Raw genomic sequence first — 144,179 nt, forward strand, 5'->3', positions numbered from 1 at the left:
AGGGTGTTGCGGGGCAGCCTGGGTCCTTTCCCAATGCCCTGTGATACATTGCTTCGCATCCCAGCAATCCCTGTGCTTCCATCCGCATGTGGCACCATCTTTCAACAGTTTGTGTACTCTTCAGGCTGCAGGAATGGATCCCGAACTGCTGACCAATATGCTGCTCGCTCTGATCAACACGTCACGAGTGGCAGTGGAGTTATTCCTGACACTACAAAGGCAAGAGAAGTGTGACATTGATCTCGCCACGTGTAGTAGCTACGACATGAGATTGCTTGTGGGATTCATGGAGGTGCCGACAACAGTGGAACACTACTTATGGGCTCAGGAATTGAGCACTGAGTGGTGGGAACACCTCGTCATGCATGTCTGGGATGAGAAGCAGTGGCTGCAGAACATTTGGATGAGGAAAGCCACATTCATGGGACTGTGTGATGAACTCGCCCCCACCCTGCAGTGCAACAACACGAGATTGAGCGCAGCCCTGTTGTTGGAGACGCGTGTGGCAATTGCACTGTGGAAGCTGGCTACTCCAGACTGCTACTGATTGGTCACTAACCAGTTCGGAGTGGGAAAGTCAACCGTTGGACTCATGTTGACCAGAAGTGTGCAGGGCCATTAATCGCATCCTGCTCCGAAAGACTGTGACTCTGGGCAACGTGCATGACATTGTGGTTGGCTTTGCACAAATGGGCTTCCTTAACTGCAGAGGGGTGATAGATGGCATGCACATTCCAATTCTGGCACCAGAGCACCTAGCCACTGAGTACATTAATCGGAAGGGGTATTTCTCAATGGTTCTCCAGGCACTTGGGGATCATCGCTGGCGTTTCATGGACATTAATGCAGGCTGGTCTGGAAAGATGCATGTCACATTCATCTTTTGGAACACTGACCTGTTCAGGAAGCTGCAAGCCGGGACTTTCTTCCCAGAGCAGAAGATCACTGCAGGGGAAGTCGAAATGCCCATTGTGATCCTGGGAGACCCCACCTACTCCATAATGCCATGGCTTATGAAGCCATAGACGGGGCACCTTGACAGCAGCAAGGAGCAGTTCAACAACAGGCTGAGCAAGTGTAGAATGACTGTTGAGTGTGCTTTTGGCCATTTAGAGGCCCATTGATGCAGCCTATATGGGAGGCTGGACCTGGTCGATGACAATATTCCTATGCTTATAGCGGCGTGCTGTACACTCCATGATATTTGTGAAGGGAAGGGTGAAAGCTTCACTCAGGGCTGGACCGCTGAGGCTCAGTGCCTGGAGGCTGAATTTGAACAGCCAGAGACCAGGGCTATTAGAGGGGCGCAGCGTGGGGCCATAAGGATCGGGGATGCCTTGAGGCAGCAATTTGAAGCTGAAAGCCACTAATATTTGTTGCTATGCTCAGGAGTGCAGTGCTTGTAATGCTAGGAGGTGATTGTGATTGGTGCGGACGATGCAGTGTGAAGGTTTAAGAAAACTGCCTGTTGCTTTGCAGGGCTCTGTTTGCTTTCAATTAATGGAATAAAGATCGCTTTCAAACCAAAACAATTCTTTTATTAAAAAACAACAATCAGAGAAGAGAGACAGACAAAAAAAACCACATCAGCACTGAGGGATGGGGGAAGGGAGGGTCCCAGGAGGAGGTGGGGTCCCGGGACGGTTAAAGATTTGTGTATGTGCAGGTATCATATCCAACCTTCTCCTTTGGAGTACAGTGCAGTGGGTACTGTACTTCAGCAGGGCTAAACGGCTGGGGAACCGCAGTGGGTACTGGGAGTCCACAGGGCTGGACTGTGACAGGGCAGGAGTGGAATACGGGGGGTACAGACGGGAGCCAGGAGGTTGATAAGAGTGTGTTGGCAGTGTCTGGGGGGGCACATGGGAAAGAGTTTTGTGACAGTGGCTGCCGGGGAGGGCGTGTGTGGAGCTGCTCAGTTTGCAGTGTTAGTAGTGCCTGGAGCGTGTCCGCTTGGCGCTCCATAACATTTACGAGCCGCTCCATGGCTTCGTTCTGGTGCGCCGGGCTCTCCTTTCGATCCCTTTTCTCTCTGTCCCGGCGCTCCTTCAGTTCTTGTTTTTTGGCTGCAGAGTGCATCATGACCTCACACAAAAAGTCCTCCTTAGTTCTTCTTGGCCGCTTTCTAATTCTGCGCAGCCGTTCAGCTGGTGATAACAAAGAGGGAGGCTGGGCTCCCAAGGTCACCTCTGTGATGCCAAAATGCAACATTTTACAGAAGCATATTGTTTGCAACACACAGACCACTGATTTAAAACACAGCTACTCTTCACATACCTGTCACTAACTGGCTGACCCCAGGCCAGCACACATGAGCCACAAGACCCCCAAAATGGTGAGTAACCTCAGGGGCAGAGGAAATCAGTGTTCCAGGACCATACTGTATGCTGGGCATGTGGCTCTTGGGGAGAGCTAGCACTGTAGGGGAGGCTTTATAATCGTTCCTGTCCCCACATTTTCTACAGGCTGTGTTCATAATGGAAGATTGAGGGTGAGCAGGAGATCAAGGGAGAGTCTTCTCTAAGACTGCAGCTTCCGCCCTGGCCCTTATGCGGCTCACCTGTGTGCAGCAGTGGTCCTGTTTCCGCCCCCCCCACCCCGCAGTGACAGCAGAGTGGTGTGGGAAAGTTACTCTTAATGGGGCAAGAAACAAAGCAGCTCTGCCAAAGAACCTGTAGCAGCATATTGCCCAGTATCTCCACGAGAGTTTTCTGGAGATCTCTTAGGCAGATTCCCATGAAGTCAATCAACACCCTGTTCTGCCACTCAGACTAGGTATGTGGTGGTACGCGCATCATAGAGACACAAGCCTGCTTTCTGCAATCCTCCTGCCCCCAACAACTCGCTTCAGCGATTCCCAAAATCAAAGCCACTTACCAGGGACCTGCTCTCTTGTTTGCACTTTGCCAAGATCAGACAGCTGTGACTGTCTAGCCTCCCCTGGGGTAGAGAAAAGCTCTGGGCTGCATGCATCTCTGACCTCCAAGTCATCCTCTGCCTCTGGGTCTCCCTCCCCCTCCACATTCTCGTCCAAGATTTCCTCCTCCTGGGTTGGTCCACTCTCGACTGGCATGCGAGCCACCAAAGTATCCACGGTGGCCTTCGCAGTGGAGGTGGAGTCGCCACTGCATATCATGTCCAGCTCTTTGTAGAACCGGCAGCTCATGGGCACAGCACCGGAGTGGTGGGTTGCCTCCCGCGCCTTGTGGTAGGCGCTCTGCAGCTCCTTCACTTTGACCCTGTACTCTAATGTGTCCCGGTCATGGTCCCTTTCCGTCATGCATCATGACATCTGTCCGTAGGTATCATAATTCCTACGGCTGGAGCGCAGCTGGGACTGGACAGCCTCCTCTCCCCAAATGCTGAGGAGGTCCAGCAGCTCGGCATTGCTCCAAGCGAGGGATCGCCTAGTGCGTGGAGCAGGCCTGACCACCTGGAAAGATGTGCTGAGACCGCTGCACGCGTCACCGAGCAAACAGGAAGGGGACTTTCAAAATTCCCAAGGAATTTAAAGGGGGATGTGGGGATGAGGGTTGGTCACCTGAGGGCAGGGCAGTAGAGTTCAAACTGAAGACCAGAGAGGCGAGAGCAGGCATTGTGGGACGCCTCCTGGAGGCCAGTCGCAGCGCTGTAATCCACCAGGGTGTCTACACCGGCACCGAGGCGCTGTGCCCCCGGCGCCGAGCGCCGCACGCCTCTCATCGGGGTGGTGTTTTACAGCGCTGCAGCTGCGCCGTTTCTGCGCACTAAGCGGCTTGGCGGAGTGTACGCCTCGGGAGTTACACTGCCGAAAGCGGCTTTAGTGCGCAGAGACTTGCCAGTGTACACAAGGCCTCAGAGAGTCATATTCATTTTCTCTGATCTTTTCTGGACACAGTTCAGCAGCCTTTCAAATCCAGTGTTGGCATTCTACCTTCATAACTGCTTATTTCCTAAGGTTTTTATCCAGTTGAAACATTTTGAGTTAGGTCATTGATTTGGTTCAAATTTAGCTGATGCATCCCTTCTTCCCAAACACAATGTCTGAAGTGATTGGAACTTCTGAGTGATAGGAGCCCTTATATGATAAAGCAGCTCATGGCTGAGGGAAAAAGAGGTTATGGTGGACACTTACTGGGAAGAACAATGCAGTGCTAGAGGAAGCAGCATATGCCAGTTGCAAACGTGCGGCGCCATGAGGAAGACTGATATTCAGATCCAACCTTTAAGTGGAGTTGACCAAAAATCAGAGTGACCATTCTGCAGGAAAGTTCAGTGTTCTAGCATTTAGCTTTGTTCTGGACAGGGGCAAAAAGTCAAAATACCGAAACTTCAGAAACAATTTAATTCACAAATGTTAAAACATTTGGTTTCAGCTTTAACATTAGTCTCCGGGTCTGCTTGAGCTGCCATGGGTGTCTCATGAGGCTTGCTGGTCAGAGGCCTAATTAGGGTTGCCAACTTTCTAATTGCACAAAACTGAACACCCTTGCACCACGCCTACCCTGAGGGCTCCCCCCCCAGTCCCTTATCTGGGGCCGCACCCCCACTCACTCCAGCCTCCCTTTCTCCATCAGTCGCTCACTCTCACCCACCCGCACTCACTTTCAATGGGCTGGGGCAGGGGGTTGGGGTGGAGGAGGGGGGTGAGGGCTCCAGCTGGGGGGTGCGGGCTCTGGGGTGGGGCTGGGGATGAAGGGTTTGGGGTTCAGGGGGGGTCTCTGGGCTGGGGCCGAGGGTTTGGAATGCAGGAGGGGGCTTAGGGCTGGGGCAGGGCGTTGCGGTGTAGGAGGGGGTGTGGGGTGCAGGTTCTGGGAAGGAGTTTGGGTGCAGGAGGGGGTTCCGACCTGGGGCAGAGGGTTCGGGGTGTGGGAATCCAGCTGGGCAGCACTTACCTCATGCGGCTCCCAGTCGGCGGTGCAGTCGGGCTAAGGCAGGCTCCCTGCCTGTCCTGGCTCCATGCTGCTCCTGGAGCACAAGTACCATTACATGAAAATCTCTCCTTGAGTATGTCACAGTTCAGGGAAACTGTACCTGTATTTCCCCCAGTGGTCTAGCAAGGGCACCCACTCTTCGGATTCTGGCTCCCTTGTTGTTGACTCTTTTGCATGAAGACCTCATCTCACTCCCTCTAACTAGGATATTTCCAGGCTCTACAGTTCCCTGCCTTGTATTTCCAAGCAAAGACAGCCTGCCTGAACAGACTTGCTTTCTTTTTTCTTCAGAGACCGATAACGGAGGGATTGCTGCAGTTACCTCCCAGGTCTTTCTAGCCTCCTTTATTCCAAAAGTAAAAAAAAAAAAAATATGGTGAAAACATATTAAAAGACCCTACACACATGCTAATATACTTACCAGAGTTCATCGTACCATGGACTTTGGCAGGTCCAGGCTTTCCATCCCTACCCAAAGGATTGGGGCCCTCCATGTATCAAGAAGAAGGCCTTGAGTCAGTTTAAACTCAAGCCGTTTATCCAAAAGTCCTTTCCTTAGTCTGTGGAGAATCCAGTTCGAACTAGTATATGTGTATCCCTCCAGGGTATGACTTTAAAGGGTTGATAACAGATGAAGTTCATTAGCATTCCCCCGCTCCCTACTAGAGAAGGTACGCACAATGCCACAATAACACTGACACAATTGCATTTTTAATACAGTATACCCCAAAGGTATTAACCCTAATTCAATAAGGTTTAGCTTAATTCAATAAAGGCTATCTTAATTCCATACGGTGTGTCCAGGGTATTAAAGGATATTGTTAGCCTGTCACAGCATGGTCAAAGGGCCTTGAGTGTACAGTTTGCTCAGGGGTGAATTTTGCCTGTCAGCTGGTCCAGCGAGTGGCAATGATGCTGGAGGAGACAGCCTCTCAGGCTTTGTCGTCACTGACACAAAGTTGTTTGGGTCTTTTTTTTTTTTTTAACAGCAAGGTAACTAACAGGGGGATAGCTTTCTAGCTGTAAAATCCTAAGTGGTGACAAGGCACTTGTAGTGTCTACCATGAGGTATTGAAGCAAGGTCAGCACTATACTCCCTGCCCGCAGTTAACCTTGCTTAGTGTACCTCATAGTGAAACTACAGTGCCTTGTCTCCCCTGTGTACTTACAGAAGGATAGCATAGTAAACTAATAGGCTCAATCCGCAGCAAGGAAGCTATAGGTTAGGAAAAAGTTTCTAACTGTCAGGTTAGTCTCTGGAATAGGCCTCCAAAAGAGGTTGTGGAATCATAGAAGATTAGGGATGGAAGAGACCTCAGGAGGTCATCTAGTCCAATCCCCTGCTCAAAGCAGGACCAACACCAACTAAATCATCCCAGCCAGGGCTTTATCAAGCCGGGCCTTAAAAATCTCTAAGGATGGAGATTCCACCACCTCACTAGGTAACCCATTCTAGTGCTTCACCACCCTCCTAGTGAAATAGTATTTCCTAATATCCAACCTAAACCTCCCCCACTGCAACTTGAGACCATTGCTCCTTGTTCTGTCGTCTGCCACCACTGAGAACAGCCTAGTTCCATTCTCTTTGGAACCCCCCTTCAGGTAGTTGAAGGTTGCTATCCAATCCCCCCTCACACTTCTCTTCTGCAGACTAAATAAGCCCAGTTCCTCAGCCTCCCCTCATAAGTCATGTGCCCCAGTCCCCTAATCATTTTCACTGCCCTCCGCTGGACTCTCTTCAATTTGTCCACATCCTTTCTGTAGCGGGGGGCCCAAAACTGGACGCAGTACTCCAGACGTGGCCTCACCAGTGCCAAATAGAGGGGAATAATCACTTCCCTCCATCTGCGGGCAATGCTCCTACTAATGCAGCCCAATATGCCGTTAGCCTTCTTGGCAACAAGGGCACACTGCTGATTCATATCTAGCTTCTCCCCATCATTGGAGGTTTTTAAAAACAGGTTAGACAAACGCATGTCAGGGATAGGGCCAGGTTCACATGTTCCTGCCACAGTGAAGGGGGATGGACGTCATGGCTTCTCAAGGTCCCTTCCAACCTTACATTTCTATGATTCTATGAAAATTTGCACTTTTTTTTTCTTAGGGAAGACATAGGCTCAGTCGGAGAAAGGGTGTCACAATTAGGGCAGAGGACAGAAAGGATGAATATTGAATGTTGTATAAGCAGTATGTATATTTGTAGTCTTTAAAATGCTGATATCCAAACCCGCAGTACAGCACGGATAATGTGTACTAAATCACTCTACTATTTCAGTGCTCAATGTGCACGCAATTCTGCCATACTATAGTTTTGCCTCGGGACAGGCTCAGCAAAGGCTTCCTGCACTGGCCATAGGAATATCCACTATTTCTCAGAATGCAGGAGGGAGGGCAAGCTGGTGATTGGGATGCAGACGGCACTGTATCATGTACAGGCAGAACAACATGAGCAATGAATGCCTCTTCCCCCTTGTCACTGACTGAGTCCAGCCAGGTTTACAGGGTTGCTTCTTAGCAGTTACTACTGAAGCCTACACTTTGACAGCACAGTAAACCTGAGAATGTGGGCTATCCTGTCAAGTATGTCAGCTTGTTTAAAGGTCACTTGCTATCAGGATCAAAAGCATATAGGGGCCTCCCCCCTCCCTTACACACATTCTTTGGGTGGGAGGGGGGAGGCAGGCAAGCACAGAAAAGCCTTTGAAAAGTTTGTATAAACTATGTAATTGGGTGCATTTGCCAAAGCATGGCTGTGTTCTTTGTGAAGGCTTCGCGAAGAACATTACTCTGATTCTTCTGTAGGCCTTCAGAAGTGTGGATCCTTTCAAAAGCGTAGAGTGTGAAGGATTACAAATTTGTTTTTCAAAAGACCCCCAAATACCTGCTGGGTTCACCAGCCCCCTCACCTCTTCTCCCCCCTCCCTCCAGTGGCAGAGCCCCTCTCCCCACTCCCAGCTCTAACTCCAAGCTGCCCCCAACTGGTGCTGTCTCTCCTATGCCTCTCTCTGGGACTCTCACTGTCTCTTCTTTTTTTTAGCTCCCCCCCTCCCCCGGGTTTTTTTATGCAAAGAAAAGTGTAGGAAAGCATTGCCATGGCAACAGTGTCGCAGTGGGCTATTGGAGTTGATGGGCGTTCTAAACTTTTAAAATAATGGCCTCGAAAGAACAGGAAGGGGACAGAGAGAGAGAGAGAGAGAGTGAGCGAGCAAAAGCAATGAAAAGTGGGACAAAAACACTGGAAATGCATTCAGCCTGACATCATCACCCTTTCCCACAGTGGCCGTTCACTTGTGAGGCCCTAGTGTTGATTCACTGTCTTAAAGCTAGCTTTCTAGAGCCTGGGGAGACCATCTTTCCCTGCCTGAATGCCTTTTTTGTTGTGAAACAGTGGACTGTTTCTGAAGCCCTGCATAAAGGGCTGAGTAATTCACTTCAGTTGCCAGGAAGTCTGAGCCACTTGTGAGCTAACAATAGTTAACTTTATCTCCCACCCCAAGCTGAAAGTTCCAGCTGTAGGTCCCGAATTCTAATAAGGGCTTCACTCATGCCTCTGAGGTTATGGTAATATTTTACACATCTTTTTTCATTAAGACACAGTCATAGCTACTGTTGAGGCACCGGAGGCAACTCCTGTCGATTGATGGAAAAAAATAAAAAAGGAAAGCAGGAAAATAGCTTTTATGTAAGCCAGACAGACTTGCTGTTTAATTCTAGAATTCTAAACTGATTTGGGAGAAGCAGGAGAACTTAACTTTAACCAATTACATTATACATTTCTGAGTCAAAGACCTTCCGGTTGCTTCAGATTTTTAAAATAGTCTCAGTTTTTAGAATTTGGGGTGGTTGTTTTTTTTCTCTGTTCCTGCACAGGAGGGATGATTGGTGATAAGGAGCAGAGTGAGTCATGAGGAATGGAGATGAATTTGTTTGGGTTTCCCTTTTCATCCAGATTTGGATTTCATCCTGCACCATGACAGCACAGCTGAATGCCTGTGATGACACACAACTGTGATTCATGCAGCAGACCTGCAAAGCCAATAATCAGGGTATGTTTTTGAAAGGAGATCGAGAACAGCAATTTTCTTCTTTACATTCCAAAATAGTTGCCTCCGTGAGAATTAATAAAACCAAATTCAATGTGGAAACAACCTCAGATAACTATCTAGGCTTCTAATATTTGGTGATTTAAAATTATTTGCTTATTTCCCACTTTCAAGTAATAGTCAACAAGACTGCACTTTGTTTCAGTGCCCCTCTTTACATTTTCTTGTTGCGTATAAAAGACAGCAGTATTCAAACAGCTCTTTTGTGCCTTTGGCTAATGCTTCTTCCCCACTGTGCCTTGAGAACTAGCTATAAGAATGCTTGGATGAAAATAAAAACACAATTCTTTAACCTCCACTTAATACATTATTAATTTTAAAAATTGATTGAAGGACATATGCAATATTTGTGAAATAAAACAACACATGCTCAGTACATCTCCTATTTAAGGCAACACTGTGTCCTTGAGCTGTACAAAGGACTCCAGCTGATGCCAGAGGCAGCTGTCTGTGTTGTGGATCAGGTCACTATAAGCAAATGCATTGTAAATAAGTTACTTGGCCTTTTGGATAAGATTAAGTGCAGTAGGATGCACCCAACCCATGTACTTATTCTCTACACCAATACTGACTTGGACTCTTAATACATTCCATGGGTGGTGCACCTGAGCCCACTTATCCACTGACAGTTTAAAAACTCCTACACCCCAATCTGGATCTATGGTGGTTATGTGATATGTATGTACCTGGTGAACCTTGTAACCGATACTTGCAATCCCCCATAACCCAAGCCTGATCCCAGATGTACAGTACCTTCCCTCTTAACTTGTGTAAATTTGATTTTAAACCTTAACTTTAATATCCAGCATCAATGTGACCTCTATCAGGGGAGAATACCCTGCCTTTCTAGGAGGATGGACTGAACACTTATGCTGATCTTTTTCCTCCCTAAGAGCTGTGATTTCTGATCTTCACTGTGAGTTTGCCTTGACTAGGATGAAAAGCTGGTTTTTGGACTGTGCTTGCTGACGTTTAAAAAAAACCCCAAACCCATCTTTTTATCTTAGTCAAGACAAATCCTGTGAGAGAAGCATCAGGCACCACAATCATATAAACCACAGAAGACAGACAGAAGGTTTGGGGGAGAGTCATTTTATGCAAGATGTTAATCATGAAATAACTTTAAAGGCCTTGAATCTACTCCAATGCTTGCAATTGAAAACACTGATCTTCTAGCAGGGCAGCTCCCGGAGCTCTCAGAGCTCTGTCACTCCACATGACCTGAAACAGGTGAACTGAAGCTGAATGTATTAAGTCCCATCTGAATGAAAGGAATTAACTAGCTAATAATTCTCAGTGGTAAAAACAGAATGGCTAATGTACATATGATGAATGAAAAGTCATCCATTCCTCTACACTGCAAAAGACTTCAGAAATCATGACAGGGCTTTACTGTCCTCAAATGATCATTTCACTTAACTCTTGAGATCAGGTTTAGTATATCATTGTTGGAAATGTATATTCATATATAATTTTACTTAGCCAGTACATAGCACATTTTACAAAGCACATTGCAAAAAATGAAGTGTTCCTTATGACTTCCCCTGTGAAGAAGGAACCGAGCATTAGACTTTATTTCCAGAAAGGAAAATGGAGGGCGAGAGGTTAAAGTGACCTGACTGAACCTACAGAGAGAGAGAGATAGTGTCCAAGCATGGATTAAAACTCAAGAGTTTCGGACTCAGTAGCCCATGCGTTTCTCTGTGAGGGCCTGATCCTGTGAAACACTGAATACCCCTGATTTGCCTCACTGGCTGCTGTACACCCCAGGATAAAATCTTTCAGGCCAGATTTTCAAAAGTGCTCAGCATTTTGAATTCTTTGAAAATGTGGCTGTTTATTTAGGTGACTAAATGGGAGCTGAGCTCTTCTGAAAACTGTGATCCAGTTATAGGTGCTGAACACGAAAATCTGACCCTGACCTCTTTTGAAAATGTGGCAGTTAATGTATATTTTTACTACATATCAAATGTGTCCATGATACCCTTTTAATCAACTCCTATCTCCCAAACTATGGTACACATTTCAAGCAATTATGTACCTTTAAACAGGGTGACTCTTTCATAGAAAATAACAAATATTTTGTGGAACAAAAATCACCCTACACTTGAAAACATTGGGATTTTTCTGGAAAATTTTTGAGGAAATCAAGATTTTTTTTAAGATCAGATATTATATCTTGTTTTGTGAGAAATAAAAGTCTCAGCAACTACCTTGAGACTGGCTCTCTCCATGACATATTTTTTACTTTTTCTTTTTCTTAGTACTTCTACAAAGCACTCCTTTTGATCTCAGTGCTCTGCTCTGCTCTTCGCTCTCTGCTTCTAATGCTTTGCCCTCTGCTTTTAGTGATCTTTCTTTCTGTTTCCAGGCCTGGTCTCTCACTCTGAGTTTCCATTATTTAGTTGTTTTTCCTCTTGCTCTGCCACCTGGGTTCTGCCTCTTGCTCTCATTCATTTTTCTTCAAAGGCTCCATTTTTCTGTTTCCTGCCTTTCCTATTGGATCCAATCCTCTAGCTCTATTAAAAGGTTCCTGCCCCAAGTCTGAGCCATGCCTCTCAGGATTCTCAGATTGTCAGGGGCCAGTTTGGCTCCTGGCATACACTATATCTGCCTCAGCAGCGATTCTAACTTACTACCAGGCTTTTGCCATCCTCAAGGGATGATCTGGAAGCCTGAAATAGGTAAAGCACAATTCATTCAAGCCATAGCCTCTGCCTTTCCCAACAGACTCCTGGCAAGCCCCTATATTGGAGACTGCAAGGTGAGGGACGCTGTAGGGTCACTGTGCTGGCCCTACACCAACCGGGAAGTCCCTTTACACCATGGAATTCTTATGTGGGAAGATCTGGCTGCTTTTCATCATTTTTATGTCTCAGGAGTGGTGAAAAGGTACCAGAATGCAACCCACGATAGCGGCTTCTAAGTTCATGGGTCTAAGTAGGATTGTAAGACTGGAAGGGATCTCAAGAGGTCATCTAGTCCAGGCCCCTTCACACAAGGCAGGATTAAGTATTATCTAGACCATCCCTGGCAGGTGTTTGTGTAACCTACTCTTAAAAATCTTCCATGATGGAGATCGCACACCCTCCCTGAGCAATTTATTCCAGTGCTTAAGCACCCTGACATTTAGGAATTTTTTCCTAATGTCTATCCTAAATTGCCATAGCTGCAATTTAAGCCCATTGCTTCTTATCCTATCCTCAGAGTTTAAGGAGAACAATTTTTCTCCATCCTTCTTGTAACAACCTTTATGTAATTGAAAATTGTTATCATGTCACCCTCTCACTCTTCTCCAGACTACACAAACCTGATCTTTTCAGTCTTCCCTCATGTTTTTCTCTGGACTTTCTCCAGTTTGTCCACATCTTTCCTGAAATGTGGCACCCAGAACTAGACACACTACTCCAGTTGATGTCTAATCACCACAGAGTGGAGCGGAAGAATTACTTCTTGTGTCTTGCTTAGAACACTCCTGCAAATACATCCCAGAATGATGTTTGCTTTTTTTGCAACAGAGTTACACTGTTCACTCATATTTAGCTTGTGATCCACTATCACCCCAGATCCCTTTCTGCCCTATTTTGTATGTGTGCAACTGACTGTTCCTTCCTAAGCAGAGTACTTTCCATTTATCCTTATTAAATTTTATCCTATTTACTTCAGACCGTTTCTCCAGTTTGTCCAGAATCCATATCATTTTTAATTTTAATCCTATCCCCCAAAACACTTACAACCCCTCCCAGCTTGGCACTGTCTACAAACTTTATAAGTGTACTCTCTATGCTATTATCTAAATCATTTATGAAGAGATTGAACAGAACTGGACCCAGAACTGATCCCTGTGGGATCCCACTGCAGAACAATGCTTTGCTTTCAGGTCTGAGAGTAATCTCTGCTCAGTCAGAAACAACAGGGCACACTGAGCAAACAGGACTGACTGTGAGAGCTCAGAGCTGAGGAATGGCACATGGTGTGAAATGTGTGAGACATGGAATTTTGACCCCACTCCAGTTTTGAAAATGTTAGAAGTCGCCCTGATGAAAGATGATATTTGGGGAGACAGAAGGGGAGGGGAGTGTTTTGTCTTTTTAAATCAGACTCATCTTCTAGGAGCAAATATGGCCTTAATAAAACCCCAACGGGTAATGGGTCTGATGCAAGCCTCAGTTACTTCCAGATAATTCCACTGAAGTCAGTAGCATAAACCCTGCTTGTAAAGTTTTCCTGTTCATTCCCTTGGCCTGATTCTGATCATGCACCAGTTTTACACTAGCGTAACTCCTTTACACTCAAACTATGCAAGGCCAGTTCTGGGGACTGCAAACGTTTCTTTCAGATGGACAGGCTCGCAAAGTGACGTGAAAGCTGCTGGTGGGTGAAAGGAATGAAAACCAGAATAAGAGAGTGTGATATTTCTCAGAACCAGACTGCGGACACTGCAGGAAGTTGAAGAAACACAGCCAAAATGAAAGGTAGGGAGGAAAAATTGTGGCTGTAGTGAGTGCAGAACAATTACAGTGAAAGTGCCAAGAACAGGCCTGTCTTTGAATGGTTCAGGCCAGGGAATAGATTTTGCTGCAGGGCAGCAGGCAGCTCCTGTTTTTTGTTTTAAATGCTCATCTATCTGTGTAAACAGCCTGAAAACTTCACCTCTGTGTTGGGAGATGTCACTTAGAATCAAGGCACTGGTTCCGCATTCAAAAACCTGATGTTGATCATGTTCCTTCCCAGCCATTCTCTCGAGTTGTCTTTTGCAATGGGATCTAATTTTAACCACATCTCCGTCTTCATCCTTTAGGAAGTAGGAAATATTAGTCACTACATCTGATTGGTTTTACTGTTGCTTACCCCAGGGCAGCTTGTTTGGCTTATGAAAACCAGTGTCAGTTGACATTGTCATCCACATGGCCAGATGATTACGAGTAAAAGCCTAGCTATTTCCGTTTTAACTAGACAATAAGGCGCAGGAGCTGATAAATGCTGAGATAGGATAGTGGTTTTACAGAGTGAAGGGTTCTCATTAGTTTCATGCCCCCCGCCTCGCTTATGCTGGTACTGTCTTTGCCACTGCTTTTTATGATTTTTATTAACAGATTTTTGTCAGAAGAATTGCCAAACTGGCAAAGATGCTGCAGCTTAATAGTATGCATATCCCTCTTTTACAGCTCTGCCCTTGCTCCTTTTCAAACATTCTCCCTTCATGTAACGGAGAGGCCGTTAACTTGAGTGAGACAGAAATTGTTTTTGCAATGCGGTGGTTTATGTTGATTTTTTCAGCCCAATTCCTATTATTATTATTATTTATGCAGGACCAGCAGCATGCTAAGTGCTGTGCAGCTATACCTGAAGACAAGGTCTCTGCCCCAGTGGCATTAGAGTCAAAAGTTCAATCTCTCCAGTGATATATTTGAGAGAGAGGGTGGTCTTCTAAGTAAGGCACTGGCCTGTGATGCAGGAGATCAGCGTTCAACACTCATCTCTGCCACAAACTATCCGTGTGACTTGGGGCAAGTCCCGCCAGATGGGCTTGCCAAAACGGCAGAGCGTTTGAGCATCCCAGTCTTAATCTCGCTGTGCTGTAGCTTCAGCACCAATAAAATGGGGATCACAGTGTTTCCCTTGCCTGGCTCTTCTGTTTAGATCTAAGGTCTAAGGGCAGGAACCAACTCTTATCATGTATTTGGACAGTGCTTAGCACAATGGGGCCTGATCTTGTTTGGGGCCTCTCTGTGCTGCCACAATATTCGTGATTAAAGGAATACATGCATTCGTTACTCTGTCACCTCTCCCATCGATTTCACTGATTGGGTCCTAAATAAACATAGGGACAAAGAGTGAACTTTCACTCAGTTTTATTCTTTTCTCTTTAATGTTTGCTCTTTCTTTTTAAAGAAATAAGCTGTGCTTTTCTTTCATTTGAGGATGAGTATTTTAGACTAAACTGCTAAAAGGTCAGGTATGGTTTCAGGGATCAGGTGGAGGTTTTACATGCTTAATCCCATTTTTATTCTTGTTTTTCTTAATATTTTTTGCAGCATCAGCTGCTTTCTTGGAGGTGAGCTTGAGAGGAAGTAAACTCAAGGCAAAAGAGGAAATGTAGAGATGGGTAGTGTGTGTGTGTGTGTGTGTGTGTGTGCGAGACAGAGCAATTTCAGATTGGGCGGGCTAGCTGGCTTGCTGCATGAGGTGCTTTCAGGTGCAATCTCAGGTCATGTTCCATGTGTCCTACAGTTTAGTGTCGCTTTGGTTCCTTGTAGCCGCTGCTCCAGAGGAAAATACACCACATGCAATCCAGCACAGACAACACTTGCTGCTATCAGGGGATGGGCTTTTCTACTCTAATGCACACACCTCTCACCCTGAAGAACTGTAGGGATAAGGGAACTGAGCCATTCTGGGCCAAGGCGTGGATTTTCCTCTTTCCATGTGGAAGGGGCAAGGTCTGTCACCTCCACAATATCATTCCCATGTACTCCGCTCCTCAGAAGGACCTCTGCAGGGCTGGGGGTCTGCTCCTGGGAAAGCAGTGGATCACGCATGTAGACTTGGGTAAAGGTGGGGAGACAGTTGTGTTACAGTCCCCCCTACCAACCTCTGTGTTACAGTTAATAGAACCTGAGGCTATATTAATGTTTAAGAGGAGCTTCTCCATGCTGGGGGATGGTTCTTCAAGGTGCTACAATGGACCGCCAAAGCCAGGGAGGAAGGGCTATGGAATCCAGTGTTTGTTCCATGGAGAGGCAAATGCTGTCACCTCCCCTGTCGATGAAAAGACTGGGTGAAAATTCTGCGAGGTTCATTTTGTGCCATTTTCTTCCCCTCTTTCCCGTACCGGAGGGAGCAACCTGGCCCTCAGCTAGGGGGAGACACTGATGGTGACTTGATTACAGTGCATCTCTTCACTGGTCTCATTAACCAAGCCATTTTTTCTCAGCAGCTATTGCCATGGGACACCGGCTCCTGTGAGCCCCACCACAGAGCTAAAACAGCAGCAGCGACACCCGTTCTTCTGCTCAGCAGTTCTCGTTGCCATGTGCTTGAATGAGCCACTCGGTGTGTGCATAGGCTTCCTATAAACAAGCCCTGAGCCCCACAGGGAGCAAAATGCTGGAAATGGAGTGGGCAGGGCTCTGACCCCACCCACCCTCTGCACCTGCTCACAACAGAGCTCAGATGCACCAGGCAGAGCAAGCTGTTCCCAATTCCGAGCCCAGTGGCTGGAGCAGATTGTACACCCACTGTGTGCACTGAGCAGTTCCAGGAGAGTCTGTGCTTGGCTGAGACACAGTCTTTTCTCTGCTCCTAGAGCAGTGCAGCTGCATCCCACCCCCACCGCCCCGCCCACCACAATCTAGCATCTAGATTAGAGACACTCAGCGATTTGGGATACCCCACCCATATGCTTCACTGGACCCTGACCTGAGGTGCAAGATCTGAGTTTCCTCAAAGCTTAGCATTGCATGTTCAGATTTGGGGGTTTGTTCTGGCCTATTAAAAAAATAGGGCACATCTACGAAGTTTGGTTTTGGAGCCAATCTGCCCCACAGTTCATGAGTGGTAAAATCTGAAGTTTTGGTCTGGATTGATCTCAGACCTTAACTGAAATACAATCCACAATCTGAGTCCCCCTCCACATTTCCTCCTGACCTAGCACCCTTGGAGACGGTAAGCAGTAATGTAAGGACACTGGAATTTCTCTGGCTTACCCAGCTTTTGCTCTGTGAATAAATAAAGGTGTTTAATTTCTCTGAGCTGTCAATCCCTTAACCTTCAGATTTGTTAACAACTTCTCCCTCCTATGGTCTATTTAATGGAGAAGAAGCCAGCACTTTCTACATTTTCTGAGAGATAAGCAACTCATTTAGAGCCACAAATAAGATCATAATTTGACAGGCAAAATGCCAGGGAAAATACAAACAGATTTCTCCCTCCCAGGCCCTGAATATTTTAATGATTCTTTTCTTGTTCTCCAAATTATATTTCATTTTTGCTTAATTGCAGGATCAGGTCAAGCCAAAGCTGTCGCTGTCATGCACCATCCATATGTTTTGGGTTTTTTTTTAACCTTTCGGCTGCCAGTGTTTTTCCATTTTGCCAGCCAAATGAACACAGCTCAAGAATGCCCATCAGTATCCATGCCCATCAGTATCTGTGGCAGCCATTGGATTACTCTCCTGTTTCACTGACCTGTAGATGGATGTGCCCAGCTTGTCCTTTGTGCAAGAAGCCAACATCCATAGGGTTGGAATAACAAGTATTCAGGACGCAGTATTTGCTATGAAATTTATCAAAGGGAATTAGCTACAGTCAGGGCCAGATTAAGACCTTTAGAGGCCCTAAGCACTGAAAAGATTATGGTGCCCCACCATATGTAATTCCAAATAAAAACAATACTATACCATAAAACAAAATTTTATTTTTCGAAATGACAAAAATCTTACATGTATGGTGAAATTAAAATAGCTTCTTTCTAGATTTTCTGATTGCAAAATTCCGGATAAGTTCATCGAAGCTGACTTGACGAAGCATGTCCGCTTCCATACACAGTAGGGAAAGTGAATCTAGTCTGTCCTGACACATTGTTGTTCTCTGAGGGTTTTTTATTCTTTTCAGCTGAGAAAAACAGCGTCCTGCAGAGCAGTTAGTAATCATCAATGTTAGAAAAATACGTAGTGCAATCTCTACATTTGGAAATACACATTGTACTCCATCTTTCAATATTGTGTCATGAAGATCAATGTGACTGAATTTCATTTTTCCTGTTTCATTAAACTTTGCACGCATATAACAGTGGAACTGCCGTACTTCTCCACAGAGATTCATGTTCAAGTCAACAGGGTATGAGTCAACTTGCTTTTGGGAACCTTGTGAATATTGTTCGTCAGATAAGTCCATATTGTTTAGAAAAGAAAATCTACTTGATACTTCTTTGTACACTTCACCTCTCCTCTTCATATGAGCTTGAAGTGTATCAATTATAGCGTAGTAAGTCGATACGCAAAATTTGTCTCCAGGATTCAATGCTGTTTCTGTTGCACTGCTGTCATTTGCTGTTTTTTTCCTGATTCGCTTGCGGGACTGGGCTTCTTTGTAGTTAGTATCAGGCAAGATATCTTTTGATACGTCTTCAAATCTTTCAAAATCATTCCTCAAAGTGTGTAAGTGGTCTGCTAATGATTGACAGAGGTCTGCACATGTTTTCAAATCCAATTCTTTTTCTTGGAGAGCTTGACTTGTGTGGTAAAAGTGTTGTAAAATTTCATTCCACATGGACAACATGAACACAAACTCTAGTTCTTGCATCTTGTTTGCAATGTTTTCTGCCTCTCGTATAGTTTCTCCCTTCTCTGATTGGTCTTCGGCTGTACTTTCTAATGCATCCACAATCTTTGAGTAGGACTCCAGAATTGCACTTGTAGCCACTGCATGTGCCTCCCAGCAAGTATTAGAAAGAGATTTCAACACACGATCATTGCCCAAATATGTTTTAAGAACTGCCCATCGGTGTGTTGAGGCAGAGAAAAATGTATGAAGTAACTGGACTGTTGAGAAAAAACGTACTGCCACCGGACAACAATCAACAGCTCTGCGGCCAAGACGACTGGGAGAGTGCGCAGCACATGGTATGAATATGGCATATTTGTTCTGTTCGAAAAGCTTCTTCTGCACGGTCCGTGATAACGCCCTGACATGCTGGCAGCGTTGTCGTAAGATTGACCCCTGAAACTTGAGAAATCTACTTTGCAAATTTGGCACAGATAATGCAGTACTTGATTTGCCATTTCTTCACCAGTGTGGCTTTTCAAATTGAGGAATGTTATAAATGACAGGATCAGATTTCCTCGCATTATTCCGATCTATCTTAGTAGGAAGCCCCCCTGGTTTAGGTGGGGATAAGTAATAAAAAGAGAACAGAAAAATGGGGGAAGAGTGTGTCGTGGAGTGTAAGGAAGTCTAACAACGTTCTGATTTTTCCCATGATGACTACTTCGATGCTTTTTAAAAAAATATCAAATACCAAATTTTTTCAAAAAACACCCCTCATTTTTTGGTGCCCCCCTGCTTTGCTGGTGCCCTAAGCATGTGCTTAGTCTCCCTATTGGGTAATCCATCCCTGGCTACAGTAAGTGAACAATAACTTTAAATGGCAGGGCTACAAAAAGAACCAAGGCTGATAAAGGCAAACCAGTAATTACAATATTAGTGGTGTACGCACACTGACTTTCTAAACCATTTTAAAATTAAATAATGCATTGTCTATCCACAATGCCTTCTAGTCAAGAAGCCCAACAGGCTTTACAACTGGAACCTCATTGTACCCTAGGCCAGAGCATCCCCTCCAATGGAACGAACTGTGCGAGGGGCCTCCGGGGGAAGAAATCTGTTCAAGCTAGCCCTTCTCTGATGGTTCTGTCAGGGTGAGGTTGCCCCCTCGACAGCTAGGCTCTGGGGCCTTCCCCCACCAAACTTGGCAATCCAGCCCTGCTGAGGCCCTGTGCTTTTGCCCTTGCTTGGTCACCCCAGTGCTCTCCACTCCCAGAGTCGGGGGTCCATGGGAAAAATAATATAGCCTCAGGCTTTATTGTTTCTGCGGCACCTCCATGAAGTGGGATGGGGAGATGAGGTATGGCCTCACTGGCCCCTGCCCTCAGTGTGACCACTTTTGCCATCTAGCACCCCAAGCTTCCTAGTCTGGATCCATGAATCGTTGTCTTTGGCAACTTATGACATACCTCATGTGCCATGCACCCCCACATACACCCAATGTGTCATACATATTTGTGAGGAAGAGTCACCCCGTGAGGTGTGTATTATTAGGCCCATTTTACAGATGGGCACACTGATGCATAGAGGATTAAGTGATTTGCTTAAGATTACCCAGTACATCAGAGCTGCAAATACAACACTGGATTCCTAACTCCAAGCGCCTTATAACCAATAGGCAGCACTTTCTTTCCTAATTATGTTCATAATTCCCTCCCCATCAGAAGGAAAAGAACTCATTCTATGGCTAGTGTATTTGATTAGTTTGTTTCCAAGGTGAGATGCCAGCTGTGATTATTCTATCTAAATAGTTTAAAATACTAATTTCAAATGACAAGACGTTTAAAAATTGGGATTTTCGTCACAACTGGCTTGAAGGGAGAAGAATCGTATATTTGATTTTACTTAGTGTTCATACTGGAGGAAATGGACTCCAGCCTTGCTCTTTAATATTTAATAAAATGTTATTAATTTTTAAAAAATAAGATTTCATTTCTGATTTACCCCTACCTCCAGAGTCCCAACAAAGCTTATCTAGTGCTGCCAATTTTGCACTGAGGTTTGCATTTGGTCTTGGTATCTTTTAAAAAAATATTTTATTTTTTTTAATCTCTGAAGTGCCCGAAACTGAAGCAAAGCATCTCAGAGAAGTTGCCCAGCATTGCAGCACAGAGACATCATTTCAGCAGGAATGGCCAAAGTGATTGTTTTGGTGCAAATAATATAATGTGATCCACACGTATCATTTAGGCTGTGTTTCTGCTCCCACTGAAGTCAATGGCAAAGCTCTCCACAGGAGTGGGAGCCATCGGTCAGTGAACAGCCCGTAAAGTCAGGCTGGTCTTGTGCAGTGACTGCCCAGTGACTCTACTGCACGGCAAGTTAATTGCACGGTAATGAATTAATCTTGTGGTGATGAGGTGCATGACTCAGGCCAGGGCTTCAGGGATAGTTCAGGGTTTGGGGAGCAATAAAAGCAAATCACTGCTCCAGTGCAGAAGGGAATGGCACTGCTTAGATAAGAGGTGAGTGAATCCTGCAGCAAAATCATTGTTCTCTTTAATTATACAGTTGGGAGGACTGGGAACGGCACCTTGGTGCCTCTCAGCTCCATTTAGAGCCTATTGCTAGAGCCCAAATGTTACATGGGCCATCCATGTGCCATGCACTTATTTCTGATCTCATCCCTCAATGGGAAGAATTTGGGAGGAAGGAATTAAAACCCAGTAAATTCTTGTTTGTGTGAGGCTGGCTGAGTTCTGGGCATAAAGCAGGGACTCAGAGCTCACACAAAACAGCACAGTTAGCTTCCTCAAGCGGCTTTGGGTGAAAGAGGAGCACTTGTTTACCGCTTCTGCAGGTGGCAAGAGTCCTTTATATCCAGCTCTGGGCATAAAAATAATGAGCTGGTGAATTTGTTAATTTGCTGTCTGCTCTTAGTTGTCTAAATGGTCTAGCTGGATTTTGGTTATCATAATGAGTCATTGAAAAAGCAGGTTTGCTTCATGGATGGCTATTATTTATTTATGGTATTACAGTAGCACCCATTGGCCCCAGTCAGGTTTGGGGGCCCCCTTTATGCCAGGTGGGTGCTATACAAATGCATAAACTACAGCGCTTCAGCCACTTTACAGCAGCACACTCCGTTGAACCTGGGCAACTGGGCATCACGCATAACGCACAGTTGCCCAAAGGCTGCTTTAATATGCAATGGCTGCCAATAGTCCACCATGGGCCAGTATGACAAATGGGCATTAGTAGGGCATAAGGATGCACCAGCCATGACCCTTGTCCTTAGCTCTGACCTTACAGAAGGGACAGCAGTATAGAAGCCACAATGCTGGCTCAGGGACACTAGAGGATCCCCCTGTACTAGAGTGAGCCTCCTGGGGTTAGCTACGTTGTGACATGGAGGCCACTTTGCACCATTAGTGAGCTCAAAGCAGCTGCACTGCAGTATAGCAATGGTTTCATTCTCTTCCTTCAGGACAAGACAGGAGAGCTAGCTGGAAGTTTGCTAACAGAATGTTTATCCATTGGAAAATTTAGCTTCATCAGACACAAACCATTTAGTAGAAGCATTTCTATTTCAGTGAAACGTTTCAGAAAGAAGACAGACCCCAGAACAAAGCATTCAACTAAGATTTTTCTGTTTCAAAACAACTGTTTGTTTCCATTTAAAAATTTTTATCATATAAACATTTTAAAAAGTCAAAATTGAAAGGAAACATTTCAGTTTACCCAAAACAATTCACCCCCCACCCCCGAATTTCATTTGGTGGGACAATGTGAAATGTTTTGGTTTTGTTCTGTTTTAAATGGGAATATTTTTGAAATCGCAACATTTCCCAGGCAGTGGACAATCCAGCTCCTGCTCAGTGGCACAAATCAGAGATAAGCTGCCAGAATTCTAAAAACAGGCACCCACACCATTTCCTTCAATTAGCTGGTAACAATCGTCAGGTACCGTGCTCCCTGAGAAGAAAGAAGGCCTCAGTGGAGTGACCTTAGATTCATTTTGGAACAGCTAGGAGAATTTGGCCCAGGACTATAACAAATGCAGTCACAAATGAATTGGGAAGCTGGTTGTGTTATTCCTTCATGTACAAAAGCCAAAGTAGGGGCCCAACTCGCATCCTGCAGAATAGGATTAACTGCCATTGACTTAAATCACCTCATGTGTGGGTGAGAACAGGGCCCTGTAGTAGAAAGCCAAATATTCTCTCTAATCCTGGATTTCTCTTACTGTGAGTCACTGAGCTGATTAGAGTATAATATTCATATATCTATTTTTCTATTGTGGGCAACTAACGTTTTCCTGCAGCACATAGTGGGGAATATAGATAATCAAGTCCAGGCCTTCTCAGTTTTGAAGGTGAAGTAGCAAGTCTGGATGTGAGATATTACTCATATCACACGGTGGGGTCTTGATGAAACAAACAAATCTCTAAGAAAAAACAAAACACCTTTCTTATAGAGGGAATTGCCTGCACAGTTATTTCCAGCTTGCCAAATCTGTGTGTAATCTGTCATAGAGAATTAAAGAAGATATAATATTTCTGGATCCACCACTGGCCTACACATTTAAATATTGCACGGTAAAGCAAGGTGGCTCTTTTTTCTAATCATCATCATCATGTGTCTTTCTCCTGTGCGTCCCCTGATTCTGCTTGTTGTATAAATGGATGCTGTCCATCAAGGACACTCATCCCTTATCTCTTCCTCTTGAGGGGTGGGGTGGGGGGATTCACTCATGGGACAAGAGAAAGCACCACTCAGTTGGCCAAAATAGGTTGCTATTGCAATGGGGATTTTTTTAGTTTATATTCTGTTTTCCTTTTGTCTTAAGGTCTAACTAGGATGCACGAAGGGCTAATGCAGAGAACCTTTTCAGTCAACTTCAGAGCTACTAGAACCTTGAATTCAAAAAGACAAACCAAAAAGCTGTTGCTTTTCTTTGTCAAACCCAATCACATTGACACAGCTGCAAAACCGAAGGCCCCGCACTTCATTGACATGAAACCCAAGAACAAACTGCAGGAAATTCAAAGTTTAGGCTGATGAGCAGCCCTTAAACCGCCCAGTTGTGACTAGATTATTGAGCCAATAGACACTAACAGCTCTTTTGGAGCCATTACAGTCTCTAGCCTAAATACATACTTAAGACCTTTCTTTAAAACCCTCAATTATTGATCTGGCAGCCTGTAACAGGTCCCTTGGAGCTCTTACCATGTAACTGTCAGTGCTATGGCTGCTGCCCATATCCATGAAGCCTGTATGCGAAAACCACCTTGTTCTACAAATGTTACCACAGAACTTGAGGCAGGGCCAGATTAAGGGAGCGGCTTTAGGGGCTGCAGCCCAGGGCTCCGGCTCATGGGGGCCCCCACAAAAGTAAATCACAGGCAGCAATCTCTGGGCTGCTGAAAGGGGCGCTCAGGCAGGCTGTCTGCCTGCCATACCCCCACGTTGCTCCCGGAAGCAGCTTGCTGCTGGCACGTCTCTGCGGCCCCTGGGGGGCACTCGGTGGCTTCATGCGCTGCACCCACCCCCAGCAGCATCCCTGCAGCTCCTGGCCAATAGGAGCTACAGGGGCGGTGCTCGCAGGGGCAGGCAGTGCACAGAGACCCGCTGGCTCCCTTCCCCCAGGGGCCAAGAGATGTGCTAGCAGCCAGCTGCTTCTGGGAGCGGCATGGGGCTATTGCAGGCAGGCAGCCGGAGCCCTGCTGCGCTGCTGGCTGGGAGCTGCCTGTGGTAAGCACCACCTGGCCAGAGCCTGCACCTCACCCCTGCTCCAGATCAGAATCCCCTCCTGCACCCAAACTCCCTCCCAGACCCCAACCCCCTGCCCCAGGTCAGAATCCCCTCCTGCACCAAACTCCCTCCCAGGAAAAAGACTTATATACAGGGGCCCCATAAAATCTAAAAGCCCCGGGCCCACAGGAGCGTTAATCCAGCCCTGTCTGGAGGATTTCTTCTTCCATATGAAGTCACGCTGTCTATATTTTGTTGCTGTCCCCACCCCAGCCCAGATACTGTATCAGATGAAGGCACACCATGGAATAAGGACCTGCAGAAGTCAGTTTGAAAACTGTTGCTCAAATTCTGTCCTCAGCCCCAGAGTGCACCCTGCTGGGGGCTGGGGGCATAGAAACCTCAGCAAGGGCTTCCTTAGGCTTGGTCCTTGGGGGGGGGGGGGAGAGGGGGTAGCATTGCTCCCTAAGTTCTGCCTCCAAGCAGCATAGATCTTTCAGACCCTGCAAGAGGCGAGGGCCCTGTCCCCCAGAGTTGCTCTGACATCTCCCCTACTGCTCCCTGATATTTTAGTTCTGTTGGGGCCATGCTGCTAGGGCTTCTCGCAGTGGTCACTACCCCCATAACCTCCTTTAAAGCAGAGCTTTCCTAAGTGCGGAGGGCCGGCAGAAGAGTTAATGCAGTTCCAGTCTGTGTTATTCCCTGCCAGATTTTCCAAGTGGCTTGGAGGGGGTCAATGCACGCTCCCCACCCCCGCACCTCTAGCCTCTCCCTTCCTGCTCCTGGCTGCCTTCTCCTCAGCTTTGGCACTCTAGTTCCACAGCTGGAACGCTGTGCGGTCTGTGGTAGCAAGGGAATGTTTCCAGAGATGCCTGGGTGGGGTGGGGATCTGTGCGTCAGAAACCCTCAGTGTAGATAATACCCTCCAGACATGCTGTCTTCCATGTATGCCAGTGTAAATCCAGAGAAATCTCACTGACTTCAGTGAAGTTAGTCTGTATTTCTAGTGGTGTGAGCTCAAAACTGGGTCTGAAATAATTTTTTTTTAAAGTAATGGCATGCAGCAAATAGCTGAAATTCTTGCATTTCCATCGGCTCGTGTGAAAAGCACAAATATCCCCTGAGCAGTCTGAAAACAAAACACCATCCAGGCCACATTTTTATGATTGAGACAGCTTCTGAAAATAGGGTGTCATGAGGCACTGGCTGACTTATGGGCTTTAGAATGAGATACGGAATCTTTCCTCCGTAGGTCACTGGTTTGAATGTGACCCGGCACGGCAGTGCTTGAAAGCTGCTGCCATCTGATGGCAGCTTGTTCTCCTATGTGAAATGAGTTTTGGGCCTGGGCTTGTCCCCAGTGGGCAGATGTCCGTTGCTCAAACACCACCATCCCTGGTTGACGTTCTTACTGGGAGGCTCAGCAGAAAAGCCAAGGGCTGACTAGGCATAAGACTGAATTACTCTCTCACCCCTAGATGAGATCGCTACAGTTCAAGGGCAAGGTCTATTAGCAGGCAAGAGTAGGGTCAACTTGCACGACCTCTGCCCCTGCTCTATCTGCTCTGCGGATTGAGGATGTCAGGCCACACAACTATCAACCTGGCACCATTCACAAACATGGAAATTGACTGCAGGAAGACGGCTTAGAACAGAAGCTCCAACGAGCTAATGGTGCAATCAGCACTGTCGTAAGGATGGGTAGAATATTAAGGTGCCTAAAAAGAGCCTTTGAAAAGTGTCACTCCTACTCACCAGGCTACGGCAGTATGTGATCAGCAGCATTGTGTGTGTCACTCACAGGAGGGTTGCACGTACAATCACTTCTGTTCCCTCTGCCTGTTCTGTATCACTTTCCTTGTTCCATGTTATTTGTTTTATGTTGGTACTGTCTACGCACTTAAAGAGATTATATATTTTTCCCATGGCATAAACAAAATGACTTGCATTTCACAAGGAGAGTAATGGTAATGAGAAGTCAGGCTTAGAGGGGAGTGATGGTAAATTTTATAGCAAGGAGAAATAAATCTTCTCTCTTCGACTTGGACTAGCTACTGCATTTACTTACAAAATCATCATTGCTCTTGCTTTATAGAAGGTGAATGGGCCCATGTGGTACAGTGGGTAATTTTGCAGTGGGCAGCATTTACTTCTGAGCTGATGGCAGGAGTTCAAAGTCAGTTTAAAGCAAGACCCACGTGCATGTAGTTTAGTGCTCTTCAGAGACTGATGTCAAAAACCACCCTACAGCTCACCAAGGTTTGAAAAAGTTACAGTGCAGAAAGATGAGGTAACAATTCTTTTGAGTCCAGCCAAGCTTAAAAAGTCCCCTCTCCCCACACCTCCCACCTCCAGTCAAGGGACCGGAAGCAGTTGTGGGAGGTGTTATTAACAGCCCTAAACTGCTGCTCCCTGAAAAGTGATGAGCATTAATTTCCTTTTGTTCTCAGGGAACAGCATACTGTCTGTTGCCACCGTGTATTGATTTGCCACCCAAATACAGAACAGTGGCAGCTGAACCATGGCATGAGAATAGCATTAAGATGTGTTATGCACCATAAATAAACCGAAATAGACAGCCAGGAAGCGCTGGTAATCACTGCTTTGATGTAGCATGAATTATGGGGTGGGTGGTGGTGGGTTTTTTTTAAAAGGCGGGTTGTGCTTGTTTTGAGTCAGCTGCTACTGCTCGGGGAAGAGACTGAATCCTGTTCTTCATCGGCGTATCTCCACCTTCACGCTGACAGCTGTTGGCCCTTGATTCAGAGGAAAGCGATCTCTGCCTCTACCTCGTGTTCCCTTTATAGTCCTCTCCTCCTCTGCCCTGCAGTCGCAGCGGGGAGACTGGAATCTTGGCCCTCTCCCAGGAGCGGAATTGAGAGGCTCCTCCTGCCAGTTACCAAGGGTTCCTGTAAAAACACCCAGGCTACATCATGACCTTCCAGCAGCAGCTTATTTAACCCCCCCTGGGTCTTGTCTGCATGCCCATGTTTCTACTGCTGCCCCACGGTTGCACTAGCGCTGGCAGCACTAGTGTCGACAAGGCTCCCACGGGGTTGTTCACAACCATGTCGTCTAGTCCCACCCAGACCCTGAACCCTCGTGCTCCCACCGTAGCTCACACTGGCACAGCTGCGCCTGAGCTCGGCTTCTCGTAACTTTCCAGAGCCGTTCTTTAGCTGGTACAGCAAACTGCTTGTTTGGAACAATCTGTTGTCTCCTCCTGACACAGGAGCAAGGCAGCTTATTAAAACTGCCTCCGATCCTCTTTGTGGTCCTTGCACTGTCATTTTACCTCGAGCAGACAGTTGGTTTTTTTTTTTTTAAATGGCTTGCTCTGAATAGCCACAAATGTATCTAGAAGTGCATAAGAGCTGCGAGAGTTCGATGAATTCTCTGACCTTATGAGAATGTCGGTGCCACAGAGCACCACTAAATGCCAGAAACTGCCTTCCCGGCTGCAACTGGCTACATAATAACCCCTGCAGAATGTGGGAATGTTCATCCTGCCTGCTGCTAGTGCTCTTAATGAACTGTGTAAGCAACAGCCTTTCTTTAGACCTGTGTCCGGAAGCGCCCTCTTGTGGTTTGAAGTGCTCAACCTGCAACCACATTTTCAGATGCAGATCAGCAACTTTGTCTCATTCAGCTGGGGGCTCTTCCCTAAGCCCTAGAGTTAGAACATCACTAAATGGCTCATTCGTCTAATGCCAGAGACCTCATTTATTATCCGAGAGGGGAGAAAATAGTGCTGCTCTTTTTGGCTCTCTTTCCCCACAGTTGTTTCATAAAAAGGGGCACGCTTAAGAAACCATAATTCAGAACAGCTACAGTGAAATGCTGGCAAATCTTTAGTTCACCTAGCTCTATAATGACTGACCTAGATGTTCAATAATGAATTATGATTGCCAAGGGTAAAAATAGTTCCCGAGACTGTGTTATAACGCTCAGCACAATATACCCAACTAAAGGAACAATTTTAACTAGATGACAATGTTTTTTATTGCTATTGTCACTGGAGAAAGTGAGTGTTTGTTTTACTAGCATTTTGTGGAGCGGGAGGGTTATGCACTGAAGTCTTTATACGCACAAGGATGGCAATACATAAAAACAGCTCCCCTGGGAGGGAGATGTCAAGGCTGCTTTCTGGCTTCTTTTGCTGGCTGGAGAGGCTGATCCATTACCCAGCCCCTGTTCCCACTGGGAAATGTTGTCATGGATTGGTTGGTTGGGAGCTGGTGGTTTGCGCCTCTTCCACTGTCTAAATTAACACACAAACACTGTAACACAAACACCTATGCTAGCACTGAGTTAAGGGTGCGAGCTTTCCCCAAACAACAGATGTAATTATTAGTACAAATATACCGTGAATCCTGAGCTGTTTTTCACTACTTTTAGGAATCACTTCCACTTTTACATACTATTTCAGTTAACACACTCACAGATATCTAAGAATAAGAAAGCAAAAGTCACCTGGCAGCTTTAATTATGGTCACAACAAACTATGAGTTGACCTTTAAGTGCTTAAGATGTACGCACATGTTTAACTTAAAGGAGGTGACTGATTAATCCCATTCCTATTCACCAACACACAAGCAGGTGCGTAACTTTAAGTACATGCGTAAGTGATTTGCCAGAGAGGCATCATTTTACAACTTTTCTCATATTTCTGTTTTGGCTTATAGGACTAACTTCACAAGAGGACTTCGGTACCCAACTTAGCTGGCACTTTAGGTGCCTAAATTCCAGAATCAGGCCACAGTGGACTGCACAAAACCTCAGCTGGGCTGCAGCCTAAACCTGTAGGCATCTAAACTTGCTCAGTACCTACATGCAGTAAAATTTCCGTAGGCACCTGCTTTTGCCTCTGAGCATGTGTGCTGTGGCCCCCACACTGGCTATCTGGATGCCTAAGCCCCAGAACAATTCACAAACTGGGGGAAGATAGGCGTTCCTCTGCCCAACACACCTGCAAGGCCCAATCCAGTAAATGTGGCCAGACCTCACATATTGAATGGTGAGCTTATCTACAGTGGTGGTGGACCTTCCTCATAACTTTTAGCCTTATCTTTTGGGTACCCATGTGGAATGTGGGCAACCCCAGTTCAAAGCCACTGGGGGTGGGGATGGAGCATGAAAGAATTTGAAGTGGGATTGCTATCCCGCAAGTGAGTCCCCTAACCCCAGGGCTCTGGGCTATGCTCAGGTGGGGCTTTCTCAGTCTTGCCTGTTGAAGCTGTTCCATTGTGGCTAAATAATGAAAAAGAGTAATTGGGCCAGAGAGAGAAAGCGCCCCATGCTCCAATGATGACAACTTCTTTTTTCAATTAGTTAATCCACATGGAACAGCTTCAACAGGCGAGACAATGGGAGCCCCACATGTGCATAACAGCCTAGTGGTTACAGCACTGGCAGATCCCAGTTCAAATCTCTACTCTCCCTCACATGGACTTGACCTGGGGTCTCCCACATCCCAGGTGGGTATGCTAAAGATGTGGCTACAAATCTATGAGGCAGGTCCTGCTCCCTCTATGGCTTAGCCGCTTCCCTCCAAGAGGGGGTTTGTAGCTGAGAATCCGGAGCAGAGGGAGGCTGCAGCCTGGAATTAGGTGCCTATCTCCAAGTGGGCTGGGGTTTAGTACATGCGTCTTGGGTGGGCATCTCCCATGGGCTTGCTTAGGTGAGAAGCTGCCTGTAGTGCTGCTTTTGTGAATGCCATTCGAAGATGCCTCTCTCTCCCTATTCATTGTAGAGGAGCCTAGGTGCTTAACTCAGGCTGTGTAAACCCCTGTGTTTTCCTAGGTGCCTAAAAGTTGGACACAGTGATGCTCAGCACCACCACGCCCAAGGTCCTTTGTGAATTCTCCTTTGTGAATCTCGCCCATATATGCTATGTGAAATAGCAGCAAAGTAATGGCTGTATCAGCAAACCATGTCACAGTGTACGTATATTGCCATGCAAAATAATGACTGAAATGTTCTGTCTGCCTCTCTTTAAAATATAGAAATATCTGATTTATATTTGTTTCCTGACGGTTAGAGAGAGCTTCATATTTCAGATATAACAGGCCCAACTCGTTATTGTAATGTTCACCTCATCTTTTCCTCCAGTAGCATAAAGGGACCTGAGGGAGGTGGCAATGGCCTCGGGGAATAGCCTCCAACATAAGAATGGCCAACACTAGCTCATTCTGGCCCTCTCACAGCCATCAGCACAGGGCGCTCACTGGGAATGGGCAGTAGAGTATGTGGGTCAGAGAGGGCTGCACACTGGTTACTCTGAACTGGCTAATGGCCCATAGGGGACCACTGCGAGCAGAGCATAAATTAAAGCAGCCCTCCATACAGTATTGCTAACCCTGAGCATTAACAAAATCAGGAGTCAGCGCTCCTTCCCTCCGAATCATGAAATTGACTTACATTCACGAGATTTTTTTTTTAAAATATACATTTGGGGGGTCTTTTTAGTTGCTTTCTGTTTTTTGATCCTTCAGGATTCAAGTTTTCAAGGTTTCCTCCTGCAAAGCTGAGATGCTCACATGTTTACAGGACTCTAGATCCTGGGACTTTAAGAAAACCATCAAATATTGTGAGTCTCTTGGCAACAGATAACACTGCATACATATACACCTGTATAATTAAGTGCCCCAAACCTCATTAATGCAGCATTAATATTGCCCAGTGGTGCCTTGTGCCCCTCTAGAACATAGACTTCAGCTATACTCAAACCTCTGAAAACATGGAGCTAAGGTAGCACACACTTAAAGGTCTGAAAACAGAAATATGGAGTTAAGGTACGTGCCACCCCCTGTAACAGAAACTTAACTCTGCCTCCAGGAGTTGGCAATAGCCATTGAGCATGATTCAATAAGGATGTGGGGCAAAATAAGTAGACCACAAGGAAGTTCTAAGAGAATATGCCATTGTTTGTGCTGCATGCCACAGATTTGAATTCCAGCATTTATCTACACTCACTGCCCTCGATGTGCTAGGTGTAGCTATATTGCATGGTGGGGGGATCAGCTGGCATACATTACTATGGCATAAGGAGAGGTGCATGTGTACTTCAGAGGATCCAATATGCCTCCTTTCAGCCCTGAGTTCTGTAAGCTGTGTCATTAGTAGCCATGGGGATTAACAGCAATGTAGTGGCATGCTCCAGGGCTTAATAAGGGGTAAGTGAAGGCAATGTGGCAGAAAGAATCCTCAGCGCAAGCATAATGAGAATGATAAATATTTTGCAAGTCTGAGGTGCTTTGTGTGGAGTAGGATTTGTTTGAGTGTAGGCCAGGTGAGGGTAGCTCCTGTTTCCTATGCAGGACCTAAACCTGTGTTTTCCCTTAGCATAGAGAAGGTATTAGACTTTGTCCTACGGGGCTCATGTGCGCTGTTCCCTGAGTGTTTGGTAGCATCTGCAAAGGCAGCCTGTTAGTATGTGTGTGTTATCAATGTGTTGGGGCATCATTCCCAAAAAGGGGCAGAGTTAAGGTTGTATCATGAGGTGTTGTTAGGGTGACTAGATGTTCCAATTTTATAGGGACAGTCCTGATATTTGGGGCTTTGTTTTATACAGGCGCCTATTACACCTCACCCCGTCCCAATTTTTCACACTTGCTGTGTGGTCACCCTAGGTGTCATGAGTATCTTAACACTCTCTGTATTTCCTATTTTTGAGACGTTTGTTTGTGTTACCTTAATGCATCGTTTCCTGGTTTTCAGAGGTTTGAGCAGAGCTGAACTTGATGTTTTGGAAGGGTAAAGGACACCAATGGGCAACCTTATCACTGTGTTAATGAAGTTGCAGGGCATTTAATTTCCTTATTTTTTTTATAAAATAATTTCTTACCATCACAATGTACCACAGCCCAGCTCTCCCTTGCTCCTTGAGAATGATCTCCCCAGCAACTGAATGCACTGGCTGTATGTTAGCCTTGTCACTGCTCCTGCATCATGTCTCCTGTCTCTCTGTTTATCCAGCCTAGCTCAGTTCACCCTCTCAGCCTTCTGCCCCACAGACAGGTGTTGGACGTGGGCCTGCAGGCTGAGGCGCTGGGGAGAGGGTGTGGAAACAGTGCAGGGGCTAGCATGCAGGCCGTGGGACATTTTTTGATGGGGCAGACAGACATGAGAGGGGGTGGATGTGGGAGGTTTGAGGGCACAGAGCTGAAGCTCCCACAGCTCAGACTGTTGTGTGTTGGCCAGGGGGATGGAATACCCACCCCACACAAAGGAGCTAAAAAGGGAAGTAGAAACAGGCAGCAAACAACCCCCTCGTGGGCTCAGCCTTCCATTTGGGATGCTTCCAGCAACCTGGGCAGCAGTTATGGCCGCACCACTACAGCTACCTTTCCCCTTTGAATCCACCGCACTCCCACATCCAGGAGTTTCAGTCCTGCAGCTCTGCCAGTGTCATTCCTGCTCAGGGCACTCAGGCTCAGACTCTCCTGGGCCTAGTGGCACGTGAGGCAACATATTTTGCCCACTGCTGTCTATCCAGAGCAAGATGCTTGACTCCATTGTAAGAGGTCTCCATCATCCTCTTTGATCGTCTTATGATAGGTCATTTTTTGTCCTCCGCATCTTCTCTTCCCTCCAGGTGAAATCCAATCTACAATGGACCTTGTGCTTCTGCCACAAGACGTGATCTGACAACATGGCCGAACTACCATAGCCATCTCTGTCTAATATTGACTCCTTTGTCTGCTGACCTACGTGGTACAGCAGTTCCATATTGGTTACATGAGCGCACCAATAAATGCCTAATATTCTTCTTAAACAACATTGGTGGAATACATTCAGCTTCCTGTTGTTTACTTTCACCATCTCCCTCACTTTTGAGGCACACATAATGTTGGAAGGACAATAGTGTTGCACAGTCTCATTTTAGTGTGTAGATGTATCTTCTTATTCTTCCAACTATGTGACAAATGGAACAATATTCCACTAATGTTACTGATTCTTGCCTTTATTTCTTTAGTGCAGTGGCTCTCAACCTTTCCAGACTACTGCACCCCTTTCAGGAGTTTGATTTGCCTCATGTACCCCGCAAGTTTCACCTCACTTAAAAACAACTTGCTTACAAAATCAGACATAGAAATACAAAAGTGACACAGCACACTATGACTGAAAAATCGTTTACTTTCTCATTTTTACCATATAATTATAAAATAAAGCCATTGGAATATAAATATTATACTTACATTTCAGTGTATGGTATATAGAGCAGTCTAAACAAGTCATTGTCTTTATGAAATTTTAGTTCATACTGACTTCGCTACTGCTTTTTCTGTAGCCTGTTGTAAAACTAGGCAAATATCTAGATGATGATGTACTCCCTGGAATACCTCTGCGTACCCCCAGGGGTAAACATACTCCTGGCTGAGAACCACTGCTTTAGTGGGCTAGCTATTAGCAGTAGTGTGTCAGGTCTACTTCATCTACAGTTGCCAACTTTCTACTCGCACAAAACCAAAACACCCTTCGCCTGCTCCCTGCCTCGCAACTCCTCTGAGGTCCCACCCATGCTCCACCCCTTCTCCAAGACCCCCACCCGCCCGCTCACTCCATCCCCTCCTCCCTCTGTCGCTCATTCTTCCCACCCTCACTCAATTGCTCATTTTCACCGCGCTGGCTTAGGGGGCTGGGGTGCGGGAGGGGCTGAGGGCTCCACCTGGGGGTGCGGGCTCCAGGGTGGGGCCAGAAATGAGGAGTTCAGGGTCTGGGAGGGGGCTCCAGGCTGAGACAGTGGTTTGGGATGTGAGGGGAGGCAGTGAGGACTCTGGCTGGGGGTGTGAGCACTTGCGTGGGGCCATGGATGAGGGGTTTGGGGTGCAGGAAGGGGTTCTGGGCTGGGGGGTGGAGCTGAGAGGTTTGGAATATGGGAGGGGGCTCAGGGCTGAGGCAAGGGGTTGGGGTGTGGGAGGCGGTAAGGGCTCTGTGCTGGGGGTGTGGTCTCTGGGATGTGGCCAGAAATGAAGGGTTCAGGGTATGGGAGGAGGCTCCGGTCTGGGGCAGGGGGTTGGGGAAGGGAAGTGGGGGTTCTGGCTGGGGGTGCAGACTGTGAGGTGGGGCTGAGGAGTTTGGGGTGCAGGAAGGTGCTCCAGGCTGGGACCGAGGGGGTTCGGAGGGCAGGAGTGGGATCAGGGCTGGGGCAGGAGGTTGGGGTATGGGGGAGGTTCAGGGGTGCAGGCTCTGGCTGGAGCTTACCTCAAGCAGCTCCCAAAAGCAGCGGCATGTCCCCCCTCCGGCTCCTACGTGGAGACATGGCCAGGTGGCTTTGCGCGCTGCCCTGTCCACAGGCTCTATTCTAGAAAATAACTGCTTGTGGGTTTCCAGGCTAGGCTCGGTTAGTGTCTCTCATTGGGGAGCTCCCTGCCCAGCCACTGCTGCTCACCCATAAGCCCCCCACACAGACCTGGACTCTGCTGTAATGTGGGGTGGTCACAGCCTGTTCCATGTGTGCCTCTGATTGAGGGTGAAAAGAAATACTGACTAGCACCATTCATTCTCTGCACTGGATGAGGCAGGGATCCGGTGGAAAAAAAAGTAGGTGATAGTGTAATTAAAGACTGTATCATAATGCATATGCACAAATAAGTCTCATTGACGGTCAAAGTGACTTAGGCTCCTAAATACCTAGGTGACTTGAAAACGGGACACAAGCTTCTAAATCACTTCATTGCTTTACACATGTGTTCCCGCTGTCATTTTATTTGCCTTTCCTATCTGTCTTTACTTTACATTATTTTAAACATGCTGTGTATAGCCTTGTAATAGAAGGACTGAATCGTACAAAGCTTGCACTCAATAAAATGTCATAACCATGCCAACCTATAACCACTGGATTGATTAATCCAGGATGGGCTTTACTGAGGATGCAAGGGATCACCGCCAGTCAGTGATGCTCGCACTGCTCTTTAAAAAAACAATAAAAGGGAATTTTAGTTTGCAGTGCCTGTAAATGGGTGTCTTGACCATAATTTCTGTGGCACCTTGAATCTTAACTATGAATCTCGTGTCAGCTCATGTTTTCTTGAAAGGCCCCTTGCCAAATCAGCAGAATAGGTCGCAGTCGCATGCGTCCATACACTACTGGTCTGGGTAAGGGCCTGTTCAAAGTCCATGAGACCTTTTCCACTAACTTTAGTGGGCTTTGGGTGAGTTAAGGCTTCCAACCCTGTGGAAAATGTAATAGACCGTGCTCATTACTCATACCTTTCCCAGACCTGAAGAAGAGCTTTGTGTGGCTAAAAAGCTTGTCTCTCTCATCAACAGACACTGTCCCAATGAACCATATTACCTCACCCACCTTGTCTTTCTAACTGCTTGCAATCATTTATCGGAGTTTATTGAAACAAACTATGGGCCCCATTCTGCTATCCTTTCTGATGCTGAGTAGTACTTTTCTTTGCAAGGAGTTCCTTTTATTTCCAGGAGACAGGGTAGCAGAATATGGCCCAAAGAAAAGATGGAAAGCCATCAAAGCCAGTGGTAAAGTACTGATTGACCATTCCATGAATAAGGGCATGTGGGCTAGCATTAGGGGTGGGCAGGCTGGCCTGCCGCCCAGGCACAGTACTCAAGGGGGCGCCATGCTGCTCCCTGCCACCCACCTGACCTGCCGACAGCTGCGGGGCTTAGAAGCAGCCAGGCAGGTGCAGCAGCATCTGGAGAGGGCAGACGGACCGAGCTGCAGGGGTGCAGCTGGACCAGCCAGATAACTCCTCTGGAGCAGGGGTGCCCCTCCTCCCCTGCTCCATTGCCGTCTGTAGCCACACTGCTCCTCCCCTCCTTCACTCCCTCCCCATCCCCCGTGCCCATGGAGACGCCCCAGCCAAGCTCAGGACCTGAAACCTGGCTCCTGTTTCTGTGCGGGGCAGGGCACTGATGTCACGGTGTTTCCTTTCCCCCACCTGTGTACCCCATCTCCACTGCACTGGGGTGGGGGTCAGGGGGAGCACGTCTATTCTGGTGCCTCTGGGTCTGGAGTGGGAGCTGCCTGGCCCTGCTGTTCAGGCTTATGAATGTTCTGCTTAAAGAGATAGTGCTCTGACACACTCAGACACATACCTGTTCCTGCCAACACCCACACTTACACAATCACTCTCTCACACTCCCCCAACTTGTACACACTCCCCCCCCAACTCACACACTTATACACTCCCCCAACGCTCTCTCTCTCTTGCCCACAGGCACACACATACATAGACGCTTCCCCATCACAAACACACTCTCTCCCTCACACACACACAGTCCCCGCAAAACTCAGAGCTGGGTGCCCAGACGGTGTTTAATTTGTGCTGGGGCTGAGCCCCGGCACCTCTTTCAATACAAATTAAGCACTGGGAGGAGACAGCAGGGCCTGGAGGTGATGGGGGGAGCTGTGGGGAAGCCATAGGGGTCAGGGTGATGGGGAGAGTCCACCGGGATTGGGGTGATGGGAAGCCTGCAGGGGCCACAGGCATCAGTTAGCCCAGAGTGCCATTTTCCCTAAGGCCAGCCCTGCATGTCTACACTAGTGACTGTAAGTGTGTCCATGCGTGGGCATATGTCATAATCCCCCCTACTGTCCATACTTAATCCCAGAAACACATCTCAAGGTGAATAGCGTGAGAGTAAGCGAGCATGCCAGAGGGCTGTGGATAAGTACACTCCTTAGGCTGTGGCATGGTCCTGTACTGTCTACAATATCAACAGGGGTAAAAGGCAAGTACCAGGTCTCAAATTTCATTAGGCCTCCACTCCCATTCCCACAAGGCACTGAACCCTTTTCTTCCTGACCCTTCACAACCTAGGTCCCTGTCCCCATCTGCACCGGTAGAAGCGTGTTGCACTGACTGACCCCAGAACAGCTTTCTGCTGCAGTCTTTATAGGTGACAATGGATTTAATGCTGAGCGCAGTCACTTGCCCAGCTGAGGATACCCGGGAGCTGATCAATGTGTGGACAGAGTCCACCCTTTTCCATGAATTCAGCTGGAACAGCAGGAATATTCACCTGTACCAGGAAATTTTCATGGAGGCTGGAGTGGGTGGGCATTGAGCAGAGTCTGGCCCAGTGCTGTGAACACATGAAGCACTTGAGGCTCCTGTACAGGAAAGCCAGAGACTCCAACAGGTGGTCTGGGAGAGCATGTCATACCTGTCTCTTCTACAAGGTTCTTGAGTAGGTGCTGTCATGAGATCCCCGTACTGAGCTTGAAGTGGCTCATGATTCCCTTCTCAGCCCCGCTGGTCTCATTGTCTGAGAAGACATCTATGAGGGCCAGAATGAGGAGGCAGCAGGGATTGTGGTGGACACCCCAGAATACCCAGAGGATGAGGAACATGTGATTCTGCACCACTACCTGGTGCAGAATGTTGAAGGAGCCCTACAGCTGTGGCAGGAACCAGAGTCCCAAGCTGCTAAATTACAGTTGACCCCCACCCTCCACCCCAATATCCCACCTTGCTCTGGTGCTAAATTCCCAATTCTAAGTTCCAGGGTATTTGAAGCTCTGTGCACTGACTCTTACTCCCTGGGTAATACAGCCTGCAGTGCTGAAGCCACAGCATTGTCATACCCCATCTCCTTACCAAATTCCTCCAACATTCCCCCACTTAGTTTCACCCCTGCTCTGCTCCACCCCAACACAGTCCTCAAGTGAGACAGAGTTCTCAGTCAATGATTTTATTGATTTCTAATGAAGCACAATTAGGCATTTGGCTTCTAAAGCTATTTTTTTCAAATACTTTATAAAGGAAAAATCAATGTGCCCTTGTGTCTGTGCATTTTCTCAGTCAGCAGCCAGCCAGAGATGGTCCTAGGGCCTCTGGAGAGGTCCTGGCTGGGGAAGGGAACAGAACATAGCTGTTGAAAACTTTACAGTTGGTTGCCTCAGGAAAAAAGTTAGTTATAGCACTCTGTTCTCCCTTGGATAATTACATATTTTCAGTGCTTCTCCTACCCCCCCTCCCCCGATCTTCCCATTTCCTTACAAACTGGAGCAGCATGGAATGGGTGTTGGGGAGGGAGGGGAGATAGGTTTCAGATAGGAACGGTAACAGAAAGTTGTAGAAAAGTTACAGTTGGTTGTCTAAGGAGAAGCTAATTATGTCAGTCTTATTCCCTTGGAAGATTACCAAGTCTTTACAGTCTCTGTCTTTGGTTTCTGCCTTCTCCCCACACAGAGCAACGCTATACAAGCTGGGAGAAAGTGGGGGTGGGAGACGGATTGGTCTGGTGGTTGGATAAAAATAGTGCAGTGTCCTTTTCCAGTTGTCTGAAGTGACAAGTTGTGGTGCTGAGTTGAATCTTCAGAAAACCTAATGAAGTTGCAGTGTGTCTCTTTCTTGCTCTGCCCATTTCACCATTGTTAGGCAGACACAGGGGCAGGATTTTCAGGCCAAGCTGGTGGCTGGGGGTGGGTGAGGTGGGGGTGGTTGATCTCCTTTAGCATGAAAGCTTCCTATGCTAATGGAGAATTTAGTCAATTTAATTCAAACTTCCTCCCAATCCTGAAAGCACATTTCAGCAAATTTCTGTTGTAGCAAAAACTCCAGCTGGTTCTTCAGGTTCACTGGCAGTGCAAATCTGCTTGGTCCACCTTCATAGCTAATCAATATCCTCCATTCAGCAATATGTAGAGAATGGAGGGGGGTGACCATTAGCAGAAACATCTCTCTGGCATAGATTGCCAGATCTCTTCTACCGGACTGGAAAGGCTTTTCTCTTTTCCATTCTGGTACTTTGAAAACCGCTATGGTCTTCAAATGTTGGCAAGCCTTAAGGGAAGAAATTGTGAACAGGTAACATAGCCCCTGGAAGGAATTACGTCCCCCCCACCCCACTTCCCCTGTTGAGACAGTATGAACATATTAAATTGTTAAAAACAGTAGTACAGATTTCTTACCATTACTAGCCTCTGGTCCTTCCTGTTGGGCTTCAAAAGTTGTCTCAGAACTGAAGATAGTTGAACCATTGTATTCCTAGAATGCTAGAAAGTATCAGAATTGCAGCCTTTAATAGCAAAGTTATGATACATGGGGCGGGTGGGATTTCTTAGCATGTTCAGAAGGTCAAAAATAGAATGCTACCCTTGTCTTTGAATTGGCAGGACCTTCAGCTTCCGAGAAGGAAACCATTCCACCAGGAAGGCAGGAGCAACTCTCCAGAGACAGTCAGAGAAGGACCCTGAAGGACCATTGGCTTGGAGAAGAGGAATCAGGAGCAGTTTGAGTTCCTCAGGGCACGGAAGGATCATGCTCTTCAGCAGGAAGGGACACTGATGAACTGGTTCATGGAGCAGGTGACACACCATAAGAAATGGGAGAATTCCCTGATCAAGAGGCTCATTGAACTGGTGGCCAAAAGAGTGAGGCATCTGCCTGCTGCCAAGGCCTCAGAACCAGCCGATCAGCTGCCTTTTCTGGTGGCCAACCAGGATGCTGCCAAACCAGACCCTCCTGTTGCAGTGACACCCCTCCCCTACAAACAGACCAGGAGGATAACACTGATCCTGCAGGAGTCCCAGAACACCAGCATGTACTGGCCCTGAAGGAGATGTCCCCAGTTGTCACCAAGAGTCATTGTCTCTCACTGTTCACCCCTGCTGATGAGGAGGGAAAGGAGACGAGTGCAGAGACATTAAACTGTGGGCCTTGTTCTCAGCTGTGAACAGACACTTTGGTAAAAAGCTCTTGTTCTGATTTCAGAATCTTTCCATTACACCTTCTCTCTCATACTTTTAATAATGATTATGCTTTGTTTAACTGTGTGTTGGTCCTTATTCCTAGTGATTAACTGAAGCGGGGTTTTTGTTTTTGATTGGGCTGCAAGCTTCCTGCCTCATGTCATGAAATGGTATGTAAAAATCAGGTGCCATCATAGGGCAACTAGTTTTTGAGGCTTCCCCACCCCAAGATTCATAAATATCTTAAGTGGTACAGTTACCCAGGAAGACTGAGGAAAGTGATGTGTGTGTGGTGATGTGCTTTTAAAGCACTACTGTTGCTCAATGTAGCAGATGTCTAAAGCACACAAAAGGGGTTGATCGATGTCTTAACAGCTTTATTACACGTGTTGAAAATCAAAATCCAAGAACAATAACAAAGACAAAAGGAACATACTGACAATAATGGCTTCTACCAGTATCCTGTAGAGAACCAACCTTTCACCCTCTGAAAGTTTAAGCAATTTCAACCATACCAGGCATTACTGTTCTAACAGCTGTTACTTGCAGTTAGCACTACTGACAATGAAAAGTTAAAAAAAAACCAAAAACCAAGCAGACCACAACTATGGCTACAATACTCCCCACCCAAAGCAAACCATCATAAGCTTGTTAAAAAAGTTTGAGTGCTTCTGATAAGAGAGGTTTCTAAAGAAGTGTGAATAGTGAAAGACATAATCATTGTACAATGACCCCATAAGAGCTCAACCACCACCCTCCACAGCACATACTCAACCCCAAGGTGACAATCCAATGGAGGTGCTCTGCTATAATTGTCTTTAATGTGTGCAATGTCATATGAACAAATGGCTAATGACCTTTGGCTACAGAGGAACAAAACCCGCACTAAGCTATGTAGCTCCATAAGTGTGTACCAATGTTTCCTCATGTGCATTTCCAGCAGTTTTACAAGATGTGAAGCTGTCCCTTGGCACAGGAAGATGTCATCCTCTGCCTCCCAGCTGTATTGAGATGTGTGCACATATGACATCCCTGATTTCCCTTGTCCACAGGAAACCAGGCCCAGTGTGCACATGAATGGGATCTGGCTGCCCATACAAAGTTTATAAATCAGACTTGCCCTTGGGCAAGAAGAACTCCCCTTTTCCCTCACAAATGTTAACTTGTGCACTAGGTTCACCGGGGACCAAAGCCCTGAGGTAAGTGGGGACGTGGGATACCAGGAGGAAGCATGAGCAGGAGAACACGAAAGGGGAGGGCTCCTGCCTCATGCTAAGAAAGCAGGACAAACAATCTCAAGTGCCTATACACAAATGCAAGAAGCCTGGGAAACAAGCAGGGAGAAATGGAAGTCCTGGCACAGTCAAAGAAGTATGAAGTGATTGGAATAACAGAGACTTGGTGGGATAATTCACATTACTGGAGTACTGTCATGGATGGATATAAACTGTTCAGGAAGGACAGGTAGGGCAGAAAAGGTGGGGGAGTTGCATTGTATGTAAGAGAGCAGTATGACTGCTCAGAGCTCTGATTTCTTCCAGCAACTCACGGAAGTTACAAGATCGCAGGCCCTGGTTCTCATGGGAGACTTCAATCACCCTGATATCTGCTGGGAGAGCAATACAGCGGTGCACAGGCAATCCAGGAAGTTTTTGGAAAGTGTAGGGGACAATTTCCTGGTGCAAGTGCTGGAGGAACCAATTAGGGGCAGAGCTCTTCTTGACCTGCTGCTCACAAACCGGGAAGAATTAGTAGGGGAAGCAAAAGTGGATGGGAACCTGGGAGGCAGTGACCATGAGATGATTGAGTTCAGGATCCAGACACAGGGAAGAAAGGAGAGCAGCAGAATACGGACCTTGGACTTCAGAAAAGCTGACTTTGACAACCTCAGGGAACTGATGGGCAGGATCCCCTGGGAGAATAACATGAGGGGGAAAGGAGTCCAGGAGAGCTGGCTGTATTTTAAAGAATCCTTATTGAGGTTACAGGGACAAACCATCCTGATGTGTAGAAAGAATTGTAAATATGGCAGGAGACCAGCTTGGTTTAACAGTGAAATCCTTGCTGATCTTAAACACAAAAAAGAAGCTTACAAGAAGTGGAAGATTGGACAAATGACCAGGGAAGAGTATAAAAATATTGCTTGGGCTTGCAGCATTGAAATCAGGAAGGCCAAATCACACCTGGAGGTACAGCTAGGAAGAGATGTTAAGAGTAACAAGAAGAGTTTCTTCAGGTATGTTAGCAACAAGAAGAAAGTCAAGGAAAGTGTGGGCCCCTTACTGAATGAGGGAGGCAACCTAGTGACAGAGGATGTGGAAAAAGCTCATGTACTCAATGTTTTTTTTTGCCTCTGTCTTCACGAACAAGATCAGCTCCCAGACTGCTGCACTGGGCAGCACAGCATGGGGAGGAGGCGACCAGCCCTCTGTGAAGAAAGAAGTGGTTTGGGACTATTTAGAAAAGCTGGACGAGCACAAGTCCATGGGACCAGATGCCCTGCATCTGAGAGTGCTAAAGGAGTTGGTGGATGTGATTGCAGAGCCATTGGCCATTATCTTTGAAAACTCATGGTGATTGGGGGAGGTCCTGGATGACTGGAAAAAGGCTAATGTAATGCCCAAATTTAAAAAAGGGAAGAAGGAGGATCCTGGGAACTACAGGCCAGTCAGCCTGACCTCAGTCCCTGGAAAAAACATGGAGCAGGTCCTCAAGGAATCAATTCTGAAGCACTTAGAGGAGAGGAAAGTGATCAGGAACAGTCAGCATGGATTCACCAAGGGCAAGTCATGCCTGACTAATCTAATTGCCTTCTATGATGAGATAACCGGCTCTGTGGATGAGGGGAAAGCAGTGGACGTGTTGTTCCAACTCCTTTAGCAAAGCTTTTGACACGGTCTCCCACAGTATTCTTGCCAGTAAGTTAAAGAAGTATGGGATGGATGAATGGACGATAAGGTGGATAGAAATCTGGCTACATTGTCGATCATGGGGAGTGATCACTGGCTGCATGTCTAGTTGGCAGCCGGTATCAAGTGGAGTGCCCCAAGGATCGGTCCTCGGGCCGGTTTTGTTCAATATCTTCATAAATGACCTGGAGGATGGTGTGGATTGCACCCTCAACAAGTTTGCAGATGACACTAAACTGGGAGGAGAGGTAGATACGCTGGAGGGTAGGGATAGGATACAGAGGGCCCTAGACAAATTAGAGGATTGGGCCAAAAGAAATCTGATGAGGTTCAACAAGGACAAGTGCAGAGTCCTGCACTTAGGACGGAAAAATCCCATGCACTGCTACAGACTAGGGACCGAATGGCTAGGCAGCAGTTCTGCAGAAAGGGACCTAGGGGTTACAGTGGACGAGAAGCTGGATATGAGTCAACAGTGTGCACTTGTTGCAAAAGAAGGCCAATGGCATTTTGGGATTTATATGTAGGGGCATTGCCAGCAGATCAAGGGATGTGATCGTTCTCCTCTATTCGACATTGGTGAGGACTCATCTGGAGTACTGTGTCCAGTTTTGGGCACCACACTACAAGAAGGATGTGGAAAAATTGGAAAACGTCCAGCAGAGGGCAACAAAAATGATTAGGGAACTGGAACACATGACTTATGAGGAGAGGCTGAAGGAACTGGGATTGTTTAGTCTGCAGAAGAGAAGAACGAGGGGGGATTTGATAGCTGCTTTCAGCTACCTGAAAGGGGGTTCCAGGGAGGATGGATCTAGACTGTTCTCAGTGGTACCAGATGACAGAAGAAGGAGTAATGGTCTCAAGTTGCAGTGGTGGAGGTTTAGGTTGGATATTAGGAAAAACTTTTTCACTAGGAGGGTGGTGAAGCACTGGAATGCGTTACCTAGGGAGGTGGTGGAATCTCCTTCCTTTGAGGGTTTTTAAGGTCAGGCTTGACAAAGCCCTGGCTGGAATGATTTAGTTGGGGATTGGTCCTGCTTTGAGCAGGGGGTTGGATTAGATGACCTCCTGAGGTCCCTTCCAACCCTGATATTCTATGATTCTATGATTCTATGAGTGCTGTTTGTCACATTGGCACCCACACAGGAACATAGGCAGTGCCAACAAGCTTTCAGTGTACCAAACACATCACAACAATTCTCCAGTTACTTAGATTGTAATTGAATTCCCTTTTTTCAGAATCACTGATGCTAGAGTACAGTTTCATGAGCCAAGGCAGGAGTGGATGTCTGGGGTCCTCCACAATAATAGTTGACGCAGACACACTGTACAGGACCACATAATTTCTGGGGAATTAAGTCCCTTCTTCACCCTTTCCATACAATCCTGATCTCCTCAGCACCCTGGGATTATGAACCTTTATAGTGTTTCCCACATTTTTAGTCATGAGTTTGCCTCTGTTCACTAAGCCTGGCAGAACAATTAAATAGTAACTGTGTTGGTTCACATACTCACTTGCCCCTGGTGGTGGGCAAACTCTTGGGATATAGGTGCATTGATGGCCCTGGAGCAGTTTGGAAACCCCATCCTCTGAAATCCAGCAATTACTTCTGGGACTTTTCTTATAGCAACCACATGTGAGTAAATCACAGTGTTAATTGCCTCTCAAATGTGCAAAACCACAACCTTGACCCCGACAATGGAGTTTCCAACCCCAAAGTGGTTTGCAAGAGACCTACAGTTGTCTGGTGTAACCAGCTTCTACAGGGCAATAACAACCCACTTGTGAATTAGTATGGCTTCCATGAATCGAGTGTTCTGGAGCTGGGGGGGTGCGGGGGGAGGGGGAAACTCCTCATATAGCTCCATGAAGGTCCATTTCCTCATTTGGAGGTTCTGCTTCCACTGCTGGTCATCCCAGGTTTCCAAAATGATGTGATCCCATCACACCATGCTGGTTCTCCTGTGCCAGAAGTGACGATCAACCAAAGGGCATGCTGTGACAATACTGGCATTCATCATCTCTGTACAGTGTGAGCTGAATAAATTGTCATTGACCTTCAAGGTTAGCAGTCTTCAGTGTGTCAGAAAATGCTGCCAAAATTCCATCCAGTATCTCGCTGAGCCCCCACTCCTCTGCATAACTATTTGTCCTGCAATAAGGAGCAGAAGTGGAATGAGATCATCCTCCAATTGATCCATATCTTCCAGCCAGTTTTGCAGGGAAAAAACAGTGAGGGGCAACCTGATCACGAGCTGCCAGGGGACAGTACCAACAACACACAGTAAAGTGGTTCCTATAGTGTCACCGAGTGATGCACAGAAACTGGGGATACCACCCCCGAAATGGTAGCAATAACATCACATACCTCTAGCTGCAGTGTGTATGTGGGAAAATGCAAGTACATAGTGCTATGCCTGTGTCCAGCCCTGCATATGTGGACTCTAGGGCATGGGTTCGCGAAGTACACAGGAGCATTACAAGATCCACTATTCAGGTATATCGGCAAATGCAGACAACTCAAGAATACTAGTTCTAAGTATGTAAACACTCAATGATCTCAGGAGAGTAAAAACACTGGATATTTAAGAATATATGATGATGCAAAGTGTGACTGAATCAGACCAGAAATTTTCAAAATTCCTGTAAAGAAAGTGCTATAATGTTAGTACGTTAACTTTATAACTGTTGCATTAACTATTCCCCACCTATACTGTAATGTGGAATTTACCTTTCTATAATCTTGAAATGTTTTGAGTTCCATTACTTTATAGTAGGAGAGCAGATTCTTGGAGAGAAATCCAGTGGAAGTTTTTCCACTGACTGTAACAGAATCAAGATTTCATCCTTCTCTAGTCCTATTTTATGATGTAAAGTTGTCAAGCTATCAGTTTGCTGTTTGCTTGTTAACTGGCTTTTAAAAATTATATTTAAGGCATGTACATTTGTTCAGTGATTTATTCTTCTTTGCAATTAGTTGCAGTCATTAGGAAATGTTTTATATTACCCTGGGGGTTTCCATTTCGGTGCTGAGATCATTAAATTTTCATTTTTCCTCTATTTGGGAGCTTTGCATTAATCCAAAAGGTTTAAACATGTCAGTGGGTAATTGGTCGCAAGTTCAGTGTTCTAGTTCCACAGGTCTATGACATTCAGTCTGGGACTTTGTTGTCTTGGGGCTTACATTTTATGGCGTTTTTCTTCTTCTTCTGCAGCTTCTGACACATTATTGCTAAAATATCAGGCAAATTCAATATTAGCACCCTCTACATTTTCCTCCCTATTTGCTATTTTATATTTTCAAAACATAACAAGAATAAAAAGTACACATAAAAGCATAGTACATCATAAAACACACCACATTTACAAGAAAAGAATACTAGTGCAAGGATATTAGTAGTCATAAATTCCCAAGAAAATGACTATATTTTTCTACATTCATCCTGCTGTTCATTAAACAGAAGATACTTTCTCTAAATTGGCCAGGTTTTAAGCACATGTATCAGTTTACGATAACTCAATCTTTGGATGCTTTCTATTTGTGAGGAAGCATTCTTCTGGGTGTTAAACTAGCTCTCAACAGAATCATATTAGTGTGAAATTCACCACTGTGTGGAGAGCCAATATAAAGCCTGCGCCCTGTTCCTGCTTAAGACCTAGTCTCACATCCAGAAGAAATCATAGAGTTGAGAGATAGATTGATGGGTTGAACTTTGATTTTTAGTATCCAGATTACTCCTCTGTATGTACCTTAAAACTGCATTTTTGCTCCGACCCATTTCTCCTTTGCCACAGAAAGCTGCCCTTTACAGCAGCTCCTCAACAGGCTCCTAATCATTCAAGATATCTGAGTTTGCCATGAACAATTATATGGTGGTGATTATAAAGTATGGGTATGTGTCGTGAGGTAGGTGAATACTTCCTGAGAATGTCCATGGTTTCCATGTTTTGGATTGACACGTTAGTGGCTTTCCTATTCTATGGCTTTGGGCTTGAGTTGGGGTGGAAGCATGAGGAGAGAACAGAGTTAAATTTCTTTGATTGTAGTAATTTGTTTGCAACGTAGTAGCTGGAATTGGTAGCAGAGAGCTATTATTTTAGCTATTACATCAGTAATATTAGCGTAATAGCTAGAGGCCCCCTTGTGCAAGGCACTGTACATATACCTAGTGACAGCTGTTGTCCTGGAGAACTGAAGTCTAATTAGACAAGCCAGAGAGAGACTGGGGAACTGAGGTGCAGAGACATTAAATGACTTGCTAAGATCACACCGAAAATCTTTGGGATAGCCAGGAATTAAGCCCAGCTCTCTCTAGTCTCAGTCCCACGATTTATCCATAAACCATGCTTCCTCTCAATAGCAAGTGATATCTAGCTTGGTGATACTCTTGTACATTTGAGTGGAGTGGAATTAAAGGATTTGGTCAATGGTGTCCAGCTGAAACAGGAGATCTTAAGACAGGAATATTAACATTGCTGTATCTTGGTTATGGGATTTGACTTTAGTTTAACACTGATACAAGGTGGGGGGGAGGTGCTGATATGGAAACACTTCCCACATGCTTTTCCCCATCAGATCAACAGTAACCAGATTTCAAGGGCATTCAGAAGAGAATTTCATATGAGACCAGCTGACCTGCTCATGCACAGATTTCAACAGCAATGGGAAGATCTGAAAGATTTTACACTCATGTAGGCTGTGTAGGTGGAAAACATTGTTATGTCTGGCCTTTGGCAGTCCTACACAATAATCAAGCTACAAAATCTGTTTTTAAAACTTCAAGGACACTACAAGAGTCTTCTCAATACTTTTACCAGAAATTTGCACGAGAGACATTACACCTTTTGAAAGTGAGATGAATATTTATGCAGGGTGCAAATTTCCACTTAGCAGTTTTTAAATGCATACATAAATTCATAGATAAACTTGTTAATAACTCCCCCAAAATAATTAGTTTGTTGATGTAAATTGTTACTCCACAGGAAATTCAAGTCTGCAAAATAATCACACAATTCTCGTTGCTGAGAGTTGCAGAGCCTTAAATCAATTAATTCCACAATTTCCATAAAACAGCTCACAGCTACTGCTAGTCTGTTGAAGTATTTTATACCTTTCTAAAAGAAACATTTGTTTCCTTTTCATATGAAATCCATAGAATAGAGCCCACCGAAGAGCTGATGTAGAGAAAACACTGCATACAGTAACTAGCCCACAAAGGCACAAGTCTTTCATCCAGTTTAAAAGAAAGTGAAAAAAAATCAGAGAATATAATCTAATGCACGTTGTTAAAAAAATTCCAGGACTCTAGGCTATGGGAGACAGAGAAAGGAACTTTTGTATATTAAAGTTGCTTCTCCCATGTGATTGTAACTCAGGCTTGAATACTGAATTAAATGGATTCTTGTTGAGTTATAGAAATTAGGAGCCAAATTCATCATTACACTCTGGCAGCTTTGCTCTATTTTAGTGACAAAAACCAGCCACATCCTGTTTAACTGGTTGGTTTGCAGGGGTTCTCATAACAAATTTTTTGGTGGCCTCAGTCCCTGCTGGTGGCTGTTCTGATAATTTTTCCAAGCCTGAGCCCTGCTGCTCTGGGCTAAAGCCCAGACCCGGAGCCCAGGAGATGAAGCCCAAAGCCTGCTCCTGGAGCCTCGGCAAGCTGAATCCTGAAGCTCGTCTTCCCCCCAGGAAAGTGGGTTGTGAACTCCCCTGCTGAGCACACACACCAGCTCCATGTGTCTGCAGAGGTGTTCTCCGGAGCACAAAGAAGGCTGGACCGTGCAGGGTGCCAATCCCCTGCTGGCAGTGCCAACAAACACCAAGGCAGCACATTCAGGAGCAATAGCTTGGCACTGCAGGGAGGGGGCCTCTGCTTTGTGCCTCCCGCAATCTCTGCCCAAGAGGCTGGCGTGGCTGCAGAAACATCCCCTGGTGGCCACGGTGGCTGCATGCTGTTACGATATGTTTATGACTGCTTTGTGTCACTGGAGCAATGCAAAGTAGTCAGTGTATACTGGTGAATCTGGCCTTGGTACTCCTGGGGGAATTCTGCACCACTGCACAATGCAGAATTTTGCAGAAATTACTGTTGGGTGCACAGAATTTCCTTCCCCCCCCCACAGAAATGGGCTGCAGAGATGCTGGCTGCCACTAAGGGCTGCTGGACGCAGTAAAGCCCAGCTCACAAACAGAGAACAAGGCCGGGGGCAGGGAGAGGGAACTGGAGGGTTCCCAGCATGCCCTGAAGGAAGGAGGCTGCAGCATGCAGGAGGAAACTTCGTGCAAGCCCAGGACCCAGCATCAGGCTGTTTCTCTCTCTGGATCCCTGGGCTCTAGGAGGGTAGGGTCTGTGAGTGTCTGGGCTGGGGAGGTCCCTCAGCTGGCCTCTGCGGGGAGGAGGTGTGAAAGTCTGGGTCAGGGAGTGGGGAGCGGCTGGACTCTCAGGGAGGGAGGGGGAGTTAGTGTCTGGGGGAAGGGCCCCATGGCTGGGCTCTGTGTGGGAGGGGTGTGACATACTTGCTAATAAGTATTTTGAAATAATTTACCAAAATAATTGAAAACTGGTGTGATTATATAGTGTTATTTTGACAAATTAAATTTGCAGAATTTTAAAATATTGTGCACAAAAATTTTAATTTTTTGGGGAACAGAATTCCCCCAGGAGTATCTTAGGGAAAGGGGGGAAAAAACAACCTCTTAGCTAACCTCCTCCATCCATCTTTTTTCTTTCTTAAAATATGCATGTAATATTCATGGAAAGTGCCTAATGATGATGGAAGTTCTCCATTAACAGGACAGATACAGCGTGGGCAGCAGAAGTGCAAGCTTCCTTCCTGCACTGCCCTCACACTTTGCCTTAACTGTGCCCAGGAGAGAGATGAGCTATAGGTTTGAGTGGGTAGCTCAGATTTGGTACCTTTCCACTCTGTGGTCTGTCTCTTGAGATTGCGGGCCTGAAAACTCATAGTCACATGAGCAGCCTTGTTCATGTGAACCGTCCAACTGACTTAAATGGGACTACTTGAAGGAGGACTGTTGGGTTTTTTTGGTGGTAGGCCCACTTGACCATTAGGAACTGAGTTGAGCCCCTTAACCCATTTCATAGATTCCATCAAATGTGCATTGGATGAAACAGTGAGCGTTCACACAATTCAGTGACTGAGAAAGAACTTTTTATGGAAGAGATGAACACTAATGGCCTGTTCTTTATAAACAAAATTATGTATTATTCATTATTTCTTATTTTATTAGCAGCAGAAAAGGAGGTGAAATAAATGAATCAACTCATCTCCCCTTATCTCTGGAATTCTTTTGGGGCTTAGTATTGATATAATTTATGCTTGTTTCTTCATTTAACGCTGTGACTCTGTATCAGTGTTTAGCCTACACCTTCCTGATTAATTACGATATCTGAAAATAATACAAGGAGGAGGTTTTAAAAATAAATTATTACAGGGGAAGGGTTTGCATGAAAATGAGGAGTCTTGATATGATTATGATTATGCTGGCATTGGGGGAATCTACATTTTATTTAAATTCAATCACCGACAGGCAAAATTCCCTCATATCTCTGAATATTCATGGAAATGAATATTTGGGTTACTTTATCAGTCCCACAAAAAGCTAAATCCAATGATAAGATAAATATGACACAAAGGCAGGTTTTTTCATCATGAAACATTTGCTGAGGAACAGGTATTAAAATAAAAAACAAAGTTCCCAGCCAAACAGAAACAGACCTCCATGCAGGGGCTTGTCTCTCTGCCCAGCTCTTAAAGAATGAGTGTTGATGCTGTAGATGATCACAATGGACCCTTCTGACCTGAAAAATCTATGAAATCAGCTGCATAGGCTTCTGGGAAACAGTAAATTAGTGTCTCTTGGGCAGCTAAAGCCACATAAGAACACATTAGATTAAACTCCTGCAGGAAACCCTGAGAGGTCTCTGGAGAATAATGATGGAATCGTAGCTGCACTGAAGTCAATGGGAGTTTTGCTAGTGAGAAACTATTGGGGATCAGGGTGGACTGTAGATGCATTGTAGGATTCAAAGGTTAGTTGTAATATAAGAAATTTTCCTCCTATACATGCTGGCAAGGGCCTATGGGGCCTTATCTAGGGTTTTATCTGGGCAGAGGGTGAATTGTTGTCCTTGGACGAATTTGTGTTTATTCATATTTGCATCTGAATTTGCAATGAAAAATCTGAAAACTAATATAAAATCTCAGCCTCCAGGCAGTCTGAGTGGGCAGAGCTGATAATCAGGTAATCAAAAAGATGTGAACGTTCAGCATGGTATGCACTGATATGGCTAGCTACGTGCCTGTTCTTGGGAACCATGTGGCTTATTTCCCATGCACCGTGCTGACAATTTACTACATAATAAGCACTTTCCAGAACAGGGGCTGGCTGGCTACTTTATCCTGACAGACCACAGATCTAAAAGCATTATGGAGAAAACAAAGGGGGTTAGACTGTCCTGGCTATGACTCCACCACAGGGAATGTTCAGTATATGCACCATTTTGCTGCTGCTGAGCTCATTATAAACCTGCACACCCCTTTCTGGATCTACGAGATAAATATGCGAGCTGAGGTGAATGCATTGGTTTATTAAGGGTGACTTATCTCCTGTTAAGATTTAGTGCACTTTGTTTATTCACTGACACAGCTAATTGTAGATGATTAAGGGTGCGAGGGTCATCAGTTTTCTTGATAATAGGTAATGTCACTGTTCCTGTGTTTTAGTTTAATATTTTAAATTGGTAATTTACATCTCTAGGAAACCTCTGCTCCAAGGCAGTACTGGTTTTCAGCAACACACGGTATTTTTTTAACCCCTTTTCCCAATTAGATTGACTGAGACACAGGAAAGCCCAGTAAGTGGGTTTCCCAAGGTGGCACATAGTAAATCAGTGTCTCAGCTGTATTAGCACTAGGCTCTTCAGAGCCCTAGTGTGAAATCCAGGCTCCATTGACGTCAATGGTAAAACTCCCATTGATTTCCAAGGAGCCAAGCTTTCACCCCCCAGTATTTTTTGCTATACACCCTTAGGTTACATGGCTTCTTTTGGCAGAGAAGATGAGGTCATTTTAATAGAGGCTGCATGGCTCAGTGCTCTGTCCTTTATGGCCACCATTTAATTAGCAGGGCGACTCAGTTGAGATTGCCCGAATAGGTGAGTGGGTTCCCAAAGCAGGGAATTGGAATTCTACATTGCTGTTTTTACATGGAGTCATTCTAGAGCTCTTAGTTCAGGATACAGCAGGCTAAAATTGGCTATATACTATTACACATTGCCAAAAGAAACTCTTTGTTAAGACTGAGTTTAGAATAGGTACAAATAGGCCATTAACATTAGAATCTGTAATAATTAAAAAGAAAAGTATCTAAGGCAACTATGTTGCTCAGGGGTGGGACAAATCCACATGCCTGAGCAATGTACTTATACCAACCTAACCTCCCTGGGTAGACAGTGGTGTGTTGATGGGAAAGCTTTGCCTGTCCACAAAGCTACCACCTGTCCGGGAGGTAGCTTAACTACACGATGGGAGAAGCTCTCCCACTGGAGTAGAAGCATCTTCATTAAAGTGCTGCAACAGCGCAGCTGCTCCTCTGTACGTGAAGACAAGCCCTAAAAGTCAAGAACTCCCACAGAGTTGATCGTATCCCCATTGGACATTCCTGCATTGAACCTCCACTGTACTTGCCCTCTCTGTCCCAGGCCAGGTGCTCTCTCTTTTTCCTGACTTCCAGAGTCTTTCACATACCCAGACCTCTTTGTGTGTGCCAGGCTAGATTTCCTATCTGGCCCTAGAGCTTGTAATGCCTGCAGGTATCACAGAGTTTACAATGCATGCATGAGGCTCGACAAAGTTCTCAGATGTTCACAAAATCTATAACAGGTATATTAAAAATGGACGTGGCTCCATTCTCAGGATAGTTAAAGACACCAGTCCTCAGTGAGGACAAAGGAAGAAACCAAATATGGAGTTTGTAGGCTCAGCTGTTTGTGAGTTATGACTAAATAAAATCAGGAACAATTTTACAATGGTGACATACCTCAGATTTTTCCAAATTGTCATAGTTCAGAACTCAAATAACTCTCTAAAATTCTCCTTTGAGATAAGACCACACAGAAAATTTAGGCAGATTGGTTTAATTTTGGTTGAGCTATAGGCATAATGGATAGTATTGGACATATAAGAGCTGGTTAGACAAACACCTGTCAGGGATGGTCTAGATAATACTTAGTCCTGCCATGAGTGCAGGGGACTGGACTAGCTGACCTGTCAAGGTCTCTTCCAGTCCTACGATTCTATGACATATAACAGAAAACTTGTTATAACCATAATCCAGCAGATGGAGGGACATGATCATTCCCCTCTATTCAACATTGGTGAGGCCTCATCTGGAGTACTGTGTCCAGTTTTGGGCCCCACACTACAAGAAGGTTGTGGAAAAATTGGAAAGCGTCCAGCAGAGTGCCACAAAAATGATTAGAGGACTGGAACACATGACTTATGAGGAGAGGCTGAGGGAACTGGGATTATTTAGTCTTCAGAAGAGAACAATGAGGGGGGATTTGATAGCTGCTTTCAACTACCTGAAAGGGGGTTCCAAAGAGGATGGATCTAAACTGTTCTCCTTGTTCTGTCATCTGCTACCATTGAGTAATGGTCTCAAATTGCAGTAGGGGAGGTTTAGGTTGGATATTAGGAAAAAATTTTTCACTAGGATGGTGGTGAAGCACTGGAATGCGTTACCTAGGGAGGTGGTAGAATCTCCTTCCTTTGAGGTTTTTAAGGTTAGGCTTGACAGAGCCCTGGCTGGGATGATTTAGTTGGGGATTGGTCCTGCTTTGAGCAGGGGGTTGGACTAGATGACCTCCTGAGGTCCCTTCCAACCCTGATATTCTATGATTCTATGATTCTATGATAATGCCGTATTCATTGGTGATTTGTAGAGATATTTAATAGTGCTTTAATGAAAACAGTAGCCTTCTCAAACCCAGTTTTCTTGTTTTGCCTTAGTCTGGAGGAATCTGGGGGCAAAGAGAACCTTTGCACCAGCATGTTTGCGGCTATGTTCTTATAGCACGCCAGCATTTTGTCTTTAAAATTGTTACGTTCCCATTAAATGAGATGTTGTTTTAAAATGTATCTTTCAAATAAACAGCACCATAACTGTTGCATATGATGATCCTAACTCTGTGCTAGGAATCTGTTCATAAAGTGTATTGATGTTACTTAGGGCTATATTTCCAAACCTTATGCTTGCTTAACAGCCATTTGGGGGCATTGCTGCTAGCATTACTATGTAATTTGCACTTCCAAGTGGATGCATCACAATCTAACAGCAATGCCCTTTGTAAGAAATGTAAATATTTAACTTCCAATGAAATAATATATTAATTACAGGTAAATAAACCTTTGTATAGGTATAATAAAACACAGCATTTATTGTATGCCTGCCTTGTGTAGCCTGCCTGGGAAAATGACTGTAAAGTTATGAAACAATTTATACAAGTGTAATTAGTGATAGTCCCAAAGAAATAAGAGTTCACAATTTAATGAAAGTTGTTTTGAAAATCTCCTCTCCCACCCTTCCCATGATGATGACACTAATGAAACTAGTGAAATTAATATTTGCGCACACATAAAAATAATTGCTCACCTGGGACTAGTGGGGGAGTAGAATTTGCAAGGCTAGAATATAATAATAATCAATAATGTCAACAACCTTTAACTTCTGATGGTGACTGAACATGCCCAAAAGTCTCTGGGAGATTTAACAAAAATTAACTGAAGCCAAGTTTTTTAAAAAATGGTTAGCGAGTTTGGATTCTTCAGTTTTTGGGAGCCGAACTTGAGATACCTTCAAGGGGCCTAATTTTTCAGAGGATGGATATTCAGATTCAAGTTGTCTTGAATTGGGCACCCAAAACCTGAGGCACCCCAAATCACTAGTCATTTTTGAAAAATCTTGGCCTAAAAGCATAAGTTACCAATATAGACAACATGCCCAAATAAATCAGACAGGGAACAAAGTTTGAAAAAAAAATCAGAAAAAACTAAATCTACAGATCACATCTGTAATCAATAGAAGGGGGAAAAAAAGATCCTAATTCTTAAACAGGGAACACTTTGAATAGTGGGGGTGCTGAAAGCCAGCCCCCTTACTTTTGTCCGGAGCCAGCAGCTGGGACCTGGGGGGTAGAGGGCCGGTGGGCTGGGACTCAGGGCACAGGGGGCTGGCATCAGGGACCCGGGCATGGGGAGCTGGCAGCGAAGCCCCAGCTAAAACCTTGTGGTGCTGCAGCACTCCCCCGCACCATTAGTTCCCGCACCTATGCTCTTAAGTATTTGATCAAAATGCTTTTGTGTGTGTTGAAGGGGAGTGAATTCCACAGGGGCAGCCCCTCATGGGAGGAGGCCCTGCCTCTCTCTATTGCACTCTGGGATGTTTAGTAGATACGATACTGCCTGTCATACATGTGCTGCTCAGTTGCTTGAAAAAAACCCCACATAGACCAAGAGAGCGAGTGAAGTGTTAGTTCACAAAAACACACAGAAACCCTGCAAGACTAGGAGACAGAGTCCTCATCCACCACATGCAAGTGAATGGTCAGGTCACAGCTGCTACTGCAGAGAATGTGGAGATGTGGTTATAGCTGCTGCCAGCTCCAGTGTTTCCTGCCCCCACTGTATATGGGCACGGTATCACATCCTGGCCCACCCCACTTCCCCTCTTAATCTGTGGTGCCATGTACAAAGACACCACACAGTTTTGCTCAATGTCGAGCAATGGTTCAAAGAGGCCACCTGCATGGGCTTGTTGCTGCCGAGCACACCCACATGTTGAAGATGTAGGAACAGATCCTCGGGTGGTGGAAATGGTTTAGCTGCAAGGCTATCTATACCAATTTACTCCCGCTGAAGCTATCTGGACAAATGAATTTACAGAACTTGTCATTTTTCTATTTGCAAAATTGATTTATTTCTGGGGAAAGCCCGGGAAATTCCCCTTATCTTTTCTAAGCTGTTTGCTATTCCCTTGATCAAAACATCCAATAACTTCCCAGCCAAAGAATATAATTTCCCCCTCCTCTATATATTTTTCTGGCCTGTGAATGATCATTTGCAAAAACAACCCAATATCAGTCTGCAGCTTCAAGATTTTCCAGAAACAAGGAACTTCATAAATAAATCACTGGTAAATGGCAGTCACCAATTCCATACGACACCCGTATACGGTATACATACATGCAGCTATTACTTAGCTTGGTGTGAAACTGTGGTAGGACATCTGGTTTATGAACTCTGGGAGAAGGACATGTACTTTGCTGTAAAATGACAGCACGTGTTTATAACAGGGTAGTCTGGTATGGTGTGGGGTGTATATGTTAGGGGAGTTTTCTGTAATGTATACAACTCATGCTGTTGTATGTGGTATGATTAAGTGATTTAATGTGATACAAATGGAGAATGAAATTCATCTTGTCTTGTTTTTTTTTCTTTCTTCCCTCTGTTTTATGTGCCTCTGTGCTGCAGCATTTTTGTTCTTGAGTTCCCTTCTCACTTTTGTGGGGAATAAAATGAGCACTAGAAACTGCTGACACTTGGGAATCATTTGGGTTGCCTTAGCAACAACTGGCCAGAAAAGACAGGGTCTAATTGCTCTGACTTAATCTGAAAGGCCTTCTGAGGAAAGCAGAGTCTGGAGCTAACCAGGACCAGAGGAGAGCCAGATAAGAACAGCTCTCCTGTCTTGTGGGGAAAGGGAGGAACAATTCAGTTGGTAGAAGTGAGAGGCCTCCTGCACACAACAGCTGGATCTAAACATTGGTGGAATGCAGGCTGTAAAGTCCTGTCTGGGAAATCTGAGTTTTGACTTGTAATTTTTGCCCTGGAGCCACATGGCTAGAAAAATCACAGGAACAGTGGGATCCACAGACCCTGAGTTAAGTGCCTCTGCTCCCTATACAATGCATGAGGAGAGATAGGTGCCTAGGAATGGGAAGGGATGCTAAGCATGCAGCTGCCTAACACAGTGACTATCATAGAATATCGGGTGGGAAGGGACCTCAGGAGGAAATCTAGTCCAACCCCCTGCTCAAAGCAGGACCAATCCTCAATTTTTTCCCCAGATCCCTAAATGCCCCCCTCAAGGATTGAACCCTAGGTTTAGCGGGCCAATGCTCAAACCACTGAGCTATCCCTCTCTCCGAGGGAACAGCCTAAGCTAGGCAATGGGAGATGCCAATGAGAGGGGTGTGACCCAAGCCCTGAATGTGATGCCTAAGTCCAGGCTGGAGGAAGGAGCCTTTGTTTGCTTGCGATCCACAGCCAAGAACTCCTCCGCTGGAGTTTAGGTGCCTAAGGTGTTTCCTGATAGAATGAGTTAGGCACGCACCTAACTCCGCACAAAATGGACAGAAGAGGAAGTAATGCCTCCCTTATCACTTTTAGTCCAGTGGATAGCACACTTACCTGGTATGTGGGAGATCTAGGTTCAAGTCCCCCCTCTGCCGGATGGCGAGAAGGGATTTGAACCGTAGTCTCTCAGACCTCTCAGGACAGTTCACTAATAGTCTGGGAACATCTGTAATTCCATGGGCAAGTTAATGACAGAAAGGTAAGGGAGGTGTCATTTGATTTGTGAAAATCTACTGAATCATAGTTTTAGTGATGTCACCCTAACTGGTGTGGCAGGGGGGACTCCCTGCCCTCACCCAGCCCCAGGTCCTCCAATTGGTGGAAATTTTGATAATGCAATGTTGTTGGAAATGGGTCAAGTTAAGTATAATTTGAAAGCCCTTTCTCCCACCAACACAATGGTATCAAACATGATAAACCTAGACCAACTATGTAGCTATATAGTCAAGAAATGTTAAAAATCAACCTTTAAAATTATACTTTAACACAGGCATGTTAGACATGCAGCCCTCACAAAGTTAAATTGTGGCCCTCGACTGACAGTGCTGTGTTATCAGTTACTGCTCAGAACATGATACTTGATTCATTTTTTAAATGTTATAGATTACTATAAATGGAGTAATAGGAGTGCGTCAGGCTGATTTGCCATCATTGGCAAAAATGAAGCAATTCAGTGGTATTGATTATCAGCTTTGTTTATCGTGCCCAAAAAGTTGTCAGAGTTCAGCCAGAAATGACCGGAATCCATCTGCAAACAGTGTGCACATGTTATGTAACAGACATTACATAACAATTCCAAAATAATTCATTACAAAATCCCTGTTTTTACTTTGGTCCTCACCATTTTAAGGCATCAATGGGGAGATATAGAGTACCAACTAGTAACTGAATCTTTGGAGAATACCATAGTGGAAGACGTAGTTAAACACAATGCTGTGGGTACCTTATCTGCTATAAGAGGTGCATCTGTTAACTGAATATGGAAATGGTGGAGAGGTTCTTTGCTGCATGGAACTGAAAGAAGGGTTGTACATTCCCCCAGATCTCATCAAGGGTAGGTTTATATTCCATGCTGCCAATAACAGACTTCCTTGAAGATACAGCAGATGGCAAAGGGTACCTTCATTCTATTGCTATGGTCTGCTATTAGGAGAGTATTAATGGGGATAAGTCCCAACCTTCAATGCTGTGTGGACGAGCAAAGAACTGTTCCTTGAAAGAGCTTCCTGACTTCATGACTCACTTACTTTCCTACCAAGGTCTAAAGATTCTGAAGCCAAGAAGTCCAGTTTTCAATGAAGCAACAGTTATATGGACTATGGTAGAGCTTTCTACTTTCACTAATCTTGACCTCACTTGTTTTATTGTGCAAAAGTAGGATGTACTCCAGAGGTGAAAAAATCACTGAGTTCTGGAAGGTTGCCTGCAAAGTCCAAATTAGCTTACTGGAAGGCATTTGATTCAGCCTCCAAAGACTCCCCTCGCTCTGAAGATGCTCAGAACACCTGAGACAGTTATGGGTCATAAATGCACTGGAGGGCTTCATATGATGAGTTTACCATTTGAAGATCAATGTTATGAGGCTAGCAGAGCTACACTGGTGGATGTTTTCCAAAAAGCAGACAAACAGAGAAAAATTGCCACCAACAAGGGACCACCTACTAAGAAGGCAAATTATCAAACAATGGAATGGTTCCAAGGTGATGGAGTGCAGTCAAAGCTCCTCTCCTATGTTGGGCATGGATGTGTCTTGGAGGATGGACTGATCACACCAGTCGTGTGGAATACCATGTGCTCCTGAATCAAGCCTTCAGCTCATCAAATGCTCATGTTCAAAGACCAGATGTTCACCACCCTGCAAATGTTCGGCCAGCAGCTTGCCTTGTGCAGAAATGCCTGAGTATGGCAAAGATGAGAATCAGTGTGACAATATGTCTTTTTGTGGTGCCTTACATGATAGTGACTCATGACTAAATGTTTTCAGTCCTACGTGTCAAGGCTAACTTTCCTAGAATTACCAAAGATCAATGTCTTTTTTATGTCAGTAATGCGACCCTATGTTAAAGTATAATTTTAAAAAGCTGATTTTTAAACAGTTTCTTGAATAGAGATCTACATAATTGTTCTAGGTTTGTCATATTTGGTACCATCGGGTTCATGGAAGAAAGGGCTTTTGAATGATACCCAACTCAACCTATTCCCGATATTGTATTATGAAAACTTCCACCAACCAAAGGACCAGGTGCTGGGGGGCAGTGAATCCCCCATGCCATACTGAAGAGGATGACACCATTGAAATTATGATTCTGTAGATTTTTACAAATCAACAACTTCTTAACCTTTCTATCACTGATTTGCCCACAGAATGAGATTTTACTACTTTATTCTCCAAGACTATAACCACTGGGCTATGGGATATTCTGATGTGGGCTGGCCTCAGTCTCTCGTATTGAAACTGTTGAACTGTGGATAAATAATTAGAGAGTCATTAGAGCAGCGGGACTGGATTCTGGGTCTCCCACCTCTCAGATGGGTGCCCTAACCATGAAGATATAGAGTCATTTTCTCGCTTCCTGGCCCAGTGACTCTAATTATTTATCCAAAGTGGAACAGCTTAAACAGGTGAGATTGTTGCACAGATATTTAGCTGGCTTTATTGACTTCAACAGCAGGTCCACTTTCTACAGTAAGAGATTGTCAGGGGGGTGTCAGAATGGGGGGGTGGGGTAGGGGGCAGGGGCAATGGCCCCATCGCTTTTTACCGGCTGTAAGGGTGAGTAACAGGGGGCGGGAGGTGGAGAGGAACAAGCAGGGGGTGGGAACTTGGGGAGAAGAGACAGTACTGGAGCAGGGCCTTGGAGGAAGAGGTGGTGTTGGGGCGAGGCCTTGGCAGAAGGAGTAGTGTGAGGGTGTTGACTCAGGGAGAAAGGGCGGCATGGAGGCATGGCCTCAGGGGGAGGGGTGGCATGGGGGTGGGGCCTCAAAGGGAAGGGGCAGCACGGGGCAGGGTGGTGGGGGGATGGGGAAGTGTGGGGGAGCAGGGCCATGTTTCAGGCACCGGTGGCCCCCCTACTTCTAGGGAGCTTCTGCTGCTCCTGGGGAATGTACAAAAGCTTTCATGTCTAGCATCGAGTGGGTCTTGCACTTCATGTAGCAACTGACACCTGCAGAAAGTGGCCCAAATCCTTGGCTGCCGTAAGTCAGTGTAGGCCCACTGACTTCAATAGAGGTGTGTCAATTTACACTTTCCGAAGATGGCGGCTAGCGTGCATAAGACATAGCTGTTCTGATTTGTGAGTGGTTTACATTGACTTTGCAGAGGTACAAGTGACAACACAAACTGCGTGTAGCTCGATAGCTTGTCCCTTTCACCATCAGAAGTCAGTACAATAAAAGATATCACCTCTCCCACTTTGTCTCTCTAACACAAGTGTAGGGCAGAGGAGAATAAGGACCAACAGCCTTGATTCTTCTCTTACTGATCCTAGTTTTATACAGATTCAGTAGCGTTGCTCCTGATTTACATGTGCATGAAAGGAGAATTAGGTCCAGGGGCTCAACTCTGTTCCTGGCATATTTCCACTGAAATCAGTGGAATGGCATCCACTTGCACCAGTGCTGAATTTAGCTCATTATTCCTTTTTGTCTTTCCAGGGCAGAAGGTCACTTTTGTGTCACAGCTAGGAGACAAAAGTCTGATCGTTTCAGTAGCTGTTGTATTAACAGCTTGGAAAATTCCAAAAGTGACTAAAGTCTTGTCACAGTGACATTATGTTGGTAAGAACCTCACCTTTTAACAGACTTTGCTCAGTAGCGCTGTTAGTCACCATCACACTGCATCACTACCAGCAAAGCTTGCTAAAGGAAAGTAAGAGGTGAGCCTTGGCTTTGTAGAAGACAGCTTATATCAACAGTGACACAATCACTCCAAAATGGACAATGTCCTTACTATCTGTGGGACATGGTAGTTTATATTAAAGGCAGCCTCTGCTAACGTCATGATAAAGTTAAACAGGTAGAATATTAAAGGTCAAGAAGTGCAAAAATTACAGTTTCAACAGCATTATTAAATTGGTTATAAAACAACCCTATTTTGCTTACTTTTTTGTGTTAAACCTGTCCTGTAAGATGTTAAATGTATATGAGAAAATATACAGGGCGTGAAACTTGGCAGAGCTATTATTGCTGTAAGAATCTTTGCTTGTACATTTTCCAACTTCTAAATTTGTGGCTGTTTAACCTTAAGATTGTGTAACACAGGGCCAGACCCCACCCTTCCATGGCAGAATCCTCCCCATTTCTGTAGACTTTATGTTCTGGCTACTTCCCAGTATGTCCTTATGCCAGGTACCACCAGGGATGGTGGTGGTGGTGGATAGCAGCACAGAGGAGAGGTGGGCACACTTTTGTCCACAAATAGTAAATTTGCCAAAAATGCATTTTGGGGTGTGTGACGAAGTATGAATGTTCTTGATGTTTTCTCTGAATATTGTGTGTGTGCGCCTCAGTTTCCCCTATGTATTACTCAAGTATCAAGATGGTGGGACAAGGGTGTGTGATCGTTGCAGAGACCCCTAGAGGGCAGATGTGACTGCCAACTGGCTGTCTGAGCAACGAGCATGGCCGACATTCTGTATCCTGGCAACTGGTGGCTTGGCTCCCTCCTCTGCAAGAATCAGCTGGAGGTGACGGAAAACAAAGAGACCAGGTGACCTGTTTGCCTGGCAAAGAGACAAAGCTCGAAGGCGGGGCAGCTGGGCATGACTCAGGCTGGGCTGGTGGAAACTGGTCAGTCTCCTTTTTTGGGACACTGGGGGTGGGTGGCGGAACCCAGGATTGGAGAGACTGAATTCTCCCAAGGTGGATTTTACTGAATGTTCCTGATTTCTGTGCTAACAAGATATGTTCTACGCTGTGTTCCTGTCACCTAATAAACCCTTCTGTTTTACAACACTGGCTGAGAGTCACTGCTGACTGCGAAGTTGGGGTGAATGGCCCCTATGGGGACATGTAAGGCTTCCCCAGGTGTCCCTTCCAGGTGGATTCACTGCGGGAAGCTCACGATGTGAACAGGGGTGCTGAATGCTTCGAGGCCAGACCCAGAAAGTACTGAAGCCGAAGAGGCTTTTTGCCCTGGTGAGAGTGTGTCCTGAGGGGAGACACTCCCCTAGAGTCCTGCCTGGCACCGTTCAGAGCAGTTTCAGAGCACCGAGATTGTGACTCCATCACAGGGGGCACAAAATCCATTTGTGAATTCAGGTTGAATGTAGCAGTGTTAGTCAAAAAAATATTTTTTTTTCTAGGGACGTCAAAACATTTTGTTTCAATGTTTCATCTCAAAATGACATTTTCAAAACAAAATGTCAAATTAAATCAACATTTCATTTTGAAAATGTTGAATCAAAACAATGTTCAAAACATTTTGTTCAACCCAAACAAAGTGTTCGATTCAAAACTACAAACTTTTTCCAGATTTTTCACTTTGGCCACTGAACTGAAAAATTGTCCACGCTGCATTGTAAACCTGGGCTTATGATTGCTGGACCCAGGTCTCACAGCTATGCTAATGTGTCCTTATTGTGCTAGGCAGACCTTCTGACTTGGGTCTGCAACCTGAACTGTGTCCATACTTCAAAATGACAGGGCTTGGACCCAAATCATAGAGGGACTCGGGCTCTGACCCATTGTACTAGCAGGGTCCTAGTCATGAGTGCTTGCTGACCCAAGTCAGGATGGGTCTACATCCACAGTGGCATGTACAGTACAGACCATGCACACCCAGCTAGCATGGATATAAATAGCAGTGTAAATGGTGAGGCACTGCTTAGGTGAGTAAAGTAGAGTGGCCAGCATGCCTGAACTCCCAGGGTATATACCCTACATGACTCTACCTGACCAAGCCATGCCTCACATGTCTAAAAATACACTACACTAAAAATAGCAATGTAGTGCCCCCCCGCCAAAATCTTTTTCTATTGCAGTGAAAGGCTCCAGCTGCAGGGAGTCGATAAAGCCTTTCCCTGCCACAGTGAAAGACTCTAGCAATAGGGAAAGGCTCTGGCAGGTTGAAGGCAGCAGTGAAAAGCTCTGGCTGTGGGCAGGCAGGGGGCACGGAGGTCAATGGTGAAAGGCTCCAGCAGCTCCCCACTGTCAGAGCCATTCCCCATTGCCTCCCTCCTGCCAGAGCCTTTCACTGCTGCATGAAGCTACGCAATGCAGTGAGTGTGGACGTAGCCTGCTTTCCACTGAAGCATATAGCTACACATTCCCTACTTGCTGTTGCAAGTGTAGACAAGATCTCACATTGATTTGTGTGTGGATGGAAGGGGGACTTAGGCTCAAACCTGAGTCAGAGTTCAGACATCCCCTTTATGGCCCTGCACACTGCCAGCTCAGCATACAAAGGTTGCAGTAGGGAGCAGAATCTGGCCTCTGTTGCTCTCCCTAGTTCAAGCACCTGATGCTTAGTGTCACCTTCCTCTTGCTTGGAAATTCTTGAGACACTGTTTTCTCTTGGCCACTGACAGCTGCATCAATGAAAGAGGAGTCATGGTATATGAGCAACATCCTCCCATACCCAGTCCTCAAAGAGAACAAAAACATCTGGCTATTTTATGCTAATAAACACCAAAGTTGTTATTATTAACAGCAGTGCTGTGTCCAATGGCGTCAGTCAGAATCAGGGCCTAGCTGTGCTAGAAACTGTAGAAACACTAGGTGGGTAGTGAGTAGCGCTGAGTGAAAATTGGAATGTCCATTCTGCAGGAAATTCCAATACTTGTTTTTCTCCTGAAGGGGGGTGAAAAGTTGAAATATTAATTTTTCACAGAATAAAAATTTTCCCCAAAATTATAATTTTTGGAAATGGTGAAATGTTTTGTTTCAAGTCTGTTCAATATTAACTACATTTCCCTATGGTGGTACATTGCCTCATGACAGTTGTAGTTCAGGGCTGATGTCTCCCTTGTCCCCTATGAGCCAGGTTCTCTGGCCAGGCTACACCTCCTATGATCCACCCTGTGACTCCCACGATGCACCATGCTGGTCAGAAGGGAGACTACATTGCTTCATAGGAGATATAGTCCAGCCAGGGAGCTCAGCCCATAGGGGAGAATGGGGAATCAGTTATCTTAACTACAACTCCTGTGGGGCAAAGTAGATATGCAGCTGGATGTTTGAACTTACTCAAAACAAGATGTTTTGTTTTCTTTTTCCCACATGAAAAATTTGGCAAACTTGACGTGACCTTTGTGAATCAAATGGATGGCTTATTCTAGTTCCAGGTGGAGAGTCAGGTGTCCACAACCCATTGTCACACTTGTCATTAGTTCATGCTCTGGTGGGAAGCCTCAGCAGAGAAGCCAAGGACAGAATAGGCCCAAAGACGGAATACACCCTCCACACCTCCGGGCCATGGCTAAGGCATGGCGGCCAAGCATTGTGGGGAGGATTGCATTTTTACTGCCTGTTCTGTACCTCTTTTGGGCATAAAAGAGTTCATTCTCAAGGATTTTCAATCCAACACTTTTCCCTAGCACTAAATTCATTTCCCCCTTCCTATTACTCTTCCTCCAACCCCCCACAATAAATAAAAAGCACGCACACACACACACACACAAGAATGGTGACATGCAGCAGAATTAAAAGGCAGTTCCATGGCCAGAAGCCTCGTGTCCCATGGCTTGATGAACAAAGCAGTTGTTCTTTCTCTCTTAAGATGATCATCTGTGCCAAGTATTCTGGCACATTTCTGAGCCTGCTTCCCAAACTTATTCACTTAATAACAGGAGTGTTTGTCTTTGGGAAATGCTCTAAGTTATACCATTGGGGTTTCCAGGGCATGAGAATTTTCAGTCCTGGAAAATGAATAAAAGGCCATCTCCTTTCTCTGCAGGCAAGTGGAGACTCTGAATTCCCTCAGTGTAGGCTCCTCTTTGTTTTTAGTCCAAAGATTGTCTTAGATGCAAGCCAACAAAACAAAAGCTGATTCTCTCACCTTTAAATAGAGGGATTACTGAAGACAAGTTGAAGCTGTGGGGGAAACTGTGAGCTCCACTTGAACAACTGAGGACACAACATTTCATATGAAACAAAGGTGAAGAAGAAAAAAAAAAGCCCTGCTGAAGATTTACACAGAGTGATAGCTGCAGGAATCATTGCTGACACTTGAGATATTGTTTATAGCTCTTTGTATTTATATAAAGAGGGCATGTAAATAAACAGCAACATTATTTCCCTCTGCAATAAGAAACTAGCTTTTAAGCTAAGAAAGTTCACTATAAAAGCAATCTTAGTGAGTTGTGTGTAACAGAAGAAAAATGCCAATGTCCTCAAATACTGATGTCTGTCTTTCTTCTTTTCCCATACCTCAGCAATAAATCATGTTTAGAGACATGTATATTACCAGCTATTCATGGTGGATGCCATGCAAACAACAGTGCTACAAGACAATTTCTCGTACCTTCTTTGGAACAAATCACTCCTAGCAACAATGTGAAAAACAATTATGTCCCAAAATAACATCTCATTCTGGCCGGGAAATGCTCAGCACAATTCAGGTGGTGGGTATGGAGCAAAGGTAGTTGTAAGCATTTTTTGCACTCCCCCAACCTTGGGCTGCTCCGTGCTGGAAAAATCCTCTGGCACAAGTTAGAGAAGCCTGAAAAGTGCTTTTATCTTCACTGCCTGCAGACAGATCCAAGCAGCCATTATAGTAGCCTGGGATTGCTGGGGATCTCTGAGGCAAAGGAATACCCTGGCCTTGCTTCCTGGCTATGTTCCCTGCACCAGCTGTAGGGAAGGTATTGGTGGTGGGAGTCACTCTGGCAGCTCTATGCCAAACAAGGGTCCTCCTAAATGGGAGTAATCTTCCTCTGACCTGCCACCATTTGCTGCGGGAGAACAAAGCTAAAAGAAGGGGAGGTGGATTCTAGGCTTTTCCCTAAGCATGGGCACACCCCTGTCTATTACAGTACTGTCTTTGGCAGCTGTACTTGCAGAAGAATGACATTGACTTATAGAAGTCTCCCCCCAAATCAGTTTTTTATAGGGGCTAAACTAACATAGCATTGATTCTGAGCCTTTAAATATTGATCCAGTTTTCAAAAGAACAAGAATCTTCATGGTAATTGGAACCAAGTTAGGAAAAGAGCACTGACACTACCATCAAGCTGATCCACAATATTTCATATCTTTAAATGAACTAAAACCAGTGAGAGAAAGAACACGTCAACAATATGGAATTGTCATTCTACCTGTGCCTGATTTAAACTGGTGTGATTTCAATGGTGATCATTCTGATTTATAGCAAGGTAACTGAGAGGAAGAATCAGGCCCGTAATATCTATAAGAGCGGCCATGCTAGGAAAGGGTTATAGGTTTAATTTGTCATCTTAGGCAAGACAAAACAGATTTTCTTGCCACCTACCCATGACCTTGCAGCCCATGATGGCTCAAAGCTCTCAAATATGGGTTTATGAACTCAAGGAGGGTCGGAATCAAGCTATGAGAACTCTGTGAAGCATTTTTTTCTGCATTTCATCTTTTTCTCTGGTTTTCCTTACAACAGCATAATCTACATCTGCCACAGCGGTGCACTGCATGAATAGCATTTGATGTCATGCAGGCTTTTGGAAAACTTGAAGATATTGCCTGGTTCAAGTGTCAGACAGGCACTGGCAGGAACAATTTACAGCAGAGTCAGAAATCTGAGAAAGTCTGAAGTACGCTTGTTCCCCCAAAAAAGTGCACTATGAAAATTGATGTGACATTGTGCAGCGGTGAAAGAGGAAATGAGTTTCATTTTACTTTAAGGAGTATGGATGGCTTCAGATTCTAATACTAAGAAAAACTAGTAGGAATATCTTGCATGGATTTCCCATCCAGGTGTAAGACCAGTTTTGTGTGTGTGTGTGTGTTTGTTTTTCTTAAAAGCTCTGGGGGAATTTGGATTTATACCTGTATAACTAAGAGTAGGATCTGATGCAAGCAGTAAGAGTAAAGAGAAGACACAGATCACCCTGCAGAACAGAGGCAAGGATTCTGAACCAGTCTTTGCTGGCAAACTGAAATTTTTCTCCAATATAAAGCAATGGGGAATAGTAATCAAAATTGATTGTTCCAGTTAAAAGGCTGGATCATGATGTTACCAAAAAAGTATCATGATGAGCTCAGCTCTTCTGCTAACATGTTGCAATAAATATAGACAGGAACCTGTTAAGATTAAACAGTTCTTTGGCGCATTGTACATTCCCTTGGTTCATTGTGCATCATTAAACATATTTTTTTATGATGCTTTGTTTATTTCCTGGACAAGACATTAAATTCAAATGACATCTTAAAGGAGTTTTACTCATTTCAGATCTCACGGTGGGAATATCTCATTATCAGGGTTTGTATTTCTAATGCAGATGAATGGGTCAGACTTTGACAGCAGGTCAAGGAGATTAGGTGAGCTCAGAGTCATTTGGATCCAAGGCACTTTTTACATTAGCTAGTCTGCTGCTACTTTTTTGTAAGGAATCTACAAAATATTTATGTAGATCTGGGCACCGAGGTGATAAAAATGATAGAGAGCCCTTTTTTTCTGCCCCCAAAACATAATTTAATGTTATTGTTGATTATGGTGACATTGAATAGTCAGTAAAACATGTATGTGTATCTCACAGTGTGTAAATGGTGTTTCAGATTCCTGTCTAAATGCATAAAAATATTCAGTGGCACAGTATCTAAAATGGTCCCTCCCTCCCCCTCCCTTTCCCCTCATTCCTTTGCCAGTTGGTCATGAATTTTAAGAGTAAAAGGCTAAAGCTGTATAATCAAATTCATTATACAGAAGTAGAAAGGCTTTATTTGTCATTAATTTGAAAAAAAAATTGTCATTGCATTCTCTCTTCCTTTACCTAGAGATAAGCATTTTGTAGCATTTAATAAAGTCATAGGGTGAGTGCAGAGTTGAAAGACTTGTGCAATTGTTAAAGGTCCTCTCAACATTATCACAGGTTTCTTTAAACTGTTGCTGGCTCTCGCTCACCCCCCTCCCCCCTCCCCAAGATTCATCCCCACCACATTATGTTAGGGTTTGCCATGGTCAAAGAGCTCAAAATTGAAAGACAGTTTTTCTTGATGATAACAGATTCAGACCTGAGTAATTTCAAATCCTTTCTGGTTTTTAAGAAACCAGTGGAAAATTCTCTATGATTCATGGCCAGTCTCTCTCACCTTTGGAAATGCATGTGCTTGTCAGTTTTACCATCACCTACTGCATTATAGTTTGCTATTTATGGACCCAATCAAGCAAGGGGCTAAGTCCCCTCAGTTCCTTTGGGAATTGAAGGAGCTCAAGCACCTTGGAGGAGGGGCTAAGCACCTTATAGGATGAGGTACAAGCCCTACAAGCAACATTTTGTTCTGATCAGATACAAACCATCAATGCTGGGCGACCCTCAAGATAATGCATGAATTTCTTTTAACTTGCCTGTCATTTTTATTTATGATAATGCTTTGCTGTTTGCTAAAATCCCAATAAGATGCTGTATTATAAAGATAAGCCTTTCTCCAAGATTGCATTGTATTTTTGTGTCCTAGAAAAAGAGCATGTTCAAGGTTGTGCTCCAAGATACATCACTATGTTGTACAGGACTTACAGTTTTCTAATTACTGCATTGGATACTGCATTGGATAGGCTGTGAGCCTGGGCAAGCCACTGCAGAGAGAGCGAGCAAGCAGGGCCTGCTGGAGGGTGCCACAGTGAGCTTCACTCCTAGCGCAGGGATCTTTGGAAGATCTCTTGCTGGAAACTTGATAATCATTCAGTGAGAAAATGCAAACTGCTAAACTTCTCTGGGGGAATTTGGGGAATATGTGAGTAATTCTAAACTCCAGCAAAGGAAATTAGTAAACAAGGTTAGTTGCTGTGACCCCCAATTCCCATTTTGGTTCAGAAATTGCTGAATGCTTCAGCCTCACCCCTTAAAATATCACAGATGCTAACTTTGTTCTTAACCATGAAATGAATGGTTGCATAGGACTCTATCAGAATTGTTAATAGGAGAACGTGTTTTATCAGAAACATGATGATTACTAACAGCCTCCATAACAACAATAAAAAGAGAATTGACCATTGCATTTGCATCCTTCCTTTAGCCTTCCTTTTGTACAGTATGCATTTCCCTTTATTTATCCCTAGCTGGGAGCTGCTGCAGTGAAATTCTGTCAGAGCAGAAAGACAAGGTGTGTGCTAAGCAGCAACCACCAGTGCAGCTGCACATAGGTCAGGACTGCATTGCAGTGAGGGCCTCTTCAACCAGACAAGGTTCCTCGCTTTCATGGTAAACTTAACCTCCATTGACCCTGGGGATGAGATCTCTACCCCACCAAAGTCAGTGGGAGTTTTGCCATTGATGTCAGTGGGGCCAGGATTTCACCTTAGGTTTATAACAACTTGAGACTGTTTCAAAACCCAGAATCCCCTTCCCTTTTCGTTGCCAAAGCAAGATGCCACTTGAACCCAAGCTGACTTGTGTAATAATACTTGTTACATAAAGTGTTAAACATCATTAAGAGGAGGCGGTGGAGCTTCAAGTCAAGCTTGTGTCTCCAAAAATTCTCAACCAGGTCAGAGCCAGGGCTTAGATAAACAGGGTGGGCTAGATCTGAAAGGGGGTCTTTGATGCTTAACTGCCACTTTAGGCACCTAAGTCCAACAATTAGGCATCACTTGCATTCACAAAATCAGAGCTCAGCTGCCACCTAACCCCATAGGTACCTACCTCCAGGAGAGGGTTCATGGCTGTAAATCCCAAGCGGAGATAGGCAACTCCTTCTGGCCCAGAATTAGGTGCCTAACCATCCTGGAAGGGCAGGGCTTAGGCCCCATCCCTCTCCTCAGCATTTCTACTGCCTATCTTATTCAGCTTCCTACTCAGCTTCCTACTCAGCCCTAGGTAGTGGCTGGCTAGGGCTGGTGGGTGTTCAGACCCCTCCCAAATCTATTGAGCAGTTCACCAACTTTTCTCCAGTTTTAGCATAAAGCTACTCTCCAACAGCTCTGCTGTGCCACTTTCTGAGCTACCCTGCATGCATGCCCAAGCCCAGCATGACAGGCAAAGCCCATGTCCGACAGCACCAGGGTCGGGGGGTGGGGAGCGGGAAGACCCCACCTATGCATGGATGTGCCCATCATGTGACACTGTGGTGGACTCCTCCGACTCCATGAGGAGCAAGAGCCAACAGGTCAGAGTGGAGAGTAGCGACCCCGGCTAGAGGCTGAGTGCAGGTGGGCTTGCTCTCCAACACTCCCAGTGCCCACCCCCACCCCCTCGCACCAGGCTGGGATAGACATGCTATAACTATGAATCGTTCGGTTCTGAACGGCACTAAAAGTTCCTGAGCACCGTTACTATTAAGTTTTGCTCAGCCCACCCCCAAGGAATATTTTCACCCGCTGCCTATGCCCCTCAGCTTGCTGACTTTTGTGGATCCCATGAGTAGATGCCTAAATCTCCCCATGTAGTGCATAGGGAGCCTGGGAACCAAACTCAGGGTGGCTGTGGATTCCATTAGGCAGCAGGGTGCCTAGAAGGTAGGCATTGTGGCACTGAGTCTCCCTCGTGGATCTAGTCCTGAGCTCTTTATATTGAGATTTGTATTGATTAAGAACTATTTAGGGCCAGCTCCTCAGCTGGTGTAAACCAGCATAGCTCCGAGGACTGCAGACACAAACACTGAGCTTCTATATTGCTGGTGTCACACATTGTGTAGTTTTATAGCAATATGGCTGTCTCCACTGGCTGCACTGAGTTATCATAGAATATCAGGGTTGGAAGGGACCTCAGGAGGTCATCTAGTCCAACCCCCTGCTCAAAGCAGGACCAACACCAACTAAATCATCCCAGCCAGGGCTTTGTCAAGCCTGGCCTTAAAAACTTCTAAGGAAGGAGATTCCACCACCTCCCTAGATAACACATTCCAGTGTTTCACCACCCTCCTAGTGAAAAAAGTTTTTCCTAATATCCAACCTAAACCTCCCCCACTGCAACTTGAGACCATTACTCCTTATTCTGTCATCTGCTACCACTGAGAACAATCCAGATCCATCCTCTTTGGAACCCCCTTTCAGGTAGTTGAAAGCAGCTATCAAGTCCCCCCTCATTCTTCTCTTTCATCCATTCATCCAGCCCATACTTCTTTAACTTACAGGCAAGAATCCAGTCAAAGGAAAAAAGGAAAAGTTCCAGAGCAACTGGAAGTTTGATACATAGTGAGAATTTCTCATGGTGTGAATTTTAAGAACCCTACACCCAGCAAAATGGAGCTAGCTTAGTTTTGTAGACAAGGGCTCTGTACAGCTCACCCTGCACATCAAACTCCTCTAGAAATCACCCTGCTTGTAAAGGTTCACCTACGTTAAGTCTTAATTACCCAGCAAACAAAAAGGGAGCTTAGTTCTGCTAGTCACAAACTTGGTGGATTGCCCCTCTTCCTCTCATAAACAAAGGCTGACATCATGCTGCTCACTGTCTGAATACTGCTTTCGGTGGAACAGCATAGCTTGCAATAAATAAGAGACTCTCAGCAGGGTAGCTGCTGGCATTCAGTCTCTCATCAGTGGTGAGGAGATGGGAAACCAGCACTTTAGCTCTGTATCTGCTTTGTTCAAGGGTGGGATAAACTGAGAGCTCAGTGCTTTTCACACAGTTGTGTTATCAGGCAGATATTTCGTTCTTTGGGGAGCCTGGCTGATAGTATTTATACCAAAACATGAAAGTTTTAAAAATTGTTTTTTTACTGCCAACTGATTTGCATAGGCAGTATCTGCCTTACTAGCCTCCACCTCCAAAATCACCCAACTTCTGCTGGGGACTTGTGCTCTGCTGAGTTGTGCCCTGTGTGAAGGCCTGACTGAATTTCCCTGATGGCCAATTGCAGCATCCTGTGGCTAGGATGGGACCACAATTCCCAATTTGCCACTTGAACTAAATTTGATAGCAAACAACTGATACATAACAGTGTTTGATAGGAAAATCAGGGCACACTGGGAGTGATGTTTTGTTGTCATTGTGTGTCCTGTTTAAAGACTGCCATTTTCTCCAGCTCTCCATTAGTGGCAGTTTTACTTAGTAAGGATTGTGGGATATATTCACAAAGGGACTTTAGGTGTTACAAGGTCTAACTCTTACATGCTCTGCCACCCAGGGGAATTCATTGCCCTGAGTTAGGCACCCAGGCATCCCATACAATCCACGGGAAGTGTTAGGTGCCTAAGAAAGGCATTCTCTGAAGCCAGCAGACTGAGCAGGGAGAGGCCTAAGCTTCCACATGAAACACAGAGGAAAGAGGTAGGGCTTAGGGCCCAGATTCACAAAGGTACTCAGGCATCTAGCTCCCATTGATCTGGGCTTCAAAGGCAAAGCAGGAATTTGAATCTGGGTGTCCCACAGCCCAGGTGAGTGTTGTCAGCACACACACAGGTCTTTGGTGCAGGGTTGCCCTGAGCACACCAGTTGGATCAGCCCCTGCAGGGGAGATAGGTAGGGAATACCTACTTTGAGAGTCCCTCTGGGGCTTAGGCTAAGCAAGGGCTCTGAGCTGCTCATTAGCTGTGGGGCAGCATCAGGACTTAGGAAGCTGGTGGAGACTTAAGTAATTAGGAGACCTTAGGTGCCTTCAGGGTTAGATGCCAGCTGAGCAGGGGTTTCAAGGATCTCAGTGGTGACTAAATGTTGGACATAGGTACCTAAAGAGCCAGTCCGGTGCATAAGTACTTTTGTGAATCTTGCCCTGTAAGATTAGGCTCACCCGATCTGATCCTTTCAGATGCTTCCAGTGGAAGCTAAGGGCACTCAGCAATTGGCAGGATTGGGCTCATAAAGTTCACTGAGCACTTTAAAATCGTCAGATGAAAGGTTCTGTGTAGGGCCCTGATTCAGCAAAGCACTAATGTTAAGCAGATGAGTAGTCCAATGAGTTCAATAAGACTAATCATGTGCAATCACACGTGTCATAAATATAAAGGGAAGGGTAACCACCTTTCTGTATACAGAACTATAAAATCCCTTCTGGCCAGAGGCAAAACCCTTTCACCTGTAAAGGGTTAAGAAGCTAAAATAACCTCACTGGCACCTGACCAAAATGGTGCCAGAGACCTAGACAGAGCCAGTCCCAGAACCGGAACTGATGGAATAACCAGAACCATTGCCAGCACTGAATCCAGTACTTGCAACCCCAACACCAGAGGGCCCCACCGAACCTGCACTGGCAGCAGCAGATAACCCTACACAAGAGGCTCAGCCGGAACCTGAACCCCAACATAGTGCACAAGCGGAAAGCGGTTCACAGTCAATGGAAACAGCCCCATCTCCTACATCGCTTCCAGAGGGACCAAGCCCAGATCCACAATCCAATGAACAACTGATGTCTCCAGCCTCAAGGGAACAGTTCCAGACCAAACAGGAAGCAGAAGAAAGGCTCCAAAGAGCTTGGATGGCAACATGGAGCAACCCACCACCTCTCAGCTCTTCTAATTGATCCAGGTTTGTTGTAGAAAGAGGACTTTTATACAAGGAAACTCTTTTGGGTGGACACCAGGAAGACTGGCATCCTCAGAGACAGTTGGTAGTTCCGACTAAGTACTGGGTAAAGCTATTAAGCTTAGCCCACAATCATCCTAGAGGCCATGCCAGGGTGAACAGAACCAAAGACCATTTGGGAAAGTCATTTTGCTGGGAGGGAATGGGCAAGGATGTTTCTACCTATGTCCAGTATTGTGGGGTGTGCCAAAGAGTGGGAAAACCCCAAGACCAGGTCAAAGCCCATCTCCAGCCACTCCCCATCATTGAGGTTCCATTTCAGCGAGTAGCTGTGGATATTCTGGGTCCTTTTCAGAAAAAGACACCCAGAGGAAAGCAGTTCATACTGACTTTCATGGATTTTGCCACCCGATGTCTGGAAGCAGTAGCTCTAAGCAACAGTAGGGCTAAAAGTATGTGCCAGGCACTAACAGACATTTTTACCAGGGTAGGTTGGCCCTCCGACATCCTCACAGATGTAGGAACTATTTTCCTGGCAGGAACTATTGAAAGCCTTTGGGAAGCTCATGGGATAAATCACTTGGTTGCCACTCCTTACCACCATCAAACAAATGGCATGGTGGAGAAGTTTAATGGAACTTTGGGGGCCATGATACGTAAATTCGTAAATGAGCACTCCAATGATTGGGACCTAGTGTTGCAGCAGTTGCTCTTTGCCTACAGAGCTGTACCACATCCCAGTTTAGGGTTTTCACCATTTGAACTTCTATATGGCCGTGAGGTTAAGGGGCCATTACAGTTGGTGAAGCAGCAATGGGAGGGGTTTACACCTTCTCCAGGAACTAACATTCTGGACTTTGTAACCAACCTACAAAACACCCTCCGAACCTCTTTAGCCCTTGCTAGAGAAAACTTACAGGATGCTCAAAAAGAGCAAAAAGCCTGGTATGATAAACATGCCAGAGAGCGTTCCTTCAAAGTAGGGGACCAGGTCATGGTCTTAAAGGTGCTCCAGGCCCATAAAATGGAAGCATCATGGGAAGGGCCATTCATGGTCCAAGAGTGCCTGGGAGCTGTTAATTATCTCATAGCATTCCCCACCTCCAACTGAAAACCTAAGGTGTACCATATTAATTCTCTAAAGCCCTTTTATTCCAGAGAATTAAAGGTTTGTCAGTTTACAGCCCAGGGAGGAGTAAAGTGGCCTGAAAGTGTCTACTACGAAGGGAAAAGTGATGGTGGCGTGGAAGAAGTAAACATCTCTATGACCCTTGGGCGTATGCAGCGACAGCAGATCAAGGAGATGTGCACTAGCTATGCGCCGACATTCTCAGCCACCCTAGGACTGACTGAACAGGCATACCACTCCATTGACACAGGTAATGCTCACCCAATTAAAGTCCAACCTTACCGGATGTCTCCTCAAGCTAAAACTGCTATAGAACGGGAGATCCAGGATATGCTACAGATGAGTGTAATCTGCTCCTCTGGCAGTGCATGGGCATCTCCAGTGGTTCTAGTTCCCAAACCAGATGGGGAGATACGATTTTGCGTGGACTACCATAAGCTAAATGCTGTAACTCACCCAGACAACTATCCAATGCCACGCACAGATGAACGATTGGAGAAACTGGGACAGGCCCAGTTCATCTCTACCTTGGACTTAACCAAGGGGTACTGGCAGGTACCACTAGATGAATCCACCAAGGAAAGGTCAGCCTTCACCACACATGTCGGGCTGTATGAATTTAATGTACTTCCTTTCGGGTTGCGGAATGCACCCGCCACCTTCCAAAGACTTGTAGATGGTCTCCTAGCAGGATTAGGAGAATATGCAGTCGTCTACCTTGATGATGTGGCCATATTTTCAGATTCCTGGGCAGAACACTTGAAACATCTACAAAATGTCTTCAAGCACATAAGGGAAGCAGGACTAACTGTTAAGGCTAAGAAGTGTCAAATAGGCCTAAACAGAGTGACTTACCTTGGACACCAGGTGGATCAAGGAAATATCAACCCCTACAGGCCAAAATGGATGCTATCCAAAAGTGGCCTGTCCCAAAGTCAAAGAAACCGGTCCAATCCTTATTAGGCTTGGCCGGATATTACAGGTGATTTGTACCGCAATACAGCCAAATCACCACCCCACTGACAGACCTAACCAAAAAGAAACAGCCAAATACCATGCAGTGGACCGAAGAGTGTCAGAAGGGCCTTTAACCAGCTTAAAGTGACACTCATGTCTGACCCTGTGCTAAGGGCCCCAGACTTTGACAAACCGTTCCGAGTAACCACAGATGCATCTGAGCATGGTGTGGGAGCAGTTTTAATGCAGGAAGAACCGGATCAAGAACTCCATCCTGTAGTGTTTCTCAGCAAGAAGCTATCTGAGAGGGAAAGCAACTGGTCAGTCAGTGAAAAAGAATGTTACGCCATTGCCTATGCTCTGGAAAAGCTACGCCCCTACGTTTGGGGATGGCATTTCCACCTGCAAACTGACCATGCTGCGCTACAGTGGCTTCATACCGCCACGGGAAATAACAAAAAACTTATTTGGTTGAGTTTAGCTCTCCAAGATTTTGATTTGGACATCCAGCACATCTCAGGAGCTTCTAACAAAGTGGCTGATGCACTCTCCCGTGAAAGTTTCCCAGAATCAACTGGTTAAAATCGTCCTTGAGATGTGGAAAATATTGTTAGTCTTTCAACACTTTGTAGTATATTTAGAGGTGCAAGTGTCTTATTAACTCTGTTTTCTCCTAGAGCTCCAGGGTGAAACACTGGCTGTGATTTCTTCCATCTGTGATTTGGGGGGCATGTCATAAAAATAAAGGGAAGGGTAACCACCTTTCTATATACAGTGCTATAAAATCCCTTCTGGCCAGAGGCAAAACCCTTTCACCTGTAAAGGGTTAAGAAGCTAAGATAAACTCGCTGGCACCTGACCAAAATGACCAATGAGGAGACAAGATACTTTCAAAGCTGGAGGGGGAGGGGGGAACAAAGGGTCTGTCTGTCTGTGTGATGCTTTTGCCGGGAACAGATCAGGAATGCAGTCTCAGAAACTCTGCTAAGTAAGTTAGTAAGCAATCTAGCTAGAAATGTGTTAGATTTCCTTTTGTTTAATGGCTGGTAAAATAGCTGTGCTGAATGGAATGTATATTCCTGTTTTTGTGTCTTTTTGTAACTTAAGGTTTTGCCTAGAGGGATTCTCTGTGTTTTGAATCTGATTACCCTGTAAGGTATTTACTATTCTGATTTTACAGAGGTGATTCTTTTACTTTTTCTTTAATTAAAATTCTTCTTTTAAGAACCTGATTGATTTTTCATTGTTCTTAAGATCGAAGGGTTTGGGTCTGTGTTCACCTGTACAGATTGGTGAGGATTTTTATCAAGCCTTCCCCAGGAAAGGGGGTGTAGGTCTTGGGGGGATATTTTGGGGGGGAAGACATCTCCAAGTGGTCTCTTTCCCTGTTCTTTGTTTAACACACTTGGTGGTGGCAGCGTAGGGTTTAAGGACAAGGCAAAGTTTGTACCTTGAGGAAGTTTAATCTAAGCTGGTAAGAATAAGCTTGGGGGTCTTTCATGCAGGTCCCCACATCTGTACCCTAGAGTTCAGAGTGGGGAAGGACCCTTGACAACATGTAAAGTTAAGCATCTGCTAATTACTTCACTGAATCAGGGCCTAAACATTGGTTATTAACAATTTTAAAATGATTATTGTTATTCTGAGTGAAACAAGATTGATGTACTGGTAAAACAAATATTATCTACAGTGTATATTCATTTTGCTGGTTATAAATGCTCTCTGGTCAGCTAGTATTTATAGAACAAAAACTCCCTCCAGGTGTCTGGCAGTCAGCTTAGCAAGTACTTTGTAATCAGTATTGAAGAATGAGATTGGCTTATAGACCATGCAATTATTTGTTTCTTTGTGTGTTTTCTAATAAGATTGCAGCTGTTTCCAGGGATTGTGACTTTATTCCATGCAGAATGTCTCTGATTACTGCCACCATGAGGTACGTACTGTAGCTTTGATTGGACGCTCAGTTAAATTTCGGTGATAAAGCCAGCCAGTTTGCTTTGTTTGTTACACAGCGAAAAGGGGCTCTGATATTTTCCATCTCTTTAGACTACTTTTGTTCCAGTCTTAAGATATCATTTGTTGTCACCTCGTCAGAGAGAGAACAGAATGCATGCTTTTAAAGGATAGAGTAGGGGACTAGTTTATCATCTCCAGTAATTTATCACATCAATAGCATTGCTGTTCCATTTTTGCTTCCTTCTGTTCTTTCCTCAATATACCAGGCCTGACCCTCCACTTGGTTACCTCAGTTTAATTCCATCAACTTCCATGGAGTGACCGTGGCATTAAACTGGCTTAACAGACCAGAAAATCTGCCCTACCCTCTTTGAAGTGGCGTCTGCCTTCATTCACAATACTACTACTAGCCCGTGTGCCTTCTGAGGCCAACTTCATGGGATAGGTATTTTGGCAATATCACCATATGTCAGAGAAGCTTGTTTGAAAAGTCTGAATGGCTGGTCTCTTGCTGTAGGATTCCCCACATGTTTATTATTATCTTTTCTAGCACCCAGAATGTACATCTTTTTTACTACTGCCAGTTAGTTAAAAATGAGCTTTATTTAATTCATTGGGCTTTCAAAAATGTTATTTTTATACTAGAGTGTTTTACGGTATTTATACTATGGCATAAATATTTTTGCAAGTACACCATCAACCAGATTGCATCTCCCCCTCACTGTGACTTCAGTGAAAGTTTTCCACATTCCTGTGAATTTAATGAAGCCTTTCTTTTGCTTCCTAGGTCTCCTGCTATAGGCACACAGGTACTCACTGACAGACATACACATACCCCATGGCTCTCAGAGTAACACAGCACAAGCTACGTTCAGCAATTTAGATGCAAGTGCCTGTTGAGGGAGCTCACACCTCAAACAAAACATGAGGAATGGTTAATCAGACAAGCCTTGGCCCTGATTCAATAAATCATCCGTATTCAGGATAGGGCTTATGCATGTGCTTAAGTGCTGTCCAGAATCAGGCCACCTTGTTTATACCAGGACAAAAAACAACCACTTTTCTGCACCAGTGCAACTCAATCTGTGCTGCTAACAATGCAAGCTGCAGTGTAGACAGGATACAAACATCTTTACAATTGTGTCATCTGGCCCTATTTTTCAATTTGCAACTGTGATGACTTGGGGGCTCTGTCTGTACAAATTATGCATTCTAGTTGATATTGCAAAGTTATTCTTAAGTTATCTGGAAATTCCTGTATCATGGAAAGCCTATGTATGCATACCATCATTGGCGATCCCTACCACAGATTTACATATGAGTCCTGAGATGACTCAGGAGTCCGATCCTGGAACCATGGATCCACTTGCAGTACATACAGACATTTTCTGGTCGGCCAGCTCCCTGCTGGGAAAATTTTTTTCCTTCCTTCTCTCTCTCTCTCTGTCTTTTCAGCTTCAATGGCAAGGCATTGCTCCTCAAAGCAGACCGCTGCCTAATGGAGAATGTGGCACCATTGGGGTCAGTTAATGGCTTGCTCCTCCAAGCTTGTGATGTCCACGTCAGTTTTCTTGAGATACCCTTTCAGTGTCTCTTTGTAGCATCTCCTCTGACCACCATGGGATCTCTGACCATGGGTGAGCTGAGAGCAGAGGCCTTGTTTTGGGAGGTGAGAGAGTCTGGCATCCGCATGCCATGTCCAGCCCAGCGGAGTTGGTGCATGAGGATCATTGCTTCAATGCGGACGACATTGGCTTCAGTGAGGATGCTGGCATTAGTGCAGCAATCTTCCCTCTTAATGTGAAGGATCTTCCAGAGGCATTGTTGAGGTGCTGTTGATAGGTCACCCAGGTTTTGCATCCATAAAGGAGTGTAGGAATAACAGTGGTCTTATAGACCTGGATAGTGGTGTCCTGCCATAGGTCACGGTCCGTGAAAACACATCGGAGCAATTTCCCAAAGGAAGCATTTGCACACTGGATCCTGTGCTGGATCTCACTGTTGCTTATTGCATTTTGAGAAAGTTGGCTACAGAGGTAGCAAAAGTGCTCCACTGTCTCCAAAGCCTGTCCCTCAATGGTGATTTGTGGTGGGTCATGTGCAAGGCCTGAAGCAGGCCGATAGAGCACTTTAGTCTTCTCAATATTGATTGAGTCCTAGGCTTTGATAAGCTTGTGCAAAAAAATCCAGTCTGGACTGCAGGTCATTCTCAGTGTGTGCAAGGATAACGCTGTCATCAGCATACTGAAGATCAGTAAAGGACACTCTGAGGACTTTATACTTTGAGCGGAGACATCAAAGATTAAAAAGCTGTCCAGCTATTCTGTATTGAATGTCAACTCCACTGGGGAGGTGGTCTTTAATGATGATCAAAATGACTGCTAAATACATGGAGAACAGGGATGGGGCAATAACGCATCCTTGCTTAACCCCAGTTTTGATGAGAAAAGGATCCATATGCATACCGCCATTGTGGAGAGGACCTACAGCAGGTGTACACCAGACTGGAGACAATGAATAGTGCTTATCTTTAACAACTATGCTTTGACCACATAATAGTTATGTTAAAGAGTAACTGCATCGTAGGGGAAGCCTGTTTTATTGTACCTCTCTGAGGGCAGGTTTTCTTGAGTAGTAGAAAGATACCAAAATACAGAACGAAGAATCAAAGATGCTAGTAGGGATAGGTATGTAAGTAGACACACACACAGCCTCACAGAAGAGCTGGGGGTGTGACTGCAGGAAATTTAGGCAGGAGGAAGATAGGGCACAGATCAAGGTTAGAGGGGGTGAACTGAGGGGAGAAAACATGTTTTAATTCACAAACCATGCTCTGTAGCAGAACCACCTCGACAGCCCAGAGGATCATGATTCCAGCCCAAAGAATGAGTGGTGAGGAAACAGGCACAGAAATAAATTTAAGGTTTATTATTTTGTACAGATCTGTGTATGTCTCATGCTACTAAAGAGCAATAATATATTAGACTCTGGGCAAAGTGTCTATGTGTGCTGTATACTTTACATTTACCACAGGCCACCTGAGAGAGTTAAACTGTAAACCAGAGAGCTCACACCTTTGGAAGCAGCTCTGGGAGAGGGAGTATTTAAGCTACTGGGGAGCCTGAAGGGTCAGCACTGAGCCCTTGGGTTAGGCAACTGGACAGCATGTTCTAACTCTTAAGGAGATGGTGCCACACAATGGCTCAGCTCTGGTCAGCTCTAGAGGCATAAAAGCATGCTGGGTCCAGTGGCTGGGTTCCTTCACAGCTGGCTAGAGAGTGGCAGGGGGGACAACACCTGATTGGGATGTAGGAGAGTACCCATGTCATTTACACTGAGGAAATCACCTACAGCAAATACCTTGATAAAGTACTGCACTGAAGAGGTCTCCCGGGTCCAGTACAGGTTTAGCACTCTTACTTTACACTACAGACTTCTGCCAGCATACCTACATCAGCCAGGGTGTAAAGACACGTGAACCCTGATCAACATAGCTATGACAGCAATAGCCCCTAGTCTAACTGTATAGACAATTATACCAGCAAAGCTGCATTTTTACCAATATAGTTTACTTCAGTTGGGGGAGACTAGGGAGTGGAATGAGCTATACCAGTTAAAGTGCTGTTTTGCTGGTACAAGCTGTGTCTATACTTTCAGAGCTTTCCAATGCAGTACGCTGGTATTCCTGGACCAGTAAAGTGCTAGTACTGTAGGCATGGTAGAGATATGGTTGTAGAAGATTATAATTTAGAGACGCTACCTCGTACGGGACAGTATTAGGAACATAGGAATTTGGAGATGTGCCCTAGAGGTGGGGGTTAGGAACACCACATGGTTGTGTGCAGCAGTTCACCAGAGATTCTCTTCAGTTCGTTTTATTCCTTTCTTATTCACTGGTTTGTTATTTAATGAACCCTGTCAAGGTTCCTTCCCCACTCTGAACTCTAGGGTAAAGATGTGGGAACCTGCATGAAAGACCCCCAAGCTTATTTTTACCAGCTTAGGTTAAAAACTTCCTCAAGGTACAAACTTGGCCTTGTCCTTGAACCCTATGCTGCCACCACCAAGCGTGTTAAAGAACAGGGAAAGAGCCCACTTGGAGATGTCTTCCCCCCCAAATATCCCTCCAAACCCTACACCCCCTTTCCTGGGGAAGGCTTGATAAAAATCCTCACCAATTTGTACAGGTGAACACTGACCCAAACCCTTGGATCTTAAGAACAATGAAAAAAATCAATCAGGTTCTTAAAAGAAGAATTTTAATTAAAGAAAAGATAAAAGAATCACCTCTGTAAAATCAGGATGGGAAATACCTTACAGGGTAATCAGATTCAAAACACTGAGAATCCCTCTAAGCAAAATCTTAAGTTACAAAAAGACACAAAAACAGGAATATACATTCCATTCAGCATAGTGTATTTTACCAGCCATTAAACAAAAGGAAATCTAATGCATTTCTAGCTAGATTTCATACTAACTTACTTAGCAGAGTTTCTGAGACTGCATTCCTGATCTGTTCCCGGCAAAAGCATCACACAGACAGACAGACCCTTTGTTCCCCCCTCCCCCTCCAGCTTTGAAAGTATCTTGTCTCCTCATTGGTCATTTTGGTCAGGTGCCAGCGAGTTTATCTTAGCTTCTTAACCCTTTACAGGTGAAAGGGTTTTGCCTCTGGCCAGAAGGGATTTTATAGCACTGTATATAGAAAGGTGGTTACCCTTCCCTTTATTTTTATGACAAACCCCAAGATTGCTACAGGCATGGCCTTAGAGTGCAGCTTCAGTGGGAAAATTTGCAACTGTTTTTTCCCCTTGCACCAGTGCTGCTCCATTGGTGTTGACAGTGGTGGGTACTGTGGTATAAAAAGCTGCCATATTGTTTAAATCTCTGAGAATCTCATAATTCTGTATGACACAGTGGTAAAATCACCAGCAGCCAGTCAACACCATCACGCCATTCTTGCTCACACCAATGTCAGTGCGCTATTGTTACAACACTGGTGGGAGATTTATAAAACAAAGCTCAACGTAGGCAAGGCCAGTGCTGACTTTCTGCCTGATTCACCACTGGGTTACTCCAGATTTGTGCCAGTGGAACTCTGTTGGTTTCCACGGATTAACACACTGATTAATCAAGCCTTTGGATTTGAGGTAAGCAGGTATGTTCCAGTGTCTGATGAATTCTTACATTCAAAATTAATGCAAATTGGCTTGTACCTGAAGACTGTTGTGTGGATTAAAAACTGGCTGAAGGGTGGTGAGAACAATGGGTAATGATTAACTGCAAAGTATCAAACTGGAGGGAGGTGTCTCATTGGAAACAGAGGGATGTGTTAGGTCCGGTTTTAGGCCCCAATCTTGCATTGGGGTCTTCAGGATTGGGGTGTTATTTAGTCTCTTCATTAATGCTGTAGAAGAGGGAGTAAGTGAAACTCATCAATGGAATTTGCAGACGATAATAAACTGGGAGGAGCTCTCAACACCAGAGAGGACAGCTGAATATTACAAGAACGGCCTAGATCTTAGAAACATGAGCAGGAAATAAAATCTGATTAATCTTGAGACAATACAAGATAATGGATCTGGGCAAAACAGCCCCAAAACACAGATACGCAATAGCAGGGAAAGCATTGAGCTGGCCTTGGTTCCTTTCTGTGTAGAATTGTTTCTTGTTCCACATGTTCTCAGACAAAGACAAAGCCAGAGCCAGCTGGCCTGGCTTGGTATTTAATGGCTCTTGCTACTGCTACGAGAAGGGGCACGTGTTCAAGGAATAGTTTTTCTATGCAATATCTATTTAAAAGGATGTGCCTTTTGCTTTGGACAAGTAAATTTGATGGATGTAATCTGTACACAATTCTGTAGTTTTAACTGAAATGGTATTTCAATGGTCATTAGGCTTAGAAAGTAACACACTCTGTTAAGATGAATGGAGGAAGTTAACACCTCTCTTGGGGCCTGATCCAAAGCCCATTGAAGTATCTTTCCATTTACTATAGTAGGCTTTGGGTCAGGCCTTCAGTGCTTCGTTTCTGTCTGCTTGGCTGTAGAATCAAACAAATGACCTGTGTATCAATTGTATTGGGAAGTTTATTCTCATATCCAGAAGTACTAAAAATCTCTACTAAAAAAATCTGGAGAACTGAACAAAATCTGCAATTTCCACCGAGTTTTCTGCAGTCCATATTTTCTTTTCTGTTTGTTACAGAGACAGATCACCAGCATTTTATACAGAGTTGGAAACAAAGGTTGCCTTGACTTTCCAGAATCAGTTGCTACTGCAGTATGTTGTTTACTTATACTCTTAGAAAAACTGGTTGTGTAAGGAAAAGTGGACTCAAGGCCTTTTTTTTGGTATGAGGCAAGGGCATAAGTTATCTGCTAACTACAGCTTCAGAGATGCTTTATATGGATGTGGATATCCTGAGAAAGATCCTCAAGCAGATGTAATAAACGCTAATTGCGCTGAGATCTGGCAGGAGTTACCCTGAAATTCCTCTGTAATGCCATTTTGTTCCATCAAATAACATAGTTATCATGACATCTCATAGTAAATTATGATATTTTCTATGATGACTGTGGAGCAATGCTGTATTTCCACTGAATGTAAGAAATATAATAATTCTGGGCCTGATTCAAAGCTAATGAAATACACGGGAAGCTTTCCATCAGTTTTAATGGGAGTTGGAATGCACCCTAAATGAGCTAAAGTGAGAAGAGGAGGCTTCCTAGAGTACATATTTTTGTTTATTTCTTTAGCTTTGCAAAAGGTTGCTCTTGGGGTCTATCCTGTGTTACGAGTGGCATTGTCACAGAGTGGCTGGCCTCATTAAAGAGAGACGAGCCCAGCCCCACCTGTGATATACAACTCACCTCCCCAGTGGAGCGAATGAAGAATGTCATATGACAGGTGGGTCATGTGACTAAATCAGGCCACTGAAGTATAGGTAAGTGAGGCAATAGAAGGGGGAGGAGGCACTGAATTCTCTCCTGAGGGAGAAAGACCACCCCAGGAAGCCCTGAGAGTTGCTGCTCAGTAGAGAGCAGGGAGTACATGAACAAGTGTTGCATGACTATTCAGGATTCTGAGTAGGGTTCCCACTTTGAAATGCCAAAAAACCAGTACTCCCCACCACCCCCAAGGCCAGCCTGCTGCAACCCCAACCCCCAACCACAAGGCAATTCTGCAACCTCCCCTTCCACAGCCACTTAGAGTATCTAGAGAGATAAACACATATAGATAAGATTGAGAACACCATTTTCTTACCTTGGTCACATTTCTCCAAGCTGCTTTGTTTGTGTCTGTCTTCATTGAGATTGTTTTTGCCCAAACTGCATTGATTCTATATTTTAACTATATACTTGAATGTGAATGTTTTGTAACTTTATACATAAAGAAACTCCATTGATCCTACTTCTTGAATTTGTATTTGCCATTTGATTTTGCCGTTTCAAGCAATTTCTTATTTTTAACGGCAATATCGTAGCATCTTTAGTTGGACACAAACTTTTAACATTAGATATCCCCGTGTGTTGTGATAATAATGCAAATCTTTAGACCCACGTAACCCTCCCCCCACCCCCCGGCAGATTAAATTACTTTCAGGCATCTGACAAATCCATAAAAAAAACTGGCTAGACCAGTCAAATACCAGCCAGGTGGTAACCCTCAATCTGAAGGACTTGGTTAGAAGTTAAGACTCCCTTTGGGGGACCTGGTTTTCATTTTGAACTTTGTGCTAATAAACGAGCCCCAAGAAGGGGTATCAGTGGAAGGAGGAAAGCCCTTGTGGGGTTCTAGAGGAGCCCAAGAGGGAAACCTGAGGCAGCAGTGAACGTTAGCACAGAGCAGGTAGGGCGTCTAGTCTAGAGGGAGACATATTTCAAGCTGCAGTAGAAAGGACTGCTCATCCCACTCTAACAAATACATAAATCGACCAGATAATAAAAGAAACCGAGACATCTCCAATCTTCTGACCACGCACTCCCCAAAAGCCAAGGGAGTAAAGACACAGCTTGCAGTACTGCCAAAAGGCTAACAAATCCAGACTACTGCAGATCCAAGTAGGTGGATAGGAAGTGACTTCCAAAGATGGGGAGCCATGCTTTGCTAGAAGCTTCCTCCTGTTCATAGCAAGGGAACTCCTGCTCCAAACACATCCGCTGATTGCCACTGTCGCAATATGTCATGGGAGGAGAGGCAGTCTCTCAAGTAACCAGGTCCCAAACCAGTCAGGGATTGATAGTGTCAAAGCAACTCCTTGAATTCTACCCAGAAATGTATTAGAAACCGAAGCATTGGTACAATTTGATCCCACCATTAAAGTCTGCTTAAAAAGCGTACCTCAGCATAGCTTGTTTCCAAATGGTTTTGGTCTAGAGATTATTGCAGCATTTTACTCTGCAGATGAGAAGGGGCAAGGATGATTAGGGCAAGGTCTGCAGTAGAAGAGAAGGGCTATGCTTTGCTTATTTGATGCAGACCAAAAAAGTGTTGTTGGCAAAAGACAGAGCTTTCAGGAACAGCCCAGGATCTAACACCACCGATAAGTTCCCACCCCCATGTTACAAATGGCAGTTGTACTCCCTCAGTGTGCAGCACTGATTGACATTCTGCCAAATCTTCTTTCAGCTTTCAGTCAACCCACCAAAATTCGCCTCAATAGTTTCTGGATTATTTTGCAGCCACCTAGCTCTCATCCAAGCCTCCAGTTCATCTGGACATTGGGTAAGTCATTCCACTGCTCCAGCGGGGTGACATCTTCATACTGAATAAATCCCAGCCCATATCTCCTCACTAACTGCCCATGAGGTCCCATATGCAGGATGAATGACTATATAGACCACCATCATACCTTTCAGGAAAGGTCTAGGTGCAGAGGAGCAATTGCTAATAACTACTTTTTGAGTTCTCCCAGAGAAATAAGTGCAGAGTCACAGGAGAACAATTCCATCCACTTCTGCTAAGGTCTGAGAGATCTCAAAGAGCCACAATGGCCACTTTCTCTTTATCTTCTTCTAGCAGAAGATAATCAGATAACTGAACCAGTTTCTGTCCCATATCCAGTTTTTATCCATAATCAACTGACCAGGCTTGGGGAAATCTAAGGACTCAAGAAGTTACTAGTAGCCCCACCAACAATCTGAGTGACCGCCTCCAAAAATGGGAGATTGTAAGCCTCAAGAGTTGGTTTCTCAAGCATTGCCCTTATGAAAACTTCTTTAAGAACCATCATCATCCTTTCTCCCAAACATGTACACCAGGAACAGGGGTGGTAGTGAGACCATAGCCGTCTAGGGTATACTCAATGGTATATTTAATTGTTGTATGACACTTGAATACCACAGTGATAAGTGTAGAAAACCCTAATATTTATAGGTCAATTGAATTGAAGCAGCTCTCTCACACCCCTTTAAACTTTCATGCTTAATATTACAATTTTCTCTCTACATATGAAATGACTGCTATAACAGAAGTATTCAAGTGGTAACTGCACTCTCTTTTGAAGACCGCTGTGATCTCATTCTCAGCACTAGTACTATGCTGTTGCAAAGGCAGGGCAGGAAGAAGGGATGAGTATAGAACATGGCAATTGACTAATCTTTAAGAAGGGGTGAATCCCCGCCTGCTGCCACTGAACCAATATTAAATTATGTTTTCTAAGAAACAAGGTTCAAATATTATTTACAATACATAGAATACTACACATGAAAACAAAACTTGTCATGTCTGCTCAGCTCATTGATCACTCTAGTATCCTGACCGCAGAGGTCACCAATATTGGAATCTTTAGAAGATGAACTCCTCCTGTACTGCACATAACCACTTGTTCAGTGCTATACAAAAGTGAAAATCTCCTTCCTGATCACCTACTATGATCAGTTCATGTCCCGAACCATGAGGTTTGATTGTCCTTAACATGATCTTAAGTTAAAAAAGTAGTATTTATAGAAGTAATCTCTAAACTTCTTACCCTGCAGTTCTTGTTCTAGGTTGGTTTGCAGCTGATGCTGATACCACAAACAGCAAGTTGGACAGCAGCCTCAGAGACGAGTGTAATTAGGTTTTAAGTGTATATCTTTTTAGTAAAATAAATAATAGCTGACTTTTACATTAAGATAACACAAAGCAGGATTTTTTTATCATCCTCTGAATTGTACCAGTAAAATACCACCCATACAGATGACTGAACACTGCAGTTAAGAGTTTTAACAAGTCCCCCCCCCCATCTTATTCTCAACCCAGATTATCTGAGACCTCCTAAGTGGTATATTTTAAGGAACAGACTTAGACAGATGTATCATCTGTCATGGGGTTTGAACCCACTGTCATCAGGGAGAGAGCTGCTATCAATGGATGAAGATGTCAAAATAATGTTACAGGAGTAGCCATGACTGCATATTTATCACAGTGTCACAGGCTCCCTCACAAACTGAAAGATTTAGCTGTTCATTCACAGTGAAGACACTTAATTAATGACTAGGCCTAATCAGGCTGTTTTATTATTTACAGGGATTCCAGCATGGCTTAGCTCAACTGATATGCAAACAAACCATCCTCGGACTGCTTTAATTAATAATTCTGAACCAGACTCAGAGACTGGCACTGTCAAGTAGCTCTTTGGTGATTTACAACACCTCCGCTGCCATGTCCACATCCCTTGCATACAAATGAGCAGCCACCCCTGCAAATCCGTCATTTTAAAATCCAATGTGCTGTCTTGTTGATGACAGGAATGCCCTTATCTTTGCACATGACTTAATGGAGACAAATGCCTGAGCTGGGCAAGTTCCTGGGGTCTTTCATGGACACAGACCTACAAGGGGCATCGTTTCAGAAACATTCAAGGGGAAGGGAAAAGAGAGAGCAGGGACAGGCCCTTTATCGCATATAGCACCTCTGGTGTTTCACAATCCTTCCATCTTATATAGTGCTGCCACCTCCAAAAAAAGCCTGATTGGCTCACTGCTTTGCACTTTGCTGTGGTCATCGACACCTGTAGTAGGGGGCACCTCTGCTAAACAAGTGTAGAATGCTACCAAGTCAGCAGGGTGGAAGGTGTAAATAATGACCTACAGTACCAGGCTGGAAATAATCCAATCCCAAGCAGTTTAAAGGGAAGTAAGAAGCACAGATTCGTCCTCAGAACTGACAGGGTAGAGGTGCAGAATGTTGCAAATGGAACAATAGTAGTTTGCATTTCTGAAGCTCCTTCTATCTAAGGAAGGATTTCAAAGCACTTTACAAGCATTAATGAATTAACTCTCACAACACCCCGTGAATTAGGTTTTCTTATCCGTTTTACAGACGGGGAAGTGGAAGGAAAGAAGTTAAATGATTTGCCCAGGGTCAATCAAGAAGTCAGTGATACAACCAGGAATAGGACCCAGACTTCTTGTGTTCCAGTCTTGGGCTTTACCCAGAAGGCCGTCCTTCCTTGGAAAGTGAATTCTAAATAAGTGGCAAAAGCATTAGCAGTGCAATAGAAGGCAGATGAAAACAGCTGATGAGTGTGTGATGCCATATGATTAAAACATGAACATTTATATCATTAATATTGCCAGTTAGACAATTGCAACAAATCTTATACTAAGTATGTCATATAGGGTGTAAATGGAAAGTTACGATTTGCTGAGTAGGATTATCCTGCTTATATGCATGCATCGTTTATATATCTTAAGTTATGAATATTGATTGTGTACTAGTATTTCAAATGTGTCTGTCCTGAGTAACACCCTCCAGGTAAAATCTACATTAAAGACAGACAGCAAATTATAAATGGACTATTCAAGTTGATGGCCCAATCAAAGAATACTTAACTCACAATGGGCCATAGAAGAAGCTTGTCCCCACCCAATGAGCCTTCCTGTGGATGCTTTGGCCAGAGTATGGGTAATGTTTGCTCCTCTGAGTCATCAAATCATGCACAGGCCTGTGACTAGCTCATGTGACCCTGGACTCCATCTTGTTCTTGCAATTTTCCACAAATTAAGACTGAGAGCATTCCCTCCACATGGGTGAAGATATAAAAGACCCTGGAAGTATCTCCATTTGGCTTCTTTCCTGCTCTGATCTCTTGACCAGGGTTATGCGCAACAGGGAGCAAGCAGGGGCATGGGCCCCTCAGTCAGCAGGGGCACCGAACTCCTCCAGCTGCTGGGGGAGAGCAAGATCCACCAGCCCCGGGGCCACTGTGGCAGAGGGAACAGCCAGCTCCTCTGGCTCCAGGGCCATTGAAGTGGGGTGAGCCAGCTCCTCCAGCCATGGTGGGAGAAAGATAGTCAGCTCCTCTGGCTGCAGGAAGTGCCCCTCCAAAAGCAGCCAGATTTTTATTCCCGTGCACACCCCTGCTCTGACTATGTACTTACACAAAAGGAGCATTCCAACCAAAGGACTGAGGACTTTCCAGTCTTTTGAAGTTACCAGAGACTTTACAAGCCAGCAGTTTATTCCATCACTTCTTCAAACCTGATACAAGGACTCTGCAATGAGTATATGTATTAGTTAAAATGGTCAAGAAAAACACTCTCTCTTTTCTCTTATAAACCTTTAGATATTAGATACTAAAAGATTGGCAACAGCGTGATTATTGGGTAAGATCTGAGTTCTATATTGACCTGGCTATGTGGCTGATCTTTTAAGATCAGAAGGACCCTTTGTTTGATAAAACTTGTTTTGAAATAAGGATGGGCCAAAAATTCCTGACTTTTTTTGAATTAAAGGTGATTTTTGTACCCTAAACAAACTATTTAGTTGACATTTTTGAATCTCTCCGAACAATTCTTTTTCAACCCTAAAAGGATCATTTAAAAAATTAACAATATCTGGTTCCTGTTAAAATACAAGAGAAGGGGATAGGAGATTAAAAAAAGTTTATAATGGACCTCTGCTTGCAAGCTAAACTATGGAGTCTCAGTTAATTACATCCACATTTGGAAGCACTTCATTGACCATTGAAATGCAGGCCCCTCTGGGGTGCTGTGACATTAATCTAACAGAGCACAGTAGCACTACACACAAGTTTAGGACAGGAAGTGAAAGACATGACACCAAAACTGCATAATTATGAGTATCTGAATACATGCTGTGAGAGAGAGACAGACAAAAAGGAAGGCGGATGAGACACCCTGTAAACATATGATCTTATTTTTATTCAGCCATGCAGCAATAATTTTCCAGCAGAACATGTGCAGTGTTAGGGGACGTAGGGTTTTTAATGGCTTTTCCCATCATGCTTAAGTTAAGGGCTGGGTTTTCTAGATTCAAAAATTACATAAAGCATAACTGGATAAAACAGACAGCCAAATGGACAATTTATCAAAATATTATCTACTCAGCGAGGTGAAAATTATTAATTTGTAACTGGGTTATTAAGAACTGTCAAGCCTTGAGTCAGGTTTGCAATTCTCAAGTTTGAAAATTCAATTTGTGGACTGCAGCATTAAATTAAAAAGTCTCCTTTTGTGTCAGTTTTCACTACTGTTTGTAGGTATAATAGGGGCTTCTGGCGTCAGTGAGCCTGGTTCTCTGCTACTCCATTTCTTTGCTTGCAGGAAGGATGAAGGTGAAGAGGGGGTAGACAAAAGGTGGCTTAACTCGACAGTTGTAGTCCTCATATTCAGGACTGCCTAACCCCCAGTGGACTCCGGGGAAGCAGAGAGTAGTTGTAGTGCTCTATACTCCAGCCACCCCTCCAAAATGGTCCCTGTCCTGGGGGCTTTGAGCAGGGCCAATACAGAGCCTTGACTGGCCATGCAAGTCTTCTGCACTGGAGTACAGCTGACCAACATTTTTTCATGGAAAATCTTTTTAAATCAATAAATGGGGTTTCTTTGAAAATGACATTTTTCACCAAAACCCATCATTTCCCAACAAAACGTTTCATATTCTGAAAAAAAAAGTTTAAAAATGAAACACTTCCTAAAACATTTTGGAATTTTGCAAATTTTTCGTTTTGAAAGTGTGGCAATATTTCCATTTTTTTCAAAGTAGAAAAGGGAGGGGGGAAGGGTTTAAAAATGCAAGAAAATATTTCTTCTCCCACTTATTCACTTTTTCCCCACTGGTAGATGGAAAAAAGTGAGAGAAGATCAGGGAAGGGAGATGGAAATGCTGATTTCAACTCAGCTGTAACTGAAATTAAAACAGCATAGTTAATGTGGCCGTGCTGCACCTTTGGTGTTTGTACATCCCTGCTGTCTCACGAGTTCAATTATCAATGGTTCATGTCTCTAATGTAGGCATAGTTTATGTTAAATACCTACCTAATAAAGCTCTGAATAGTTTACAGAGGGACTAATTAGACACTAAATTATTTGTAGCATAACAGATCACCTCGCTTTGATTGGATTATTTTGAGCAACAGACTTGACTTTGCAAAGAATAGTGCCTATTTGCGGGCTGGTGAAAACTGTGCATACAGAAAAATACTCTAACATGTCTGGGCAACGTCCCACAGAGCTCCTGTGCAGTAACTATGCTACCCTCCTTGGGGTTTGTCTTCACTAGGAAATTTAATCATGTTTAACAAATGGGTTAGGTGACACAATACTGACTGACTGGCTGGTCAACGTGCAGCATTAGGTCAGCTAGTCACAGAAAAACCCTACTGAGTCTAGACCAGTCGATATGATGCTGAACAATCTCGCCTTGTCTATATTGACCCTTCAGCATTGTGTCAGCTAACTTGATTGCTAAAAATCAAGTTTAAACACAATTACATTTCCTAGTGAAGACAGGGCCGAAGAGGTTGCCACAGACCTGCAAGCTCCAACGGCTATTGCAAAGGAGAGGGAGCGCTGAGGTCTTCCCTCCTCATTGCCACTTTCAGAGAGGCGAGTGTCTACAAGGGCCCCGAGTCCTGATCAGAACAGTGGTGCTTCAGTTTTGGCTGCTGCATCCCATGTCCTGGCACACGGAGCTCACAAAGGAAAAGAAGGCAGCTTGCCCTTCTGCACATCCACATGGTGTCCAGCCCCAATCTGAACAATAGCCTTTAGAAAGCATCAAATACCTTGTAGAAGTCATTCAGTGCCTCTGGTTTGCTGTGGTGCAGCCTGTTTAGTCACAGGTACATAGAGCACGTGGAGTTACACAGTAATGATATTGTTCTCACATTTGCGAGCTCTATAATTAGGCTGTAAAATGTTTAGCGTCCCTCCCATGTGTAATTACAAAGTTTACTCGGGTGTCATTTTTAAAATGAGCAATTGGTTTTTTGTACATAAAAAAACCCAACCCCCAGACGAACAAGCTTGAGTGTGACATTTATCAAGGAAGCGAAAGAGGGGGCTGGGAGGGCTGGCAGCTTTATTCTGGGCCACCATTTTGTTGCTGCTCTGGGAGCCCACCATATTATAGCTACTGGGGAGATTCCTTAATATATATTTTAAACTGGGAAAACAAAATTCTTGTCATAGAGGCCAGGTTGACTGCCTGGGTGACTGACATCTTGTGTTTACCCACAGAACAGAGACAGCTGTAGAGGAAGCTGATCTGCACACAGGCCTCAATCCTGACCTGGAGGCACCACATATAGAGCTAACAGGGCAGCCCAGTTTCCATGGCTCTTTTGGTCTAGGCCTCTCAGTTGATTCTTCCTCAAAGGGTGCCAGCTGTGATGAGCACCGTCCACCAAGGTTTAGTCTGAAACTGCCAGTTTGCTTCACAGAGACCGTATGAACTCCCATGAAACATGTTAGGCTGTATCCAATCCACAGACAAGTGTGCAAGGGAGAAAGAGGGCACCAGGAGCCTCCACCACCTTCTGACAATGTGGAGGGGCCGGGAAACTAGAAGTCTTCATGCTCAGGGATTGCAAGGACATGGCAGGGCTAATGCCACTGCCAGGGTAGCCTCTGCAAAGGGAGCAGAAACAGGTGGAGAGGAGATGGGACCATAGCCTCCTCACCCTCCAAACCAACTGGTGGAAGTGGCCAGCCACACTGGGGGAAGCATGCCATACTCTCCTAACAGCGTAGAATCAGCTGTACTTTCCAGGAGCTCTGAAGTACTAAGGGTGTTTGGACTCTGAATAGTATTCTGGAATTAGATATGTGCTTATCCCACTGATCTCTTGGAATTCATTGATATTAAGGCCAGAAGGGACCATTGTGATCATCTAGTCTGACCTCCTGTATAGCACAGGCCACAGAATGTTCTGAAAATAATCCCTAGAGCATAACTTTTTGAAAAAACATCCAGCCTTGATTTAAACATACTCAAGGATGGAGCGTCCACTTCGGCCTGTGGTAAATTTGTTCTAGTGATTAATTACACTCATTGTGAAAAATGTATGCCTTAATTCCAGTCTGAATCTCTCTAGCTTCAGCTTCCAGCCATTGGATCATGTTATACCTTTCTCTGTTAGACTAAAGAGCCCACTATTAAATATTTGTTCCTCATATTGGTACTTATAGACTGTAAGCAAGTCACCCCTTTATCTTCTCTTTGTTACATTAGACTCAAGGAACTCAATCTGTTTCTCTCATAAGGCACGTTTTCTAATCCTTTAATTATGCTCTGAACTCAATTTATCAACATCCTTCTTGAATAGTGGGTTCCAGAACTGGACACACAGTATTCCACCAGCAGTCACATCAGTGCCAAATACAAAGGTAAAATAACCTCTCTACTTCTAGTCAAGATTTCCCAAATACGGGCAATGAACATTCTAATGTTTCAGTGTAAAAAAAGCAAAACAAAAAAGCAAACAGTATATTTATGAACTTATATTATCCAATACACAGAACCTTATCCTGACATGGCGGATAATTACGTTTTACGTCCATTCCTAGATAACACAAACACTAAGGCCTTGTCGGTATTGTTAACAAGTTTACCTAAACAATCCATTTTCCCTAATACAATATTAAACACAATTTTGCCCTTGAGCAATGTGAAATGCTTTGCAGAATTAGGGAAATGTGAAATGCTTTGGAAAATCCCACCCCGTAAATATATCTAAACACCTAAGTACGTTTGTTGAGAAATGCTGGAGTGTAACTTGATGAGGTTATGTCAACAATGTAAGCAAATACTTCATATTTCTCAACAAATACTCTGTATCAGAGACATTATCTACAGACTAGTAGTTTTGAACTTTGAGTGTATTGAACTAGAGAGACCAAAGGCTAATCAGTGAAAAGTGTCAAACATGAATAATTTTTAAATGCTTCTGACCTATGCAAAAGAATCAGTTAAAATTGTCAAAACTATTAAATCTCAGTAAGTGGTGGGAGGTTGGGAAAGAATTATTTGGTTTTTAGAAAATCAGTGGGAAAGAGTCCTGGCTTTAAATGCATTTTTCTACGTAGCCCTAACTAGGGCGTTGTGACTACTTCAGAAAATAAGGTAAATACAATGATCAAACACTTGGATGTACCTTGTGTTACCAAAGGAGAAAAGTAGCCAGTTTTTAGTGATTTTTGCTGAAGCCTAGAAATTTAAAGTAGCATTTTAAAGCAAAGGTTTGCTTAAAATTAATACAAGTATGGAGTAGAATAACACAGTAGTACAAATCCTCAGACCTTTTTAACTATCTCCCCTTATAGCTCATTTCCTCTCTAACACGGATAAGTGTATTATCCCACTGTAACTCATTATGTTCTCTACCTCCCTTTGTCCTTTTGTATTCTGATAATCATTTGTTCTGTGGCATACTGTTAGGCACTGAAACATATTCGCAAAAGGGTTTGTAAATTGCCCAGTTGAAGCTCTGGCTATCCTGTGAAGAAATTTAGCAAATTGCAAGAATGGAGCCTGACATGGAAATATAATAGGAAGAATTTAAAAAACAAAAACTAACAAAAATAAAAAAACCACATCCCAACACCAGCTCCCAACAAAAATTCCCTGACCCCCCCCCAAAATAACCCTCCCCCTCACAAAAACAAAAGCCCCAAAACAAACCACAGCCTGAGACTTGGAGTTATTGGGTGGGGAAAATGAGAGAGAGAGGCAGGTGGTCAGCTGGGGGTGGTGGAAGAGGATGCACTTTTCAGAAAGCAAAACGTATTGCAGTCCTACACTGGGAGGGGTTTGACTAAGATATACAACTTCAGCTACGCTATTCATGTAGCTGAAGTCGAAGTATCTTAGTTTGCTTACCTGGCCGTCCTCATGGTGGTGAGTCGACTGCGGTGGCTCCCCTGTTGACTCCACTTACTCCTCCTGCTGAGGTGGAGTACGGGTGACGATTCGCGATAAATCAATCCCCGATAGATCGATCACTACCCGCCAGTGTGGCGGGTAGTGAAGACGTACCCTCAGTAGGGCTAGTTTCATAAACATTACAATCACCCATTCTCTCTTTCTGTCTTCATAGACTTTGCCAAAGGGTAAATCCAGACTAGGAAAGGATTTCATTTGTTACTGGAATACTTCATTGAAATATTTTGTTTTGCTATTGGGACATGATTTACAGTGGTACATTTGTGCCAGGCTGTTTCATGAGCTATTGAAGTAGCTCAGCTGTCCAAGACAACAGACTCTTTAAATCTGTCCCTCTGTGTTAGTCCTTCCCTTTACATTTGTCTGAATCTGCCCTTTCTCAGAGTGTTGACACAGAGCAGCAAGTTTTGCTGAGGCTACTTTCTCACTCCTAATAAATTCCAAAGCCTGCCACAGAAATGCTTGGTCATCAGGCCAACTTTCTTCTGCTGTTTGAAGAACAGACATTTCTAGAGTGGGAGCTGTCTTATTTCATATTATATTAAATTGCTTCATAGTGTAATTTTCTGACAAAGGGCTATATCCTGCAAAGTGTGCAGTGCCGTGAGAGCACTGAACCTAATGTCCACAAAGGGCACTCAACACCTTACATAGACAGATCTAGATCAAAATTTTAGCTGGGCGTGGCCATTTGCCTATACGGTGTGTGTGCTCACTTAGGGCCTGTCTCTCGAAGCTTGATGCAGTTTGTATGGCATTCATTCAGGCCAGTAGTCCAACTGAATTACTTACGTGAGTAAATTCTACTCAGGGTTGCAAAATCTTCCCTTGTGCCTTCCCTACATCAAGGTATGGGCACTTTTGAGAGTGCGCCCCTGTGGGGGGCGGCGGGGTTTGTCGTGAATAAGTTGTTCAATGAAGTCCCGCTAGCGCTGCTAATTTAGAGCCTGCTGGGGGAAATGCTCACACACGGCTCCCCGTCTAGAAGAGCTTTTCAAGAGCAGTGATTCTCAACCTTTCCCGAATACTGAACCCCTTCCAGGGATCTGATTGATCTTGCATACGCCTAGTTTCACTTCACTTAAAAACTCAGACTTTGGCTTCAGCCCCATGCAGCTAGGCTTGGCCTTGGGCTTTTTGCCCTGGGCACCAGTGAGTCTAATGCTGACCCTGGTGACCCCATTAAAATGAACTCGTGACCCACTTTGGGGTCATGACCAGTGTTCACTAATTTTTCTCACCCCTGTGTGGAATGAATGCTGTTATGTGCACCAATATGGAGGTGATGTGTGACACATCACCTTCATATTGATGCACATTAAAAAAATCATGTGGTGGGGTTGTGGATGGGGTGTTCAGAGTGTGGGAGGGGGTTCAGGGCAGAGGGTTGGAGTGCAGGGGTGTGAAGGCTCCGGCTGGGGGTGTGGGCTCTGGGGTGGGGCCGGGGATGATGGGCTCAAGGCTGGGGCAGAGGGTTGGGTGCATGGGGCAAGGGTTCCAGCTGCGGGTGTGGGCGGGTTCTCTGGGGTTACGGTGGGGGAGAGAGGACTCCCCGCAGTGCTCTGTCCCTGCAGCAGCAGCACCTGGTCAGGAGGGGTGGGGGAGGGAGAGAAGAGGCACCTGTCCCTGCTGTGGGAGGGCTGGGGCTGCAGGATAGGTGCCTGGGTCCAGGCCGCGGGAGGGCAAGTGCTGAGTTGGGGCCGGGGGAGGGGCACCTGCACATCTCCCAGAGCACGGGCACAGCTCTAAATAGGCTGCTACGTGGCCATACATCTTACAGGGAACCACTGTTGAAAACCGTCAAAAATATAGAGCAGCATAAGCAAGTCATTGTATGAAATTTTAGTTTGTATTGACTTTGCTACTGCTTTTTATGTAGCCCTGTTGTAAAACTAGGCAAATATCTGGATGATATTGATGGGGGATATTGATGTCCCCCCTGGAAGACCTTTGCGTACTTCTGTATACCCCTGGTTGAGAACCACTATTCTAGAAAACAACAAAACAAAACAAAAACCCCAACAATTGTGGCAGGCACAAGCTATTAAGATGTTGGTAATTTTATTTTACCTCCAATTCATCTATTTTATTTTTGGGAGTGGCACAATTCTCTGGGTGCCATCCCCAAATAGAGTCTCCATTGCTCAGCACCTTGCAGAATCAGGCTCTACAGACCAGATCCTCAGCTGGTGGAAGTGTAGTGTAGCACCACTGGCTTCAGTAAGAGCTGTGCTGATTTACCCCATCCTAGGATCTGGCCTTCACTGTGTGTGGATACTACTGTTCTCTACTGGGTAGAATGTCAGACATTGATAAGTGTGTGACCGTGGCAAGCCTACAGAGCATAAGCCCTACTCATTCTATGACTAACAAAGCTCACATGGGAGAGGCCTGGTCTGAAGCTGCAGGGCTTAGGCCTTGTCTACACTACACAATTAAGCTGGCTTAAATTGCGTCGATGTACAGCCACCACAGTAATTAAACCACTTTTGCACGTTCACACTATGCTCCTTGTGTGGCTGGTATGCATCCACAGAAGCAGCGCTTGCATCGATGCAGAGAGCAGTGCACTGTGGGTAGCTTTCCCACTGTGCACCTTCTAGCCACCATCTAGCATGGGGTATTTTAGAAAGGGTTTGCAATGCCTTATGAGTGCAAACAAGTCATGGAGAGGTGGCTGGGAACATAGATTCAGCGTCCCATGATGCAGTTTTCTCCATCCCATCACTCCATGGGCATCTTATTACCTTTTGCACCACTTTTTGAGTGCCTGCGTATCCACCATTTTTGAGAGAAGAATGGATCCAGCATTGCTCTTCAGTATTGTGCTGATCCTGCAGTGTCATGAGCTGCAAGTCTGATGATTATGCCTTGGTGGCTGTCTTGCTGTGGACCACGGAAAAAAACAATTCAAGATTGCTGTTGGCATTCATGGAGCAGCTGCACATGTTGGACCACCAGTTCTGGGCTCAAGAAACAAGCATTCACTGGTGGGAATGCATCGTTAATGAAGGTATGGGATGATGAGCATTGGCCATGGAACTTTCGAATGTACAAGGTCCCATTCCTGGAACTGTGCATGGCGCTCACCCCAGCCCTCCAATGGAGTGACACCAAAATGAGAGGTGAACTCATGGTGGAGAAGTGAGTGGAGATCTCTTTGTGGAAGCTGGCAATGCCAGATTGCTACCACTCAGTCAGGAATCAATTTGGAGTTGGTAAATCCACTGTGGGGGATGCTGTGGACACAAGTGTGCAGGGCCGTTAATGGCATCCTGCTATGCAGGACCATGACTCTGGGCAACTTGTGGGCTGACAGAGCCTCCTCTCCCCACAGACCCAGGAGATCCACCACTTCCGCTAATAGGGAAGGAATGGCATCAGAGGACAGGGATGGGGCCCAAGCCAAGACCCACACCCACAGAGGAGGGAAACCACCTATACTATAGGCAGAATGCTATACTCTAGGCAGAAGCTTGTTTGCTGCAGCTGGGCAGTGGCTATGTGAGTGCTTCACACTGAGCAAACAGGAAAAGGAATTTGGCTTTAAAAGAGGAGGGGCATGCACCTGGCTGCCGGACAGTAGAATTCAAAAAGGTGACCAAAGTGATCACGGTGCAGCATTGTGGGACACCTCTGGGAGGCCATTAAAGCCAACATAAGCAATGCAGTGTCTACACTGATACTGCGTCATCCTAAGTGCTACGCCTCTCGCCAAGGTGGATTGACTAGGTCGGCGTAGTGGGTGAATTGCAGGAGGAACACTGTAGTGTAGACTCCTACACAATTAGGTTGATGTGAGGAGCCTCATGTTGAGCTCTGTAGTGTAGACCAGGCCTACAGTTCTGTCGCTGGTGCCTGAAATATGTGGCTTAGCTGGTATGATGATCATTAGGGGTATTTGTGACCATGGATTCATTAAAAACAGGGGGGAAAAAAGTAAAGAAAGGCTTCTGAATTTGGAGTGGAACCTGGAGGGAGAGAGTTAAAAAAAGAAATAATGGAAGCAAAGCAAAGGCAAGGCATAGGGCTTGAGTACATCTGATATCCCTGCTCCACGGAAGTCAATGGGATTATTGCCATTGATGTCAGTGGCGCCAGGATTTCACCCCCCCCCCCTTTTTTTTTTAAAAATGCACAGTAGATCTTGATTTGTGACTTCATTCTTCATGCTAGCTTTATGGTGAGAGCACCCGTGACTGGATCCTAAATCCACATCTTTCAGCATATGACCACAAAAGCTAATGAAAACATACATATTCTATATCAATCTGAAGGAGCAGAAGTAGATATGGATCTCAGCAGGGGCACCGATGAAACAGTTGAGGACTGAATATAATTCAAGCAGCTGGTCAGACTGACATTTCAATACAATAGCTTACGTTTCTATTGTACCTTCCTTCCCAAAGAATCTGGTACAAGCACTATACTGCTATCAAGGAAAAGCTTCACCCACTCAAATGCAGTCACTTCTGGGGGACACGCAGTAGCTGTTTAACACAGCTAAGCAACACTACATAGCAGTTTAGGACAGGAAGTGAAGACGAGCAGAACCATTTGAAATTGCAGGGGAAGTTAATACATCAGCAGTGTTTGGCCAGTTCTCCTTATTTGATATGCACTATGCCAGATTTTCCATAGCTAAGCAAATAATTTCAGGCATCTTTGTGTGGTGTCTCTTTCATGAGGATGGTAGCAACTAGCATAGCATAGGGTTATTTTAAACATTATGGATCCATGTGAGAAAGAGCTCTCACACGTTAATGCTCCAAAGCATATCAAATTAATACGACTATTAAATTCTGTCAAATACCTCTCCAGCATCCAGCAAGAGAACCAAGAAATTAATTTGCCTCATTTTGTAGCATTTGTCATACTTGGGGTCTGCAGGCATTTTACTAGAAATGTCTCTGTAAATACTGGTAGGTTTGAGTGAACACATTGTGGAAGCAGTGTTTCCATGTACAGCAGTGTGAAATCCTCTGAGTTCAGTTCACACTAGTCTCTGAACTAGAACCAGTGAATACAGTTTTCAGGGGGTTCATGCCTATATCCTTAAACTCCAAGCTACCCTCAAGCAAACCCAGAAAAATTCATCGGTTTTGGAATAAATACCAGTGAGTTTCGCCACCCATTCCCTCTTCACAGCAGTCCCCACTAGGCTGATTCCTACCCTTTACCTCCAGGCTTGATGGCCTTCTCCTCTCCCTCATCTCCTGATATCTTCAAAGAACAGTTGGGCCCTTCACAGATATATATATATTTAGGGAACAGTTAGCTGGCCTGCTCCCCACCCCGCATTGTGATCTTCTTGGAGGGCAGCTGGTAGACTTTCTCCCTCAGATCTGTAGCTAAGCCAGTTTCTGTCCCCTTACCTCTTTCTGAAGTAGAGCCAAAAAATGGTACTTTGTATCCAGCTGCAGAACTTGCTGCATCGCCTGAGGTCCTTTATCTCCCTCTGAGGGAAGGAATTTTCTCTTGGTGTCTGTCCTCTGGCTCTGGGTCACCTCTGCCCTTGAGTCTGGTGAAATGCTAGCAAGTCCATGAGCTACTTTTCAAATCTATAATTTAAAGGGATCCCTACAGTTACCATTTAACTGAAGTTATAGCAAATATAACTTTATAGAAAGGTAGTTAAAAAAAAACCTGGCCATATAACTCGAGGCAAATCAATACCACCACTCCCATTTTAAAATTAAACTAAGAGCGGCTAAACAAGAGGCTAACAGTGTAATTAAAGTTTGTTTGGAATGATGTGTTTTGGGTAATTCTCCCCTAGTGGTTTATGTTCAGGTAAAGTAGTGTCTTGCTTTCCAACAGCAGGAAGCTCTCATTATCATGATTAAATAAATATATTACAGTAGTGCCCATATTCAGCATCAAGGCCCCCCTATGCTAGATGCTATGCAAATTCCCGTGAAGACAGTCCCTGTGCTGAATGTGGCTGCTGGAGCTCTCAAAGATGGAAGGGGAGTTGAGCCCAAGGGATTTTCTTTATCCTGCAAAGGAGAAAGTCTTTTTTCAGAGTGTAAGTTTCTGGGCTAGATTCTATCTTAGGGCCCCCCCGAGGTGCTTTCGAGTGATATGGAGGGGCTACACAGCAGCTGGACTCTCCAGGAGGAATTCTCGCTTAATAAGCCAGAGTTTCTCCTACCAGCTTGCAGACGCAACATACTGGCAGGGCAGCTGTACCAAGCTTAAAGAGGTTGCATCATACGTCTCCTTTTTAACTGTCTAATGTGGAGGTGGGGCAGAGCCGAGCCATGCTCTGGTGCCCACCCCACCACTTCTGCTGCCTTTTAGACACTCAGTGTCCCTGGGAGGGGGCAAAGCGGAGAAGGGATTTGCTCTCCAACAAGATTCTGGCCAGGCTCTTCACAGTGGCATGTGATGAGACAACACAAATTTGCTTTGGACACAGCATGCTTTGATCTTAAGAACATAAGAATGGCCGTACTGGGTCAGACCAAAGGTCCATCCAGCCCAGTATCTGTCTGCCGACAGTGGCCAATGCCAGGTGCCCCAGAGGGACAGAAAAGAAGAGGTAATCATCAAGTGATCTCTCTCCTCCCATCCATCTCCACCCTCTGGCAAACTAAGGCTAGGGACACCATTCCTTACCCTTTCCGGATAATAGCCATTAATGGACTTAATCTCAATGAATTTATCCAGTTCTCTTTTAGACCCTGTTATAGTCCTAGCCTTCACAACCGCCTCAGGCAAGGAGTTCCACAGGTTGACTGTGCACTGTGTGAAGAAGAACTTCCTTTTATTTGTTTCAAACCAGCTGCCCATTAATTTCATTTGGTGGCCCCTGGTTCTTATATTATGGGAACAAGTAAATAACTTTTCCTTATTCACTTTCTCCACACCACTCATGATTTATATACCTCTATCATATCCCCTCATTTGCCACCTCTTTTCCAAGCTGAAAAGTCCTAACCTCTATAATCTCTTCTCTTTTGGGACCTGTTCCAACCCCCTAATCATTTTAGCTGCCCTTCTCTGAACCTTTTCTAATGCCAGTATATCTTTTTTGAGATGAGGAGACCACATCTGTACCCACATTCCCTATCCCCAGTGCACACTGCAGGTGCCAGCCCGTATGTGGCCCCCTGTTTGTCATATTTTCTTTAATAAGCCATGCAATCTGCTCTCAGGAGTTTATTACCTACCAGCGCACCTGTCCCAAACTGTATTAGCAATTTTCTGAAGGCATGATAATGATATAGATAGACTGCAAACGTTACTAGACCATAACATATATTCCATTCCTTTCCCTATCCCCACCTCCTGTCTAATCTCGGTTCATTTGCTGACTTGATCATCTTCTCTGATCACTTACTCTTCCCTTCCACCTCCTTCAATCCACCACCAGCTGCTCACAGCGTCTCCCTATCAAAGTCCCACTTTACAGGCAAGGAAGACTGACGAGATCTCTGAGTCCATCAACACTATGCAATCAACCAGACAGTTCTCTGCTGGGAGACATAAGGGACTCTCTCAGAGGCCAAACATGCAGCTTCCACAAGCTCGCTCCCTCTCTCCGCCCCCACAAAATCTAGGAAATAAGAGATCAAGAAGCAAATTCAGCACCATGTGCAATCCTATTGACTTCAGTGGGAGTGCATGGGATGTGTCTATATGCTGAACTTGCCCTGAGGAATCTGAACTACAGACCATTTCCCCCACTTTCCTCCTCTTTTCCGATGTAGATAGAGTTAGAATTATACACACCTGATTCTAATTCTGCTACAGGTTTTACCTTGATCATCAGTGGAGTTACAATATGTTTTGTAGCTTGTTACATGTCCAGTTATGCAGCAAAATGCTTTGCACAGCATAGATGAGCCGGGCAACTATTACATAAACAAAGCTATTTCACCAGCTGTGGAATAAATGGCAATCCATTAGATAAACAGACTTCTGTCTGCAGTAGTGGGTGCCACTAAGCTTTGTCCACGCCACGGCAGTGTCATGGAAACAAAAATATATCTGTTGATGTGATAAGGAGTAGGCAAGAAAAGCCAGAAGAGACTGAAACACGATGAAAACCTCACTAATACAGGACATAAGTGAAATATATTAGGATTACTATTCCTATCCCATTTTATTGTCACTGGCTTGGGAAAACGAGCATAACTCACCCATAGCAATAAAACTTTATACCACACCATCATACCTTCTAGATTTAAGCATATTTATAGTATACATCTCTAGACTGGAACTTGCTTTGTGGTGATCTTCAGTTGTTTGGAGGGAGAAAGCACAAAGAGCCTTCCCCACGTCCACCCTGTCATTTGCCTTGTGTCCCTGCTCATGGGCCATCCACAAACTGAGCAGGGAGCACAGGTTCTGTGCTAGGATTGCATTGCCAGCAGCAGAAGCCTCCCCTGCAAAGAGGGTGGGGAGGGGCTCCAGCCATTGTATGCTCTTCCTCCACCCCCAAAGGAAAGCTTGCTGGGTGAGGAGTCACCCAGGATGAAGACCACTGTTGGCAGCTCTGCTCCTCTGGTGCAATGAAACTCTCTACAATAAGGGTGAAGCTCTTTTGTGTAGGAGACTGTGCTTTCTACGGGGCTGGTCTGAGACTGTGGAATTCACTCCCCTAGGAGCTAAAGACTATCACAAATCTCACCACCTTCCACGCCAAATGCAAGGTGCACTTCTTTGACCTGCTCTTCTCAAATATAAATATATAGCAAACAGAAACCCTACCAAAACAAGACACTCCACTGCACACACTTCTCCCCCGAGGAGAAGATGAGATGACAAACATCACGAGCCAGATGTTAGTCACATCCTTTAATACACTACCAGAAGGTGCTCAGATACTACAGGGATGAGAGCATTATAAGAGGCTAAACAGAATAGAAAGCATCAAGGAGGTGAAACCTGAGCAACTGAGAGAGGAAGAGATTTTAATTCAGAATCCTTAAAGCACTTAGTTTAGTGTTTCTTTGTCAGCCATTTGAGTTAAATAGGAGTTAACCAAACAGTTGGGAAGCATTCTCTTTGTTAAAGATGCAATCCCGCTCTACCTGAAATTAAGTATTAAGACGGTGCCTTTTCTGCTTCTTTGGTCCAAAATCAACAGTAAAAACACAGACAACAAGACCTGATAGTTCTAAAATAAAATTAAAGCAGGAAGAAAAAAGGAACCCCTTTCAGGCCTTCTTTATTCACTATAAAGAAACAAAGAAGGGCACAAACTCAATTGATTTCCCTTTTTCAGGTCACCTTTAAAGGCACATTCTGGCCCTCAGAGCCAGATACAGTAACTCCTCACTTAAAGTCCTCCCGGTTAACATTGTTTCATTGCTGATCAATTAGGGAACATGCTCGTTTAAAGTTGTGCAATGCTCCCTTATAAGGTCGTCGTTTGTCCACTACTTGCAGGAAGAGCAGGCAGCCCCCCATCAGTTCCCCTATGTTCCCTGTGCGGCAGCCGCCCAGCAGGCTATCAATTGCTGGCAGTTCAGCTGTCCCTCCCCCCACTGCCATGTGCTGCTCCTGCCCTCTGCCTTGGAGCTACTCTCCAGAGCCTCCTGCTTGCTGGGGTGGGGGGGAAGAAGAGGGGCTAATGTCAGGGTATCCCCCACCCCTCTGCTCCTGCACCCCGCTTACCCCATCTCCATAGAGCAGGGGACACACAGGACAGGGCTCAGGAGGGAGGGAGCTTCCTGGCAGCAGCTGCTGCAGTTTCAGCTTCCTGATTAACTTAACAAGGTAATGTAGTAGGTGTCAGCCTACTTAAAGGGGAAATGCACATCTCTTTCTCTCACACACAGGGTGTGTGTCTCTCTGTCTGATATGCTGTCTCCCCTCCCTCCATTCCTGCTGCCTTGTAGCGTGTGAGGCTACATTAACGACATGTTAACCCTGGAGGGCTCAGCCGATGCTAGTTCATCATTTAGCAGTAAGGCATCCCCATGGAAATATCCCACCCTCTGACTCCACCATCTCAACCAAGTTTCCCAATCATCATCGCTGTGTACAGTATTAAATTGTTTGTTTAAAACTTATACTGTGTTTGTGTATGTATGTATGTATATATATATAGTCTTTTGTCTGGCAAAAAAAAAAATGTCCCTGGAACCTAACCCCCCTTATTTACATTAATTCTTATGGGGAAATTTGATCCACTTAACATCATTTTGCTTAAAGTCGCATTTTTCAGGAAAATAACTACAACATTAAGTGAGAAGTTACTGTACAGTGCTGGTGAAATTCCATTTAAGCCAATGGAGTTAGTCCAGGGAGAAATTTGGCTTGATATTCTAAAGCTGCTAGGGTCAGATCAACTTTCTTTTACTCTCCTGCACTGGGTACCTGTAGTGTGAGAGGGAGAACAGTCTCTGTGGGGCTGCTGCACTGCATCTTGTGCCACTTGGGAGTAGGGCAAGCCTTGGTTCCATTCCCTCCCCCGCCAATGCTCCAGCCATGCAGCTGAGCCAGCACAGGGAGTGAAGTAATCCGAATGGGGACAGGGGCAGATTGCTTCACTCCTGAGACAAGAAGGGACCTGGGAATCAGGTTGGGATTCTGAGTCACTGTCTGATTCTGGGTCTAAGACCACATATTGCCTGTTGTTCAAGGCTCACAGCAAAGCTGTAATTTAGCCCAAAGTAAGTAGGCTTTAGCTCCACACATTTAGTCTCTTGTACCGAGACAAGGCTTGCGCCAGATGAAAGATTAATGAACACAATTTTTATTTTTTTAGCACCTTAAAAATTCGATTGCAATCTTATTCAGATCAGAGTCTTACTGGTCAGCACTTTCTTGTATGATGAAATCTTTATAAACTCTGGGACCATGGGCTGCAGTAATATTAGCAGTTGTTGCCTTACTGCATAACATATTTGGTGTTCCTGTCTTCAGGAACATTTTTGACTGCCTTATGATTGATTGACAAACAAACCTGCACCTGATCTTTAAGAAAAGGGTCAAGAAGCAAAGTAAGAAATTTAATTTCCTATGTGAATGGAATGCTGTGTGTATTTGGTTCTATCACAACTCTAGAAACATTGGTTGTGGCATATTGCTGGAAATAAATACAAGAGGCAGCGGAACAAGAGTGAATTTTCAGCCCCCAAGATTTATGCATCAAAAACGTCTCAGCCCTAGAACATGTTTTATGAGAATTAAACTAGAAGGTACAGTCCCTCTTGTCTCAGATGGTGAGCAGGCTATAGCTCTACAAGATTTAGCTTTTCATAGACATTCCTGAAATTCCTTAAACCTGTGAAATCATGAATGATTGCTCCAGAGGGCAATAAAGTCTATTGCTGGATCCCAAACCTAGTTCCAATCACTGCCTATAATTACAGTGGAATTTTTGGTACCTAACCGATCATAAAAAATTATGGGGGGCAGGAAAGGGAGTCAGTTGTATTTCATAGCATAATTATTCAATAAACCTATTTCCCCCCACAAATAAGGCTGGGAAGCTCTTCAACTATATTAAGACAGTGTCTACAGTTTACACATTGTGGGTTAGTGCACATATGTGAGACTTACCAGGTAAACAGTATGAGCTGAAGATCCTGCCAGACTGACGAGGGCCAGTTTCTGCCAGCAGTAATCATGATGAGTAGTACCTTACTACATGTAGTATAGAAAGGAGAAGCAGACATCACCTCTAGTATCAAAGGGAGAAGCTGAGAAGATATCTACCCCACCCCTTTCCTCACTCTACGGAAGGAGAGAAATCCGACCTAGGATCACTCATGTAGCAAACAAACAGTGCTGATTGGTTTAAGGAATGATTTGGTCGTGTGATCTGCACACCAGGTTTCCAATGTTATAACCTCTTCCCCATCAACCGCATTTTAGAGAGCACTGTTTCCTGGAATGACTTCACAAGTGCTGGGGCATGCCTTGTTGTTTGTAAGAGTTGAGCTCAAAGGAACTGCCTCAACTAATAGTTGCTGAATGCCCGATGCATTCAGGGGCACATTAAGATTTTGGCCCCTTTCTGCCTAGGATGATGACTGGGGAGGGGAAGGAATAGTTCTTGAATTTAAAAGCTTAGGTTTCTCTTATATTCAAGGGGATTATTGTTTCCCTTAATATGCTAGGAACAAACACTGCTACAATCATTATGAATCACTACTCTTGATTAGTCTAATTCTTTTTACTGCCATTACAGCAGATGCTCACATTTCTATTCTCAGTGGCCAAATCAATCTTCCCCAACTCCTCATAAATAGTCTAATATGAATACTAGATATTATATGTATACAGTGCTGTTGTAGCCATATCGGTCCCAGGATACTACATATTATTTCAGTCTCCACTGGCTTTAGCAGGAGAGGAGCGAACCACACATCCTCAGGTCAACTTTCTGGACCACATGCCTGGTAAACCGAAGGGGATACAGCATAGAGTTCCATCACCGACTGCCCCTGTTGTGTAGGCAGACATTCAGAATGACACCACATTTCCCTGTGAATGACCTCCCCTTTAGTATTTTTCTCTCTATGGCTGAGATTCTGCTTTCAGTATCATCCATCTTCCAGCACTTGAGCCATTTTGCAGTCAATTAGAGAACTCTGGGGATTTTTTTTCCTTTGGAAATATCTCAGAATTCAAACCACCCAACCAAAATGCCCACCACATCCTATAAAACCACAAAGCAAAGTCTAGCTAAAAATCAATGCATTTGGGATGCATGTAAAACTAAATTTAAAATGTCAGATTCACAATCCCCTTAGCTAGATGGAATGTCTCCTCCGTGGTAGGCTGCTGCCTTGGTAAGCATGTGGATTGTGTTACCACCAATACTTAGGGCTGTATCTGCCCATCCCTTTCTCGCAGGCTTCCATTCTTTACCTCCAGGTTCTCATGCATGCACAGTCAATTTACTATTACTGCAATTTATAGATATCCCAAAAGTGTTTTCAGAAATTTTGGTAACATTCCAACTATTTTATAAAGCTGACTTTAAAAAAAAAACAGCCAAGAGGGTTTGTGAAAAATTTGTCATCAAAATTTGAAAAATTTCAGCCTGAGATTCTAGCTGCATTATGTACAAACAAAGAGTAATAGACGGTCCCTGCCTCCCCTCTTCCCCCCCGCCAGGAGTTTCTGGTCTAAATAGACAAAACAGACACTGGGTGGGAGGGGAAACAAGCTTAAAGAAAGGTGAGTGATTTCCCCAAGGTCTCACAGCAGACCAGTGGCAGAATGAGGTGCTGCTCCTGATTCTGAGTCCCAGGCCCATTCCCTGGCCACAGCACTATGCTGCTTAAGTGATGTGGGGTAAAATGGGAGAAAAGTGATGGTGCTTTGGTCAGTTTTTGCTTTGTACCTTCTATAGTCTTGTTTTTTTTAAATGCGTGCCCAAAGTGGCATTTGTGGAGAAGCTTATACAAGATTGAAATCTAAATAAATATAATTCATTTTTGAACTAGGTGGTTTATTCCTAAGATTTGCCCTTGTTTGATGGTAATTATATCTGTAGAACTCATATAAGGAATAACACTCGAGAGCACAGAGATGTTCAGAGAGATTTTCTTTCCTGATGCATGTTTTATTTCTCTTTCAGAAGGAAGAGGGCCCTTGTTCATGAAAATATTGTTTTCTGGAAGTGATCTTTTCCAGGATAACAATGCAGCTTTGCTGTGCAGCACACCTGGCATGTGGGTGTTTTAAAGGCAGGATGCTACTTTCAGCAAAAGTTATTTCAGTCTTTTTTATCTTTAAATAATAAAATCAAAATGATGTAATAAGATTCATGGACGATTGAAAAGGGATTTTCTTCCCACCCCATTTAGCTAATGGTCAATGCTTTTAAAAAATATACCCACTTAATGATGGGACATGGCCAGATGATTATATACTATATAACTCGTGGGTGATGTATGTATTACTGTATGCTTCCAGAGCTTCATCCTAAGCGCACTGAAATCAATGGGAATCTTGCCATTCCCAGATACATGCAGTTAGTGTTCCATAATCAAATGCATTTGTCTTCACCAGACGATCGTATTGCTAGATGATTTATTGACCTGTGTTCATCTTGCTTGGGCTGTCACCACACCAGAGGTAGCCATTTGGTTTATAACAGTTTTAATCACATCTATCGTTAATGGCTGACCTCTGTTACCTGAAACCACAGCTCTTTTGAGTGTTTGTGTCACTGTGCCCCGGTCATGGTGTGGAAGATCCAATTTATTTAAGACTGTCTTGAGATGTTGTCTCAAGTACTTCCCCCCTCATTTTTAAACAAATTACATTTCTTTCCCTTGCTTTATATTTGGGGGCCATTTGCTTCTCTGGAATGTGATTCCTCCCTCTTGGCTTTTGCACTTCTTGTTCTCTTAGGAGGTCTCTAGGTGAGGATGAAAGGTTAGAAGTGTTAGCTAACACGTAACTAAGGGTATAACTACACTTAAATCACTTCAGCGGCACAGGTGCAGCACTTCAGTGTAGATACTACCTACGGCAACAGGAGGGGGTTCTCCCGTTGGCATAGGTAATCCAACTCCCCAAGAGGGAGTAGCTAGGTCAATGGAAGAATTCCTCCATCAACTTAGTACTCTCTATAAAGGGGGTTAGGTCACCACAGCTTTCACTCTCAGGGAGGGGGATTTTTCACATCCCTGAGAGGCAGCTATGCTAAAGTAAGTTCCCAGGGCAGACCAGCCCACACACCTTCTGGAACACTAGTGTAGACATGGCAAATTGTACTTTAGCAAGTGCTAGTTAGTTGAGCTGAGGGAGAGCCTCAGGTTCATCTTTACCAGCTAATTGTAAAATAAATTGTCGCTGACTACACTAGTTTTTCAAAACACGTTAAAGGTTGGAGCAAACACATTAAAAAACCACACCCCCCTTTTATCCCAGTTTAGAAAAGCTATTATAACTATTTTTTTTTAAATCACAAAGGGCCTGGTTTATGGGTTGCGGCCTCCAGTGTTGAATTTGCTACCTACAGATCCTCCTAGTTTCTCTTCATTTTTCTTAGCCTTCATTAGAATCTGGGATTTGTAAAGTGTGTGTGTGGGGGGGGGGGGGGAGCCAAACTGAAAACACAAGCCAACAACATCAATCATATATTTCAGCACATTTTCTTCATTCCAAACCTATATAAATTATGAGGCTTCTGAGTCATTAGTGCACCAGTGTGAGGCTGATCATAATCTTTGTCCTTGCCTTTTTTGTGTGATCATTGCTGCTGATTTGTATTTCAGCGTGTGGGGACTATAAGCAGAGACAGTACTGAAATGATATTTGGAGGCCAGACTCTGTTCTCAGTTACAACAGTATAAATCTGGAGTAACGCCACTGAAGTCAGCAGAATCGTGCCAGACTTAGAGGTCTGCTGGAGATCAGAATCTGGCCGCAAGTCTGCAAGATTTCCTTTCTGCACCATCTTGCTGATGAGGGAGATAAATACATATTCATCAAAATGTCCTGGCTAAATAAAGGATTAAATAAAAAGCAGCAATAACAATATATTTATTTTTTAAAGCCAGGATTCTCGCCAGCTTCAAATTATTTCCCTCAGTTATTCATTGCTAAAGAACTCTTCTTAATAAAGTTCAGAGAACAGACAAAGGCAAACAGGAGGCTGTAAGTAATGGATATCTATGAAAGCTGTGTTAAAAACAAGTACACCTGTGAGGAGCAATTGGCAGACTGTTGGGACTTTATAGGTAATTACATTACATGGCTCTCATAATGTCAGATGTAATGTAATAGGCAGCTCATTTTGGTGTTCCCTATAGTCAGCTAGAGCTATCCCAGAGACAACGCCTCATTTTCCCCATTGGTCTGGAAATTATGGCTTCTAGTCTGCAGCTCTTTACTTAACAGAATACCACACCCCCCAAAATTTCTCTTCTCTCTTCAGTGTCATAATTAGATTATACCAAACTGGCTGCATTGAAACATTGGTGCTTGTATTTTCTCAGTTATATTCCTGGACTCCCTTCAAAATTGTTTCATTTGTCACAGTGACCTTGACTGATGAAAGCAGAGGTACTCAAATGCAGTTAGCTAAGGCCCAATCTTGAGAGGTTCTGAGCAATCCCTTGCAAGGTGCTGAGCCCTCTCACACCCTATAGGCACTGTACAGAGTTGAGGGTGATCAGTACCTTGCAGGAGGTCCTCATTGTCTTGTAAGATCCAGTCCCTAATGTTGTTCTTTCCCCCATGGAGACCATGACCTACTCCAATGCCATGATTCTCAACCAGGGGTACATACACATACCCCAGGGGGTAGGCAGAGGTCTTCCAGGGAGTACATCAAGTCATCTAGATATTTGCCTAGTTTTACAATGCATGTGGCAAATTGCTGGCACAATTATGATGGGTCCTGCGCTTCCTCTTCTTGTGGGTTTGTGTGTGTGGGCTTTTCAGGGCACAGTTTCCTGCCCCTGAACTAGGGTATCTACTGTCCAACTAGTAACCCAGAGAAGGGTAGTGGAGAGGGAGGGACCCAGGCCTGCCCTCTACTCCGGGTCCCAGCCCAGGGGCCCTAGGGATAGTGGCAAACCACTTGAACTAGTGCTTCCTTCCCCCTGGGCTACTTCCCTCTCCTGTTCTTCAGCTTGTGGGGCTTCCTGCCCGCTCTCTGTACAAGCCAGGTGTCTCTTTACCTAGAGTCTTGGTCTTCTAGCCAGCCACAGCACTTCTACAAACTCTCCTCTGCTCCAGCTCCGTTCCCTGGCTGATTTAAAAACCCTGCTTCAATCAGATGACTGGCTTCAGGTGCTTTTAATTAATCTATAGAAACCTTTCTTCCCTCTTCAGGGAATAATACCTCTCCTCATCCTGGAACTTACATCTCTCTCCTATATCATTCTCCTGCTGCCTTCTGGCCATGCTGCATCACACAGGTTAGATAAAAAGCACTAGCAAAGTCAGTACAAACTAAAATTTCATACAAAGAATGACTTGCTTATACTGCTCTATATACTATCCACTGAAATGTAAGTGCAATATTAATATTCTAATGGATTTTATGATTATATGGTAAATAGAGAAAGAAAGCAAATTTTCAGTAAGTGTGCTTTGACACTTTTGTATTTTTATCTCCGATTTTGTAAGCAAGAAGTTTTTAAATGAGATGTAACTTGGGGTATGCAAGACAAATCAGATTCCTGAAAGGGGTTCAGTCATCTGGAAAGATTGAGAACTAGAGCGCTAATGGTTTTGTTTTAGATAGAGTAATGTTGTTGCATAGAAAACAGCCTGTGAAATATGTAAGCAAATATAATTCCAATTTTAAAGATAGGGAAACTGAGGCAGAGTAAAGTGACTTGCCCAAGGCCAGAAGAGAAATCAATGTTGGAGGAGAAATTACAACTCAGGAGGCGTTCATGACTCTTACCAGGGGCTATTCTAGCTATAGGCAAACTTGGCAGCTGCCAAGAGCAGCAGGGCCAAACCTGAGTGGTGCTGTGACCCCATATGCCAGGTCACAATGCCACTCACTCAATTTTGGTCCCAGCCACCTCCTTGCCACTCTCATGGTAGAGAGGCAGCCAGGCCAAACCTCAGTGAGTTGCACTGCAACATGGCCCTTGGCCTTCCCATTTCTAGCAAAACCATGGAACCACTAGAAGGCTTGTCATGCTCCCCCAAAAGTCTCATGTGCACCCACCCACAGTTCAGAACCTTTGGTCTAGGAAAGGGGCAGCACAATGAAGTTTTGCCTAGGGTAGCAGGCCTCTGCCTCGTACCAGTTTCCTGGCTCCCAGTCCTCGGTCCTGTGTACAAACCACTGGACCGTGCCTCTCAAGAAAACACGTGGGGAGAAATAAAGGTCTTGAATTCTAGGCTACTACTTGACATAAGATTAGTTGACTATGCACAAGTCATACCAGACCTCTCATCCTCTTCCGAGACCTCCAAGAATGGGCTGTCAGGATACGGAAACCTTGTTGGCCAACCATAGGTAAACAAACAACTGGCTGCCTTCTCAGCTGAAAGCTGAAGAAGAGTTGCTGGAGTATGGATAATTAAATGTGCAATGTATACATCCAGTTGGCAGTCACTATAGAGACTGGTTTGTGTTTCCACTTGAACCACTGCCCAGCCACAGAAAAAAGGGCACTGCTCTGAAACAGAAAGCTGGAGTAGAAGATAGTGTGTGCCCTTGTTTTAATATGGAAATGTTGGCAACATGCCCAACAGCAGCAGCAAATCAATCTAACTGATCTTCTCCTCCCATCTCTTCTCTACCCTATGCAAAATAGTCACATTATTTAGTCAGATGGAAATCAGCTCTTTCCAGTTAGGCTTAGCTGAATTTCAGGTCTTTTTGGAATGATGCCATTGTGTACCAGTCTGGACTCTTGTGCACTGGGAACGGCATTTACTGAGAGGACTTGAAGGCAGAGGAGTCTGTTTTTTAACTACATCTAGCAATCAGGTGCCTTTGAACATTGTAGACCTACAGAAACAGCAGGCCCTCATTTCACCAAGCATTCATTAGAATTAGACACTTGCTTTAGGCGTCTCTCAGAGTTGTATAAGGGAGGGAATAAACCAAACCATCTTTCACAGTCTGTTTTAGGAGCCAACTCTCTTTTTATGGTGTGACGATACATGAAATTTAATAAAGATATACAGTATTCTGAGCAAAGCAAATCTACACCCCTATGTTACAGAGACTTAGAATGAGGATTTCATTTAATTGTGGCAAACTGCTGTGCACAATGTACCAAAATGGTGTAAACAGCTATTGAACTGTAACATCTAAAGAGGTCTAAGTGCTTAGATAAGGTCTTATTTTGCAGATGATAGTAATAAAATAGATAAAAATAGGAGGAAAATCTAACAGAGGTGCCCTAACACAAGAGGAAAATAGGGGCAGGGAGGGAGTCACAAAATACAGGGTTATTTCTTACGCTGTCCCCAAATTTGGTAGACGTTGTCTAACTACTTCACTTTTTATTAGTTAGTTGTTCTTCACAGAGCTATAGGTGTGCAAGGGGAACTCCCGGTCCATAAGATGACAACCATGTACCCCAAATAATGAGTCTAGATTATATACGTTGTCAATTGTTTGGTGCAGGGACTATCTTTTTACTACAGTTCCAAACAGCACCTAGCACACTGGGGCCCCTAGGTTCTACCATAATATAACTCAGCATGGGATGGCAATAAAACAAAGGGATGGAGGGAAGAAAGATAAGCGACAACAGAAGTCCAGCAGGGTATCACCACTTTTAACACATCATAGTTCTTGGTCTGCTCCTCACTCAGCACCACATAACCAGCTTGGGCTTCTCCTGCCAGATAAGGGGCTAACTATAGGAGTCATAATCCTTCATCCCAGCCCACATGATTAGCAATTCTTTCAGAAGTCAATAAGAATGCATCAGAACCTTCCCCAGGGCCCATTTTACAGAGCCCCCTCCCAAACGTCCCTTCCCCACAGCAGGATGTGTCACATTTTGTATTAACTGCAGCTGTACCTGGGCCTGTTCCTTCACACGCTCCTGAAACCGTTACTGCTGCTGCACCTGCCAGCCCAGCATGGCACTGTGTCTGTTGGAGTGCCTGCAGCAGCCTTCTGTTGGCCTACCAGCCATTGCAGCAGCTCCTCCAGCTTTTTCCCAGTTCAGCCATTCTTCTCACAGGCCCCCACTCAACCTTCTTGGCTCTGGCTGACAAGTGACTTCCAGACAAGCCCCCACTTGTGAATAAGCTCCCCCCTCAGCTCCTGGAACCCCTGATGTATAAGCTCTCTTTATGATTTAAGCAGCATGCCTTGTCCAGTAGGATCTCTCCAACAAGTGTCTTTATTGCTGTTTATACTCTAGCTCTGTCCCCATATAACAGTAGTTTTATCAAGCCTTTGATACCGCTTGCTTTCTTCTCAGTGCTGTCCAGCTGGTGAGCAAATTACCTCATTAGCTCATCAGGCTCCCTGCAGGTGCCAACCAACCCAAGTCCCTCCTACTCTAACTACATCCAGTGTGCACTGGGTGGTCTAAGTTACCAGGGTGCTCTAAGTTACTAGTGCTGACTTTCAAAGGACTCAATTTATAGCTTCCAAGAGCTTGTCACAGATATGCTGATAGTTATGAAAGCATCTCATTAATCTCTAGGATTTTTGGAGTTGCTGCTGCTGTTTTTTGATGCAGGAGGGTAAAATTCAGGACACTTTCCAGAAGGAGGGACAGGGGAGTTAGGAAAGGAATGCTTATCTGCCAGCAATGGTCATGGAATCAAGGTGTGTTACATATCTATACATACCAGCAAGAAAAGGAAAGGTGAGGTAAAAGACACTCATTTAAGAACTTTTCCATGCTCCTATAACAGCTGCCTTTTTATCTGTAAGGTGGGAATGCCCATTGTAGCTATTCGACATAGGCAGGCCAAAGGTACTTGGTGTATGTGTTTCAATGGCTTTGTCTGAATTTGTTCCTCAGTAGCGTGGGGTGATGACTAACAGATTCTGAGCCCTCAGTAGCTGTTGGACAACTAGCAGAGTCTGTGCTCTTTGATTTATGCTGACTAATGCAAGAGCAGCAGTCAATAAGTTTAACACCACGAGTGATTTAATTATGGGTGACCCACGCAGCCAGTTGTGCATGGCTAAATGAGACCTAGCTAGATGACACTGCAGAGCCATTTTTGGCCCAGATGTCTCCCACTGGGCACTTAGCTGTGTATGAACGAAACGAGCATCATGGAGTTGGTGTGGCCATGTTGGTTGCATCAACTATCAAATGTAAGGTGGTTTCCCACTCCAAACCTAGGTCTAAGAGCATGTGTCTACCTAATGTGTGAGTTAGGGGATGCAGTTACGATAGAACTAGTGTTAGGGCAGAAAAGAAGGAGGAAGAGTGGGGGGAGAAGGATTATAAGCAAAAGGAGCAGCATGGAAGATGGTACAAAGATGAGAGTGGGAGAAGGATACAGTTGGCTATTGAGGAAGGAGGTTTAGGAAGAGTGTATGCAATGGGAATGGGAGCAGGAGGAAACAAAAACAAAAATGTAAATGGGGCAGAGTTCTGCAGAAACTTCAAGAGGGGGTACTGGTGTATGATCACCCAGTTTCTTCTTCACTAATAATTGGCCAACTTGATAGGAGTAGTTAACTGATTGTGGTGTTTGGGGGAAGGGAGTTTTTCTCTGTATGGCTGACAAAGACTTGAAGTTCACCCCAGCTTCTCCTTACTTTAATCCCCAAATTCTCAAGCCCTGTGTTGCAATCATCATTCTTCCAGCTGAGAAGTACAAGATAAGGATGCCTTAGAACCTCTCATGCGTTGACTGGCAGTGCATAGCACATACTTAGGACATATGGACTGTACCATGCATGACATCTCTGAAATACAAGGAGAGAGTACACACTTCTGTAGGGCCATATAGGTATCAGTATTCAGTCTGTGATTTTCAAATCCACTGGGCATTGAAAGGCTAATTACAGCCAGAGTAGGTGGTGTTAACGCTAAGTCATGGACCTTTTTTTCATAAACAGGATAAATGAGGTACTCCCAGCACCTACCTGTCTGGGGCGGCTCTACCAATTTTGCCGCCCCAAGCAGTCGCCGCCGAATTGTTGCCGCCGTGGGCTAAGGACTGCCACCCCAAGCACCTGCTTGGAAAGCCAGTGCTTGGAGCCGGCCCTGGCTGCAGTGAAGAACTGAGTCTCAAAATCTGGTAGATAATAATGTAAGCCACCATTCTTTGGCCAGTTATCTACTCAGTTCATAGACACCTGAGTATTGTTTATCAAGGGTATTATGTTGAAACATAGTGCTAAGACTGTGTATCTTTCCTTATTCTTATTAAAAGGATGTATAATCCACCTTTCAGAGATTAGAAAGTAAAGTTCACAGATATTATTAGCTTCCAATATGTGCAGTCAGAAAATTACACACTGAAAGTTATCTCACATTCATGTAAATTACATTGAATGGAAACTATCTAATTATCTCTCTGAGATAACAAATATATATGTAAATGTTTTAATCTAATGATAATAATATGTCTAGGGAGGGATATTACAATTTGAAATCTAGAGTAATCACAAAACTGTGATTGTGTGAACTTCCTAGGTAATGGATCTGAAGTCTTGGTTGTTGATGAAATAAAAGCTACGGGGTTTTGTTGTGTTTAGATCATTCACATGCTTAGTTATTTGCTCCATTTAGCATTCAAAGATGAATGACAACGTTCAGAGGCAAAAACAAACAAAACTCATTCTGTAGCAAGAGCTGAATTCCATTCTTAATTATGTCTTGGGAGCTGGAGTAGGACAGGACTACATATCCCTTTCCTCCCACAGTGAATTTGCCAGTTATGTCAATTTCCCTCTCTTCCCTTCCTTTGGAAGCTCATTTTATACATTTTTTCCTCAAGAAAATGATAAATTCATATCCCTCCCACTTTTATTACAAAAGTGAACACATAAAGATGGGTGAGTAACTAAAAATAAGTGAGCTGAATGATTAATCTGAAAGAAATATTGTGAATATTATGAGAAAAAGTTCAACAATTATTTCACCAGCCCTATGGAAAACTATCCTGCAACACTGAGGAGTGTGTGTGCAGGCATAAAATTACAAATACTTGCTGATTTTTAAAGCACCCTTTTAAAGCACCCTTTACCTGTCAAGACCTGAGATCAGGATTTTCTTTTTCTGTTGTGTTGTTGAGTAGATAGCATCCAATCAAACAGTGGGAACAAAGCAGGAAGGGAAGGAAAATGACTCCTCTCTTTCTTTGTGAACTTACTACATTTTTAGTGGAGATGAAAGGTGCTAGATTGACATCCCTGGAAACTAAAATCCTTTATGCCCACAATAGGTACAGTGGAAGCTTTCACATATGGTCTTGACAATGAGCCCTGATCTGGAGGGATCACCTCTATTCATGGCAGAGTAGTTCCATTCTCCATGCCTCATTCAGTCCTTGGCTTCATTCAAATGCCCAAAGTTTCTAATTAGTGCCAATTTTGGTGTTGGTTTCTCTGAGGTAGACAGCTGCCCACTGGAACCTTGCTGAACCCACCAAACTTGTATCTCACAGACCCCCAAACAGCCATCAAATGCTGACGAGCTTCAGTCACTGCGAAACAGGACCAGATTTGAGACAGCTTCCTAGAGATGAAAGGCTCCGTAGGCTATTGCAGCATAGTTTGGGGTAATAATTGTCCAAAACCACATTCTGATTGGCTGGCTGAGTCTTTTCTTGTGATATCATGACCGTTTACCCACTGCCAACAATGCTCAGCACAAGCAGCAGTAGCATAGTCAAGGATAAACTTGGATAAATGGAGGTTACCCACTTCTCATTTGAGGAATAGGAAGTTTAGTTCAGGTTAGTTTAACCCACTTTTTTTTTTTAAATCACTACACACTGTGAAGTAGCTTACTCATTAGCAGTTTCTGGACTTCCAGACACAGTTAGCTCACTTTTTCATGTAAAAATGAAGGCCCTGATCTAGCAAAGGAGTTCTAGGTGGGGTTTTGGAGAGGAGGATGAGGGGTTAAATAGTCCTGGAGACCCTAAAAAAGCAAACTGATTAGAAAAATATACATGGTCAAAATTGTAGACAAAGAATGGTTTATAGATAATAGTGCACAAAAACAAGCTCAGTTTCCAAATGGTTGTTCAGTTTAACCTTGTTTGTGCCTTTTTTACATTCATGCCATGTTTTGGAACTGGCTTTTTGTTTTTTAATAGAGGTACCTGCATTTGCATGTGAGCAAAAGTACTGGTGAAGAACCAAAGGTGAGATGCTGGCCCCACTGGAATGTATAGGAGTTATGCTGCTGATTTCAAGAGATCCAGATTTTCACCTAAAGAGTATTCTCTATTCAGTAGACATCATTAATTATTCTCCTGGTTAAAAGGTTTTCAGTCATTCATGGAACAGAATCTCTACTTACATGACCAATCACACAGGTTTTAACAAATAGTGAAAAGTGCACAGTTCATGAACAACTCCCTGCCAGGAATTTGTTCAGTCAAGAATTACAAAAAGAATACATTCTGAAAAAGTAAAGTCTGTTCATGAGCACTGTGCAACCAGAAAAATTTAAAAGGCTGAAATTCACTGAATAATTTATTTGCCACAAATAATTGAACTAGAGGATACATTGGAAAACTCCCCCACGTTTTCCATTAAAAAACCAAAACCACACAGTACTCTAATAGCAATAATCCATGCCTGCATGTGCATAGGCTATTTCTATACTTCTTGAAAGGCTGATACCATGAGGCAGACAAACTTAAACCATGTACGAATAGCCTTCTAATTCAAGACCTTTTGTGCCTCACAACTGTATTACTATTCCCCTGAGCCATCAGTCCATCCTTCCCACTCTTCATGACATCAGCTGATGCTGGTGAATTAAACAAAAGAATCTTGAGCCCAAGTCTTAGCAAGTAACTGAAAAAGAATTTGCTTTTCAAAAAAAATCATTTCAAATGTATTTACATTTTGATTTGGGGATCTACACATTTGCCATTGGCTTTCAAGATCTTTCTGATCCTCTTCCCCTTTCTTTTTTTGGCTCTCTGAATATTTTGGCTACAGCAACTGTGCGAATGAGAGAGTTTTCTTCCTGTCCTCTTTTCTTCCATAGCACATGAAATCTATGTTAAATTAGTAGCTCTAAAAGGAGATCTGTCTCTAGTTGTTGCTTTGGAAAGTTGGCCTCTTTGTCTAAGGACTGACATATTGGCTGATATGTGCAGTGTTGTTGTAGCCTTGTTGGTCCCAGGATATTAGAGACACAAGGTGGGTGAAATAATATTTATTAGACTAATTTCTGTTGGTGAGAGACAAGCTTTCAAGCTACAGAGAGCTGAGGAATATTGGCTGCTGGCATTTGGCTGCCATCTGCGCTGGCTGCAGATGTGTTCCAGGATCTGAAGCAGTGATATGTTTTGTGCATGTGTTATAATGAGTCTGTTGCCCTCAATTATTCTCATGCAATTCCCATGGATTGCAGTGGAAGTCACATGCATATATCTGAGAACAGAGGGCCTGAGTCAAAGCCCATGGCTGCAAATGGAAGCATTTCCATTTAATTCAGTGGGCTTTGAATCAAACCCAGAATAAGGCCTCATAGTATGCTGTATGTATGTATGTACTTAATTAGTACGTTGTTCTCTGCCCCCTATAAGGAGTAGAACATAGGCAGACAGATCTAGAAAGGCCTCAGAGAAACAAGTCTGCAGAGGGTATGGTTTTCTTCTTTGCCTTACTACATTATTTGTTTGTTAGTATTAATTAGCTCTGTTCAGGGTGACAAACACTGCAAGGACTTGTCGACATGCAGAGCTGTGCTGGTTTAATTTAAGGGGTGAGAGTAAACTGATTGAAGTTAATCCAGTGCAAAAGACTGCGTTGACACTCTGATTTCCATTTTGCTTAAGTCTAAGGCAAAATAAACAGGGTTTAACCAAAAGAAAAGGGTCCATGCAGTCGTTTCCATTGCTGTAACTAAACCGGTTTAAAAATCAATTTTAGGTCATGTCTATACATGCAGCGGTGCAGCAGCGCAGCTGTACTGCGTCTAGTGAAGACACTCTATGCCGATGGGAGAGAGCTGTCCTGTCGGGATAAAAAAACCCCACCTCCACGAGCAGCATAAGATATGTCTGTGAGAGAAGCTCTCCCACTGACAATAGCGCTGTGCACACGAGCGTTTGTCAGTGAAATTTATGTCGGGGCTGGAATACCCCCCGAGTAACATAAGTTTTGCCAACATAGGCTGTCGTGTAGACCTAGCTTAAGTTAAACAAGTGCCAACTCTGTGTGCAGACAAGGCCTAAGTTATGGGGTCAGGGCAAGGGAAGTGGAAGAGAAGTAGTAGGGAAGAGAATGTATCTGGCTTTTCCTGTTGAGAAAAGCCAGTAGCTAGCCATACAGGGTTGCACTCCTCAGCATCCCGGGAGTGAATAGTACTTGCTGTTGTGTATGCAAACATATGAAGCTCATCCTTCTAAACTGGAACTAATAAATGAAACTGAGTGTGGGGAGTTTTAAATTTCATGCACAACTACAGCATGTATAAATTCAAATAATTTTCCAATGCACATAGAGTTTGGCACCTTGAAATGATCTTACAAATAGGAGGAAATCAGCCATTTGTGACGCTGTCCAAGATAATCTCATGAAGGAACAGGTGGTTCTTATCGGAGGGACCTAAGGGCTTTATAGCAATCCAGAGAATTTTTGCTTATGATGTACATGGAATGTACCAGTACATGTGATACATCTGGAATTGCTACTCCTAATTCTTTTGAAGCTACAACCAGCTGGTAACAGTTTTAAAAAGTGTCTCAATTTATATGTCATTGCATTTGTTTTTATTGCTGTTACTGAATTCATGTTTAGTTAAAAATTACATTCCCTATGTAATGTTATGACCTTATTCTGAATTAAAAGAAAAGTATACTGTTTACTCCACAGATAAAATATGGCTACAAATTAATATTTCCTAAATCTTGGTTGTTTAATAAAAATCGTGAAATATAAAAGTTATTCTTAAAAAAAGAAAAATTGACAGTATACTTAAGTTAATGGTCAGTTTTCAGGTGGATTTATTAACTAAGTGCACATAAATCCATGACAAGTATTGGTATAATTATGAAAGCTCAAATCATATAACATGTATGGGTAATTCTAATGTAATTAACCATGAATTAATGGCCACACTTTTTTAAAAATCAGGTGTTACCTATACATACTGCAAGCAGAACAATAAAAGCCGTTCACACTGATTTATGCAGCTCTGGTTCCAAGTAGAACAGAATCCCAGGTGGGCCACAACTTTAAATTGTACTGTAGCAAAAATGAATTTACTTTGTTCCATTTCTTTGCCCTACTTTTTCTGAGAGTACATGATTTCAGTGTCACTTGTGGTTCTCATGCACAGCAGAACCGTTTTTATCCACTTAGCAGTGGGTACTCATACTTCACAACATATGATGTGCTATAGAAAATACCAGTTAGTGTTTATCCATCAAAAAGCACGGTAGTATTTTAAAAAATATAGAGAAAGAAAAAAATCAGAAATAGTTTGCACTATTCTAAAACTCAGTGCTCGTATACACAAGAAACACCAAAGCCTTTTGTTGTGTTCTTTTTATGGTGGCTGAAATAAAAACTGATGTCACTGACTTTTGTTTTGTTCTTTTGTTAATCCAAATGTATGTCATGCTTTGTATGGGAGCATAATGTAGTAAAAATCTCATTTGGGGGCAAGTTAGTGGTAGAAAGGTAAGGGAGATGTCATTTGATTCATAAGTCTACAAAATCGTAACTTCAATGGCATCACCCTCTTTGGTGTGGCAGAGGGGAAGGACTTGCTGCTCTCCAAGCTCTGGGCCCTTCAGTTGGTGGAAATTTTGATAATACCATGTTGTTGGAAATGGTTCAAGCTGAGTATCAATCACAAGTCACTCATCCCAGGAACACAATGCTATCAAACATGACAAACCTAGAACAATTATATAGATATATCATTGAAAAAAAGTGTTCAAAAATCAACTTCAAATTATACTTTAACATGGGGATGCACTGCTTTCCTTGAAAAAGACTTTGATCTCTGGTAATTCTAGGGAATTGACATATAGGATTGAAAACATACTGATGAGGACTTTGAATGTATCATCTCCACCTAAGGCACCACTGCTAGCCATGTTGTCACACTGATCCGCATCCGCACATCTCTCTACCAGGCAAGTGCTGGCCAAGCATTTGCAGATTGTGAGCATGTAGTCTTTGCATTTGAGCATTTGATTTGCTGAAGGATTGATTAGGGAATGATGGTATTTCACACATAAGTGGTGTGGTCAGTCCATCCTCCAAGATCCATCCATGCCCAATAAGGGAGGGTAGCTTTGGATGAGCTTGATCATCCTGGAGCCATTCCATTCCTGATAATTTTCCCTCTTGATAGCAGGTATAAATGCGCCCCTTGCTGGTGGCAGTTGATCTTCATTTGTCTGCTTCTTAGAAAACATCCACCAACATAGCTCTACAAGTGTTGTAATGCTGGTCTTCCAATGGTAAACTCAGCATTAGAACACCTCCAGTCCATTTGTGGCCTCATCAGTGACTGTCCCAGCCATTCCAAGTACCTTCAGAGTGAGGACAGTGTCTCCGGAGGCTGAATCAAATGCCTTCCAGTAAGATAACTTGTTCTTTCCAACCAACCTTCCAGCAGTGTTATATCCTGAAAGGGCATGAAAACTTAGCAATCTGGCAGCATTTCATGGTGAAAGTGATAGGAACACAACTTTGAAGGATGTACAGTGATTCTGTTCCCCAGCAGCAGGCACAAAAACAGGATCACGTGGAAGTCTTGGGTTGCGTATCCAAGAAAGCACTAGAACAATCGGTTCTTTTGCAAAATTATGGAGTTTGGTAGCACCTCTCTGTGGCCCTGATGGCATGCAAGGTAGTTTGTGTCAGCCTCCTCACGGGAACTACCAAGAAACTCCACTGAACACTGTCAGTCAGCAAATTTACTACACTATGCAATGACAAAATTCTTCAAGCAATTCTTCACATGCTGGAGCGTTTTTCCTGCAATGTATGCTATTAACTCAGCCTTTGTGAAACTATGAGATAGTAGCTTCTTCACTGTGACATTAGTGATGTTCATGGAGTCAATGATTTTGTGCTGAACAAGTGAAACAACAGACTTGCTTCTTTTTATGAAATATTTTTAATTGATTCCTCTGCACACATGTCAAACACAAAGTGGACTTCATCATCGGTCCAGTATTTTCTTGGTAGCCTCAGAATGAAGTGTTTAGCCGAATTGCAGCAGATGTTAACAATTTCTGATTTGGCGAGAGCTTGTACCTCAGCCATACCATCTATGATTTTTACATTGAAAGGCCTTTGCTGGCATAGGGTACTGGCCACATTGTCAATAGGTGCTGGCTTAGGAAGACCATGCAAGATGTGTATTAGTTTTGCTTGTAACCTGGCACATATATATTGTTCTGACACATTCAAACATTGATCATGATACCACAGAGAACTTGTACTTTCCCAAAGTCTCATGTAGATCAACATCATGCTGAGATCTGGACATGACCAGGAGACAAGCAAACAATGGCCTGTCTGTGGTTAGCTCTGTTACATTAATTCAGCTCTGTTAGTTCTGCCATTTATTCATTCTCACTTTCTTCTTTGCTTTCGAGCACAGTTTTAGTCTGTTCTTCATTGGAGCCTATACAGTGATGGATTTTGAAGGCTTCATACAAGTCACGACCCATAATATCCATTGGACTGATATCTTTAGCATCTCGTCACTGAAGATTGCTTTCATCATTATATTAATTAGCTCTGGTCCATCATACTTGAATGGGTTGCCAGTAAACTCATCCTATAGCTTTAAAATTGCCCCTTCTCAGAATTTAACAGCACCTAATGAGTCTAGATGGTGCTTAGTTACTTTTGGGGAAGTCATCCCCAGCCGTGTTTCATCTGAAATTTAATGGAATTCTGGTGTGGATACTGTGTTATGCCCATCAAGGACTTTTAGTGCTCTGTTTTCCTGTTCCAGGGTTCATCTGAACCAAGTGCACAGAAGTCAACTGGCAATCTTTTAACAACCCAGTTTCCTTTTAGAAATTCCTCCCATGTGCCAGGGTCAGACTTTTTTCTACACATCTTATTTCAGCATGGTACCAGGCAATCATTTCAGAATTGTTGGTTAAATCTAAAGCAAATGCATATTTCTCGAAGTCATTTAGTGCTGAGAGGTGCAAATTCCAATTAGCAATCCTGACAGATCAAATAAAGAGCAGCAAAAACTCAACCATCTTCATGTATTGCTGCATCAATTATTTTGGGATTGGAATTAATTATGTTATGTAACTATGTGCATACTGTTTGCAGATGGAGTCCAGTAATTTCTAACTGGATACTGACATCTTAACCAGTGCCTTCCTTGTTAACACTCTTTTGGAATAATGAGTAAAACTGATAATAAATACCACCGAACCACTTTTTTGCCGATGACTGCAAATAAAGTTGAAACACTTCTTCCATGTATAGTAATCTGTAACATTAAAATAAAATCAATCAGGTGGTGACCCAACGTATGTAAGGTAGCCCACACTGAAAATGCGAAGATGAGGGCAGACTGCAAAAATAAGAGCAGAATCTCCCCAAACTAGTGGTTAACACTGTTAGATTAATCAACCAGTCACAAACTGTGCTTTTGATCCCATCACCCTGGTTATCCAAAAGCTAAAAAAAGAAATCACACAACCCCCTTTATTGCGTTCCAGTTCTCTGGCTCCCACTCAGCAAATAGGTGCAGTAAGGTGAGGAATTATTAAAAACCTCTACTCACTAGACAAAAAGTGTTCTTCTGATCCCCAAAGGGCCAGCCACATTACCAGATCACTATTAATTTGGATCTTACCCAGAATACCAGGCTGCCAGCCAGTCCTTAATATCTAAAGCTGAAGGTTTATTATTAAAAGAAAAGAATAAGAAGAGAATTGTTATATGGTCAAAGCAATCAGATACTTACATAAGACTTCAGAGTCCACATATCAGGTTCTTAGCTGCATTGGTGAGTTTGCTGGCTTGTAGATTCCCTCTGGAACCATCCTCCAGAGGTAAGAAGCAGAACTGAAGACAAAAATGGAGAAGATGCAGCTGCCATTTTATATCCTTTGCCATGTGGCTTGTACATCCTCTGTCCCAAAGACAAGCTCAGAGCACATGGGCATGGAAAAAAGCACTTGGGAGTCCCCGTCCACAGGCATGTCCCTGCATGTCCTGCTGCCTCCTAGGTGTAGACCCTGGCTTCTCTCATTGGGTTCATTGTATAGCTGATTTCCTTGATGGGCCATCAAGCAGGAGCAGGTTTAGTGCAGATGATGATCTGTCTGGGGATGTCACCCAGATACACAGCGCAAGTTTGAAATACAGATATACCATACATATTTATTACTCACAGTACAAAGAGGATACATACATATAAACATGATCATATTTAGCGAATCATAACTTTTCCACTGATCCCTTACATGGCATATTTTATATAAGATTCACTGCAATTTTATAATATTGGTAATATTATAAATGGTCACTCATATTCCATACAGTATCACACAGGTATCATGTTCTGAGCATTAACTGACAACAGCACTGTCTGTTGAGGGCCACAATTTAACTCTGTGAGGGCTGCATGTTTGACATGCCTGTGTTTAAATAGAATTTCAAAAATGTCTATTTTAAAAAAAATATTTCTAAAATAAATATGTATATAATTGTTCTAGGTTTGTCATGTTTGGTACCATTGTGTTTGCAGGCAAAATGATTTTCAAATGATACCCAGCATGACCTCTTTCTGAGGCACTATATTAAAATTTCTACCAACTGGAGGACCTGAAGCTGGGAGGGTAGGGGGCAAGTGAGTCCATCCAGCCACACTGAAGAGGGTGACAACACTGAAATTATAATTCTGTAAATTGTTGTGAATCAAATGACACCTCCCTTTCTTTTCTCTCATTAACTTTCCCACAGAATTACACATGCTCACAGGCTAGCTCTTTTGGGGAGATACTGTCTTTTCTGGCCATCTTTTTGTGGTTGTGGTTAATCTCTTGACTTGCTGGGCTTTGCTGAAAATGTCTGAGTGAAATATTACACTGATATAGCACCGCACTGCAGTGACTGTCAAGTGCTGCCTGTAGCTCTCTGGGGATTAGGCGGACAGGGATATGTTTCTTTCAGACATCATTTACAACTTGCTGTTGTGATGCTAAAGAATCAGGCAGCTTCCAATCAGGTAGCTTTTTTTTTTCCTTGTGTGGAATTTTGGAATCTGCTCTATCAGATCCTAATTGAAGGATGAGAGCCTAACTTGCTAAACAAATAGAAAATACTAAATGTGATGTAGGGTTGGGATATGTTTGGACTCTGTTGCTTTTTTTTTTTAACTCTGATTTTTTAAAATTATGGTGCTTATGAAAGGTGCAATTCAAAGCCATAGAAAATTAAATCCTTTATCCTCAAAAAGATGCAGGAAATGCAGCTTTCTCCACACTGCTCCATCTGTAGGCCTCAACTCTGATCTATTGGGATGAGGGTCTGTATATTCTACAGACTCATTCAATCCTTGGATTCTATGCTGAGACACCCTATAAAAAGCATACCAATTAGCATCAGTGTTATCTAGGAGGTGAACACCTTTGCAATATGAATTGCACATGGACTACCAACTCCTTTTATATAGGTTGCCAGTCAGCTATCAGAGGATCGCAATTTTAGGTCATCACTGACTGGACATATTCAAAACTCAAATATTCCGTGGTTATCTAACCTTTTCAACACAAGAATTTCCTCAGAAATCCTATTATAATGCACCTTATACTGAGGTAACCATTGGAGGAGTGTGGGGAGGGAGGGGTAACTGTTTCTAGCCAGAGGACTTCTGCTGTCCATGTGTGAGAGGCCTGATTTCTGCTGCTCAGTTAACATGTCTGTCTAAACCAAATGTTCATTTTCACTCTGACACGTCATGTGTGAGCTGTGCTCCCTGCAAAGTGCTAATTAATGGCCTCAGTCTGAGTGTGCTGTACACCTTCAAGTCATGGGGGTTGTGAGTCCTCTGGTCTTTTCAGAATCAGATTTGATCCTTGGAGGCATCCTGTATCCCTAGGTATTAGAATAATTCACCACATCCTAATTTTGATTTGCTACATCTCATTGTACATGAATTTAACCAGCCTTTGGGAGCAGCAAACTTAGACCTAAAGGCAGCCTTCGACTCTGTCCATAGTGCTGCCTTGTGAAAGGCCCCATGAGGCATCAGCATTCTGCACATCCTCCTGAGGCTAATTCATGATCTAAATAATGACTCAGGGGCAAGGTTGCATTGGGGGACCCATAGGTTTGACAGGTTTCATTCTAGATCTGGGGTGAAGCAAGGATATGTCTTGGCCCAAGCCCTGTTCTGCTGTGCAGTGGATTGGCTCCTTGAATATATCTCAACAAACATTTGTCAGTTCAACCTCTGTTACCAACCTGGAGTATGCGGATGATGTTGCCCTCCTTGGTCGGGATGCAAAAAAATATTCTCAAAGCTCAACTAGAGAGCTTCCAGCACAAGTCAGCTGCCCTTGGGCTAAGGATTTCTTGGGCAAAAACAAAGCACTGCCACAAAAATTGTGATACAAGACATCTGTGCTTCCGGACAAACCATGGAAATAGTGGATGACTTCCTCTATCTAGGCAGTATGCTATCATCAAACAGGTGCAGCCAGACAGACTTCCTAAGGAGAACTGATTTAGCAGCCTCAGCCATGAAGGATCTGCGTAGAGTCTGGAGCCAAAAGAAGGTGAAACTGTATACAAAAGTACAGATTTATCAAGCCTGCATACTTTGACCCTCTTCTATAAAAGTTTAAGCAGCGTCCATGTTTCACAAGACACCAGAAGGTTGGAGGCAGCAGCAACTACTTAGTATAAGATTGTTTGATTTTATCAGTAATAGGGCTATACCACTGAGAACTGTATCATTGAGAGGATTGAAGCCATTACTGGCCACCGCCTGCTGGCCCTTTTTGGCCTCAGGAGCAATGTCCCCACATATTAAGCCCTGTAGATCAGACCTGAAGTCAGGAGGGGACACTGCCGAGTCACAGTCTGGCAGCAGTCAGGCAGCCACAATTAACCTGGCTCCACCAAATCAGTGATAGCTTCATGGAGCTCTTAGACTCCTGGAAGAAAGCTGTGCAGTGTGGTAATGGACATTCAGTGCTATGGACCTCCACTGTTTAAGTGGATTGGTGGTGGTCAGAGACAGGCATTGTGGCTACTCTATTTGCATTTCTAAATAATGTGCTAATCTGTCCACCCTGGGCACATTTGCACCAAACCATGACAAAAAATCATACAAAATAATCCAAATAATAGTATGTGAATGTCCTCAGGGATGTCTGTTTCTCTATTTCAGGATGAACAAATACTGCTCCTTTAATACATTTACACTCTCCTTATCACCATTTCCCAAAAGCCAGGGAAAGTCTTTGCTGCATACCCTAAAAGTCAACAGATTTGGGTTCTGTTGGAACAATGGAAGATGCAAGTTCTGGCCTCAAGGGCCCTTTACTGAGGAGCCACTGCCAGCAGCTCAATTTTACTTAAACCAAGAGACAGCTAATTCAAGCTCCTCAGTTGAATCTTAACTGCCGAGACAAAACCATCAGCTTTCTGGTCTATTATTTATCCAGTGCCCCTCACTTTTGAGGTTTGTCCCACATTTGGACATTGGCAGGCTCAGAATAAGCCCTAGCAGCTGGGTTTGGGGGGAAGGTAGTATGATGCCATAGGAAAGAGAATGCTCATAAAATCTGTGCAGTACATTTGTATTTATACCTTCTGTATCTGTAAAACATGAGAATAGACTTCAGAAGTTTATATTTAAGGAATTCTGCTATGTGGTTTGTTAGCTATCTGGTATTGGAAGAGAGCTTCTGTGGACTATGAAAATGCACTGAAAAGTTGATGTAGCAATTGGCGGCACTGAAAGAAAGAGACACAGATGAATGATAGGTAGGAATCCATGGATTTGATCCAGTACCCATTAAATTCCATGGGATTCTTTCTGTTGCTTCAATAGGCTTCAGATCATGCCCTAAATGAGTTGTTTAGTGATAATTAAGCTATAGTACATAAAGATGTGAATGAATAGGAAGAGATTCAGTTGAATTGTCACTGTCTCCTTGTCAGATTCCTTTCACCAAATTTTCCATCTCTCTGGAGAAGATTTTCCACAGTCGTGAATGAAGTGAGGAGAACATCAAGCTAAGCAAAGGCCAGTGGAGTTATGTCCAATTTACAGATTAGATTGTTTTGAACACCTTTTCCAGGCCCTGAATCATATCCATAAGACTGACCTCATCCAAGAGCCAGCCCATTTGTTTACAATTAAGCAAAAATGTTTCATAGTAGCTCTAAGAGAGACAAGGTGGGGTAATATCTTTTACTGGACCAACTTCTGCTGCTGAAAGAGACAAGCTTTTGAGCTTACAAAGAGCTTTTCTTCAGGTCCGTCTTTACATTATAGCTCTGACAATAGTATGATTGGAAGGTACTATAGAAATGCTGGGAAGAATTACAAAGAATTAATATCATTAACAGAGCATTGTAACCCTTTTTAATGTTGGGGTTGATACTCACTTTGGGGATTTTGGAAGTTACATTTCTTTGTATCTACTTCAATAGCATGAAAAACTCTCTATTCAAATTACATTCAAATATGTAGACAAACACAAGGAGAGTTCTTAAACAACCCTTATAAAAACCCATTAACAGGTCAAAGAGATTTGTTTAGAATTTAAGCTGTGTTCTGTAAAATCCCAAGAAATAGCAATAAGCAACTAATTCAAATTAATTAACCAGGATTCTATAACACTGGTACATATCATATATTTAAAATGTGCTGGGACTGTGTGATTTGCTACTTAACTCCTTTCTCCAGGAAGCATTAAATATTCTTCCATAAATCTCTAAAGTAATTCATGAAAGCTGTATGTAAAAAATGAAAGAACAGCTTGCCTCAGTTTTTTATCAGACATTCAGAGGCTAAATCCTGAAATCCTTGTTCAATTTTTACTCAGCCCTTGTTCAGGCAAAGCTCCTGTTTATTTCACTGGAGAGCTCTGACTGAGGGAAAACTGAGGGCGCAACTGTGGCTTTGCCACGAGACCTGAGTCAGGGATAACACATAGCTGCACTGTCTCTGGAAAAGATCAGGAACCAAACTTTGACTCTGACTCGCAGTCTGGTGGTCCCTGGTAATGCTGGCCACATTTTTTTTAAGCAGATAATTTTTTGCTGAAAAATGCATTTTTCAGGGTTCAAAGCTATTTGTTGAATTTGGGACAAATTTGGAAAATAGCTTTGGTTAGAAAAGGAATGAAAGGAATCAAAATATTTTGTTTCAAATGTTTCACTTAAAAATATTTTGATTTGAAACAGAATTTCAATTTTAAATCTGGCCATGCTTTTTTAAATGTACAAACAAGGATGAAAAACACTGAAAATCAAAATGAAAAACTCAATATTGTTCTGAGTAGATCAGAACATTTCAGTTGATGCAAAATGTATTTTAAAAAAATGTTTGGGGTTATCTCAAAACCATTACAGTTTCAAAATGTTTGGGGTTTTTTTCTTTTTTTTTTTTTTTTTTTGCTTTGTAGTTTTCTGATTCAATGAAAAAATAGAAAAAATTGTTTTGATCAGGATCAAACTGGGATTTTTTTTTTTAATTTTTCAGTTCAGCACCCAAACCAGAAAATCCATTTTTCACTCTGTCTGCTTCAGGGGTTAGTTTACACCACACCTATATGCGGTGCAGATTACTTTCCACTCTGTGCTGGCAAGTGAGTAGAGGGGATGAGCCAAGGCATTGTTCTCTCTACCTGTCTATCAACTCCCCACCAGCTAAGCTAGAGGGGAAGAAGTGGGTCTGTTGAGGCTGCTTTCCATGCAATACTGCTATCTGTGATAGAGCAAGTTACAATCTTTTCCTTAATATGGAATCCAAGATTTGGCCTAATAAATTTAAAGGTATCTGTAGCAAGGAGGTATGGCCTCCCTCAGAGGCGGCAGCGGAAGGAATGCCACAAGCTGCCTGGTGGGCAGAGCCAGGAGGACCACCCCCCACACACTGGAAGCAGAGGGGCGGGACAGAAAGGGGAAGTATAAAAGGCCGGCACAGCAGCTCAGCTGGGAGGGAGCTGCCAAGGGAGACAGATGCACAGAATCATAGAAGTGGAAGGGACCTCGAGTTCCCTGCACTCCAGGCAGGACTAAGTATTATTTAGACCATCCCTGACAGGTGTTTGTCCAACCTGCTCTTAAAAATCCTCAATTATGGAGATTCCACAGCCTCCCTTGGCAATTTATTCCAGTGCTTAACCATTCTGACAGTTAGGAAGTTTTTCCTAATGTCCAACCTAAACCACCCTTGCTGCAATTTAAGCCTATTGCTTCTTTCCTATCCTCAGAGGTTAGGCATCTTCCCTGCTGCTGCAGAAGGATGCCGAGGAGAACCGTGGCTGCCCTGAGGGCCTGCATGAGCCTCCAGAGAGCCCTGCAACTACCAACACTGAGGAGCTGCTACCGCTACCCTTGACCATATATCCCGAGGAGACTGAGGATCACCACCGGATGCAGCAGCCCAGGGAAACCAGGCAACCGTCTGGTTGAGAGCTGGATGGAGACAAGTTCAGTATGTTGTGGGTGGACCCCCGCTGATCCAGTGGAAGACCACTCCTCCACTGTTAGGGCCCTGGGCTGGGACTCGGTGCAGTTGGGCGGGCCCGTGTCCCCCCTGCCACCCGACCCCTGAGGTAGCAGTACTCCCCACTCCTTAGGTCAGGGGGCCTGCACCCTGCAGTGACCTCCTACCTTAGCTCCATAGACTGTGTGTGGCACCCACCCCTGCCAGAACCCTGCTTAAAGGCAGGGTTAATGAACTGCTGCAGCTCTGCCTGATTGCAGGTCAGAGCTCACAGTGTTTACAGTCCTGCCCTACTTGAAGGCCCCTGGAGAACCATTAATTCCCCCCTTTTTTTCTTTGCTTGGAAAAGTCTATAGCAGACCAAACTACGAGGAGGAGTGGCCTCCCTCAGAGGTGGAAGCGGAGGGATGGCCACGCCAGCTTACAGTATCCAATTGTTTATTACAGTATCCAATTGTTTATTACGGTAGCTTTCATCAATTACTTGTGAGATACATGGAAGGATATTTAATGCTTCCTGCTGATAAATTTAGATAGCAAATCAGACTTTCCACCACATTTGCAACATATATATGCAAGTGTTATGGAATTGCCATGCATCTGGATTAAGAATTTTTTAATACTGTGGTGGACAGCCAAAGTTTTTCCCAAAAAAATTAAAATAACTATAATGAAGAAAGGCATAATAACTTAAGAGAATTAATTGGATTCTGCAGCAGACCATGACAAGTTGTCCAACACATATTCACAACGTCTGCTCTGCTTTTTCAAGTTAAAGCCATGGACTCTGCAATTTAGTGCTGCTTCTTGAGGTTTCAATTAAAGAGTATTAATGTTAGGAGGAAAATATATTAGCCAAAATACTTGCTGGAGATGTGAGATCTGCTTTTTGGCACAAATCAATAACCAGAAAGCCCAAGGCAGATTGTTATCGGAGTATGGAACTAATACCTATAAGAATAAAAGATAAGTGTTGTCCAGAGATTTCATTCCCTCCCTACAACCATGTGAAAAATGTAACCATTCAGTCCCCATGGAAATATTGGCCTCAGTTAGATGAAAATTTGGGTTTGCTTTTATTTAATTTACAGTAACAATCTTGAGGCAATAAAAACTGCGAACAGCTATGCATTTTTGTTGTTGTTGCAACAACAGCATTACCTTTAAGGACTCAGACTTGGGACAGGAATCATCACTTGTTGTCATTTGTGCAACACCCAACAGGGCTAGGCCCTAATCTTGTTTGAGCCCTGTGGAAGCAGTTGCTATATGAATGATTAATAATTAAGGTGTTCTGGCAGAGCTAAGTCATTAATGGTACATTGTGGCCTTAATAATTATCATCTTCTGGCAATGGCTGAGGATCATGTGCCCCAGATGATTTGGTCATCTGTTTTCAACACCATTGCTGAGTTACTTCTTGATTCACATGGAGTTTTAGCAGGGATAAAAAGAGTTACTGTTGAGTGTTTCTGTTCCTTTCTTTCTGAGAGCTCCCAGAAGGTAGGATAGGGCACTTGCTCATCTTCCTCAAAGGCTCTTGTATGCTGGGTTCTACAGGGATCCATTGTGTGACACCTGTTATTCAATGGGGACGTGAGGCCATTCGGAGGGCTAGTGAGATGTGGGTTGTGTTGTCTTCAGCATGCAGATTACACATTTTTTTTTCATCTCTTTCATCTGAGCTTGTCTGTGTGGTTGAGCAATTTTACCCAGTGCCTAACAGAGATGGCATTTGGATGAAGTGTAGCTGGCTGAGACAAGGTTGAAGCCATTTAAGTAATTCAGAACTTAATACAGTTGATTTGATTGGGAAGTTTGTCCACCATTTGTGATACAGGTTCACAACTTGGTGGTCTTGTTGGATTCCCCACACACCGAGCCTAGTGCTTCTGAATGACCAGATAAAGGAACAACTGTGGCCAGGCATGCATGTTTTCATTTGTATTTGGATAGAAGATTGTGAACTTTTCTTTTCGATCTGTCACCTTGAAACAGACTTCTGGTAATCTTCACTAGTTAAGGCTGCATCTGAAGACGATTCAGAAATAGCAACTAGTCCAAAAAATGATGGTCCTCTTATTTTGGTCCTCTTATACCTGTGCTCCATGATCTGCACATGATCTGCATTTCCAAGTCCAATAATAACAATAAAGCCAAGCCTGTATGTCACATGTTTCATCAGTAGATTGCAAAGCAGAGATGCATCCTCATTTTACAAGTGGTGAAACAACTGCCAAGGTCACCCAGCAGGCCACGGGATGAACTGGGAATAGAACCCTAGTCTATTCGATTTTCAATAAATGTAACATTTTCTATAACCTCGGTCTCATTTTTCTGCACTGGAGAGAAGCATCCAAAACTGCCACCCACCCTCACGTTGAGTAGCACTCACTCTATATGTAGTCCAGTGGCAGTAGTCACGGTGTCATTGTAAGAATCTGGCCTCTCTCATTAACAAACAGGCAACACTGCCAATTTTGTGTAGGACACAGATAAATTTAAGTTTCATATGAAAGAGATCTTTTGGAATGAGGGACAGATGAGAGACAGGACAGAAATGAGTAGATATGACTGGAAACTTTCAGGTATCTCTAAGTAATAGGAGGTTGGGAAGCTACCAGGTAAATGGTATATTTTTCCTCTTACTAATCCTCTGCAGTATCATAAACACTGCCATATTACTTCTTCATTCCTGACAGGTGGTACAAGTTGAACTTGGAAGTTTGTTGGATAACATGAATTTTAATAATTAAAATTAAATTGATATTAAACAATTAGCACCAATATTTGTGTTGGATTATCCCTATGCCCGGTATTTCAAGGATTTGCTAGATGGCTTAGTTTATTTTTCTGGGACTAGAAGTCATCTTAATTGTGGCTTGGAGCTTTACATACAATAAACCCAGATCCTGGTTCATCTGATATAAATCAGCACTGCCAACCACAGATGTTCAGAACTCTTGAGTAATGCCCCTCCCCAATTCTGAGATTAGTTTAAAAATCATGAGGGTTTTTTTTTTTAAATATATTGACTTTTGGGAAGAGGAGGGTTATTTGCCTTTGGTATTTGATTTTTCAAGCTTTTCTCCTCTGGCAGGAGGACTAGACATTTATATATTTAAAATCAAAGCCAAGACTCTCAATCACCTGACTCGGGAAGCTGGGTTAAAAAGAAAAGACACCAAATATTGTGAGGCTCTCAGTTAAACTGGAAGATTTTGCAACTGAGAAAGCGACTTCAGTATTCTTGAGTACAAAAGAAGATAAAATAAATAACTGAAATCTGACAGTGTGACCCTACTTTGAGCATCTTTTTAGTCCAATGTACATTGTTCTCCTCTGCAGAGAGCTGGGAGAACATTCATGGAATTATTTATTCAATAAATTGTGTGACTTTTTCCCCCCTTCAAATAAATTACTTGATGAATATTCATTATCCACCCAGCTCTGGCAGAGAAACGTGCCTCAACATGCTCTGCATATTTGCCACTTGCCGTGCGAGTTGTGCCTTCCTGGTTTCATGAAGTTCCAGTGTGTCAGGAACGAGGACTTGCAGCTGCACCTGCCCAGTATCCATGCAGCCTATGAGCTCAGCAGGGCCTCTCCTGATTGACCACTCCTCCTGACTGGCTGAGGAAGTCAGCAAACCTGCTCTGAAGCCCAACAGCAACAACTGCTCTCTGGCTTCTTAAAGCTCATGCTTGCAGCTGTGATCTCTCTTGTGTCTGCCTTGCTCTAGCTCTGCTCCTGCCTTGTTTCCAGCTTTGCTCCTACCCTCCTGTCCAGTCACTCCAGATCTGCTCAGTTCCTGACTCTGGTTCTGACTCCTGGTTTCTGTCTCTGATCCTCTGCTCTGACCATTCGGCACGATTGCCGCTGCTCTGACGACGGGCCTGACTGCCCATGTCGTAGTTCAAGACACTGCTGCTAGCATATGCTGCTTACAATGCCCTTTAAGAGACAAGACCTACAAGTATTTTAAGTTCACAAGTCTGAGGCAGAAAAACTTTTGCCCTTACAGCAGACAGTATGTACAAATTATTGTCTGAGCAAAAAACAGAGCTCCAACACTCGATGTAAGTAAAGAGGCACAGCTATGGGACACACTCCTGACCACCTGGCTCCTAGCCCCTGTCAGCCCACAAGTAATGTAGGAGTAGACCAAAACAGCTGGAAGCAACCATCAGGAGCTCTCTAGATACTGGAAATGCATGTTAATGGTGTGTAGGCAGGCTCCAGCAAGAGTCATGCATATTTTCTTTTTAAAAGAGAAAGGCATTCTTTCTGCAGGACTCATCAGTTCTAATGGGTCACACAGTGAGGATTGTATTGGTCACCCCAGATAAACTGGGAAGTGTTTTTTTGGAAGCTTTTAATGTTATCACCTTTCTTTTTAGAATCCTGCTGTTGGTGGCCATCTTGCTGTAAACCAGCAGCATTTAAACGTGTGAAAGTCTAGCCTTGGTTTTCATCCTGCTTGTACCTTGGTTTAACAATGAGAAGAGTTTGACAGTTTAATATAGTCCAAAAGGTGGCAGGTAAAAGGTGTTTCCATTTGATGGCATACTGGTGTCAGGAAGAGGCCAGTGCAAGCTGCCTCAACTATGACCTGGACTCACCACCTGTGTGTGGGAGAGGATAGTTCAGTCTCCATACACAGACAATACGTGAGGTCTTGGTTTCCCTGCTGAGACTGCCAGGTACGGACTGAGACCATCAACTCATTTCACTGAGGTCACCAAACTGCCATCAGGTCGTAATGACTGTCAGTCATTACGGACCTATCTGGATTCAAGTCAGTGACCTAGAACTGAAAGTCTGTAACCCATTACCAGCCTCTTTGCCACCTTTTACTTAAGAAATATCAAGCTACAGAACAGAAGGGGGGAAAAACTCAAAGGGAAGCAGATGGAGCAGAAGTAATAATGAAATAGGTAGAAGCAATGGGAAATCAGGACGGGCAAATGACGTGGGAAGATATAGACCCTGGGATTAGTTTCATATTTGGGTCCATCACTGTTTATCAGCTGTGCATCCATGCCTCATGGTTTCAGCACTGAGAGACCATTTACTTTGCTTGACTTTCAGATTTACAGGGTTTTTATTTTGCAGCAATTTAGTTTTGTAACTTGCAAAGAGAAGGATGCTTTTGGCTGGCAATTAGTAAAATTGTGGTGAGTCAACCCTTCACAGAGGTGGCTCACTCACTACCTCCCACAAATTCTTCTAAAAATAGTTGCTGCAGAAATACCTTTCCAATAGGAAAACAGACCAAAATAAAGAACTTTGTCCATTTTGTCCATCCTAGCTTGGTGGTTAGGAAAGAAAGCAGAAAAGAATGAAGATGCATCCAAACAATGTGGGTTGAAGAATTTACTGGGAATAACGGTACATGCATATCTCTATAGGCTCAAAAGGTGAATAGATTAACTATAAATAAAACAGTGCTAATGTATCATACCATAAAGAGAGGCAGCACGGTTTTTCCTTCCTGACATGCTGGATTGTTTTTCTTAAAAGCATGAAGCAAGTTCAAGCAGCAGGGAGGGAAGTCTTGGATATGTGAATAGGATGGATATGTTTTTTACAATGTGCTGAATTTTGCTGTCAGTTATGCCGTTGTAATGCTAGAATAACTATTACATTCAAAGAGTTATTTTGGATTTACAGTGGTGTAATTGACAGCCAAATGTAGCCTAAAGATATCAGTGACCAATCCAGTGTCAATTTGGCTCTCTTATATATACATATAAGGGTGTATGTGTATTAAAACAGCACTCTCTTAAGAGCCAGAAATGTTTCTTGGCTGAAGCATAATGCTGGGAAATATAGTGCAGAATGAATTACTTTCCTTGTTCATCATGTATCAACATGAGAGATTGGACAAGATTATGATTTGAGATAGATTAACCTCCAGAGGTCTGGAAGCAGTAGGCTTGCTCTGCTTTTTCTGGAAGTAGCCTTATTCACTTACTCACCCCATCAAGGGGGCATGAAGGTGGCTACTGGGCTTGCTTCCTTGATCTAAAGCAGTGGTTTTCAACCTGTGGTCAGCAGAGCCCTGGGGGGCTGTAGACTACATCTAAGATTTCCAAAGGGGTCTGCACTTCCATCTGAAATATTTTAGGGGTCCACAAATGAAAAAAAAAAAAGGTTGAAAACCACTGATCTAGAGCACTGAGAACTTAACTCTTTTGCTGCTCTGGGCTTTCAATATTAAAAAGCACCCCAGAGTTTTATGCCCCATTATGCTTTGGGATCCCAATTCTACAAGTAGTTCCTTTGAAGTCAACAAATGTGGAATAAGGGCTGCAGAATTGCGGCCTGGGATGCTGTGATGTACCCACTCTCAAGTGAGCCTAGGCATTTAACTATTAATATTTAAGGGTCAAAGCAGCAGGATCCCATGGAGAAATTTCTTGGACCAGAAGAGGTGCGGAGATTGAATGGGCAAGTCTACTCCTGGAAAGACACCATGAAAACTGGGGAGGCTGCCCATCCCCAGTTCCATGAGACTGAGAAGGGATTAAGTAGCCTGTCTGAGGCGGTGGGGGGAAGCATGTCAATGACAAACAACAGCTACTTCTAAGCCATTCTACTGCCTTTGTCTCATCCTGGAATAGGTCCTGCTTTGGGCCATGTTGAATGTGGTTGGGCACAGGAGTACAAGTCACTGGCTCCTCTCATTCCAACTCACTGACCCCAAGCTCTGTATGTTTCCTGCTGTCCACCTGACCCAAGGCCTTACCTGGAGCCCTTAAACTGCCCTTTGTAAAATAGGGGTCTGTACTTGGAGCACTGCTATGACATGATCCATCTCATCATACTACAGGTGCATCCTTGGGGGAATGACCAGACTGGGAGCTATGGTCCCTGTCTTTCTGGAAGAGCATCTTAATCCTTTCGATTGTCTCCTGACATCGAGGTCCAATTCATTGGATTCCATGCTCAGCCAGCTTCACTGAAATGTCAACATAGAACTTGGCATTTTGCTTCTTGCTCCCACAATTGTGGGCCCCATTAGCATCTCACCAGAGATCTACCAGTACCTAGCTATTGGCATCCAGCCAGCTGGCCGCACACAAATACAATGACTTCTTAGTTACATTCTCACACCACAGAGCTCTGTATTGGAGATGGATGAGTACAGCTGCTGCTGGTGGAACTTGAGTGCAAAGGTGGGGAATGAATGCCAAGCAGGCCAATATGCAGCGGAAGGTGACTGTCCATCATGAAATGGGGTATAGGTAGATGGCAAGAAAAGACCACAGGACAGGGTGGCCTAGGATTTTGTGATAAAGCACTGGAAGACTGACATGACAATTGAGGACTACTACAGAGCTCTCCTATGCCCCTATAATAGATAGGTTGTGCCGGTGGCTGACAAGGAAAATTCACTCCAAGCCTGCCCTATATTCCTGATCATGCCAGTCAGCACATTATTAGCACTACCGCACACAAGTGGCAGACAAATGGTACAGCTTTGGTGTGTGGACTGGAGTCGAGCTAACATCTCCTGTTAACTCTCTAGTGAAGACGAACTCAACCTCTGACAAAGATTCAACACACAAACATGTAAAATGAAGACTATCTCCTCATTAACCTCTTGCCTTGAGCTTGGCACACTTGTCCACTTTTAATTATGGCCATGCTCAGCTTCAGGTTAGAACATGGAGGGTGGGATGTAATCCAGGAGCAGATCTATAAATCTTGGGCAAGAGCAGAGAGAAACAGATCTGTGCTGCCACCAATAGTTTCAAAGCAAAATAACTGGGTAAATAGCTAAGCAGTAACTCATGTTAACACAGCGACATTCTGTGTGCGCCTCTGTTGCATCTAAAAGTCAGGAAGGCAAAATGCAGGTGAAAATAAAACTGTTTCTGGATACAGAAAAGGTGGAGCTGTAGGATTCACTGTATAGGAATCCTTCAGTCTTATAGGGTGAAGTTCATCCCTGTACAGAGAGGCCCACAGAAGATCATATGCATCCCATGTTAAGTGTTCAAGTGGGATTTAAATAGTGCCAAAGTGCCAATAGTATGGATGGGCTGCAATAGTTTACAAGGATAAAATATTGTATGCTTCTGGTGACATCTTAAATGCCTAGTATATGATTATTCGGTGATGCAGTTAATACCAACAACATGACTTGGATGAAAGCTGTGATCTGATTGGCTGAAAAAAACTTGAACGCATGATTTTCTCAGAATTCTACAAATATTGGTTCAGATTTTTAATTGACTGTGCTTGTGCCTGTTTTATGTTGGCTTCCTTTGAATATTCTGGCGGAAGAGTTTGCTGGCAGGAACACTCAACAAAATAGTCTATATTGTTGAATATTTGCTGATAGTGAATTTGAAATCCTGAATGTATACACCAAAAACTCAATTCTAAGAGATACAGATAATCAGACAGAGAACAGAAATACGCCATATGACCAAATGTCAAATCCAGACCAATCGGATTCAAATATTGAAAACTCACACCAAACTATTCACAAACAAGCTAGGGTCTTGAAATCATTCGCACTAGAATAATTTCAAGTAAAGAATAAAGTAGAAAATATCACAGTCTCATCAATGAAATTCACAAACAGAAAGAGAAGCTAAACGCATTGATTAAATCATTATCGGTAAGTTATTCATCAGGGCTGTTGGCAACTGTGCATCTGGGTAATATTCAATTCCCAACTTTGTGCATGTTTCAAAATAGTTTTTTCTTAGTGGCTAACAGTAAGTTACCCCAAAGAGCTTTTTGAATGAATGGGTTATGGACTACATTTTTGTTCTGTGTTCGTACAACACCTATCACATCAGGGTCCTGGTCCATTACTAGGTCTCCTAAGCACTATGATGATAGTAATAAATAAGAGTAAAACAATGAGATGATAAAATGGCAATAGATATCAACTGAAAATAAAAAACAGGCATATCTTGAGACCTTGTCTAGGCTTGTGGTGGTGTGTAGGGTACATGTAGCTACTCGCATCAGTGAAAGGCTCTGACAGTGGCAAAGGATTCTGCGGTGGGGAGCTGCTGGTGCCTTTCCCCGCTGCCTCTTCTCTGCCAGAGGTTTTCCCCACTGCCGGAGCCTTTCACTGAGGCTGGGAAAGCTTCCAGCAGCAGAGAGGCCGTGGGGCACTACACTGCTAAAAGTAGTAGTGAAGATGTGGGATGCACTGCTTAGATGTGTAGAGAGCTGTGTAGGGTACGTACCCTAGGTTTCAGGCATGTAAGGCACTCTACTCGCTTAAGCAGTGCCTCACCATCTACTCCACTATTTATACCTGTGCTAGCTGGGCATGCAGTATCTGTACTCTACATACCCCCATAAGGGTAGACCTACCCTGAGATACACCTTGAGTCTCACTGGTAACTGTAAAACAGAAAATGCCAGTTTTTTACTATATGGGAAATATTTACATAGCTATAATAAGCCATGTGCATTACGTAATCTCTGTAGTGTGGCACATACTCCCCAGAACTAGGTTAAACATGACCTATGAAATGATGTACAAACAAAACCAGATGTATTAGAAATGCAGACAACCCTCATCTTAAGAAAACATATTTGAGACTGCCAATTTCAAAAGATAAATTAAGATTTTAAAAATATTAGCCATATCTGCAAACACCTACACACTAAATCATACATACGGTATGCAGCTTTGCTGGCAATTAGCCTGGAATTTAAAATAATGAGTGCATTTAGAGATTATGTGAGGTAATACATTACAGTATTTTAATATTCAGCTGTGCATATACATATACTCAGCTGATCCCAGGTACCCAATGAATATGTGAAACTACCCTGTGTACAACAAGAGCAGACAGCTGCAATCTTGAGCACTATCCCACCTTGACCATCACTGCACCTAACTGATAATTCTTGGAGTGATGTAATAGAATTTTGGGAGTAATACAGAATTAGCTCATCAGTGATGCTTGACATTGTGACTTCCTCCTTCAAAGTGTCACTGATTAAAGTCCTGATAGCATTTTTTGTAACAGAAAGTGTTGTCAGTCATGGTGTCCTGTCCAAATTCCACTTGGGTACCTGCATTCTACTTAATTCATTCCCCAGTGCTCAGCATAAATAAATCATCTATGGCCTGTTTAGAGGCTCTGTCACACACCGAGAGTGACAGCAAAGCCACTCCACAGAAGCTACTCTGCCACCCCTTTCACATGGGAAAAGTACTGAAGAATCCATATAAGGGAAGATCCTCTGACCCTGCACTCTCTCCTCACCTAACCTACCATTATTTCTTCTTGCTCCACCTACATGTGGCTGTGTAAGGAACCTCTGCAGAGCTGGGCTGGATACCACTCATGGGGTTTACATTCCTTGCCCAATCTCCGTCAGTCTTGCCTTGGTTCTGTTTCTAGAAGACTGCTAGCACTAGGGCCAGCCAGAAAATAAGAATTCCATTTCATGCAAAATTTCAAAGGTTTTGGCCTTTGGTTTGTTTTCTCTCTGGATGAAATCAAGACCTTTCCAATTTTTTCATGAAAAACTGGCAGGGAGACACATCCCAGAATAGCCAATGGTTAGGTTAGGTGGTTAGGGCACTCCACTGGGATGAGTGAGTGCCCTGACCACTTGGAGGTTCTGAGGTCTCATTCTCTCACTTTGACCAGAAATTCCATCCTAGACTTCAGAAGCCTTCCTGATGTATCAGTTTTGCCAAAACTGATACATTTCCACCAAAAGTTTTGGTTTTGATGAATCAGCATTTTCTGACAAAATTCCCAACCAATTTGACTTAGCACCAACATCATGGCATTAAGAATTTCACATTCCTGCCCTGAACTGTTGTATAGCATTGTTGTACTGTGTTTAAAAGACCCATTCTACCCCAGATATGGCTACGTTGCTTAATGGGTAACATGGTCCCTGTGCATATCAAGCTCAATCCTGCACCACTGAAGTCTACATAAATTTTGGCCACTGAACTGTATGGGAGCAGGAGCAGACCCATAATTAGTAATCAAGTGTTGGGATTACTTTATGATTGTTGGATGAAAGTAGCTATAAAGTTGTCACTTATTGTCTGGTAAGCTGAATATGATTAAAACACCCAGAACCAACTGTATCGCTAGTGTGGCCCCACTGAAATCAATGAAACTACTCATGAATCATAGAATCATAGAAT

The 144,179-nt window shown here is 44.0% G+C and overlaps 2 long non-coding RNA genes across 8 annotated transcripts; one reads left to right on the forward strand and one right to left on the reverse strand.

Moving 5' to 3' along the window:
• Positions 1–3,960: 3,960 nt before the first annotated feature.
• Positions 3,961–96,112, reverse strand: LOC142071588 (uncharacterized). Of its 2 annotated transcripts, none has more exons than XR_012667710.1 (3): positions 95,742–96,112; positions 4,875–4,947; positions 3,961–4,277 (listed from the first exon to the last, which is right to left on the reverse strand). It is a non-coding gene; the product is annotated as an uncharacterized LOC142071588 (long non-coding RNA). The 2 variants fall into 2 exon arrangements; XR_012667709.1 differs by lacking the exons at positions 3,961–4,277; positions 4,875–4,947 and adding exons at positions 40,064–44,772; positions 90,002–90,115.
• Positions 8,463–39,771, forward strand: LOC125633975 (uncharacterized). 6 transcript variants are annotated; one of them, XR_012667708.1, is made up of 5 exons: positions 8,463–8,595; positions 8,863–8,959; positions 13,356–13,491; positions 15,954–16,072; positions 17,021–20,209. It is a non-coding gene; the product is annotated as an uncharacterized LOC125633975 (long non-coding RNA). The 6 variants fall into 6 exon arrangements; XR_007355745.2 differs by lacking the exons at positions 15,954–16,072; positions 17,021–20,209 and adding an exon at positions 39,132–39,771 and having other exon boundaries at positions 8,465–8,595; XR_007355747.2 differs by lacking the exon at positions 15,954–16,072 and having other exon boundaries at positions 8,465–8,595.
• Positions 96,113–144,179: the final 48,067 nt, after the last annotated feature.

The sequence above is a fragment of the Caretta caretta genome, chromosome 3 (assembly GCF_965140235.1).
Source record: "Caretta caretta isolate rCarCar2 chromosome 3, rCarCar1.hap1, whole genome shotgun sequence".
NCBI lineage: Eukaryota > Metazoa > Chordata > Testudines > Cheloniidae > Caretta > Caretta caretta.